Genomic DNA, 144,179 nt, shown 5'->3' on the forward strand with positions numbered 1-144,179 from the left:
ATGGTTCTTTAAATTCAATGACGTTTCTGGAGGGGGAGTAACTGTGGCGACTTAGCTCCAGCAACAGCGCCTCTAACACTGAATAGTTAAACAAAGTATCTACAACATTCATTGTATCTCTTCATTTAGCTATCTATTCATTTCACTCTTTTTGAATCTTTTACTTTTTTACATTTTATTTGTCTTTCCTTTTCAATCCGTTATTCTATTAAAATATTGTCGCTTGGCTTGTTAAGTCGTCTACCTAAAGAAATTCATTTTGTTAATAAATTGTTTGAAAATATAATTAAAAGTGTAGTTGTTTCAATTTTGACTACAGAAAAACAAATTATGGTGCCATCTAGTGGTTGCTAGTATCTACACCATGGAAAACATCCCTGTATTTTGCTTTGTTTTGACAGAAACTGTCTTCCACGCAACCATGACAGCTGTCAAAAATTTTCAGACAAGTTGTTCTGGCTTCCAATCAGAAGCAGAACGTCAGAAGTTTGCCTTTTGCCAAAAAATTGTATGTTCCCTCAAAATTGTTTTGAGAAAAAAGTATATTTCGAAATTTTGGAAAAGCAATTTAGCAAAAAATTTCACACTTCTTATCTTCAGTGTTATGTTCAAGACTCGATTTTAAACTAAAGGTTCGTAAAGAATTCAATTAATTGCGTCATAGTCTGTTTTAAACCATTAAAAAAATACAAAAATAAAAACAAGCAGATATTTAATTGGAAAATTATTTGAAAGACAAACTTTTTTTTGTTGTTCTTTTTGAATCACCTGTCTCTGGAATAAAGGGGTCTACGATATTTTAAGTTGGCCCTTCTACCAGCTTTTGTTTAGTGTATTTTGATTTGAGATAAATTAATTGTATTTTTTAAGTAGGTGCTTAGTTTAAAAGACGAAGAATAAAATGATGCGCATGAAGCTATCCACATAAATCATCACAATACCATTCAGCAACTATTTTCGAATAGAAATCCTACTCAAGGATAACGGAGAAGAAGAAAAATCGAGAAAAAATGACCGAACCAGCAGCCAACATCAATATGCCGCGCCCAGAGAATGGCAATGGAAACAATCCGGATGTTATCATTTCACCTCCCGTCAATAATGCTAACAATCGAAACAGGAACTCTCAGGTAAGGTCCATATATTTCTTCTTCATTGATCAAGTTAAAAACAATCAGTTGTGCTTTGGAATTTGTTTCTCAGAATGCTTTGATCAACGTGCGGGATAGGCTTTTTCATGCCATTTACTTCAAGGCGGCAGTGCTCTACGCCCAGATATTTCCCAAGTATGATATGAGATATTTTAAAGAAGTGTTAATTTTGAATGAATACTCGAAATATCTTTTCACAGACCAATGCAGCGGGCTTTAGAGTTAATAATACTTTTGAAGGCATTGGGCTTTTTCTTTGCCTTGGTCTATATTCATGTGACATTTATTAAGAATCCAGCAACATGCTTAATGGATGTTAAGGACTGGCCACGAGATGGTGTCCTCCGGTATTTATTTTATCTGGTTTTTTAGTTGAATGATATTTTAAAGACAAATTATTTGATTGTAGTGTGGAAGTTTTACCTAATTTGGACAAACACAAGGCTCAATTGGAAGCAGCTAGGTTGGATCGAATGCTTATGAAAAGTCTGCAGGAAAATTTGTAAGTTAATGTCAAAATTTCAACCGGAATTGTTTTCCTTTCAAAATCAAAAAAATAATAGTAGTAATTAAAAAGAATGGCAGCAGTACTTGCTAGTACCTACATAAATAGACTTCTAGACTTACTTACTTAAGGTGGCGCTACAGTCCTTTGTGAACTAGGGCCTCACCCAACAAACTTCTCCATTTAGCTCGGTCCCTAGCTAAATGTCTCCAGTTTCGCGCTCCAAGTTGGGTGAGGTCTTTCGATGGTGCCGTTTTGACCAAGACGTCGGTGTTGTATGTTTTGTCTTCAAAAAATCAAATGACAGCGCATCACCTTGTCTGAAACCTTTTTTGACGTCGAAAGGTTCTGTTTAGTTGCTTCCCACCTTTATGTAGCAGCGTGGATTCCCCATGGTCATCCTGCACATACGGACGAGTTTGGCAGGGATACCAAAACTAGACATTGCTCTATACAGCTCGTAACTGTATATGCTGTCGTATGCGGCCTTGAAATCCATGAAAAGATGGTGAGTGTCGATTTGGTGTTCTTGGGTTTTTTCCAGGATCTGCCGTAATGTGAATATTTGATCGACTGTGGACTTTTCTGGTCTAAAACTACAATGATGAGGATATATCAGGTTGTTGAACATGGGCTTTAGACGTTCACATATTACGGCAGAGAAGATTTTATAGGCGATGTTAAGTAGACTGATTCCTCATAGTTGGTACAGTTTAGAGGGTCTCCTTTTTTCAGGATCGGGCAAACAATACTGAGGTTCCATTCATCGGGCATGCTTTCTTCCGACCATATCTTACAGATAAGTTGGTGCATGATCCTAACTAACTTATCTGCAGCTGCTTTAAAGAGCTCGGCATTCAAGCCATCCTCTCCAGCGGCTTGTCAGACTTCAGCTTAGATATGGCAATCTTTACTTCGTCTAAGTCGGGAGGACGGGATTGTTGGCTTGCGTCATCTATGTTAAATGGATCATCCTGCCTGACAGCGGAATTCGGTTAGTCGTCGTTAGACAGTCTTCGGAAGTGGTCCTTCCATATCCTCAGCATTGACTGCGGTTCCACTATGATGTTTCCACTTTCGTCTTTGCAGCCTTTAGGTTTTGGTTTATGTACCTGTGAATTTCGTTTCACCTTTCCAAAAAACTTTCGAACTTCATTCTTGCTTTTAAACATCTCAACATCTTCGACCGCACGCTTCTCATGCCCTCTCTTTTTCCTTCTGAGAAGTCGGTGTTCCTCTTGCCTCTTCTGCTCATAGAGCCCATGAGCGGCTTCCATCCTTTTATGCAGATCCGCCTTGCATGCCTGTAGTATGGCTGCATTTGCCTGCCGACATTCCTCATCAAACCAGGGTTTCTTGTTGGTGTTTTCTTGAAACCCAGCTCGTCAGAGGCGGCTTCTCTGATTTCATCATGGCAATGTTTTCACTGGTTTTCGATACATTGTGTTGGCGGCAGAGAACTTCGAGAGAGGTTACTTGTAACTCGGTCGGAAAAGGATTTCCCTGTTTCGCCTTGGGTCTGTAAACCCGAAGTGCTACCTGTGATACAACGAGGTATTGGTCAGAGTCGATGTTAGCTCCTCGGATTGTTTATATGATCGTGACGGTCAATTCACGTTACCACGAGTAACTCAACGTGATTTGAAATATCACGTCCATTAAATTACTCGCTTAAAGTAGCCATTGTTTACTGTCCAATTTTATATTCTCAATTTCTATATATGCAAAAAGTCCGTTTTCAAGTGGCGTTTTCGAACACCATAAAACAAGGCATCTGTGTAACAAAGCAAGACCATTAACGACGTCGTCTTTTAAGTCAAACACGCTATCGTTATTTTATACTCATTTGCGTATTCTTTTGATTTAATGGCTTCCTCAAGGCTTCGATTCTTAATATATGTTTCCATTCTATATATGCTCAATTGCGGTATGGTCTTGTAAATTTTTTTGTGTTTAAGCATCTTGGGGCAGTTGTACAATAACAACGACAAGATGTTATACAAGATGTGTGTTTTGGGTAATTGTCCTGGTAGAATAAGAAATTGTCTTGTGTTCCGAATTTACTGACATTGGACGCTAGGTTAGGTTAGGTTAGGTTATAGTGGCTGTCCAAGATGGAAACGGACACACTTAGGCCAGTTTAATGGCCCATGAATGTTGAGGCTTAATGGAACCAGTTTAAGTCCCTTACGAAACGTAAGAGGCTGATGATAGAAGAATTCTCCTAGGTAATTCTTGCGTTTTTGAGCCAGAGTAGGGCATGTGCAGAGAAGATGAAGAACTGTTTTTTTCTCTTCCTCGTCCATACAGCTTCTGCAAAAGTCATTTGAGCGTACGCCTAGTCTCGTGGCGTGCTATCCTATTAGATAGTGTCCAGTTATGACACCTATTATCGACCTTATATGCGATCTGCTTAGAGAGAGCAAGCACCTTGGACGTTTTAAATCCAGTGTTGGCCAGATGTTTTTTGTGACTTGACACGTGGTGATGTTGTTCCACCTGTGCCTGTCCTCTTCACAGCGTCTTGCATAAGCAACAGTTTACAAGTAAAGATTGATGTGCCAGTATGTGCCAAACTTCGTAGGATGGGCTGTACTGTACCGTTCCTGGCGAGTTCATCTGCCTTACATTTACCTGGATCGTCTCTATGGCCCGGCACCCAGCAAAGGTGAATATAAAACTGTTGTGCTATCTCCATTAGAGATGATTGACAGTTATAGACTGTTATAGAGTTTATAAAGACAGAGGCTAGAGATTTTATAGCGGCCTGACTTTTTGAGAAAATACGGATATCAGTTGCTGATATCACGTTTTCCTTAAGCCAGGACAAGACTTCCTTTATCGCCAAAAGTTCCGCCTGGAACACGCTACAATGATTGGAAAGGCGGAATGAGTGACTTAATTTCAGTCGTTCAGAGTACACTCCACCACCAACCCCTTCTTTTGTTTTTGACCCATCTGTATAGAAATGGATTGACTCATCCTCCAAGATTGTCCTATCCTCCCAAAAAGATCTGTGAGGCATAGAAATCTGGAAATTTCTGTCGACTTGCAGTTGGAGGGAGGAGTCTGTGTGCTTTGGAATTGATACTAAATATCTAAGAATTACGGGGTGTTGTTTGAAAAGCAAAGCATGCAGCTATTTGTTTGCTAAATATGTCAAGAGGTGTTAGGTAGAGTAAGGTGTCCAGTGCAGCAGATGGGGTCGTGCGAAGCGATCAACTTATACATTGGCAATCTGAACGTTGGACTTTATTTAGCTTATCCCTGTTTATACCTTTCTCTAAAGCAGTCCACCATACTGCCACACCGTACATTGAAATCGGTCTAATTACCGATGTGTATAGCCAGTGCGTGATTCTGGGTTGTAAGCCCCATTTATTAAAAATAGCTTTTTTGACTCTTTCCTGTACATTGCGTTTCCAATTTAGTTTTTTGTCTAAAGCAAGACACACCTATTAAGCCTCGTCTGAGAATTTTAATTGGATTCCTTTATTAAAGGGACAGTTGACAACTGGAATTTTGTATCTCCCCGAAAATAACACTAAAACGGTTTTGTGTGGGTTAACACCTAGTCCACACCGATCAGCCCAAAGTATTAGTCTGTCTTGGAAATTTTGTACGAGTTCTTTTAAGGTGTTCGCAGTTTCCATCGAATTACCTTTACAGAAGTCTTGTATTAATACTTGCCCTTAAATGGATATCTTAAGAAGGAATAATGATAGACTTATAGGTCGTAGATCTTTAGGATTGACTTGCGAGCATTTACCTGCTTTTGGTATAAAAACAGCTTTAACTTCTCTCCATGCCGAGGGAACATGGACCAGGTAAAGACAACAGGTAAAAATTGCCTCAAGGATTGGACGCTAAATGTCGCTTCAAAATATTGATGTTAGTCATTTTATACATTTTAACTTCTACAAAATTATAGTTCCGAACTCTAGAATTTACAACACATCCTGACACCATGACCGACCCACCGCTATGCTTCATATAAGATCTAGTATGCTTATGAGGAAATTCCGTCCTGGCTAAGCAACAATACCAATTTTCGAATTTCCAAAAACGTTTTTTTTTTCTTTTGGTTTCATTTTGACGTGCAGCAGGTTAATAATAAAATTGGGCAAGTTCAGACGATAAGGCAAGTTTCTAGCATCTGTTAAAAGATTGCATTCCAGTTAAGGCAACTATACTGGAAAGTTGAATTTAAAGGGCAAGTTCAGACAACGCAAGGGTTTTCATTTGCAGTCAACTGCGTTCTTTGAACGTAAATTTAAACTAAGGCAACTAGTTAGTTTTTCAAGTGTCATAAACTTCAAATTCGGAACTTCACTTCACTGACCTCTACCTTCAACTGACCGTGCAAAAACTACCAAAAACATAATTGTCTACAAAATATTTCTGAGGCAACCTAAAATTCCATCTCGACATGTATTTTGTATTTAAAAAATAATATTACTTATAGTCCAGTCAATGAACGAAACAAATTACCTTCACCTCAAAAAGAATCTAACACTTTTGAAACTTGGCACACTTACTAAGGGATGTCTGGTGATGACCCAAAAAAAAGTCCCCAAGAATCCGACGTGAGATCAAGCGGCAGTTAAGAGAAACGTGGTGTTTGTTTCAGTTTTTCACGTTTATGTCAAACTACTTGTCGTATCAAAAATGTTGTTCCACAAAAATAAAGCTTATTAAATTTTATAAAAAAAAGCTTCCATGATTTCGTTCGTATCTATTATAGTTTATAAAATAATTCAAGCGGCAGTGAAGAGAAACATAAGATTTTTTCGGTTTTCCGGGTTTATCTTGAAAACTATTTGTCGTATCAAATAATAATCTTCTACAAAATTAAAGCTTTTTAAATTTCCTAAAGAAATATAATATTAATTTGTTTGTACTTGTTTTAGTTTGTAAAATTACTCTATGGGCATTTAAGGAAAACATGTGATAATTTTTTCAAACACTTTGATGACGATTGTGTACCTTAAACCCTAAAATCGTTTCTGGAAATTCTTATACTAAAGAAAACAGACATTGAAAATAAAAAAAGGAAGTGCATCGCAATAGGGCATAGCATTATATCAGTTATGCGTCCGAGCTCATTCACGTCTCCAATATTTAGCTGCCTTGCCTTATCTACATATATACATAAAGCTTGGTTCTAAGAATTTGGTAAAAATTATATCAAGCTAAGGGTTTTTGTTCTTCATACTATGAAGCTCAGTTGTTAGAGATATCAGCTATTTACCACACGAGACTAGATTCCAGCGGTCCATTTAACCAATTAGTAAGGAAATCGTTGCCGCAGCTTCATCTGAGTCCCGTCTATCAAAATGCGTAGTCAGATTGGGTGGATTTCACCTGTTAATGCCCTATATTGTTCCAATAGGTTTTCTGATGAGTGGAAGTGGCCTGCAAGATTTAATGAATTTAATGAGTACTATATACGCCCCGGTTTATGCTGAAAAGATGCTTGATTTCGGTGATCGATGGGAATAGAAGTTTTATCAGTGACTAGGCCGTTGCCTAAACAGATGAATTTAAAATCTTTTAACTGACCGATTTTGGGCACCGATTTGGATTTAGGGGTGTGGTCGGACCAGACGATCGAACAAACTCTTATGCGAGGAATGAAGAGTATGAGTGGCTGGACAACAGGGCGTAGAATCACTGATAGTGTACTTAGCTACTCATGAAATTTCCTCATCACTCGAAGAATTCGCTGGCGTTCTTTTTTCTACTTGTTAAGATTTTGGGAGGCGCGTAAAATTAGAGAAAATATAGACATTGCAAAGCTGTCAAATTGGTTCCAAAGTCATCCTCCATTTCCAGTTACAAATGAAATCATGTCAATAGCGAGTGGCATCGTTGGAGATGATAAAGTAACTTACTACAATGCTTATTCTCTAGGCATGCAGGCAATGAGACATATAGTGGGCCAACAAGTTTCAGTAGTAAGAAGGGACATACAAATTAAATACTACAATTTTTTTTGTGGACAATTACAGGCACGAAAAAATGGATTCTATATTTTTTTAGGAAATTTAATAATCTTTGTTTTCGTGTAAGAAAAACACATGTTTTCCTTAAATGCCTATAGAGTTATTTTACAAACTAAAACAAGTACAAACAAACTAATATCATATATTTTTTTAGAAATTTTAATAAGCCTTAACTTTGTTTAAGATTATTTTTTTGATACGACAAATAGTTTTCAAGATAAACCCGAAGAACCGAAAAAACCTTATGTTTCTCTTCAATGCCGCTAGAGTTATTTTATAAACTACATAAAATAGATACGAAAATAATCATGGAAGCTTTTTTTATAACATTTAATGAAAGTGGAACAACATTTCTTGATACGACAGTAGCTTTCGACATAAACGTGAAAAAAACTGAAACAAACACGATGTTTCTCTTAACTGCCGCTAGAGGTCACGTCGGATTCTTGGGGACTTTTTTTTGGGTCATCACCAGACATACCTTAGTAAGTGTGCCAAGTTTCAAAACTGTTGGATTTTTTTTTGAGGTGAAAACCTTTATTAACTAGACTATTATTCATTTTCCAATTTGACAAGGAACCCTTCTACATAAAACATCAGTTAGAATTGTGCAATAAATAAATAAATAACAGAGTAATAAAGTGTAGCTTTCAGTTAAATGAAAAATTATAACTAGCTGTCTTTTTGACAAAAGTTGAATTGACTTTTTGATAAGGGAGATGTTTTTTTACTAACTTTCCAGTCAACATTTCAATAATGCCAATCCGATTCTAGAAAATTGACTTACTTTCAAGTCCCTTATGTCGCTGGCACCTGCCCAATGAAAGCCAATTTTTAATCTTAAAGCTTCACTTGTTGTCTTTAATGCTCTAGAAGCTATGTAAAAGCAGTTGGTAAAAGCGGCGTTAATCTCGTTATGTCTCCTTTTCCTGCACAAAGGTTACATATATATACTGATAGCGTTTATTTAATTTAATTTTAATTTATTTATTTAATATCAATTAGAGTTTATAATCTCAAATAGACTAACGAAATTTTTAAAATATTATCTTACGGCGGTTTTATAATATCTGCATACCAACAAGCTGACATCTAACGTTTATACGAAGGCATTTTCTAACATACGCCACATAAAGGGCTTTTAGTGTGTACGGGTCCCTAAAACCAAACGAATTACGAAAAAAAAACCAACATAGAGTTGGCTTTGTTTACAATGAATTCTGTATGATGTAAAAAGTTTAGCTTGTAATCAAAAATGACTCCAAGGTCTTTTTTAATAGAAACACTATCAAGGACATGATTTTGCATATTGTAATCGTAAACGATAGTTAACAAACAACGGATAAACGAAATACATTGACATTTTGATATGTTTTAAGCTAATTCGTTTATATTGCACCAGTTGATGAGATTTTGGAGAAGCGTACAGTCTGTTAAGTTTTGTACACTTTTAAAAAGTTAAAATCATCCGAAAAACATAAGACGCATTTAGTTTGTAAGGACATCAGGTAGGTCCTTAATAAAAATAAGGAACAGCATTAGACCTAAATGACTCCCTTGCGGCACGCCAGAAGTTACAGAAAAGGGATGTGCGGTGATCCGAATGAATTGAAACAAGCTAACTGCGCCCTGTAAGATAAGCTGTCAGCCATTTTAGGATGTTGAATGAAAACCTATGTTCTCTATTTTTTTTAATGCAATTTTATGATGCACCCTATCAAACGCTTTTGCAAAATCGGTGTAGATACCGTCCACTTGGTAACACTTTTCTAATGAATTGAGAATACCATTCATGAAATTGGCTAGGTTAGTGGAAGTTGATCTACCAGATACAAACCGTGTTTGTACGGGAATATGTTTTTTATTAATAAAAAATCAATTTATCGCAAACAATTTTTTCAAATAATTTGGTATTGAGGATAATTCACCAATAGGTCGGTAGTTTGTTATTTCCTGTTTTGGGCTACAATTGTGAATAGGAGTAACGAAGGACGTTTTCCATTCTGGCAAAAATACACCATATGTTAACGAAATATTAAACACAAAACTCTAAAACTCTAGACAGAGCTAGAGTTGTATAATTCAACAAATCCTAGAACAAGTTCTAGTTCCAACATTTTAGTTATTCATTAATCTATGAACAAATTATATAAAACCACGGAGAGTGATGATTTTTGTGGCGTTCTGCGTCCAGTATTCAATTACAAGAACTTCCGTCAATTTAGTGCTCCGCATATTGAAGTCCTACTCTGAATTATTAATTAGGCTATGTGTCGCACAGAAATGACAACCATCCGTCTCTCTAAAATTATTAGCCATGAACTTTACTTTAACCTTTATTAACATAGAAAGATATTGCAATAAGTCCGATTTGTCGAATTGAAAATTTTGACATTTCTCGATGTTTCAGGGTCCTTAGAGTCGAACTAAAAGATTTTTAGAAAGATGTCCGTACCTCCGTGCGTTCGCCACGTTTTTTTCGTCGTCCATAGCTCAAAAACCAGAAGAGATATCGACTTCAAAGAAAATTGCGTTAGTAGTTTTGTTTACCATAGCAGTTTAAAAAAAATTTTGGGTAACCCTAAATATCTCACTAACCAATGACGCTAGAGATAGATTATGTATTGTAACGTAATACCAAACCATTATATTTTTGGAAAAAATCCAATTAACGTTTTTTTATAAATCAAATAAACTAAAAAAAATTGTAATTTTGAAAATTTTACGAATAAAAAATGATTTCATCTCCAAAACAATTGTGTGCAGCGAAAAATAACGTTTTTAACATCTGGTAAAATTTTGAGAGAAATCAAATTGACAGTTTTGTTTTTATAAAAAAATAAAAACATAAAAAAAAAACATTACTCAAAATTGGTAAAATTTGAAATTCGATTAAATTATCTTTTCAAAGACTTGAGATTATGGCTTCAAATTTATTTTATCTTATAGAAATATTGTTTTCAACATTCTGTATTTTTGAGAAAAATCGAATTGACGGTTTTTCTACAAAAAATAAAAACCTAGACAAAAAAATGAATAAAAGTTGGTAAAATTTGGTTTTCGGCTCAAATATCTTTTCAACACTTTGAGATATTGGCTTTAAATTGCTTTAAATATTGTTGACAACATTCAGTAAAATTTTGAGAAAAATCTGATTGATAGTTTTTTTACAAGCAATAAAAAACTTAAAAAAAAAACAATACTAACATTAAGTAAAAATTTACTTTCGACTTAAATACCTTTGAAAAAATTAAAAATGTACTTTAAACTCTTTTTATTTCACAGAAAATATTGCTTTTGATATTCAGTACTATTTTTTATAAAAATCCAACACTCCGTTTTTTCATAAAAAAATAAAATCTAAAAAAAATAGTACGAACATTTACGAGTAGTTAAAATTGATGAGCGGTTCTTGATATCTCTCAAAATAATTTCAATCATCCAATTTGTAAAAATTTAAAAAAAAACTACTAAAATTGGTAACAATTTGTTTTCGAAAAATCTGTTGAACAAAACTGGATTTTCAAACTAAACTATTTCTTGATATGAAAAATATTGTTGGTAATTTTAAAACCTACAATCTTTTAAGCAAGACAAATCGACAGACGGGATGGGAAGTTATCAGTATGGGTAGCAACTCAGCCTCTTTTTTAAATGGTATTAAGGGGTAAAACTATCTGTTGAGTTAAGTAAAGGTATTGCCTTAATTCAAGTCAATCCTATGTTATAAAATGTAATATTCGGGATATTTTTAGGTGTAAATAATTTCCATTTATTCTCGTGTAAAAATATATTGGTTGTTGTTTCCAAATTTTAAATATAATCTCTGGTATATAAATTTACATTCGTCAAACAATGCAACTGTTATACCCATACCTACAAAAATGCTAGTCAATTTGTGAAATAAAATAAATTGGGTGGCGCAACAGTCCGTTGGGAATTAGTGCTTAGTGAACAACTATCAACCATTTATATGTGTGAGTGCAGTTGTCAGGGATGGAGGGGACTTTTTTTTATAATAAACGGCACTCTTTAAAGTTCAAACACAGTGAGAGTTTTAGTTCTTAATTATATTTCTTAAGCTGATAATTAATCAAGGTATCCATGACCTTGGAAAGAAGGGACTTGAGAGCTATTGGACGATAGTTAGAGGGGGAGTATGATTCGCCTTTTTTAGGGACAGACTGTACAAATGCTGTTTTCCATCCGCTCCGAAAGAGACCTGTAGCGTAGGAAAGATTTATAAGTTGGGCCAGCAGACTTGTGTATGTCAAGGTCTTTCAGTACTCTTGCAACTGCACGAGTCCGAAAGAAGATTTGTTCCATAAAATCGTTTGCGCTCTCAAGAACAGGAGGACTCAAGACCTACAGTTTTAAGCCGAATCCGAACGGCTAATTTGAGAAAGCACTTTTCATGACAGTCCAACGAACTAACCATACATACACTTCTTTATAGTTCTTACAGTATGGCTAAAGGCAAATGAAGAATTAAAAAAAAAAAAAAAACAGCTCCGACAGTCAAACATAGAGAAGGTAGGGTCATGGTCTGGGGGTGTATGTTTGCTGGTGGTTTTGGTGATTTGGTTTTTATTAAGGAGACAATAACTAATTAAGACCAAAGCGCTGAAAAAATCGCACTTCAAATCGTTTAATGTTCAGTCTAAGCTACTATACGATAATCGTAAGGTCATCAAAACAACACATCAATCCCCGGACCTTAACCCCATTGCACATACCATTAACTATAAGTCCGAGTTGAAGAAAATTTTCATGGAGGAATATTCCCCCATTACCACCAAACAGGCGACCAATTTAGTAATTTCGATCCCAAGAAGACTAAAAGTTTACGAAGCGAAAAGGAGCCCAAGAATTATTTCAAACTAAGACAAGTAAAAAACGCCACTATTTCTAATTTTGTCTCAAGACTTTTGTGAGATAAAATTTTGTATTTTTGTATATTATGTGCTGTAACTTTCCCCGAAAATTCGAAAATTTTTCAGGTCTCAAAAATATAAACTGGCCAATTGATATAATAATTGAAGCGTTTGGATGAAGAAGAGGATAATTGACATGTACAACAATTTGAGATATGAGGACTCAAAGACTTTTGTTCACAATTTCAATATAATGCTCCAATATTAGAAAATGTTAATAAACAAATAAAAAAATAATAGCTTTTTAACAATGTGTTAAAAAAAAACAGAAAAACGATTAAATATCACTTCAATTGTAAGCTATAGCTTTCGTTGAAAACCATCACTACATATTAATATTTACTTACATTAAAAACAGTTAAAAAAATCCACTTAAAACTTGTATGTGAGAAAATGTAAACTTTTTTTTCATTTTTTTAGCTACTATGGCATTGGACCTCAATCAAAGGTTTATTATAGTAAGTACAAAGAACTCCTTAAACGAACATCTGGTCAGTTTCGTCAAAGATATTTTCCCGCTGGTACAATCGCTGCGAATGACACAACAGTCCAATACTTTGAGTACTCTGTTCCTGATGCATCAAAGGAGACTTCAGCTAATGAAAAAAACACACCAACAGATAACACTGAATATGAAGGTAAAAAGTAAATCGTGAAAAACGATGCACAAAAATCTCATTTTTTTTTTAATAATTCCGCAGAGGATCAATACATTGTGGAGTATTCCTTAGAATATGGTCACTTAAGGCTGTCTCAGGCCACACGTCAACGACTCAAAATTCCAGTTCGAGTGGTCCAATTAGATCCAATGAACAATAAGTGCTTTGGAGATTCATTTAGTAAATTTCTTCTTAAAGAATTTTTAGGGTAAATGCTGCTAAATTGAACAATTTATACGTTTGAATATAAAAAGCAAATTAAATTATAACACGCAGATACGATGATCTACTGATGGCTTCTGTTCGTGTAATTGCCGAACAAGAAGACAATAAAGGTTATCTAAGGAACGTAATTACAGGAGAGCATTATCGTTTTGTGTCAATGTGGTGGGCTGCATGGAGTTCCTATCCAACAGCATTTTGTGTAATGTTGCTCTTTGTAAGTAATGCCTTCAATGTACAATTAATTTATGTACTGTATCTGTACCTTCATGACATTTAATCTTAATTAAACTTATTTCAGACATTCTCTATCTCAATGCTATTGCGTTTTTCTCATCATCAGATTTTTGTTTTTATCGGTAAGTTGAATGATGTTTTGTCATGTAATTTATTGACTCATGTTGTTTTGTGTTTTTTGATTTATTTTTTTTAGTTGACTTGCTTCAAATGTTGGAGTTTAATGTTACAGCCAGATTTCCAATAGCACCACTGCTGACAGTCATATTAGCGTTAGTCGGTAAGTGTTTTTTAAAACATCGTCCTATTCCTGAATATTTATTTAGACGGTTCAAAGGTTTGCAAAATATAGTGCAAAGTTTTAGAGTTAATTTTTGAGAATTTTCAAAATAATAATAAAACATCCCTTACATTGTTCTTGGGTATGACGTTTTTGGTATTTTTTTTACTTTGATAACTTAAAAATTTCATCAAGGCACATAATAAGTGAAATGGAATATCATGAAATTAATAAAAACTATCGTTCCTGAAATATTTATTATTTTTACGTTCATAAATAATTATCCAAGCAATTAAAATTGAATTTAGGCCCATCTCCATGTTACCTTTCCTGTCCAAGGTTTTCGAGAAAATTCTCCAAAAACAGCTCAATGTCCATATCAGATCACAGAACTTGTTGTCAAGTAAACAATTTGGCTTTCGTGAGAAGCACAGTTGTACTACAGCAATAGTCAATGTAGTTGAAGAAATAAGATTGGCATTAGATGATAACCTAGTATCTTTTCTAGTATTACTAGACTTTTCAAAAGCCTTTGATACGGTGGACCATCACGTTTTATGTCAGAAACTTTCTAGTTATTATGGTTTGTCTCCATTGGCGGTTAAGTTGATAAAAACATATCTGCAAGATAGATTTCAGGCGGTGTCGGTTAATAACAAAATTTCGTCATTCCTTCCCACAACCAGACGAGTTCCCCAGGGTTCTATTTTGGGTCCCCTTCTCTTCTCTCTATACATTAATGAAATACCAACTCAGATTTCGGGATGTGCGATTCAAATGTTTGCTGATGATGTACAGTTGATCTATAGTTGTCCCCTGGGGCTAATAGAAGATGGAGCTTATACTATCAACCAAGATCTCGAAAAAATATCAAATTGGTCTCAGAATAATGGTCTTTTCTTAAATCCTACCAAGTCAAAATGTGTTATCATCAATAAATCAGCAATTAACCTGGAGTATTTTCCAACCATCTGCTTGAATGGTATACCAATTGAATTTACATCCAATGCGCGAAATCTAGGCATGTTGTTTAACAGGAGACTTACTTGGGACAGCCATATCAATGTGGCGGTGGGTAAGGTTTATGGGGTTCTTAGAATGTTATGGTCGTCACAACATTTTACGCCCTTGAACACTCGGATGATGATTGCCAAAACGATTGTGATCCCAATATTAACTTATGGTTGCGAAGTTTTTAGCAACTGTGATGCCAACAGTAGAAGGAAATTGAATGTCGCCTTTAATAACATAGCTCGCTACATTTTTGGTCTACGTCGTTTTGATCGTATTTCGGAATTTTCACGCCAAATTTACAACTTTTCCTTTGATCATCTCATGCGGTACAGGACTCTACTCCTACTCTGTAACATAATAAACACGCAACAACCTTCTAGTTTATATAATAGGATTCAATTCAGTTCCTCAAGCAGATCCTTAATGCTTATGCACCCTCATTATTCCTGTCGTACCTCTGAACAACAATTTTTTGTTTACGCTATTCGTCTGTGGAATCTTCTGCCTAGAAACTTGAAAACTTTAAATGGAGAAACTAGGTTTCGATTAGAACTCCGAAGTCATTTTCAAAGTGCCTAATTTTCAAAGAACCTCGCATAAAGTTGAGAGTTGAGATTAATATGTACGAATTTTATATTACATGATTTTAAATAACGAACTGAACTACAAAAATTTGTATAAATATACATATGTACATAAATATTATATACTAATTGTAATTTTAACTGAATAAATCAATTTGAATTTAAAGAATGAGATTATTAATTATTAATTAAATTAAATTAAATTTTATTTAAACTCAAAAAATTTATATAAATTCATCTTTGAAGTAGCCTGTTAACTATTTTATGTTTTGTATTTTAGCATATCACTAATATTATAAGATGTACGTCTTACTGTGTATGCATTCAATGAATAAATCTAAATCTAAATCTAAATCTAAATCTAAAAGTAAATTTTGTGACAATTTTATTCAACTAAATTATTCAAAATTCAATAGAACTTGTAACATGTTTAAAAAGTTCCCCGAAGCGATCCAATGCGCAGGGGGAGAAAAAATGGAATAAACATATAGAGCACACAGAGTGTCAACTTCTCGTGAATTTGATGCTTTGTCTGATTTCATCCAAAGAATTGTTTCGTCCTATCCTCGCACTGAAATCGTTGTTACGGGCGATTACAATCTACACAATTTTTCATACCTTCAACATTGGGGCCAGACAACACCAGAAAGAGTGTGTGCAGAGATCTTCGCAGAGTTAAACCACCTAACTCAGCTGGTCAACGAGCCCACTCGAATATCGGACGTGGTAGGTCGAGCAGAAAACACTCTTGACTTGTTTCTTACCTCTAACCCTGGTAAGTACACTATTAGTGTACTATCTTCTCTAGGCAAATCTGATCATTGTGTCATATCAACAAATTTCTCGTGTAAAAACTCTCCAGTTAAAGAAAGAGCTCCTAAGAGAACCGTTTGGCAATACGAGAAAGCCAACTGGGACGGTCTCAATAATTATTTTAGGATCTTTAACTGGTCACTATGCTTCCTCGATAGTGACGTTGAAGGCAGCGCTGATATGATCACAAGTTTGATTCTTCTGGGAATGAGAACTTTTATCACGAATAGGGTTAAGGTATCAGACCTAAAGAAAACTTATATGCAATGTTAAGGAGACTGATGCCTCTGTAGTTGGCGCAGTTTAGATGGTCGCCTTTCTTATGTATCGGACACACTATCCTGAGATTCCACTCATCGGGCATGCTTTCTTTCGACCATATTTTGCAGATGAGTTGGTGCCAGCGTTACCACTTCTCAAAAAAAAGTGGAAGCAGATTTTAGGAAAAAAGTGAAGTAGATTGAGAAAAATGGAAGTAGATTTCAAAAATTAAGTTTTTCATATTAATCTACATGTTTTTAAATTATATTATTTCAATAAAAAAGTAGAAAACAAATGTAATTATTTAAGGCTTCATATCATATACTTCAATATGTTAATGCAACATTTCTTAAATTAAATCTTGGTTGTTAGCAACAAAAAAGCAAAGATTGGGCTCGTGTTGGTCATATCAAATGACTTTAGGATGTTTTTATTGCAAAGGACGAGTTCTTCAAGAAATAGTTATTGTAATCGTAATACAATTTTAGTACATCAACAAACCTTTTATCTTTGTTTTTGGACAACTTGAAAATATCTTTTCATATTGAAAACAAACAATCAAATCCAAAATAAGACTAGGGCACAACTTAAAACATTAACAAACAGAAAAAAATAAAATGCATGACTAGTTCGCATGAACTCGCTCATGTATTCAAAAATGTCTGTGTAAAACTATTTCCTGTATTGAATTAAAATGAACCTGCAAAAAAGTTTGTTTTCAAAAATATAAATGACATTTGATTTCTCAAGAAAAAATAAACAATTTTTAAATTTGCGTTTGAAAATCGTTTTTGAATTTTAGTTTAATAATATTTTTGGTATATAATTTTGATGTTATTATTAGACGACTACCATTTCAATTTTGTAAAAAGTGATAACCCATTTTCAAGAAATCAAATTTCGAAAAAAATAATATTTGTTTTTAAATTAAAAAAACAATGATATTTTTTGCAGAAAAAAAATAGTTTAGTTCTTGAGAAAACTTAAAAACAAAATAATGGTTCTAGCTGGGATGGGATAGCCTTAATATATTTTTATATTGAAAGAAGCTAAACTAACAACACAAATTTTAGCAAGAATTTAAAAAAATATATCGGTTTGTTTTTGAAAAAAAATCGAATTATCGATTTTTGACCGTACAAATTTGTATTGAAGCTACTGTTATTTTTAATTTGAAAACATCGGAGGACCACTTTTTTCGTCTTCTCTACCATCGTAACGTCATGTTTGATTAAAATCTCGAATTCAAATTTGTTTACAAATGCAAAACTTGCCATACATGCCCTATATGTATGATAGATAAAGATATTTCCAAAATCAAACTATGTATGTAAATTTGTTATTGAAAGATCGATAGGCTTTGAAAACGTCGTTAAGGATTGTTTGAAAACGAAAAAAAAAAACAATAAATAATTTTCGTCTATTGAAAAGTGAAACGATGAGAATTAGGGCATTATTTTCTAAAATCAAGTCGTTGTTATTGAAATTCAGCCTAGACATTTTCAATAGCCTTTTTGACTAGAAATTATGATAAAGGTCCTTCTAGGCCCTTTCCTGTATGTATGTCGAAAATGACAAAAGGGTTACACTAGATTACATTAGATAAACGTAACTTCACTGCAAATGCCAATACTCAAGCGATTTTTAATTCTCTAGAAAATTTTAAGACTACATACATATGTACAAGAGTGAGAGAAAAAAGGAGTAGATTCAGTCTATTTTTATTAAAATTGAAGTAAAATTGAAGATTTTAAATTTATTTGAAAAAAAGAAGTAGATCTACTTCAATTGAAGTAGATCTACCAAGTCATGGCCTGCTGCTTTGAATAGTTCGGCAGCGATGCCATTAGCCCCAGCAGCTTTGTTGGACTTAAGTTTAGATATAGCTATCTTCACTTCGTCGAGGTCGGGTGGGCGGAATTGTTGATCTGCGTCGCCTATGTTGAGTGGTTCTTTCTTCCTTACAGCGGAATTCGGTTCGTTATCGCCGTTATATAATGGTCTTTCCATATTCTCAACATCGACTGCGTTTCTACTACGATTTTCCCCTGATCGTCCTTACAGACTTCGGTTCGTGGCTGGTACCCTTGGGAGGTTTTTTTTACCTTTTGGTAAAATTTACGAATCTCATTCCTATTGTGACATCCCTCTATCTCCTCATACTCTCTTTTTTTCCATCTAAGAAGCCGGTGTTCCTAGTTGCCACTAGTTTTCAATTCTTAATCCAGGCAGCATACGACTCCTTAAGAGGTTATAAGAGACGATCGGAAAAGGACATGGCAGTCTCTTGCGATTGTAGCCGTCTAACGTCGAATCTTCTCGCAGTACTTCCTTGCTTTGGCTTGGATCGGGATATCCGTAGCCGTACCTTGGCTACAACGAGGTAGTGGTCCGAGTCAATGTTGGCCCCTCGGAATGTTCGGATATCCTGTATACTGAAGAAGTGTCGTGCGTCGATCGCAATGTGGTCAATCTACTACTAGCTACCAGAACGTCTCGCCCTGCAGCGAAATCGATCAGCCTGAATCCGTTGTCGGAGGTGGTGTCATGCCGGCTGTATCTCCCGATTATGTCACCAAAGATGTCTTCTCTTCAAAGCTTGGCATTAAAATCTTCTAAGACAATTTTAATGTCATAGCCAGGGCACTGCTCATATGTTTTGCCCAAGAGCTCGAAGAATATGTCTTTGGTGTCTTCATGTTTCTCCTCTGTTTGGGCATGCGCGCATATGAGGCTTATGTTGGCGAATTTAGCCTTGATGCGGATTGTCGCGATGCGCTCGCTTACACTGTTGAAACTCAAAACTTTTAGGGCCTCCGCTAATTGTTCGGCTACACGTGGTATGTTAAGGGACCTAATATTCCACGTACAGATCCGAAGTTCGTTGACCAACCCCCTACCTGGAGGGCCATTTCCTTAGTATAACTCCAAGGACGGGGAGCCGGATAAACCGCTCCTTGCATGCCTGGGCTTCGAATATGTCGAAGAAGCCCTACTGGAACTGTAGACGCCACCGTTGATTCCATCTCGAGAATTCGTCCGTTGCCGTCTGGATAAGGAGAGGTGCTTTAGTGGAAACACCTCTCCCCCCCCCCCCCTCCAACAACTTTCCACTGGGGTTAGAACCCAATCTTCGGTTGAGTACTAGGCACCCAATGTTCACCGCGGGGAGGTGAGAATAGGAGTTGATAAACAGAAGTGGGTTTTGAGAAAAACCTGTGGACGCTTGTGTCCTCTTGAATGCCATGACTCCCATTTGAACATCATCTATATTTATATATAATTTACAGTTGACATATTTTAATTTGTGTCTTTCTTGTAAATAGATCGGTAATGAGACATGATTTCAGAATACAAAAGAAGAAAGCTTTTTGCAAAGCTCTATTCTGGAGAAAAAGGCCTTTTCCCTATTCTATTGGCCGGCAGTGTTTGGTTAATTTAAGATGTATACCTTTCAACCTTCTTATTATTCAATAACTCGGAGACAAAAAACAGAGAACTAATTTTGGCACCGTTGCCATTTGCCAAGTTTTCTTTTTTGGAGTGGAATCGAGATTCTCTGATTTTTATTATGTTATATCTTTATGTACATAGAAGTTTTAAAGTAAGTCTTTCCTTTTTTAGGTCATTGTTTTGGAGAAATGTAAAAAAAACTAATTATATTTATAAATCCTCCCAAGTCTCTTATTAATTTCGCTTGAATTTAACCAAATTCAATCGTCCCAATTTAAAAGAATGAATGATAGATAGCTTTTTGATCCATTGGCTGGTTATTGGTTCAGTAAGTATTTGGTAGTTTTAGAACTTTAAAATCCTTACTTAACTTTATACATGAAGATTTAAAGCTAATGTTAAACTATATTCCTCAAAAATGTACCTAAGCCGCTATTAAAACACTTTGCCTTTGGTTTATTAAAGACACAAAGTAAAACACTTTCGTTTAAAATAATTTAAGCCTATTTGGTTGTTGTACTTAAAACCCAATACCTAATTTGCCTACTGTACTATCATAAGTCTCTCTTTAGTTTTCCAACCACCCAGCGCAGCGTGCGTATTTTGTATTGCATTTGTAGATACTCGTATCTATGTGCATATTTATATTAAAATATGTTTACATCAGTTGTTTTTATTTTTAACTACAAAAGCGGATGTAAAATTATGATGAGAAGATTACAAATTTAATAATCAGTTCATAAGAAGACAATTATAATCAGAATTCAGAATGACATGAACCGTCTATATGCATTAATTTAAAACATAAAATAAATCAGTGATATTGCATTCAACAAAAAAAGGCTTATTCAAAAATAAAACAAAAAAATGCATTAGCTATGATTCTGTTGTTGGTTTTGAAAATATCATACAATTAGAGCATCCCCTTCAAAAATGTCCACCCTTATTAAATAATATAAAAAAAATACTTATTTATGTATGTGAACAAAAATAAAAAAATATATTGCGTAGGTACGGCGGCGTTAAAATAATGACAAAATACTTACTATAAAAAGAACATAATTTTTTGCAATAATAATTCAAGCGTGGAATTTAATTTTGAATTTTGTAATTTAAATTCCCAATATAGTTGCAGTTATTGATTCAATTTGCAATACTAATTTGCGATTTATTGCAAATTGTCACTCCATCTCCCGATTCCACGTCTACGAATTATGCCAACCCGATCGAAGTCGAAGCTGATGGGCTGCTCAATCATCACTCATTGGAATTGTGAGGGAATCATTATTATAACATATGTACTTATATATGTGTAGTATGACATGAAAGTCGACCCCATTCCACGACTATACAATATGCATATTGCATATATGTACATACATCCATCAACATATGGAATGGGTCGAGTAAAATTTCAAAAGCATGATGGGGCTATAATAATCAGTTTAATGAAAATATTAGCTGGTGCCAATTAAATCAGCGAATTTACACGCTTAATTATTGTAATAATTTATTTTAATTAAAGCCATGTGCTAATCAGATTGCACCTTTGCCCTCCAGATTTCACGTTTGTGGAATGAAGTGCAGGGGGGGTAGTCTACATTATATTCTCGATAAAAGAGAAATGCGTATCACACAGAAACCTTAGCTAATTTCGATAGCTGATTACTCAAAACAATAATCGCTATAGGTAAATAGCTGTGTTAGTGCTTATGGGTTCTATTTTGAAAAGAGTTCTTTAATCAGCCATGTTCACCTATGGCCCATTGTCACCCGCGCTACGCTGGTATCTCCGCTTCCAATGTCGCTTCTGCTACCACGCTTCCGCGCTCCCACACCGCTGTTAACCGACATAATGAGATCAAACACAAATACGATGCCAAAGTCTTTTCGAATATTATAGATACACTGTTACATGTTTAAATGCTTGCTTGGTTAATTAATTATTTGTTAAAATAAATTCAAAGCCATTGTGCTGTTAGTCGTATCGAAAATCGATTTTGTCCAACAGTCAAAGCGTTCTGAGCTGCGACAACGACGTATTACACTCCCTGTCTAATGATTCAGTCCAACGTTAAAAAATGTTTCTTCTGTCTTTAATCTGTGATTTGATCTTGAACTGTTACTTTAATAAATCGATGGCATATGTAACTTTGATTCCAGTCCTTGCCAAACTAGAAACTTAAGATCGAAATGCTACATCTAGTCAGATCACGCTTGTTGAATGAAATTATTTTAGTCTCATGGCCTGCCAGTTTTTTGTGAGCTAATATTTTTCTGTGCAAAATGAGCACAAATAATAAAATGACCTGTGCTATACTGCTTTTAACTTGACTTGGTGTAGGCTAGCGGCGCAACAATGAGCCAAAATGTATGTACATAGCTAAGGTAAAATTGGAAATGGCATAGGTTATGGAGGCTATCATTCTTCATAACTGAATTTAAACCGCTAGTGAAACCGAAACTACGCCTCTGATAAGAAAAGATCACACGATGACAAATTTTGGCTATTGGTTTCTGGAATGTGAGGACGCTCCTGAATGCAGGAAGCGCAGGCACCGTCAAATTCTTTAAACCAAAGACAGAGAGAGGCATTGCATATAAGATTCTCTCTGCCGTATTAACCTGATAGGTCATTATCAGTGTGGCTTCAGACCAGGAAAGTCCACTATCTACCAAATTAATATTCACACTACGGCAGATCTTGGAAAAAACCCAGGGGCTTCAAATCGATACTCACCATCTCTTTATCGATTTTAAAGCCGCGTATTACAGCATCCATAAGGAAGAGCTCTACAGAGCAATGTCTAGTTTTGGCATCCTTGTCAAACTTATCCGTTTGTGCAGAATGACGATGGAGAATGCACGCTGCTCTATCAAGGTCGGAAAAGATCTCACCGATATTTTTGATATCAAAAAAGGTTTAAGATGCACTGTCATGCGACTTCTTCAATATCGTTCGGAAAAGAATTGTGTAAAACTAGAGACACAATCTTCCAAAGGTTCATCTAATTACTCAGACACGCAGATGATATTGACATAATTGGAAGATCAAAGCGTGATGTCAGTGGAGCAGTTTGAGCATTGCGACGGAAGCGAAGAATATGGGTTTAGTGGTCAATGAGGGCAAGAACAAGTATATGCTGAATAAAACGTCCCCATAAACAGATTTAACTTCGAGGTAGTTAAGGACTTTGTCTACCTAGGCACAGCTTTAAACACAGACAACGACACCAGCGCTGAAATCAAACGAAGAATAACTTTGCAAATCGCTGTTTCTTTGGACTTAGAAGGCACTTGAGAAGTTAAGTCCTCTCTGGAGCATCTAAAATTACCATCTTTAAGACACTCATCATCCCGGTTCTCGTTTATGGTGCTGAGGCCTGGACCCTGTCAAAGAGGGATGAGAGCGTCTTAGGATGCTTCGAGAGAAAAATTCGGGTGATTTTTGGTCCCGTATGCATAGATGGAGAATGGAGGAACAAATATAACGACAAACTGTACGTAGGCATTTAGAGCGAATGGACATCAACGCTCCAGCTCGGAATGTCTTCGAATGCAATCCCGAGGGACATAGCAGTAGAGGAAGACCAAGAATCAGGTGGGGCACGCAGGTGGGTGAAAATCTCAACCAACTTGGTGTGAAAAAGTGGAGAAAGCTAGCTGAGGACCGAGCTGGCTGGAAACGCATGTTGGTTAATACCCCAGGTACGCCGAACTGAAGTGCCAATATATTGCAAAGTGATCATTTGGTTGGAAGAATCTCGTCTATCCGTCCGAAGTCTACGATTGCCAAACCATTGTCGTTGCAACTAACTAACGCCATGCTTTCCCATGACGTTTAAGCTCTTCGTTGTTATTAGTCAGGTTCAGACAGCATAAAGGCCTTCATTTATATATTTATATAAACGATATTCTTCCAACCAATTGATTACTTTGCGATAAGTCGAAGGTTTAGAAGCAGTCTCTTGGATGTCAGAAATAAAAGAGGTGTTACATAGGGCCACCATCTTATGGGAGTTTTCGTAAGATCACCTACAGCTGTAGCTCGGAGATAAAAATTGAACATCAGCATGTCCAAGTTTGACACTGACAAGCTAAAAAAGCTTATCACTCGCTAAGAGCTCAGGAACAACTTTTCACAACATGCGAACAACCAGCAGCACGGTGACCAAAACCATTGGAGTCCTGTGAAATATGTTTTCATATCAGGTCCATCGCGTTCAATGAAGAATCAAAACCTGGCTTGCAAAGGTGACTTGGCCAAAGATCAACGATAAGAAGTAAAAAGTAAAAGTAAAAAGCTCATTTAGCAGCTGTTCGAGGTGAAGAGAGAATTGTAAGATATGAACAGAAGAACAACAAAGTGGTTGGGCTAGACGGCATTCCTGCACAAATGTTACAAAAAACGCCAAGTTCATCGGGCGAGTTGCTGCAACCGCTCATACCGCTGCATGCTTGCACCAATTGTAGTCTTATTGATGCTGACCGCTCAGTGATGTACAGCGGGCAGCCTTGAAGGTAAACGAAGAAATAAAATTAACTCTGACAATATACCTAAAACATCAAGACAACGCAGACGATGCTTGCTTGCTATATCATAGGATGTCTTTCCATAAAATGACAACAAGGAAGGTGAAAAAGGTGGAATTGTTGGGCTGAAATTGACACGGGAAAAACCAAGAAAACATGTCTTATTTCCTAAACTGCTCAAGTTTGTATAAAATATGTGTTGATTTTCTGTCAAAGCCTTCGCTTTGAAGGAAATAATACGGTATTTAAGAACAACAACAGCAGGAAATCCAACTATCTATAGTTTTTAGTTTTTCATATTTTGTTGTTTTTTATTCCATGTTTTTTTTGTATTTTTTTTTATTTTTGTATTTGTCAATTCTGTTGATTCGAGCTCCGTTGTATAAGACCTCTTTAGAATAGTAATGTATCTACGTAAGAAGATTCGGTTGTTCTATATAAGCCGCTACAGCGTTGTAAACACTGCCGCTCGAACACCCGAAACTTCTCCATCTGGGAAGTGGCAACGTTGAACCACACAGGACAACCATAAACGATCATCGGCCGTATGAGGGCCATGTAGCAAATTAAGTTCACTCTTGGGTCAAGCCGACTGCTAAGAAATAGCCGTTTCGTCAGAGCGAAGGCTCCTTTGGCCCTGGTCAGAGCAGCATTTATGTGTCTGTCGAAATATAAATACTGATCTAACCAAGGTTCTTCGCTGCACTTTTGCTCGCTAATGGCTGCCCGTGAAGATCAACGATGACCATCTTGCGCCAATTCTTGCACGTATCCCTCGGGGCCCTAGCCAATGGAACAGAATTGTCTCCGATTTTTGGACATTTATTTTCAGTTTCCACTCGTCACAATATAGCTGAATCTTGTCCAAATCACACTGCAAGAGAATTCTAATAACATCAACTCTTTGGGCCGTTCTGTACGCAATTAGATCGTCGACGTACGCAATTGGCTTTATAAGACTACCTATCAGATCGCTGGTGTAAATGCTGAAGAGAATCGGCGAATTCACTGCTTCCTGTTGAAGACTATTTTTAATTGAGAATGTTGTGGTAGAAGTTACATTGCCACTTTTGACAACAAACTTTCTACCGCTAAGCATATCATAAAGTATATACAACAACGGCTTGCTTATGCCAAGCCTGCTCAGTTTTAGGTAAAGACCCTCTAACCATACGGATTCAAAGGACTTTTACCAATCAACCAGAACAGCACCTGTTCCATTGGATATCATAAACGAGTTTAGACGCAGCATGAATTGTGTCATTACCCGCCTTGAACCCGAACTGTTTATCCGGAATTATTTTGTTGTAAGCAGCCCACTTAGTCAGATTCCTATTGATGATCTTTTCGAAAACTTTGTTGATGCTCGTAAGAAGACTTATTGATCGAAGATTAGTCCAACGCACTAACCACGCTACGGGTACTACAAAATTATACATTACTACGAGTATTATGTTAATATCAATATGTGTTTTCATTGACGATAGATTTGAATGAAAGATTTCCACCACTGTTATAGTGCATTTCTCATCTTATATCTTAACTTGCAGTGTTTCTGAGTTTTGATGGACGTCAATTAACTTAAGTATAAAAACTATTAAAAAAAGTAAAGTATACCATTAGTTTTGAAGTATTGAGCACTTAAAATTTCACCATACAATTTTCTGAATATGGTTGTTCCAACTTTCAACATTAGTAATGGAATTGATAAAGAATTGTTTTTAGTTGGTACTCGAAAGATGCAGTACTTAGTATTTTCAAGTGTCACTGTAAAAGTGCTTCAGTTTCGAGTAAAACTACACTATCCAGTGTTGGAATTGTTTTTGAAACTTTACAACCTTGATTCTGTTTGGCAAAACCGAGTCTCATTTGGTTTTTAGTACCTCGAAATATGAGCTGAGAAGATTAAACCATTCAGTTCTTTAAAAAGGGTTGGGAATTCACAATACCCTTCTATCTTAAGATTGCTGTGTTTTCCAAAATAGGCGGTTTTAAATGATGATATCGATCCAGCTGATTGAAAAGTAGATATTTTCTTATATAGGGTAGATTTTGCATTCGAAAATGAAGGTGTAGGTTGAGATCATAAAACGGCTCTGAGATGCTTTCTACAAATCCTTCCGGTCAGGTAATGGGAAATCATAGCGCGATCCCGCTGGCCATACATAGGGACGTGACGATCGTTATCGTCGAAGAAAAAATATGACCAAACCGTACCAAACATTTCTTGGCTGTGGATGAAGTGGTGACTCAGCAGTTATGCGTAAAGAGTGTACTCATATATGACGTTGCGTTTTTGCAACGTTATCAGGAAATGAAAACCTGATAACTCAAGAGTTTATAGTCCAAGACCGTGATGAAAACCTTTGTTTTTGTTAAAGAAACTTTCTTTTTGTTAAAGAAAGGCCTATTCAAATGTCCAAGAGTGTAAGTGATGATAGAGTCTTTATATACCTACACAATTTACATATACACGTATGTGTGGCTGCGGTATTTGTGGATATCCTTGTTATTTCAATGAAAAGCTAAATACAATTGTTCAATAGATGTTTTCGATGTCACGTGATACCATTTCTGATATCAGATTTTAGTCCAAACATCGTATTTCCCCAAAAACCTCCAACCAATCTTTGTGTGTATTAGGGTGATTCAAAAAAAAAAATTTTTCTTGCAAACAAGCTTAAAAGTTTAAATTCAATGTAAAAAGATGCCAGTTAAAAGTTGAGCCCTTAATATTAATATTAAGACTGTCCGCATCGCGTTTTTCTATTTCCCGTAAGAATAATATGGAAAAATTATTCTCTGCACTTTTTGAATTTTATTGCTAGTCTGTCATGTATTATAAAAAAGAGACTTTTACTTATTTTTGTAGAGAATCGAACGCTCTACAAAAAAGGTCTCATATAATTTTTTGATAAACCTAATAGTTTACAAGTTATTTAAGGCCAAAGTTAAATTTATCGATAATTTTAAGGTTTTTGATGCATTCCAGCAATTTTGATGGTTTTATTGGAACAAATCACTCAAAAAATTCATGTTTATTTTAAATTTAGTTACTTAGACAATCATTGCTAATAATTCTCGGTAGTTATCCAAAGAAAAATCGAATAGTCTAAAGATTTATTATAAATTTTGTGTATGAAAATACAAATTATGTTAAATTGTTTATCTGTTCATCCAATAGTCTGTAAATGCTCATTTAAATTCCCAAAATTATAGCTGAAAAATTAATTCATTATTGATTGACCGATCAGAAAGAAATTTTTTTACGTTTCGTCGGTAACATAGTTAGTTAACACCTCGTTAGTTAACACGCGCGACCATTCTTTGTCAAATCAGCAAAACAGCATCCAATCATAAGCTCCCACGATAATATAAAATAATTCTTGAAAAAGTGAATAAATTTTTCTATTCAAACAAAACCCATTGTTAGTTAATATATTCCTTATGTGAGTATTTCAAATGATTAAACAAAATCTTTTGTGTTTAGATTAAACAAAAAAGATGGACTATGATTTCGAAGCTAATCGATGCTAAAAATAATTTCAAAAGTTTCACTAGTCGCATTATTGCAAAAAATTATTAGCAATGATTGTCTAAGTAACTAAATTTAAAATAAACATGAATTTTTTGAGTGATTTGTTCCAATAAAACCATCAAAATTGCTGGAATGCATCAAAAACCTTAAAATTTTCGATAAATTTAACTTTGGCCTTAAATAACTTGTAAACTATTAGGTTTATCAAAAAATTATATGAGACCTTTTTTGTAGAGCGTTCGATTCTCTACAAAAATAAGTAAAAGTCTCTTTTTTATAATACATGACAGACTAGCAATAAAATTCAAAAAGTGCAGAGAATAATTTTTCCATATTATTCTTACGGGAAATAGAAAAACGCGATGCGGACAGTCTTAATATTAATATTAAGGGCTCAACTTTTAACTGGCATCTTTTTACATTGAATTTGAACTTTTAAGCTTGTTTGCAAAAAAAAAAAAAAAAAAAAAAAATGTTTTGAATCACCCTAGTGTGTATATATGTTTTGCATCTTTTTGTGCGTGTGTGTGTGTGCGGTGCTGTGTATATACATACATACATAGATTTATATATATATACGTTGTCATTGCATTTCACATTACCATATGGGAATTTGGGAGCCATTCATGATGGACAAAGATTCACTGCGAATACGTAATTAGGATGGAAATAATATTTTCGAACAGTTTGATTGAATTTTGGACCTTTGTTTAATTTCATAAATGTATTGTCTGAACAATTGGTTGAATCAAGCACAACATATACACCATGCAAGGGATGTACATTGTACATTGTACAAACTCGTATACGTGAAATAATAGCGTCTATGTTTTTAAATGCTGCGCTAGAGAAAAGAGCACGAGAGACGGGTGGTAAAACATAATATAACAGAACCTAAAAATAATGCATTTATAGGATTTCATCACTGAATGTTTTCAATTGTGCTTCATTTAAAAAAAAAGAGTATTTCAAAATGAACTTGTTATATTGTACACAAAAGACTTTACTTACATTGTAAATGCTATAAAGGTTAGAAAATACGCATGAAAATTTGTGAAGATAGTTTTAAAGCATAGTTTATTAAAATTTGGGCTTCCGAGTTTATCATAAATACGGATTTTAATTCATAATTTAAAAGAATGTTTGATTGATGAACCAAAAGATCAATACATTTTAGTTAGGATTTTAGTTTATAATTTAAAAGAATGCTTAATCAAAAGATCAATACAATTGATATGATTAAATATTGTGGTAAATATAAAATGCAATAAGAAGTAAATACCTTTTTCAACAAATTCTGTAGTTCAGAAACTGTGTACTTAAAACGAGGCAAATTATCAGTACAGTCTCCATTTATTTTTCTAACTTCGCAGTTTAAAAGTGAAGCTAAAAAAAACGCTGCGATACATTTTTGATGTACATTTCCTTTCGTGCGTAGTCAATTCGCATAATTACTTACTTACTTAGGTCCTCAGACCTGTTAAGTCCGTTGGGAACCTCTCAAAAGGCATATAGCCTCTACTAGATGTGTTTCAGCTCCCTCTAGCTATTGCCTAGTGGCGCTGATTCCGCCTCGACAGTCTGCGCCATGTGCTTCTCGGTCGTACAGCTCTTCTTCCTTCTTGTGTGAGCGGATCCCAGTGCATTGTTTGGCCTGCAATGCACTCGTTACCTTTTCGAAGCGTATGTCCAATCCATTGCCACCTACGTCTTCGTATTGTAGATTATATAGGTCTCCTATATATATAATAAGGACCTGATTTGAAATACGGTTTGGCCAGAAAATCCTTAGGATGTTACGAAGACATCTATTTACAAAGGTTTTCAGCTTTTTTGTTATGGCTAAAATAACCTTTCAAGTGCTGCACACATAAAGAAGCACAGATTCAACATTTGTGCTAAGCAGTCGTACCTTTATTTTAAGCTGATAGAGTTATTCCTCCAAATTTTTGACAGCATACCGAACACCGCTTTTGCTTCGCCGATGCGGCAGATGACGTCTTGTTCGGTTCCGCCTTTGATGGAAACAATGCTTCCTAAGTATTGAAAGCTCTCCACTTTTTCCACCGGTTGCGAGAAAATATTTATTTTAGACGATGGTTTTTGTTTTGCCGGAATTAATTTTCAGCCCCACAACATGTGCTTCTCTCTCCACACTTGTTGTCATTTAATGGATATCCGTGATCAAAAAAAAACAATATTGTATGACTCCGTTTCGGATTTCAAAATCATCTGACAACCTAACATCGTGCAGAACGTGACACTTGGGTCCATCATATGCTGCTTTAATAATAGCAATTAGTTTTTCTGGGTTGCCGCTCCTCCGCAAAGCTAACCAGATATACTCCCTTTTAACGCTATCAAAGGTCTTCTCGAAGTCGATAAACAGCAAATGTAGTGATGATCGATATTCAACGCACTGTTCAATAATAATCCGCATATTGATATGATCATTACAGCGCGGAATACTACTTACTCGGCATCGAGTGTGGCCTCAAGGCTACGCTAAGTGATCTCTGATGCGTTTCAGTATGACTTGCTACTATTTTGGCAACGGCAGGTAGAACGCAAATTCCTCTCCAGTTTTCGCACTTTGTAAGATCTCCTTCTTTTGTGAGCTTGATGATAATTCCTTTCTTCCACTTATTGGGGAAGCTTTCGGTGGTCCAGGCTTTTTTTATGAGCGGATGGAGCAGTTCGCTTGATGACGTTGGAGCTGCTTGTAAAAGCTCTGCGCATGATGTAGGTGAATCACAAATCATGATCTTCAATCGTTGGTTAAAAAAGTGGTTGAGAGGTTGAGGCTTGGAAATTGAGAAACTGGATCACTGAGCGTGTACACGCCTTAGCAACGCTTTCGCTCTCTCCAAATTTGTTCACAGACACCGAACATAAAATTGGTGAAGTAGTTGCTGGCAAAAAATTCTCATTGTCATTAGACGTACCCAACTGCCCTACAAACCTTAAGCATTTATTCTTAAACGATTCTTAACTTAAGAACTTAAAATGGTATAAAATCTTTTTTTATATAATTACCAATTCGTAGTCATAAGCAGTGGCGGCTGGTGAGTTTTCGAACTGGTGGTGCACTTTTCCTGTTATTAAAGTTTGAAGATTAGAATTGAAAACAAAAAAAAATTTAAATAAAATATATTGATTTTTAGTATTTTTTATACACGTGATACGTACACTTCGTATACTGATTTCAAAATCATTAATACAGTTTTTTATATGAACGAAATCAATATTACTTTTCTGAAATTGTTTGAATAAAATTTCAAAATGAGGCAGAATAGATTGAAAAAAATTAAGCCAATATAAAAAAATATCATCGTCTAAATATCTCTTTGGCATATCAGCTTGATTTATAGAATTTGTATCCCTTTCCGTTTCTATAATGGTGGCCATGCATTCTTTTAAAGGCTCCATATATCTTTGTACTGAGTTAACCGTTCAAGAATTAAAGATCCATCACGTTTGCGGAGCAGCTGTAACATTCTTTCATACAATATTTTTCAAAATCTCTGTACGCTTCGGAGATCGTAAAAACCTTTGGAAAAGCTTGAAGGCTGGCAAAAAATGTCTGTACGCTTTTGTTTTGACTTACACTTTTGTACCATTGAAGACTGTAGACGATGTGAGATGCTCCTTCATGACTGTATCCAACTCTGATACAAAGTCTATTAATCCGCGAAATACTCCAGAATTATTTGACTCAATTATTTCAATTAACACCATCGATAAGACGTGATAAAATATACCTGTTTTTATCAACTTGTTCGTTCGACTTTTGCATATTATTTCTATACACAGAATCAAGCTGATTACGAATGCTATAGTGCCTAACACAGACAAACTCATTACATTTTGTAAATGTACTTGCGAAGAATCGTGCTTTTTTATTTTTTCACTTAAATGCGTCAAAGATTCCAGTTTCTGTCCAAATTGATTCTCCACTAAAAATAATGCAAGGAAAACAAAAGTGCATTAAGACGTTCACATCCACAAAAATAATATCTACAAGGTTTGAAAAGATATTTGAGTCGAAAATCATTTTTTTTTCGGATTTTACTTTTTTGTAAAAAAAAAACTGTCAATTCGATATTTCTCAACATTTTTCAGAATGTTGAAAAAAAATATTTTTTTTAAGATAAAATAAGTTTGAAGCCTAAATTTCAAGTTTTTGATAAGATATTTGAATCGATATTCAATTTTTACCAACTTTGAGTAATGTTTTTTCTAGATTTTTATTTTTTGTAAAAAAACTGTCAATTCGATTTTTCTCAAAATTTTATCAGATGTCAAAAACACTATTCTTCGTTGCACAAAATGGTTTTAGAGATGAAATCATATTTTAGTCGTAAAATGTTGGAGGTGACAAATTTTTTATTTAATTTTTTTTGTGGTTTATAAAAAAAAAACGTTAAATGGATTTTTTTTCAAAAAAATGTTGGTATTACGTTACAATTTACTATATAAAATTTAATTCAAGTCTCAAGCGTTTTTGGTTAGTAAGATATTTAGGGTTAAACAAAATGTTCACCTTTTTTCAAACTGCTATGGTAAAAAAAAACCACCCACTCAATTTTATCTGTATAACAAAATTTATTTGATACCGAAATCTCTTTTGGTTCTTTGGCTATGGACGACGAAAAAAAAGTCGCGAACGTACGGACGTACGAACGTACGTACACAAGCACAGACATCTTTCTAAAAATCTTTTATTTCGACTCTAGGGACCTTGAAACGTCGAGAAATGTCAAAATTTTCAATTTGACAAATCGGACCCATTACAATAACTTCCTATGGGAAGTTAATAACTCGGCACAGAACATAATACAGCTACGATTACTATGAATATGATGAATAATCATCTAGTCATCCTTGCCAAACTTCAAACATACAAAAAATTCAAACATCGAACTGGTGCTCTGTATAATTCTGCAATTTTCGATCAGCTCGTGCGGCGCACGAGAGCAGACTCATTAATCGGTATATTTCAATGAAATATCTTTTGTTTCACGCGTCAGGCCTATAAGCATGTAACTCATACAAGTTATACAAGCAATTCTCGTGCACTCGCCGAAGCGCACGAGAATTTTTCCTCACAGGGAAAAATGAAATAAAACTTATTTTCATTTTAATTGTTTTGTTGAGGCATAGTTGGAAATTTGATTTTTTTATGTTTTTGTATGTTTAAAAGTAAAAAATAAATATTTATATGGTAATATAAAAATATAGAATCTTTTGAATTGGGTGTTCAGCGCACGAGCGCACTTAAGGTACAGCCGCCGTTGGTCATAAGGTTATAAATATCACGTATCAAGACAATAGTCAAGAGGTGTTAAATCGCATGGACAAGGCGACCACTCGACTAACCTATTTTCTTAGATAGTACGCTCATCAAACTTACTCTTCAATATATCGATTGTTAAGTGTTCCGATAGGACACTATTCTGTTGAAATCACATACCGTCCGAGTTTAACCTTCCAATTCGTGCCAAAAATAATGGCCATCGTTATCGTCGAAGAAAAAATATGGGCCAATAACGCCACCGACGGTTATTTTTTGTGGATAAAGAGGTGATTCGATTTTTAACGGATCAATGACGCTTATTTTGCTTATTGACGAACTCATTGGGGCAAAAACGAGCTGCGTCACTTTAAAAAAAAGCTCTTAAAGTCCCCGAATCCGTATGTAGACAAATTTTATAATTTGCAGACGTTGCTCGTTTGTGTGCTTTAGCATGATGAAATTGTGAGTTTAGTTTAGATGATATGTAAAAGGGTGCGTTGTCAAATCAAATAACCTTGTAAGATCATCGTACAATATATTGTTAAGAAATACGTTGCGTTTTAACTTAGCCTTAACAACAGCGTGTTATTATTTTTGTTGCATTTCCAGATAGTTATATTTCAAAAACGTGACCTAATAGAGAAATTTAAAGTTAACATTCCAGGTCAAGACAGCAAATTCCCCTGAAAAAGTAGAGGTGTTTCCTCTAAGGCACCTCTCCTTATCCAAACGGAAGCGGACGAATTCCCGAGATGGAATCAACCGTGGCGTCTACATTTCCAGTAAGACTGAACTACTTAGTGAACACCTTATATGGCTTCTACGACTTATTCGTAGCCCAGGCCTATAAGGAGCTGTTTATTTGGCTCCCCGTCCTTGAAGTTATACTAAGGATCTGGCCCTCCACGTTGGGGTTGTGCCGTCGGTGTGACTTCCTGACCACATACAAATCTGCAAATTGCGAAGCACCAACAAGTCTCGGATACGGACGAATTTACTATTGACAACTTACGCAAACGAATTAAGGACAACATACTTCGGATATGCACGTGGAATTTTAGGTCCCTTAACAGACCACGTGCATCCGAAGAATTAGCGCAGTTCCTAGACTTCTATAAAGACATCACCGCCATCTAGAAAATACGATGGGATGGGCCGGGTAAAAAGAGGATGAAAAACTGCGATATTTACTATGGAGACTGCTACCGCGAGAAAACCAACAGAGCTTATTTGGTTGCGGCTTTGTCATTGGAGCCAGACTTAAGCAACAAGTCTTGTGCTATAGGTGCATCAAGACCATCCGCATCAAGGCTAAATTCGGAAACATTAGCCTGATATGCGCGAACGCCTCCACGGAATAGAAGTATGACAACACCAAAGATATGTTCTACCAGCTCTAAGATAAAACATATACCCAGTGTCTTAGCTAAGATATTAAAATTGTCCTGGGTAATTGAAAAACCAAGCTAGGAAGGGAAGATATCTTTGGTTTAGTAATCGGGAAAAACAGCCAAACAGCAGGGCGAAACTTCATGGTAGCCAGTACGCGATTTCCAAACCTCAACTTCCACAAAGTAACTTGGAGTTCTCCAGATCAATCTACCGTCAACCAGATTGACCATATTGCGATCGACGCCAGACACGCTTCCACCATCATGGATGAACGAACTCTCCGAGGAGCTTACATCAACTCGGACCACTAGCTCGTTGTAGCCAAAGTAGCACTTCGGCTTTCCAGATCCAAGGAGAAACAGGGAGGTGCTGGGAGAAGGTACAACGTCGAATGGCTACAATCGCCAGAGATCGCCAAATCCTTTTCCGACCGAGTTACAAGTAACCTCTCTCGAAGTTTTCTGCCGCCAACACAATGTATCGAAAACCAGTGGCAACATTGCCAAGATGCAATCAGACAAGCCCCCTCTGATGTGCTGGGTTTCTAGCAGCTACCAACTAGGAACCCCTGGTTTGGTGAGATGTTTAGATGATTAAAAGCAGGAATGAAGTAAATAAAGTCTAATGGACAGGTGAAACGAAATTTACAGGTACATAAATCCAGAACCGAAGCCTGTAAAGACGAAAGTGGAAACATCATAGTAGAACCTCAGTCAATGCTGAGAACATGGAAGGACCACTTCTGCAAACCAAATTCCGCTTCCAGGCAGGATGATCCATTCAACATAGACGACGAAAGCCAACAATCCCGTCCTCCCGACTAAGACGAAGTAAAGATTGCCATATCTATGCTGAGGTCCAAAAAAAACCCCGCTGGAGCGGATGGCTTGAATGCCGAGATCTTTAAAGAAGCTGGAGATTAGTTGGTTAGGAGCATGCAACTTATCTATAAGATATGGTCGGAAGAAAGCATACCCAATAAATAAAACCTCAGTATTGTTTGCCCGATCCTGAAAAAAGGAGACCCTCTAAACTGCCCCAACTATAGAGGAATCAGTCTAATTAACATCGCCTACAAATCTTCTCTGCGGTAATATGTGAATATCTAAATCCCATCGTCAACAACTTGATAGGTCCTTATCAGTATGGTCTAGACCAGGAAAGTGCACAGTAGATCAAATATTGACAATACGGCAGATACTGGAAAAACCCAAGAACACCATATCGACACCCACAATTTTTTCATCGATTTCAAGGCCGCATATGACAGCATCTACGGGGACGAGCTGTATAGAGACATGTCTAGTTTTGGCATACCTGCCAAACTCGTCTGTTTGTGCATGGAGAATTCACGCTGCTCCATAAAGGTTGGAAACAACTTAACAGATCCTCTCGATGTCAAAAAAGGTTTTAGACAAGGTGATGCGCTGTGATGTGATTTTTTTTAACATCGTACTTGAAAGAAAAGTGCAGAGCTCACACATCAACACTAGATGCACTATCTTTCAAAAGTCTGTCCAATTACTAGCATATGCTGATGACATTGCCATAATCGGAAGAACTCAGCGCGATGTCAATGGTGCTTTTGTGAGTATTGAGGCAGAGGCAGGGTAAAATGGGTTTAACGGTTAATGAGGGTTAATAATTAAGTATCAATTGGCTTTGTTTAAATAACATTCTTTCTTTTCTTGTGTTTTTTTGAACGTCGTTAGCTTTGTCGGTCAAAAGAATTTGGTTTTGTACCTTAAAAAGGTAACTGACACAATTTTCCATTCGCTTTTTGTAAGCGTTTGGTAACAGTATTGAAATATGTTTACGCTTTATTTCTTAATAAACAAAGACACACACAAAAAAAATTACAAAAATCTATTAAAAAGGACGTCGACAATATAGCACTTTATACAAATATGTTTAACTTCAATTCAATTTAGATTGTGGTCAAGTGCTTTCAAGTCTTTATGTGTACTCCCGATGTCACCCATTTATATCTTTATTAGTTGAATCCATCAAACCAACAAACCGTAAAAAACACGATTCCCTCTGCCATCCACAAAAACTCCTAAAAATATATAAAAACATAGAATGACTCCCTTCGTCTTTAGAATCACAGATCATCCTTATAGAAACCAACAAATGAAAGTAAAAGAACCATCTGATGGTGTGCTAACTTAAGGTTTTACATATAAAACACTAAAAACAACAACAAGTTAGATATATAAATATATATGAGGCAAAATGCAAGAATAAGGAACCTTGCGGTGTGGCAAATCCACTTGGGTAAAATAGCAAAAGTGAGCGCAAAGTTAAATTGAGTGCACGCTTTTGATCTTTTCTGGCACCCTCATTCTTTCACCTCGGATGAATGCCAATGGGCTCTATTCATACTTTGTTGTCTTTGTTCTCGTCAAAAGCCGCCCACCTTGGCAACCGCATCGCACTCTCCTGCTTCCCTTTAAGGTACTTTAATATATATCTACATATAAATACAAATACATACAAAAAAGAAGCAACAACAGCAGCAGCAGGACCCATCCAACTTGAATAACAAATTACCGACTTTAAATTATAATTTTCACCGGCAATATTCTTTGAAAGTTTCCAAAGCCCAGCCATGAGAAGTGCTATAGTCATTGCTCAACGAACTCCCATCAGCTTCCAGCACCCAACACCCAACTCAACCCCATAATATGGATGTCTTCTTCTTCTTTTGCTGCTGCTGCTTTTGCTGCTTCTGCCTCTTCTACTCCGTTGGTCCGTTGTTGAATGTTGTAGAGATGTTTATGTCTACTGACAGTCATCTTTATCAACTTACTTTGCACACTATTAATTTATACAGCCACTGGAAAATCCTGGTTTTATCTTATTTACTATACTATGAACTGTACCAAGCGAGGACCGGGTAAACATGCAAACAAGCAATTCTTCAACATGCTTAGCTTTGTTCAGGCTCAAGGCTTTGGTCTATTTAAGCTTTCAGCTGTGTGTTGAATAAAAGGTCGTATTGCATCGTTTTTTTTTTGTTTGCAAGATTTTGTATATCCACTTTGCTTCCACAAGTCAATCTGAAAATGTAAGAATCTTGATGAACATTGTCCTCTTAACGATGCTTATGATCTGAATGTTTCTTCTTCGTTTCGTTTAAAGAGCCATTAAAAAAAAACTTCAGGAAACACGATAATACATATTTGTTTCACTTACACCATCCTGTTTTTTAAATTTATAATTTTATTTTGTGAGAAAAATAGCTTAAAGCATTCACGGGTTCGCCCAAGACTTAACATCGTAGCTTTGACTTAAAAAAAAAAAATAAAAAGCTAGTTAGATAGGGTTACTTTGTACGGACGCAGTTTTTAGTAAATCGAATGTGATAATCAATGTATGCCAAAACTTTGTCTGCCTTCTAAACAGTGGTGGATTCAGGACTTAGTCAAGAGAACTGGCTTTGAATTTGAAGCCACATTTACACACTGATAACTTTCCACCCCTTCTGTCGATTTGTCTTAAACTTTAACAAAATATTTATATCAATATTTTGTGTGAGATAAGAAAACTTGAAGTCAATATCTTTTTTTGTTCTCCTAATTCTTGATTCCAAAAACATTTCAGTTTTTTGTTGTTTTCGTTGGTTTTCATGATATGTAAAAAGAATTGTTTTTCGAATTTTTTAAAAAAATCAAAGCAAGTAACAATATTTTGCATATTTTAATATAAGTTTGATTTAAAAATCTGTTTTTGTTAACGAGATTTTTAGTCGAATTCCAATTTCTACCAATTTTAGTAGCGTTTTTGAAAAATTGTGTTTCTTATATGTATAAAAAATACAGATTAGATTTTTAAAGACTACTATGCTCCTAGGTTTACAACAAAATTTAGCACATAATAAAATTATTTTGAAGTTAATACCTTAACTTATTAACGAGATTTTAATGAAAAACTGACATTTGGATTTTTATACAAAAATACTATATTTTTCATAAGATGAAATTAGTTTGAAGGCAATATTTTGAATTTTTGAAAAAGTATTTGAGTCAAAATTAAAATTTGTACCAACTTTTATTAATATTTTTTGCAAAAAAAAATATTTGAGGCAACCAAAATGTTCAATTTGTTTGAAAGTCCTTTCTGTTCTTTCTTTCGACACATCCCACCAATTACAATAGAATAGGAACTTTAATGCGACCCGTAACTGACTTCCTATTGTTGTGGTCTTAAATATTACTTTTTAGTAAGCTTAATTTATAGATGGAAAGTTTAAAGATTCTAATATTGCTATGAATAATTGAAGTTCAGGATATTCGAGATGTTAAACCAACTTGATACCTTTTTTGTAGCTTTCATTTTTTGTAAAAAATAATTAATTTCGAGACTTTCTTTTACCTTAAATTAGTTTAATGTGAGAGCCGAAAAAGCAGCCTTACTAACGAAATAATATAAACGGTTTCTTATAATGGTAGCATAGTGTTTTTGTGTATTGTGATGGCTAGTAAGTTTTGTGTTCAATATAGCAACATTCGTGGGCTTAGACAAAATTTCAATGCTGCATACGTTCATACTGTTTTGGCACTTAGCAAAACTCAGGTTGGTGAAACCACCGATCACTCTGAGTTTTAACCTCTTCGGTTACAGCTTTGTGCCTTTATTCTTTTCTCACCATGGTCTAGCCGTATATGTACGGAATAATGTTGTCTATCAACTTCTACCACATAATGGTCAGTGCACCAATACAAATTTTAATTATATGTGGTTTAAATTCCAAAGGCGCATCATTCATTCGTTGCCCAAGTCGATTTCTTACGAATTCGATGCGCTGTCCGACTCTATCCAGAGAATTGTGTCCCATTTTCCGGGCAGTAAGATCGTTGTTACAATTCGTGGCTGCGCTATTCTGGTCAGACAACATCCGAAGGAAGGTAGGTCGAGATTTTCGCTGAGTTAAACCACCTGACTCAGTTAGTTGACGAGCCAACTCGGATTCTTGACGTTGCAGGTCAATCCGCCAACTCTCAGTGTATTATCGCTCCTAGACACATTAGACCATTGAGTCAACGGTCTATGCTTCCTCGATAGTGACGTGAATTCCATTGCAGATATAATAACAAACTTGATTTTTTCTGGAATGATAAAATTGTATCCCCAATATTGTTAAATCTATCAAACCCAAAGACAACTCATGGTTTGATTCGAGCTGTAAAGATTTTATTAAGGCCAACAATGTAAGTTTCCGGAATTACAAAGCCAACCCAACTGCGGAAAACCGGAATTAGTTCAAACAAGCTAGAAAGACCTGTAAAGAACATGATTAGAAATTACGGCAAAAAATACTACAATGTCCCAATGCTAGTAAACATTTCTGGTAATTTGTCAGTTCCTACGCTCGTTTCCAATGACACTTCCTACGTAAGCTCGATTGATAAAGCGAATACGCTTGCAGCACAGTTTGCTGTTAATTCGATGCTGCCAATAAGTGACATGACTCCGCCTGTACTTGAAAGCGTAAGCGATTCTATGGGACGAATCTTCTTTCGCATTCGGTTAGTTACTAGAATAGGTACTTAAAAATCTTGACATTCACAAAGCCGCTGGCCCGGATAATATCCCCCGCTATTGTTCTGAAGAGGTGTTCTTCAACGCTGGCAAAACAACTGCGTAAGCTTTTCCATCTGTCCTATTCTACAGCTCTCTTTCCGAGTGGATGAAAAACTGCATTTGTCCCTAAAAAAGGCGAATCCTCCTCCCCTTCTTTATATTCAAAGGCATTGGCACCAAGCTCTTTTATCGAAAATGCGTTCTTTTGGTGTTAATGAATCTCTTCTTTGTTGGGTTAGAAATTACCTTTCGGACCGTTCAATTCAACTAGTATTGGACGGGGTCAAATCTGATATCCACAAAATAAACGCTGGTGTGCCCCAGGGCTCCGTTTTGTCTCTGACACTTTTCCTTATTTTTATAAATGATCTTTTGTCTGAAACTTCTAACCCACTTAATTGTTTCGCTGATGACAGTACCCTCAGCTTCTCATATTCAGTATAAGATTCTCATCCTTGTTCTTCGGATGTGGACCACCAACGGCAGCGTATGATAAGCTTATTAAATTCTGATCTTGACAGCAATGTCCAATGGGGGGGGAATACAAACCACTTGTTGTAGAGTGATCACATACATCACCAAAAATGCTGCTGCTAAGTGTTTAGGTTTTCTCCGAAGATACAAGAAGTTTTTTTTAACCCCTTCTGATCTGGCTATAATCTATAAAGCCTATATTCGTCCGAAACTAGATTACAATTCCCATGATAGTTGACCGTTGTCTAACTGAAACTTTTATATCTCTCGAGCACCGTCCTAAGGTTTCATGTCTCTCATTATTTTATCGCTACTATCATAAGCAATGCTCTAATGAAATAGCCAGTTGCATTCCTCCCCTAAAACAATTCAACTTAAAACCCGTTCTTCTAGGAATGCTCATCAGTTTACCTTTGAGCCCAATTTCGGACGTACAGTAAAGTATAGAGATTCTTTCTTCAGTCGAACAACACGAATGTGGAATGCTTTACCAGATTCAATGTTTCACACTTAGTACAATGTGCAGACCAATGTGCACCGGTATCTCCTTTCTAATCCTATCCTCCCTTCCTAATTGCTCGCATTGTGAATAATCATGATAAGGGTACTTATATCCCCTTGAGTGCCCGTATTATATAAAAAAGAAATAAATATGTAGTTTCTTATAATGGTAGCTCAATTATTTGTCTTAAAGTTAATATTGAAAACAATTTAACTCTGAAAATTTTAGATTAAATCATCACGTTGTTAAATGTTCATATATTAAAGAGAAATGTTAGTATCGAAAAGTAAAACAACACAATTAGGCGCAGAATAATTTGAATGTTTAAAAATCCTCTTTTAATTTCAATAATAATTCTTGAAGCCTTAAAAAACATTAACAAATACAAAAAAACAAACCAAACCTTGAAGCAATCATACTTACATTAGATTTTATTAGAACATTTACCCACTCGTAAATCGTATTTAAAGCCTTGTAACTTACTGTTCCCTGACAATTTTAAGTTAGCTTTCCTTCGTCATGATAAATGGATACAAAATTTTAATCTTCTCTCTGCGTGTACAAACTCAATTTATGTTCATTTACACTGTCTAAGACATTGAAACTGAAACAAATTAAAAAAAAAAAGAAAAAAAAGAAATCTGAAATTTCTTTTTCTTCATTTTTTATTTCATAACGCAATGATGTTTTTGTTTTTCAAAACAGATTTCAATTTAGTATATGGTAAAAATCTTGAGAAATAAATGATTTCTCAAGGTACGCACGATACAAAGTGTTCACAAATCCTTCGTAATTTCATTCATTAGAATTAATTAGATGAGTTTTCCCCGCATAAGTTGTTTTCATACTATAATTACAGAGATTAAAATTGTTATCCAATTAGCTTATAAATTAGAGACGATGCACCTTTTCATCCTCATACAAAATTAATATATATTATACAAGCATATAAGATGGAGAATGTATGAACATGAGGGGTCATATGATTCAGTTTATAGATTTTACTAAGATGTGCTGCAATGAGTAACGCATATATGTACATATATTCAATATAGAAAGTTGTAAAGACCGCCGCGCCGTCAGTAAAGTAACACTCTATTGACTTTTGCCTTTGAGAACAGTTCATACTTTGCTTAAAGGCTTTATAAGTTTGAAGAGAGGAAGCATCCGCATAAATGTATCAATAACAATTATATTTGACATTTGCAAATCAACTGAGTTAAGTTTAAATTAAGTACTTTTTGACTTCTTCTATGGTCAACTTCAAAAGTCGATCAATTGCAAAAGCGCTTATTTCTTCATTTTCATTTTAGCGAACATATACCCACAACAAAATTAAATAGGCTTTAAGGAGCAAAAGAATGGACTCTCAAGACAGCATCAAAAATTACGACTTAACAATTTTTCGGTTTCAGTTACTAGTGGAAATCTGTAACTGAAAAGTTCAAATAGGATTCAAGATAAAACATATACTATATGTAATTGTCCGAATTGTGTTTAACTAGTTTTGAACATTAGAATGTTGGGTGAATTCAGGGTGGATTTTAGCAACATTCGTGGTTTAAAAAAGAACAGCCAGCTGTTTTGGCATTGAGTGAAACTCAAATAGGTGAAGATTCCGATCATTCAGAATTTAATTTAAATGGGTATAACTTAGTGCCATTATTTTTTCCTCATCATGGATTAGCCGTGTATATAAGAAATGATGTGGCGTACCAACTCCAGCCACAATATGGTTTGCGCTCTAACACAAACTTCAATTTCATGTGGTTGAAATTTACGGTAAATAAGCGCATTACCAACACATGTTTTTTTATATCGAAGTCCAAATCTGGACAGAAATTCAACTTTTAACGAATTTGATGCTCTGTCTGACTCCATTCAAAGAATTGTTGCCCATTATCCTCACACTGAAATCGTCATTGCGGGCGATTTCAATGTACACAATTCTTCTTGGCTTCGTTATTCTGGCCAGTCAACACCGGAAGGAAGGTTTGTTGAGATCTTTGCTGAGTTAAATCAATTAACTCAGCTTGTCGATGAGCCAACTCGAATCCCTGACGTTGCAGGTCAATCGGCCAACACCCTAGACTTGTTTCTTATCTCTGACCCTAATAAATACACAATTGGTGTATTACCGCCTCTAGGCACATCAGACCATTGTATCGTTTCTGCAAAATTCTCATGTCGAAAAAACCCAGTTAAAGAAAAACCTCCTATGAGAACCGTTTGACAATATGAGAAAGCCAACTGGGACGGTCTCAATGAATTCTTCAGGAACTTTAACTTGTTACTATGCTTCCTCGATAGTGACGTGGATTCCAGCGCAGAAATGGTAACCAATTTAATTTTTTGTGGAAATTTTATCCCGAATAGGGTGAAATCTATCAAACCCAAAGTGAACTCATGGTTTGATTCGAGCTGTAAAGAGGTTATTAGGTTCAGAGATGTAAGTTTCCGTTGTTATAAAGCCAACCCGACTGAGGAAAACCGGAATAAGTTTAAACAAGCTAGAAAGACCTGTAATGGTCATATTCGACGAACCAAATTTTTTCATGATCAGAAATTAAGGCAAAAAATAGTACAATGTCCCAAAGGTAGTAAAAATTTCTGGTCATTTGTAAAATACGTACGAAACACCACGTCATCCTCGGTTCCAACGCTCGTCCACAATGACACTCCCTATGTAAGCTCGATTGATAAAGCCAATTTGCTTGCAGCACATTTTGCTGTTAATTCGACGCTACCGGAGAGTGTCATGAGTCCTCCTGTTCTTGAGAGCGTAAATGATTCTATGGGACGAATCTTCTTTCGCACTCGTGCCGTCGAAAGAGTACTGAAAGACATTGACATACACAAATCCTCTGGCCCGGATAGTATTCCCCCTATTGTTCTGAAGAGGTGTTCTTCAACGCTGGTAAAACCACTGCGTAAGCTTTTCCATCTGTCCTATTTTACAGGTCTCTTCCCGAGTGGATGGAAAACTGCATTTGTCCAGCCTGTCCCTTAAAAAGGCGAATCCTCCTCTCCCTCAAACTATCGTCCAATTGCACTTACGTCCCTTCTTTCTAACGTCATGGAAACGCTGATTAATTTTCAGCTTAAAAAATATCTTGAAGAACGGAAGCTTCTTAATGACCGACAGTATGGCTTTTGTAGCAATAGGTCCACTAGGTCATGGTTCATCTCACCGAAGAGTGGAACAAATCTTTACATCGTTTTGGAGAAAGTCAGATTATTGCACTTGATATTTCAAAAGCATTTGATAGAGTTTGGCACCAAGCTCTCTTATCGAAAATGCGTGCTTTTGGTATTGATCTTAAAATAAAGCTATGATCGATAAATAGTGCACAGATTACTTTACCAAATAAAAGACGTCCGATTACTTTGATGATTCAATAGAGAAGAGAGTTTATTATTTGACATAAGATTAAATGACATTTGTAATAAGCTTTTATTATAGTTATCCGGATAGTGCTATTAGACTAAGATAAAAGAGTTGTTCAATGATAAATCAGAATAGAACTAAATGGAACACTATTATATTATTTATTACAACAGCCTCACTAGTGTTTCATAAAAAAATTTATTAACAATTCAATTTATGCCAAAAAAAAAGTTTAAACAAATTATTAAATAAAAAAAATATTCAAAATTATTAATTACAATAAAGTCCAAAATCTGGAATAAATTTGTTAAGCTTTGCGCTATTAACGGCCTTAGTCAATATGTCTGCAACCATTTCATTTGTTGACTTGTATTGTAAATTTAATTTTATTTCACCTTCGACGTCTTGGTACAAGTGTTCTTGTATGAAGTATTTGCGCACATCAATATGTTTAGTGCGCGCATGATAATTTTTATTTTTCGCCAAACTGATTGCTCCCTGGTTATCGCAATACAAAAGAATCGTTTTTGATGCCTCCAAAAACATTTCGGTTTCAAAACGCTTTAACCAAAGCGCTTCTTGTATAGCTGCAACCATCGACATAAACTCTGCTTCGGTAGAAGACAAAGCTATTGTTGGTTGGCGACGACAAGTCCAAGAAATTGCAGCGCCTTGTGACAAAAATACATAGCCAGTTGTTGAACGTCTTTTGTCCAAGTCACTAGCCCAATCGGCGTCGCAGAAGCCTACCACTTCATCATTTTGCTTTGGAATAAACAATAATTTGAAATCGATTGTACCCTTCAAATATCGTAACACCCTCTTTACTGCCGCCCAATGTGCACGACCATAGTTATTGTTGTACCTACTAAGTGCACTAACAGCGAAGCAAACATCTGGACGACTAATCTGTGCAGCATACATAATGCACCCTATCGCCTCTTGATAAGGAACGTTTGCCATTTCCCGTTTCTCACCATCTGTTTTCGGACACAACTCTTCAGACAATTTTTGGTTGGGATCCAATGGGGTGTTGACTGGATTACATTCCTCCATGTTAAAGCGCTTAAGAAATGTTGATATGTAGTGACGCTGATCAATCGAAAGAGAACCATCCGCATATCGAGTAATATTCATACCAAGCAATGATTTCGCCTCACCTAAGTCTTTCATTTTGAACTGAGTTGACAATTCATTCTTTAACTTGGTACACATCGTTGCGTTGCTCGAGAAGATCATAATATCATCCACCCACACCGCCAGTATTATGGTATTTTGATTTGAATGTTTATAATAGATACATTGATCTATTGACGATCGCTTGAATTTAAGTACCCGAACGAGCACTTCATTTAACTTGTCGTTCCACACACGACTAGCCTGCTTCAAACCGTACAACGCTCGCTTCAAGCGACAGACCTTCGCCGTTTTATCGCTAAACCCTTCTGGTTGCTGCATATAAATCTCCTCTCTCAAATCGCCTTGAAGAAAGGCAGTGACTGCGTCCATCTGGTGAATGATCAATTTGTACTTGGCTGCCATCGCCAACAAAAAACGAATTGAGCAATACCGAGCAACAGGCGAAAACGTCTCGTCATAATCTATGCCTTTGACTTGACTGTAGCCTTTGATTACAAGCCGAGCTTTGTACCTTTCGATACAACCAGTTGCATCGCGTTTGACTTTGTAGACCCACTTACTATCAATTGCTTTTCGCCCAGCAGGAAGCTCACACAGCTCCCAAGTTTTATTCGCAACCAAGGCCGCATACTCAGACTTCATCGCTGCCTCCCACTCCTCTTTCTCACCGCACTGCCTAGCCTCCTCATACGACTTCGGTTCACAAACGTCTTCCGTAGCTGCTGCAAGCATCGCATGTAAACTGAGAGCATCACGAGCTTTCGCAGTTTGTCTTAGGCTTTCGATCTGGTCGGTTGTTACAGGACATGAAACAGCGCATATCTCACTGGCAGCAACGTCGAAATCAGTCTCAGCGACAGAAGTATATGACGAATTCTCACTCTCACCAGCCTCACTGAATTCGTTATTTGTAGATTCATTTTCTTCCATGGTATCACTAATTTCTACGATTGATTCATCTTGGTGGGGCATAATGATGACTGAATCATTTGCATCTGCATAGTTCATGCAAACATTTGACGAACTTTGACTGTCTACTACAGCCACACCTATGCCCTCATCACCAGCCTCACTCAAATCATCATCACATGACTCATTCAATTCGCTATCCGATTCACTCTCCCCACTTGAATCGCTTTCATATACATCACTCTCATGAGTTTCATCTTCAGTAGGTGCCTTTGGAAGAAAAACAGAACCATTAGAATTGAATTTTGATTGAGTTACCTTATCTTCGCTCGATTCGATGAAAGTAACATCTCTGCTCACGATTACTTTTCTCGCCTTTTTGTCATACAGCCGATAAGCTTTGCTTTGCTCGCTGTATCCAACAAAAATGCACTCAACTGCCTTCGGTGCCAATTTGCTGCGCTGAACTTTTGGTATATGAGCCATAGCCTTACACCCAAATACCCTTAGCATTGACAAGTCAGGCTTTCGCTTCGTCCACCTCTCCTCTGGTGTTTCGTCTGTCATACCTCGACATGGAATACGGTTGATCAAATAAGCTGCTGTTGTCGCCGCTTCTGCCCAAAAATTGTCACTCAGATTACTATCGAAAAGCATACACCGAACTTTCTCCAGTATCGTTCGGTTCATTCTCTCAGCCACACCATTCTGCTCTGGAGTATGCGGTACTGTTCGCTGATGTAGGATGCCATGTTTTGCCGTGAAAGCATCGAATTTTTTGTTGCAATATTCGGTGCCATTGTCAGTGCGAAGTGTTTTTATTTTGCACCCATGTTGATTTTCAACAAAAGTCAGGAAGTTCTTAAAAATGTCAAAAACCTCGCTTTTATTTTTCATCGGGTACAAGAACACCTTGCGGCTATAGTCATCTATAAATGTGACGAAATATTTTGCTCCTCCAAAAGAACGCGTGGGTAAAAATGCGACATCGCTGTGGACTAACTCTAGTACACTTGTTGCTCGGTTGTCACTTGCCTCAAAAGATGCACGTGTCAGCTTACCTTTGACACAAATTTCGCACTTATTGCCGTCACTACCCTCCGCAAAGTCCACACCAATCACTGCCGTCCGAATCTTCTTTAGGTTTGCATCACAAGTATGGCCCAAACGACGATGCCATATATTTTTGTCGGTTGCCATCATCGCAGTTGCAGATCGATCTGTGGAACAGTTTAATTTATATAAATCATTAACAAGAGGTGCAGTCGCAATTAATGATTTTGTTGAATCGTATATACGGCAACTTTCTTTATCGAAGACCATAGTGTTGCCATGTTTAGCCATCTGACTCACAGACATGAGATTTGCACATATATTTGGAACATGCAGTACATCTTTCACTGTGACATCGTAGTTTTGACGTGAACTTGTTCCAATTGACATTTTTATGTCCCCAGCTCGCTCCACAGCAAGATGAGAGTTGTTACCTACGAGAATTTTATTTTGTATAGGTTCACGCACTTCTACCAAATTGACGTCACTCATTGTCATGTGCGCGGATGCCCCTGAATCGATGTACCAATCTTGTGACGAGCTTGATTGAGCCATGAAAGAACATATAAATAACGACTCGTCTTTATTCTTTCTGTTTGGACACTTGTTTGCGAAATGGCCTATCTTGTCACACACGTAGCATTTCACAGACTTGTGAGATTGTTTTTTTTTGTTTTTTTGATTGAAGCGTTTCTTAGCATACAATGCGGTTTCTACACTTTCTGTGTTATTATAGGTTACTTCTTGAAGAAGGCGGTTTTGGATGAAGTCAGTCGACAGTTTTATTGTAGAGTTTTCGATTGCCATTACCATAGGACGAAATTCGTCCGGCAAACCTGCTAACATAAGCGCTGCAACCACTTCATCACCAATCTCCAACCCAGCCTTTTTCACCTTTGTAGCCATTAGTACCATTTTGTGGACATAATCCTCCATAGAAGAACAATCCAGTTGCTGCAATCCTACCAATTGCTTTAGCAAATCCACCCTACGACCAATACCTGTATCCTCGAATGCGGAACAAATAGAATCCCATGCTTGTTTTGCTGTTGTGCACTTTTCCGTATATGTATAAAGAGCAGATGACAACAGCAAGTTCAGCATCTGAATCGCCAGAAAGTTTTTATCTGGATCTGTTTCTGTGCCATCGAAACATTTCCAGTGGCCTTTTGTGGCAAGATACGCTTTTGCCTCTACCTTCCACTCATCAAAATTTTTACGCCCTTCTAATTTCTTTGGTTTACCCATTGCAATTGAATCTCAAAGACATCTACCAAGTCTACCCAAAAATTTGCAACCAAAAAACCAAAATCTCTCGAAATAAACACGAATCCGTCTTATCAATTATTTAATCGTTACACTGGGCCCATAACCTCTTAAAATAAAGCTATGATCGATAAATAGTGCACAGATTACTTTACCAAATAAAAGACGTCCGATTACTTTGATGATTCAATAGAGAAGAGAGTTTATTATTTGACATAAGATTAAATGACATTTGTAATAAGCTTTTATTATAGTTATCCGGATAGTGCTATTAGACTAAGATAAAAGAGTTGTTCAATGATAAATCAGAATAGAACTAAATGGAACACTATTATATTATTTATTACAACAATTGATGAATCTCTTCTTCGTTGGATTAGAAATTACCTTTCTAACTGTTCAATAAAAGTTGTATTGGATGGTTTCAAGTCTGAAATTCATAAAATAAATGCTGGTGTACTCCAGGGCTCCGTTTTGTCTCCGACTCTCTTCCTTATATTCATAAACGATCTTTTGTCTGTCACTTCTAATCCATTAAACAGTTTCGCCGACGACAGTACCCTAAGCTTTCATATTCGTTTCTAGATTCACATCCTTGTCCTTCGGATGTGGAATTTAAACGGCAGCGTATGATAAGCTCATTAAATTCTGATCTTGACAGCATTGACCAATGGGGAATCAAAAACCGTGTAGAATTTAAGGCTTCGAAAACTCAATGCTGTCTCCTGTCGTTAAAGCGTAACCCAACCCCGATGCCGCTATCCATGAGCGGCACTTGCATCCAGGAAACTAATCAATTATCAGTACTTGGTATGAATATCACAGATCACCTCTTATTAAATGATCACATATTCGATATCGCCAAAAATGCTGCCAAGTGGTTAGGATTTCTCCGAAGATGCAAGACATTTTTCACCCCTTCTGATCTGGCTATAATCTACAAAGCTTTTATCCGTCCAAAGCTTGAATATAATTCGCATATCTGGGCAGGTGCCATGCCCCCAAAACAAGTTTAAATCTCTTGGATAGAATTCAAATAAGAGCTTTAAAAATGATAGGCGACAGAACTATAATCGAAACTTTAACATCGCTAGAACACCGTCGCAATGTTTCATGTCTTTCGTTATTTTATTGATATTTTTACAAACAATATTCTGTCGAATTAGCCAGTTGCATTCGACCCCTTAAACAATTCAGCCGTAATACTCGCAATTCTAGGAATGCTCATCAGTTTACCCTTGAGCTCAGTTTCGGGAGTACTGTTAAGTACAGAGATTCTTTCTTAAATCGCACATCGAGGATGTGGAATGCTTTGGCCAACTCTATTGTTCTCTCCCATTTTGATGTTCAGAACTTTAAGTCCAATGTGCATCGGTATCTCCTTTTAAATCCTTCCCTATTTTCCTAACGCTCGCACTGTGTTTAAATATAAACATATAAAGGGTACCCCTTTAGTGCTTGTGAATATAAAAAAAAAAGTAAAGGGCTGGAATTCGACAGCTGTCAAACTAAGTTGCTAAGGCAATTATATTTTGTATCAGTTGAAAGTCTAACATTTACGAAAATGGATCTCTTAACTTTGGCACAACACATATAAATTGTTAAAACCAATTAATAAAATGGTCATTCTGCCATAGCCACATATCGTGCTTTAATCGTCCATACGCAAGCAATTAGCAAAATTGTGAAGAAATTTGAAGAGACTGGATTGGTTAGAGTTAATGTAAGGCCTGAGCATCATCTTTTCGCTCGTACCACTGAAAAATCTCTTCTATAAGAAAGTGTTGCCGAAGACCCGAGCGTGTCCATTTCTCGTCGTTCTCAGTAATTAAGACTGTCTTAGGAGCCAGCTTAGCTATCATCGAAATCAATCCGGAAAAATGTTTGAATCAATATTTACGGTGTTTCCGTTTGATTAGAAATAAAAACTATATATTGATCGTTCGGAAATCACACAAAGAGATTTTTTGAGAAAAAAAGTATAATTACGCATTTCTTTTTCTCTAAAAATGTATTTTTCTATTTTCCGGATGGAAATTCATTTTCCTGAATAGGTGATACTTTTATATTCAAAAGTAAAACGAATCGTTCCACTGATTGTGTTCCGATTTCAATGTCAGATTTTTGTCAGTAAAAATTTGTCGGTGGATTTCAATCAGGAAATTATTTTCAATAACATAAATTTGTAATGATAGCTAACAAAATTCCAATGTTTGTTTTCAATTATGAAAAGCAATGATAGCTATAACTAGCGCCTAACAACAGCTCACACAATAACTGAAGCCAGCTGACCGTTTACAACGTCTTAGATATTTTGGATATCAGGCGATGGACCGCGATTTTTCGATCAATAACAATTTTTTCTTCAGAGACGAAGCACATTTCTCATTCGGTGGTTATGTTAATAAAAACAATTGTCGTAGTTGGGGTTTTAAGAATCCTCAAGTAATTGAAGAGAGGCCATTACATCCACAAAAAGACACTGTTCGGTGCGCCTTTGGTTCGGAGGTGTGATTGGACCTTACTTCTTCGAAAACGACTGTCACCGTTAATTCGGTGCGTTATGGTCATATGATAACCGAATCTTTCTTGCCTGCTATTGAAGAAAGTGGTTTCAACAAGAAGGTGCCACGTGCCACACAACTCGAGCGTAATTTCTCGTTGTGGCAAAGTCAACCGGCCACCAAGATCATGCAATTTGACACCGTTGGACTTTATTTGTGGCGTTACACGAAAGACTGTTTATTTAGATTAACCTTTAACTCTCGAGCACTTAAAAACCAACATTTGTCAAGTTATGGCTGAGATACCGCCCAATATGTTTCAAAAAGTGGTCGAAAATTACCTTAAAAGAATCGATGCTTGCAACAATTCGCGTAGTGTTCATATAAATTGTGTATTGTTGTCACACATAATTTCAACGTTCAAACTTTATAATAAAAAAGAAATATCATGAAAAGAATATTTTATATGTGCTTTATTTAGTTGTTCTTTTGAAACCGGATAATTTGGAGCATGCAAGTTGGAACAGACCATTAACAACCAACAAAAGTAAAATATCAGTGACTAAAACCATAAACTAAATAAAATTGAATTTCAACTCAAATATCTTATCAAAAATTTGAGATATTGGCTTTAAAATGGTTTTATCTTTTAATAAATATTGTTGCCAACATTCAGTAACATTTTGAAAAAAACGAATTGGCAGTTTTCTTACGAAGAATAAAAACCTAAACAAAAAAAAATTAAAAGAAAAAGTTAGTGAACATTGATTTTCGACTCAAATATCTTCAAAACTTTGAGATATTGGCTTTAATCTACTTTTATCTTTTAATAAATATTGTAAGCAACATTCAGTAAAATTTTGAGAAAAATCGAATGGATAGTTTTTTTACAAAAAATAAAAATAAAAATTAAAAAATAGTTTTTGTTTTTCAACTTAACAGTTCTTTGTTTCATACAAAAACACGTTTGCAAATTTGGTAAAAATTGAAATTAACAAAACTATTTCTTTATATGAAAAATATCGTTGGTAATTTTAAATTTTTTAAGAATAATTTAATTGACAACTTTTTTAACCTAACACAAAAATGTACAAACTATTAAGCAAGACAAATCGACAGACGGGATGGGACGTTGTCAGTGTGGGTCGCACCCCAGCCTGTTTTTTTATTTTAAAAATGTTCCCCATTATCATCTTCCCTATCAGAATTTAAACATGAATTTTCGAAAAGTAATCCTGTCTCAATTTTCTATGTTTTAAATTCACCATCCTTTTTTCCCAAGAGAGTAATAGGTCATGAATGTATGAATAAGTCGAACAACCCTTTTCGTCAGTATCGGACAACGTTAAACCACCGTCAAAGCAGCTTATAAAGGTATTAATCTACTGGCAAAACGTAAATGGACTTTGGACAAAGACCAACATGATTTACAAAATCATTAACAATCTTCTTCACGATATCATAATATTGACGGAAACTTAGGTCAACAACTCTATCTCGGACTCGGAAATTTTTGACTCCTCGTATCAAGTCTTTAAACGTGATCGTAATAAGTCGGACGATTCAAACGCAGCGCCGTTGGTGACGGAATTCTTGTCGCTATCAACAATACTCTCACTAGTTACCTGATTGACGACTTTCGATCAACAGACATTGAAATACTATGCTTAATAATTAAAATGGTAACAGGGCATTTCTTTATTGTATCAGCACATATACCTCCAAGCTCCAAGAACGAGGTTTATGAAAAACTAAACAACTGTATAAAAAGTATTTATATCCTTTTGGAGCCTGAAGTCGAAGTACTGGTTGATGTTGATTTTAATTTACCCAATCTCTATTGGATTCAAATTGACGACGATAACTTCTTTTAGTAAGTGGAATTTTGAAAAGCTTTTTAGCTTATTATGTACGATCAATTGGGATCACTTATTTTGTAACTTAAATATTGACGATATGTGTAACATTTTTTATTTAACTCTTTTTGACTGTTTCTACAAAACGATTCCATTTAAAAAAATTCGAAATAACTTGAGTGTTCCACCACGGTTTGATTGTCACGTTAAAAACTTAAAAAACAAAAGGAACAAAGCTTGGATAAAGTGTAATCAAATAGGAATTCATAATAATTATAGGACGTTCATTATAATAAAACCACTTTTCAGTGACTACTCTAACATCCTATATGATGACTACATTCGGAAAATTAAATTAAACCTTAAGAATAATCCTGATAGTTTTTGGAAATTCGTTCGTAAGAAGAAAGCATGTGGGTACACTAACTTAATTGATTCGACATCAAATAGTAATGAGCCGAGAATAATTGCTAACATGTTTGCAAACTACTTTAAAGATGCTTCTGTAGATTATAATACTATTAGTTTTCCTACAACATATACCACTGTTTTAAATTTCCCCCACTTAAATTCTATCAATTTCGTTTTAAGTCTTTAATAGTATCCTACAGCATGGCGAATATTGACATACAACTCTCAACCATTCCTGTGTTCGAGTAATTGCAGGGATGGAAGGGACCTACAGTTTATATGCCGAATCCGAACGGCTAATTTGAGAAGACAAGAATTACTCTTGAATAATTTGTCAATTCCTCTCAAGAGGCAGTACCTGTGAATGAAATTTTAGGTGGCCCAGGTAACCATCATGCCACGAGTACTACAGCTGCTCCATAGTACCAGTACATAAACGGTTCTAGTGTCCCCAGGGTAGTCACCTTGGTCCTATTCTATTTGTTTTATTTATAAATGACTTGGTTTCGATCATACAAAATTCGTATGTCTTAATATATGCTGATAACATTCAAATTTTCAAAAAATTAACTACATCTCTACGAAACCATTGAATACTAATTTAAGCAGATCAAACTATGGTGTACATAGTTCCTTAAATCAATTAATTGAAATCTGTAATAAATCTTAATCTTGTATTAATTCAACAAATAATAATATAAAAAGTACAAATTGCAAATTAAATTTGTATAGCATTCCAGTTTAAGTTTATAGATTTTAAGTATATACTAAAAATTGTTAAAGTTAGTATTTAACGAATTATAAATAAATAAATTAATAAATCAAATTATGCTCTATTTTTGTTATTTAAAAAAAAAACATTTAACCGTCCAATCCCGAAATTCGTATTGTCCTAGATTAATCCAAAATAGAACAAAAATGGGTTCTTACTTAATCAATGTACAGAAAGATAAATATCAATTTTTTCAGATAGGTATTCGAAAATTTTTTTAATTTTGTTTGTGTCAATAAAATATAAACAAATTAGTAAATACAACTTAACGAAGTAAATTAAAGAGTTTTCCCATAGATTCGAAATCAGAAAAAATATTGTTTTTATGTTTTCACAGCTCTTCTTTGTTTATTTTTCTTGCAGGAATGGAAGCCATAATGTCGGAATTCTTTAATGACACCTCTACCGCTTTTTATATTATTTTAATTGTTTGGATGGCAGATCAATACGATGCTATTTGTTGCCATACCAGCATTACAAAACGCCACTGGCTTAGGTAAGTCCAAACAAAAAACATAAAAACATAAAACCAAACAATTCATTGAGTTATGGAAGAAAACAGAAAACTTATAAAGCAATTAGAAAATGAAAACAAAGTCCTTCAAAAACTTTCAAGTAAGCGTAAGCCGCTACTTCTGACAGAGAGGTAGATATTTGTTTGGCTTTTGGTTTGGTGTGTTGCTTTTTATATTTGTTACGATGCGATGCTGCTAATTTCTGCTTAATTGTTTCAATTCGTATTTAAATCCGCGTTTCAACGAGTCCTCCAAAAGATTAATTCTCCTTAGAAGTTTCTTATGTTTTGGCGTATACCAACGAGATACCTGTTACCTGAATTCAAAGAATTGCTAATAAGCCAAATGATATGAATTCTTCAACGAAGACTCCAAGAGGGAACTGTTTTTTGTTTCTTTTTAATTCTCATAAGCTTTATTCGTTTTGATAATTTTATTGTTGTATTTTGCTTTGGTGGGATTAACGAAAATTCAAGAAATGGTTAAGATGATGCTCGTCGCTGTGTTTTGGGAGTACGAGTACTTGTACGTCAGACATCAGGAAATCCAAAGGTGTCGTTATTATTTTTATTTGTTTCAATTAAAATACTAGATGGCAATCAGCGTAATTAGTTACGTTCGGATTATGATCCTTGGCCTTTGGATGGGGGTTGAGGAGGTGGTATTATATTTCATTGGTTATGCAAATGTATAAGTACTTGAATTCGCACTTCCTAATTGTTTGCTAATTATTTTAAGTAGGTGCATTGGTATAAGGGATAAGTGTTAAATGATATGCAAACAAAACAAACTTATGTGTTGGAAACAGAAACGGAAAAAGGTTTCTGTTAACAATAAAAACACATTTTTAATACTCTACCAATATATTATTTAATCCAAGTCATGAAGTTATTATGAAAGTATTTTCCAAGGGTATGTTTTTTTTGTTTGAAAAGTACATAAGTACACTGGCCGACAAAATTACGTTTTTTTTTTTGTCCTACAAATAAAACAAAAAATCATTTGAAGTATTACTCGTAAGATAAATAATTTAAATTAGAAACTCACCTTTAAATTTTTCTAACACTTCACATCTTTTAACAAAAAATTGTATGATGATTTTATAAATTACCAGTACTTCTCTTCTAGATACAATTTAAATAATTTTGTATCTTATTTAGTTTCTAGAACTTTCATTAGTTATGAGTCTTTACTCAGCTGACTGTATACCAAGTTTTGAGCAAACCTTGAATTTAATATTTTCATAGTTTTGAAAAAATACGTTTTTTGAGTTAAGTTTTAGTGCTGATTTCGAATGCAAACGTTCATTTTTTTGTTTGGAATATTATATAGAATAACTAGCTGACCAGCCACAAGTTGCTCTGTCATACAAATAATTTCTAGAGAACCCTTTGCTAGAAAAAAATTACTTATTATTAAGGATGTGGCATATAAGTGAGAGAAATATAAAGCACTGTAAACGGTGACAAAATATTAAAATAACAAATCACCAAACAATTGTTTTTAATTTATTAAAATTATAAACATATCGCTAATTATGACAATACTACAAAAAAAAACTTTATGATATAAATACCTTACCCTTAATACAACAGAGTGTACAATATCTTTTGTGATCCCATATTTTTCCAATCTTTTTGAATTGAATTGCAAATTTGTGGGTATAATAGGGATTCGCGGTAATTATATATTTTTACCTCGGAATTTGCAATTTAGAATTATGGCTTTGATAACATTTTTTATCAATTTTTTAATTACTAATCGCGTGCCGTTGCACAACCGTGGCGGGTTCAAATTACGAAGCAAAATTACCGGAGATCCAACCTTCAGTTCTAAATTTTCGTTTTCGAACTTTGATGACATTCGGAAACGCATTGCCAGGTAAGAAAAATCCGAATGGGGATCTGTCATTCCGTAAGTACTAGATTTCTTATCCGCATTAGAAACAGAGCGTTCAAAATATTCGGTTTCGAAAATATTGCATTCGAAATGCATTACAGTAACCGGTAACAAATGTTGTATCCTGAGATTTAATGACATCCAAATTTTTTCTCTTTCTGCCAGCCTCTTATGATTTGTATATTTTGTGTGTACATCGGGAAATATCTGGTCAATGAGAGCATCTTGTGAATCAATAATCGTGCAGAAATCGATCGGCAATTTTATGCATCCAGTTTCATCGGTAGTAACTATTCCGTCGCTTTTATCTAACAGTTGTTATGATAATGTTTCAGTGGATGGATCTTGATACATTTGAACACGCATAATATTTACTTTCAGTTTTACTTTTTCAACACTATACCATGATGATAGCGATGATTTTAAGCACGCGTTGATCTCATCAGCGTACGTTGAATGCGAAATAACGGAAAGTGTTTGTATGAAAAGGAGTAACAGAGTGCCGCCTAATAGTCTGTCGTTGTTTTTTATATGTTTCAATGTTCAACGCTTCAAGTGACTTAACCAAAAATGGTTCTTCATTCATTAGTATGATATTACGAGCAACGATCGCTGCAATTTCTTAAGTATTGTGTTTAGTTCACGATTCAATTCAGTGTCTATTAAATAAGATGCATTTCGATTTGGTAAATGCATACCGAAATGTCTCAGTAGTAAGTAATCATAACGTAAAGATCCTCAATAGCAGTAAATGCTTCATTGTACATAACGTCACTGAATAATATCGTAAGATCGTTGCACCGTGTACAATATTAATGCAATTAAACCATAGCACTTAAGAATATAAAAAATTGATAAAACGCTATTCTCAGAACTACCGAATGTATATGCAAAATTTCATTGAAATTGATTTAGCCGTTTCGGAGGATTATGGCAACTAACACTGTGACAGGAACATTTTATACATTAGATATAAATATTTCAACTGAATATTAAAGGAAGGGATTATAGAATTGTAATTCAATCTCATATTTTATCGAAAAGAATTTTAAAAAGCAATATGTCAAAATCCTGATGTGATACATTAATTTTAAAGTATGATTTCAATTAAGGCCACCAAAACCCATTAGAAATGTACAAACCTTTTTGACCAGTGATATTTTACATGATATTAATTTGCAGATTTAAAAAACTAAGCAAACTTGAATACAATTTTGTAACTTAAGCTAAATTGTGAGGAGTATACAAATTTACTTTTTAACTAACTATACATCGTTTGATGCAGAAATACCATATAAAATTTGTTATCTGAATTAAAAGAAAATAAGAACAATAAAATTGCACAATTTTAAAGATGGTTTTGCTTTAAAAAAAAAATATGTTTAAACCGAATTAATTTGCATCGAGGAGATTGAACAACTATCAGTTCTAGGTATGTGCATCACAAACACCTTGTTCATGATCACATATTTGACATTGCCAAAAATGCTGCTAAGTGTTTAGGTTTTCTCCGATGATGCAGACGTTTTTTTATACCTTCTGTATAACTCTCCTATTTGGGCTGCAGCCCCAATAACGTACTTAAGTCTTCTGGATAGAATTGATAAAACAGCTATACAAATAATAGGAGATCGCTCTCTCACCGAGACATTTGCTTCTCTTGAACACCGCCGAAAGGTTTCATACCTGTCATTGTTTTATCGTTATTTTTATACACAAAGCTCTAGCGAAATAACCAATTGCATTCCTCCCCTAAACAATTCAACCATAATATACCCGTACTGCTAGGAATGCCCATCAACTTACCCTTGAGCCCAATTTCGGATGTACTATTTAGTACAGAGATTTTTTCTTTAGCCGCACTACACTACACAAGAATTAGAAATAATAAGAAGACATTATTGATAATATGAGAAGATCTTTTAGTAACAATAAGAATAACTGATTGGAAGAACATGAAAAACGCTTTGAATGCAATGAAAGAACTTATTAAAAGCATGTGAAAATCTTGTTGAAAGAATTAGAAGGCCTTTTAAAAAACAGTGAAACTCTCTTAGAAACGATGAGAGGAACTTTTAAAAAATTCATTTACCTGTGGTTGAAAAATATCAAAAACATATACAGAATTTCTGCTAATTTCATTTAAATAAAAGACGAAATAGATACATATGTTTAATCAAACAATTTATTCTTTTTTTTTCCAATAAAAGGTAACAAAATAGGACTGATGATAGTATCAATAGGCTAGTGTATAGCAACCGTATTGTCAACGACAGCTGTTCCTCTGTTTGGAATTGCAAAGTTCTTAGTTTATTTGTTTTTCCAGTAATCTCTTATAGTTTCCCAAGGGGAGCAATTATGTTGGAGGCAACATTTGTTTTTAGAAAGTCCTCTGAAATATTTTAAAATGAAATCATAATAATGTCTATTAGCCTTTTCAACATTTAATGCAAATAATTGTATACATTATGTTACTGATATAAACAAATAAACAAGAAAAATTGTTAAACAACATATAAAACGGTTTTTGTTGTTTTAACTTCCGAAATAAGATCTTGTTCTTCTTCGGCTTAAACAATTTTTGTTCCTTGTTTTTATGTTCCACATTAACCCAACTAGAAAACAATTTGCCTTTTAGATTTTTCCCCAGTTTTCGACCTAAGTAGTAAGTTTCCTAGAAATACAAAAAAGAAAAAAGTTTATAATTTTAAAGAAAACTAAACAAATGCGAATGTTATTATTTGTTAACTAGATTATGAATTAATAAAAGTACAGCGATTGGATTCGAAAATATTGCAGACCTTTCCCAATAAGTCATACACTTGGTTTTTGCCCATGTTTTTGCAAATGTTTAACTTCAACTTATGAAAAACTCTTCAATCCAAATGTCCAATAACTGGGCATGATATGAAGTTATTTACAACTCAGTGGGAAAGTCCTATAAAGTGAAGTGTAAAATTCAGTTCAACTTTTAATTGTTGAACTTTTTTTGCTGTGGGAAAGATTCCTGTTATGGCATGAGCACACTAATCCAAGTCTCCATTAGTTATTTTTGCAGCGTTTCCAATTAATCTTTCTACAATACCATGAATTAAGTATTTCTGTATTTTGCTGTCTAAATGGCCATTTTTTTTTCATAAAATATCAAGAGAAGTTGGCCTTCAAAATATGACTTAAGAAGAGCAGTTAGATCTATTTCGGTTATCTTAGAAACATGTGAAGTGGTTGACGCTCTTTAAGATGTACTTACTTACTTGAGGTGGCGCTATAGTCTCCTCTTGAAGATGTGGATGAATTAAAATAATTCTATTTTTTTCCAAGCCATTCAAGAATCTTTTGGGTCGATATGATAGTGTACCCTGATGACTCCATAAAGGGTATTTTAACAATAAAATAACAGACAAATTCAAATACGTTTGCATACGTAATAAGAATTTGTTTATCAAGTTGTATTCACAACAAGGTCAACACAGCTGCAATCGGAAATCTACCCAAGGACGGCTTAAAAAACAACAAATAACAATTCCTTCATTTGGAATTGGCTTATGTGAACACAGCTCAATATATGTACACCCTTAACTTATCTTTGACTCCTGTGTAGCATGGTTAAACAACAAGTCGTCAAGATTGACTTCTTCAAAGTGATAAGTAATGTGGTATTCATATGTTTTTATTATTAAATAAGAATTTTCTTATTAAAAAGGTTTTCTTTAATATCACTTTCTTATTGATTTTAAACAGTCCTTTTTCTCTCTTTGTGATTGTAAAATTGTAAGTTATTCGAAGATTAAAATAATAATCGACGTGCAAATAGATATTTAACTTTATATCAAAAACAACTCTATTAAGATCTTTCACTTCCGACTGTTTATCCAAAGCAAAGTAAGATGAGCAAGGGCTTTGTATGTAGCTGTACCATAGCTTTAGAAACTTCTTTTGGTAACAATTTTTCTACCATTATTAACAAAAATTAAAAAGATCCCACAAGAATATACATTCATGAAATGCTGATCGAAGTGAAGTCAGATCTTAAGCCTCCAAATTTTCCTGTGAAATGTTTGCAGTCGCATATGTGTATTAAACATACGGTTAAAAGAATTAATAACTGCGAACATTAAAATAAAAACTTGTGTCTTTTCTCTCCTTACTACCAATTGTAAAAGGCTTAAAGGCTAAACTAGCAAGATTTTTCATAATTCTCAGGATTAACATACATACCATGAATTGTATTAGGCATGGAACTTAAAAAAACAAAAGAAGTTCTTAATTTTCATTAAGGATTGTTAAATTCAGTAGGTATTTGTGTTCTAAAAATTGTTGGAAATAATGTTTGTAATACTCTTCTTACATTCCCTTTTATGTTTAAGCCTCATTTACTCAGGGCCCTTTATTTATTTTCTGTATGCAAAATAAACGAAAATCAGCAAGGCCACCATGACCATCAGTTTTAGCAAACTCTTTAAACCGCAGAGTGGTCCCGTTCTTGCTTGTTTGTCGAAATTTCTAAAATACAACAGTTAGGCCTTAGAACTTAGGCCTAGTGACTTAAAACTCTCAACCATTCCTGTGTTCGAGTACTGTTATCAGGGATAAAAGCGACCGACAGTTTTAAGCCGAATCCGAACGGCTAATGTGATAAAGTATTTTTCATGACACGAATTACTCTATAGAATTTGTCAATTACTGCAACCATGAAAAAAAAACTTTAGACAGCCCAAGCAAGGAATAAACCCAAGACCTCTGTAAAACAAAATGTATTGGAGTCATCACATATCTCTTCTGGTTTTTTCTTATATAACCGAAAACCTTGAAACGTCAACAATTGTCAACATTTTCAAGTTGATAAATCAAACCGATTACAATGAACTATATGAAAAATTAATAATTATGTTTTAAGACAAAATTCACAAAAACTACGAACAAAAATAAATAAAAAGAGGAATCGTTATAAAAAAAATAATACTAATTAATCGATTAAATTTTTAAATTCTTCTTCTTGCACTACATACAAAGTTGATTATTTCTTTCATTAAGTTTTATTAAGTCCCAATTACAGTAACTATACCGTTGCCAACCTTAATTTCAATTTCCTTTTTATATCTTGTAAAATGTACATATATGCAGGAGTAGGTATACGAACAGCACATAAAAGTGCGCTTAAAATTACCATTAAATTTTTGCTCTCCCTCACAATGTCATATCTTTCATCCTGATGTTGAAAAGCTCTGGCTGCCATCATATATCGTTTCCAGGCAACTGCACCCTCTGCAATTTAATATTTTTTATTATTATTAATTCTATTTTTTTTTTCTTCTTTTTTTTTTGGCAAGAAAAAAGCATTCCACAATCAATAATCCCAAATTAGTCAAATTACTTTGTATCGCTAAGCAAATGACATTCCATCGATATTGGAGGCCTAATTAAACACAAACATCACATTTTGCCTTGACAAAAAAAAATTGCTATTGATAAACATCACAAACCATCCTTAGAAAGGAAAGAAAAAAAATATTTAAGAAAAATAAGCTTACGAAAATTTGCATCTTTAGAAAACAACTGGAGGAAAAGTTATCCCTTCTCGGCAACATCACGCCCGAATTCCAATAAGCCCGATGTACAGTAGGTTGGTTACATTCAATTTATTTCTGTGGTGGTTCAACAATTGCAGAAAAGTGCCACTGACTCCATCGAAAGGAACATATTTAGGGGAAACGTAATTAAGTAGAATAAAACATTCAAAACACCGAGCGAAAAAAGAAATGCCGAAAGTTGAAAGTCGAAAGTCGGGAGTCAAAAGCCCAAAGTCAAGTTCTAATGTTTGCGCAGCGAAAAGGCCTTCTCCTTTACATGATGTTTGTATACCTTCGAGTATCTGTGTATGAATGTTAACTCTTACCTGCGATGTTATTATTTGCGGCAGCATCATCAAATTATTTATTTTAATTTATACGCCCTCCGATGTCACACCGCGCTTTATGTAAAAATCTTCACCATCATCCACGAATACATCATTTAGAAACCTTTTAAAATATCCTAAGCGGGAAAAATAAGAAGCATGATGCGCCCACTTGCAGCTATGGCAACACACTCCTACAAAAACAACCCCCTGAAATTAACTTATTGGGCTTGAGATATAAAATACCACAAATATGGCAATCACAGAGGGTGAAAGTAGACTAAAAAAAGAAAGAAGAAAAAAAAAAAAAAACTGAATAAAAACACAAAATAAAAAGAAAACAACAAAATTAGGAAGGGATAATAAAAGGAAGAACCATGTTTTCCTCTGGATTCCTTTGATGTAGTGTGCAGAAAATAGAGAAAAAGAGTCTTTGATTCCAGAGTTCTTATAATGGAAACAGTATAAATGTATCTATATACACGACTGTGTCTACATCTATACGTGTAAGTAGCCTGATGCTTGGAGTTTTCCCTGGCTCTTGATTTTGCCGTCATACACTTGACTGTTACTTGACGTAGAGCTACTATACCTTAAAATAAAGTACCTAGCATCATCCCCTTTTGTCGACTTCGAACTTCAATATATATTATCAGTGCTGGATCTTGTAACTTTACGTTTACTTTATAATGAATAGCTGATGCTGGGGCGCCCAAACCTCATCCTCAACTCAAAGCGTTATGTTATACGAATTGCAACAACACTTAGTCTCAACATCTTCTAACAGTTCGGTTTTAACTCTGGAGCTGGATTAGAGCAAAAATCAATATTCATACAAAATTTGATGACTAGGAATCTAAAAACTGGGGTTTTCGTCAATACTTCGAGCTATAGTATTCTCGAGGACGCAGACGGCTTCGATTCTTCACATAACTGACTTTTCCACCAATTTCACTATTACCGCCCGAGAAGGTGCTTTAAGACCACCGCTGAAAGTGCTTTAATTGTGCCAACTATGATTCTTAAATGTTCACCATTTTTTCTAAGAAATTAAAGAATAAACTAAAATATTACTGGTGTTAGATAAAAAAATCAATGACAAATTTATAAATCTTCGGGGTGTTAAAGCCCGGTTGTCTGTTTGTTAGGCTGTTAACCGCGGTGGTAAGCTGACTTCGTGTCAGCGTAAAATTGAAGATCTCCTTCCTCCTCGGTTAGTATATCTATAGCACACAGATATCTGGGTTCAGGGTGACGTTGCTGGGTGTTCATCCTCGTTTTCGTGGTTGTTCAATCCTCCCGCGATCTTCATGGCTGTTTGGAACAGATACTTGTCCAAGGGAATTATTTTGACTTCGTCGTTGACTCTTTTGTTGCTGAAGTGTGTCTGCTTCTGGTAGTTGAGGCAGAGTCCGTAGGATTTTCCTTTCGAAGGCGAGAATTTTCTTCATGGCTGTCTTTGCGTAGCTGTAGGCGATGATGGGACGTATTAATTGCTTGTAAATTAGCAATTTGGTTGGCTGGCTGAGTCCCGTTCTTGTTTTGAGTAGCGGGTTAAGGAGGTGCAGTGCCAAATTAGCCTTTCTTAAGTTAAATTTTAACAACTCTTCGAAGTGAATACCCAGATATTTGGTATTTCTCTCATCCATCTGGGAGTGAGATAGCACTTCCTCTGCACCTTGTCGCCGATCGACCTCTACCGTTGCTGGACCTTCGGAAACAGACTAGTTCCGATTTTGTGGTATTGATTGTTATTCCCCATTTCTTATAGAAGTGGAACAGTCTTCTAAAATAGGACCTTATCTTCCTGGCTGCAATAATAGGGAACTTCGATAAAGTGTATGTGAGCGAGTCATCGGCGAAAAGAAGACTCTCACAGTCGCTGGATGCGGGTTGGTCGCTAGTCAGCAAGCTGAAGAGGAACGGTCCAAGTTTAGAGCCTTGAGCTACTCCGGCTCTTATGATTTTCAATGAAGATTTGCTTTTTCCCAACTAGACAAAGAAGTTCCTGGAAGAAAGAAATGAAATGAATGGTCTAAATTGGAAACGCAGTGTACAAAAAAGAGTCAAAAAAGCCACTGTAGCTCTCTTTTCTTGCAAAACAAGCTATTGGTAATAAATGGGGCTCACAACCCAGAATCACGTTTTACACATCGGTAATCAGACCGATTTTAATATACGGTGTGGCAGTATGGTGGAATGCTTTAGAGAAAGCTAAAGCCCCGATAAATTAAATAAAGTCCAACGTTCAGCTTGCCTATGAATAAGCGGATCGCTTCGCACGTTCCCATCTCCGGCACTGGACACCCTTACTCTACCTAACACCTCTTGACATATCTAGCAAACAAATAGCTGCAAGATCTGCTATTCGCCTCAAAGCTTCGTCACAGTCCACTAAAAACAAAATTGGCCACTCCGTAAGACTACACCATCCCCCAACTGCAATTCGACAGAAACTTGGAAAATGAGTCAATCCAATTTTATACAGATGGTTCGAAAACAAAGTAAGGGGTTGGTGGAGGAGTGTACTCTGAACGACTGAAGTTAATTCTCCCCATCTGCCTTCAAAATCATTGTAGCGTGTTCCAGGCGGAACTTTTGGCAATAAAAGAAGTCTTGTTCTGGGTTAAAGAAAACGTGATATCCGTATTTTCTCAGATAGTCAGGTCGCTATCAAATCTCTGGACTCTGTCTCTACAATCTCTATACCTGTCCATAACTGTCGATCATTTCTAATGGACAGCAGTTTAATATTAACCTTTGCTGGGTGCCGGGCCATAGAGACATTCCAGGTAACTGGAAGGCAGATGAACTCGCCAGGAACGGTACAGTGCAGTCCATCCTACCACGTTTGGCACACACTGACATACCAATCGCTACTTGTAAATTGTTGCTAATGCAAGACGCTACGAAAAAGGCAAACACCAGGTGGAACAACATCACCTCGTGTCAGTTCACGAAAAACATCTAGCCAACACTAAATTTAAAGCGTTCAAGGCACTTGCTATCTCCAAGCGGTTTGCATATAAGCTCGATAATGGGCGTCATAACCGGACACTGTTTAATAGAAATGCATGCCACGCGGTTAGGCGTATTCTTAAATGACTTTTACAGAAGCTGTATCGACGAGGAAGAGGAGGAAAGAATTCTTCACCTTCTCTGTACATACTTTGCTCTAGTTCAAAAACGCAAGAATTACCTAGGCGAATTTTTCTTCAACGATCTAAACGATCTAAATCATATCAGCATAATCAGCCTCTCACGTTTCGTAAGTGACTCAAACTGGTTCCATTTAGTTTAGGAGGAAGCCTCAAGACTGGCCTAAGTGTGTCCGTTTCCAACATGAACAGCCACTTTAACCTATCCTAACACAAGGTGGTTATTACCTCCGTGAAAATGTTAAAATTTGCAAGGACCGTATGACCTTTATAAAAATAGAAAAGGATTTAAGAGAAGATACCGGTGTTAATTTGTCTTAAAGCTTTAAATATAAAAATAGGATGACTAAGCATTTCATTTTGCTAATCCCTATACTTGGCAGTACGTCCGGAATTGAGTTCAATTGGATCATCAAACTGTTGATGAATTGTACCTTTGTTTTAAGTTCTACGTATTATTAACAGTTATCAAAAAACTCTCTTGGCTCAAATAAAATTCTAAAGAAATTATTGTTTTTGTTCAGACTAAAAGCATATTTTTCCCGAGCTATAAGTCCGCTCTTGTGTATACACCAAACATCATCATCATGTGAACAACTTGTATACCTACTGCTCTTGTACTTCAACTTATGTTTTCAGCAAATAAGTATTGTGTGACAAAACAAATTATATAGGATGTAGATTTTTACGGATGCTTCCTGCTCTTATACATCCATATATGTATATTCTATGTATATACATATGTATACGTGAGGTGCTGCTGGTTGTCGGGGAAACACATCATTATTTTTTCAATCAGCTATCTGTTGTTTTTTTTATCAACATAGCTTGACGTTGCATTTCGACAAAATGAATGGGAACGTTCCCAAATTAAAATAAAAAACTTTTTTCTGTCGCGTTCTCATCTATAGGGTCGCGGAAAATGTCCCAAACAATTCAAAATTTCAACCAATTTACGCAGTAGTCGAAGGAAAATTCTTTTTTAATTGATTTCATATTATGTTCGTGGTTTTCAAAAATGGCCGGATATATTCCTGCCTGAATAAACAATCTCTTTTGTTTTTTAATTCTTAAATTTGAAACAAAGTTATTTTTTTTAAACCGATTGTTTTGTCTTTCGAAAATAAGGATTTTAAGCAATTTTTCATTTTGAAAAATTATTTATGACATGTTTTTTGTCGGAATCTTTTTAGTGGAATGCTTAGCATTTGTCAGAGATCTATGTATTTTTCTTTCCAGCATGAAAAGATGTTATCGAGTTGCATAGATTGTAGTTATTTGGGTTCAATTAAACAGTATTTTAAATTAAGTTTAAGGAATTACCTTCAGACAAAATAAAGAAGTTGTACTACAATTAAAATTAAACTTTTATTTATCTATCATTTACGCTTTAAATAAAAGTACATCACTCGTATGTATACCGTAGTTTTGCAAATATGCGCTGTATGAAGATGCTGCCTTGCACCTACCCTGTGAGTGTTACTGAAAAGAAAGGTATACATGTTTTTCTTCAGTATTTTCATAGCTCGTACTGAAACAATCAAATTCGACAGTAAATACAAATAAAAATAAAAAATCAGGATGTATAGAATCTTTTACAGTTTCTATTTTTGTACTAATAAGACAATCAGCAATGCACAGATTTCGTCCTACAACACTGATGCCAAAATCGAAGTGGTATGACGATGAATGTAAGAAATGTATGGAAAAGTCTTTCGCTCACAGAAGAAATTACCTTGAACAGAATAAAATATATTAAAATTTGTGTGTAGACGAAAAAAGCAATCATATTTATTCATAGCGGCTGGGAAACATGTAGACTCAAAGTCATTCTGGTACAATGTACAGCTTTTGGGAGGTCGCAGCAAGTCATCGTCTTTAAGTAATAATGTTGAAGATTGGTCACATACTTTGAAGGTTTACTACTGCCAGATCCTGACCAGAATTCCATCAGTTTTGCCCTGAAAAATGTTTCAATCGATGAGCTAGACTCTCCAAAATGTTTACAGACGAGAAATTTCCGAGCTACTTTCGTTTGGCTAAAATATTTCCTATATTTAAAAAGGGTAATCCGAGTTCACTAGAAAATTATAGAGGAATTTCAGTTATGAGCTCATTAAGAAAACTGTTTGCACAAAAAAGTTGTACGTTAGGTTTGTAAATTGGATTGAAAGAAATAATTTGATAAGTCGGTATCAGGCTGGTTTCCGGGCGGTCCTTTCAACAATTGATCAAATGTTTGCTCTTATGAGCGTTGGCAGGCGTTTTATCGACAAAAAAAACCCTTATGCACTTTGTTCGTCGATTTTAAAGGTACTTTTGATACCATCAACAGAAGACCACTTTTATATAAGCTAGCATTTATTGGTCTTTTAACCAAATTTATTCGGATTTATGAACAACTTTCATTAAACACGTCTGCAATGGTTTGTAATGGTATATCTACTTAATACCGAAACAGGTGTTCCACAAGGCTGTGTATTGAGTCCGCTGATGTTCGTTTTTATAATCAATGCTATTGATAATAAATTACTGGGAGGCGTCAACTATAGCGATTTATCTTTGAAGATTTTGCTCTATGTTGATGACCTGGTGGTGTTCTCTGATAACCCAGTGATATTGTAGCTTCAGATAAATAAACTTAAATAATATTGCGATTCGTGGGATCTCAAAATCAACATGTTCAAATCTAAAATTAGGATTTTTAAACCTTAATACTAATGTACGAAATTGGACATTAGATGGTACCACTATTGAAGTTGTAAGTTTTTAAATATCAAAAATTATATTAAAGGGAAGCTGGTACTAGCCAAATCAGCTATAAACTCGATGTGTTCTAATTTTTGTTCAAGAAGCTTCGTGGAGCCTACGTTGAAATTTAAGGTTTTTGAAGCTACCGTGAACAGTTGCTTTTGTTTTGGGAATCAAATGTATGAATACCAATTTCTAGAGGGTATGGAAGTTATTCAAAGATTCTTTTTCAAAAGAATCTTCCGGCTGCCGCGTAGCACGCCTAATTACGCCATATATTTTAAGTCCGGGCTTCCGCAAATATATGTTAGAAATTGAAAGGCCAACGCAAATCTTATGAAAGTTATGCATAGACCTCATAGTAATCTGCACAAGCAAATCTGCTTATATCAATCCATTGTGGATACTCCCCTTTGGCATGCTTAATGCAAACAACAAAGAAGAATGGAGAAATACTTTTTACAACTGCATTTCGATGGTTGATGAGGAAATGTACAAAACTAATCTCGAAAGGGCTAGGAAATCAATTTCTACAGCAACCTATAGCCTTCTTAATATAACTTTGGGTGATTATAATTATTTCTGTAAGGACCTTTCTGCTTCTTGTATAAGTTTGATATTCAAAATACGGACTGAAACTCTTGAGATCAACATTTAACTAACATAGATGCAATTTGTTCACTGTGCAACTCAAACGAAGATGTTTACCATTTTTTAGTAAATTGTTTTTGAAATGAAGGACATTGCTCTTTTTGGCAAATTTTGTTTGCTGATGTATTTTACAAGAAATCCGTAGAAATCGCTGGTACGCTATGTATCCCATGCAAATAATTACAGAAATTCTTATTTGAGTCTGTTTTGAAGTATCTACTTAAATAAAAAAAGAAAAAAAGTTTAGTTTTACCTAAACTAAAAGCCCCAATGATCCATAACTTGAATCTCTAAGAGTTTTAACTAAACTTAAAGTCCATATTCTCCGAAATCTTTCCACTTCTTCGAAATCATCGGTTTTATAGCAAAAAAAGAAAGAACAAATTAAACTTAAATACCTAATTGTTAATTGTTTTCTTTTTTCCTTGTAACACATATTTATTGTTAACTATTCCTTTTCTTCTTTAAATTACTTTGCCACTTCAACAAAACAACATTTAAGAAGTTGATCACATTTTTGTAATATTATTTATATATGTTCTTTATTTTATATTCCATAATTGTATACTCTTTGTTCTCAATGTAAGTTTGTTTTCTATTGTAAATTATTATGTATCGTTTTTAATGAATAAACATCATTTATCTATCTTACTTTTCTAAAAATAAAGAAAAAATGTCCAACTTTTTAATTAGCTGCGTAAAATTATCTCAGTTTGTTGTCTGGTAGGCCTCCACTGCTTTCTGGAAAAGCCTCCTGAGTGGAAAATGTGAGGTTTAATTTTTTTTTGGGGAATAATAATTGATAAAAGTGTTCTGAATGATTGTAGCTTTTGTAGAAATAGCAACTTCATATATCGTCTGAAAATCTTAAATTGTTAAGAACTTGTCCACATATCCTCATTCCATATTTTGTCTTCCAGTTAATTTTTTTCGGAAATTGTCTTTCCGGACTGAACTGAATAGAGGTGGTGAAAGCGTATCTCCTTGTCTCAATCCTCTTGTTCTTTTGAATTTGCGTCCTATATTCTCCGTTTTGTAATCGTTTGTACTGTAATAATTGGGTTTATGTTTTTATCTTTCAGGGAAATCCATATCATTTCGTGTTCAACGAATTCAAAAGCTTAACTTAAGTCAATAAATAGAAAACAAACCGGTAGTCTAAATTCACCTTTTTCTCTTGATTGCTTGTAATTGAAATCTTCTTTGATGGTCCTGTAAAGCATTTTGGAGAAGAGCTTGTAAATTGTCGAAATGTTACGTATGGGTCTATAGTTATTGATATTGTCCTTATTTCCTTTTGGGTGTATTAATTATATCGTTGTTTCTTTGCATTGTTCAGGAATTTGCTTTGTTTGTACTCGTACTTTTTCGTTAAATTTGTTTGTGGAGTTTTTCCCATATATGTATTAACATTTCTTATGGTATTTCGTCAATTCCGTTGCACTTGACTTTCTTTAGGAGCCAGTTCTATCATTGGAATCGATCCGGAAAAATGTGTGAACCGATATTTGACGGTGTTTCCCTTTGATTAGAAATGAAAAGTATATACTGATTTATCGTAAATCACAATTTACTACTACTGAGGTTTGAAGATAGTATTTTTAATTTTTGAAAAGCTATTTGAGTTGTAAGTAAATTTTTACCAAGTTTAAGTGTTGTTTTTTTGTAAGTTTTTATTTTTTGTAAAAAACCTGTCAATTCGATTTTTCTCCAAATTTTACTGAAGGTTGACAACAATATATTTGAACGATAAAAGTAGTTTCCGGCGAAAATAAATTTAGGTTTTTATTTTTTGTAAAAAAAAAGTGTTTATTCGATTTTTCTTATAAGTTAAAATAAATTGGAAGCCATAATCTCAAATTTTTGAAAAGATATTCGAGTCAAAATTCAATTTTTACCAATTCTGAGTAATGTTTTCTTATGTTTTTATTTTTTTATAAAAAAAAACTCAATTTGATTTTTCTCAAAATTTTACCAGATTTTGAAAACGTCATTTTTCTTTGCACAAAATTGTTTTGTGTTAAAATCATTTTGTATTTGTAAAATTTTCGAAGTGACAAATTGTTAATTTTGTTTTTAAACTGCTATGGTAAAAAAAACCACCTACGCAATTTTCTTGAGAGGCCTTTCTGCATCTTTCTGCCTTATTATCTGTATGACAAAATTTATTTGAAGTCGATATCTCTTCTGGTTCTTGAGCTATAGACGACAAAAAAACGTCGCGAACGTACGTAAACACGCACGACAGACATACAAATCTTTTATTACGACTGTAAGGACCTTGAAACATCGAAAAAAGTCAAAATTTTCAATTTGACAAATCGGACCCATTACAGTAACTTCCTATGAGAAAATAAAAATTAAACATTCAAAACAAAATCATTTACAGACAGAGTGACTGAAAAGACGGATAAAAGTAAGTGTTTTTAAAAATTTTATTCTGAAATATGACGTGGCCTATGACCATTATCAAATTGGACCATCCCTGACGGTACACCCTGTATACACATCCCATTAATTTAAAGATTATGAAGATCGTATGTGAATACATATTTTACATGATTACTAAGACTATTATGAAATTATTCAATTAAGTCATTTCCTTTTTCATCTTCAATGGTATTATTATTATTATCAAATAAGAAAGATTTGGTGTATTATCAAATAATTCAATCCTTGCGTCAAATATCTTATCCATAATATCTCCCTATCGTCATCAAATGTATGAATACCTATGTACGAGTAATAAGTATATACAACAAATTATAATAATAATGTTCCTTTATTCTTAAATATGTACAGCGTACATACACATGCATAAGCATATATTAAATTCATACAATGTATACAAATTATATTCGTCACGTGCTTGCCAATAAGATATCGCCCGTCTGTTGTATGTCGAGTTGTATCTTTTTATTTTCATTGAACTGTTTTTGATTTACTCACAGCAAGAGTCTATTCAGCAACAATGACGTCCAGTTCTAACGAGAAAAGATACCCAACTGCAATCGACAGTTTTAATCTTGTGTCGGATTAATAAAAAAATAAAGAAACGAAATGAATATTTATCATTGTTTTTGAAGTGAAGGACATTGCTCTTTTTGGCAAATTTTGTTTGCTGATGTAGGAAGAAGGAGATATTTAAAGCTGTTGTTTAAAAATAAAACCAAGAAGAAAGATTGTTTTCAGCTGACTAATGTAAGGGATTTCATCTCTTACAATTAGACTTTGGGCCTTAACAATAATAAATCGCTAAATACACGCTTAGGTATCGTTGAGTCGAAAATATCGTTGAGTAAAATTTTAACATTTTAACTGTGGGGGGTAATTTGCTTGTATACTAATAACCAAAATAAGCACGTCTTTAATTAATTAGCCTTCTATTACAATATCTGCTTCATTTTCTGTCAAAAAGACGGTATTCAATTGACGTTAATAAAATTTGCAAACATAAACAAAACAAAAATATTTGATTAAAATTAAATTATACAATATTTAAATTAAAATTATTGAGAGTTCGAAATAATAAATGGTTCGAAATTTTTGAGAGAAAAAATAAGAACAAAACAAAATTTTTGAATAACAAGTATTTTTAATGACTTAAAAAAAAGGTACATACGTTGGTTCATGTTAACAAAGAAAATCACAAAAAAACATACAGCTCAGTTCGTGCTCGGAAATAAAACCTAATGCTTTATAAACTAATTTCAAAATAGAATTTGTACTTATGTACTTATCACAAAATAAAAAAAATACTTCAGTTTGTTAAACAAAAATATTAATGTCTTCTGGTACGATTCAGTTAGATTTTACAGACAATCTATCTACCAATCAACTTCAAGTGAAGGAAATATATATTCTATATTCATTTAAAGGCACAATTCTCGTCCATTGGCAGGTAAATTATCCGTAAAATTCAGTTTCTGGTGGATTTGATGGGAATGGTATCTTGAATAAAAAAAATATTTTAAAAACAATTGCAAATCATCGTATCGAGAAAATATTCTACTTGTCATCATAATCATCAAGCCATATTGCATCGCAATCGAAAAACAAAATCCGGAGCGGAAAGTTCATCAACTTCATTATCTAGAGGTTTTCCACCACCGGTCTCCCTCTGAGATCGATTAAATTGACTTAAATTAGTCCGCTCCATCATCGGTCCCTTACTTGTTTCGGCGTCAATTTATAGCCACTTGCCTGAAACGTTGCAGCAATATTTTGCCAAGCTATAGTTTTGGCTTTTAATGGCTTGCCATCATCATCTATAACATGCGCAAGTGGTCTAGCTGATTCGACCAGTAGCTTCTTCATTGCCATCGTCAATTTGACGATCTGCTGATTGATATTTATTAGAACATCCTCACAATTATATATTAAAACAAGTATTATTCGACTTACATTTTTGTAAAATATCACCACGAACAATCAGCAGACAATCACAACAAATCTCAACTCTTGTGACCTGAAAAGTATTTGTTGCGTGTGCTGTCAAAATGACAGTTCAAACCATGGAGTTTAATTCAACTGTCCGTTTATAGTTGAGTCTCCCAACAATAAAATTTAACTGGGCGTCAGCCCTTAACCTAACTATTCAAATGTTTATTGGTACCTATGACAAAATATTTGAAACCCAGTTAAATATTTAAGTGAGCTTTAATTTATTTCGATTATTGGTAAGGCCCTTTATCTTAATAATACAAATTATATATAACGGCAATCATATTTTATTTATTATAGAAAAAGCTTAAAATATATGTTTCGAAAACACGAAACATAAACTATTTTATGTATACAACTTTTATTTAATTATAGATCGAATGATAAATTTTATATAATATATTGTAACGTGATACCAAACAAATATATTTTTGAACAAAAATCCAATTAACCTTTTTTTTCTAAATAAAAAAAAAAAACTGACAAAAAATGTGTACCCTCGAAAATGTTTCGAATACAAAATGATTATATCTCCAAAACAATTTTGTGCAACAAGAAATAACGTTTTCAACATCTGGTAAAATTTTGAGAAAAATCGAATTAACAGTTTTTTTTTATAAAAAATTCCTCAAAAGTGGGTAAAAATTGAATTTCGACTCAAATATCTTTTCAAAATATGAGATTATGGCTTCCAATTAATTTTAACTTAAAACCTGACAAAAAACAATACAAAAACTTGGTCAAAATTTACTTTCGATCAAATAGCTTTTCAAAAATTAAAAATATTAACGTCAATTTTTTTTTATTTCACATAAAGTATTGTTTTCGATATTCAGTAGTTTTTTTATAAAAATTCTACAAAAAACGGACTTTTCATAAAGGAATAAAATCTACAAAAAATAGTATGCAAACTTGGTAAACATTGATTGGTTCTTGATATCTCTAAAATTCATTCAATTTGTAAAAATTTAAGAAATGCTACAAAAATTGGTAAAAACTTACCTCACCTTTTACTTTATATGAAAAATATTGTTGATAATTTTAAAATTTTTATGAATAGTTCAACTTACAACTTTTTTAACCCAACACGAAAACGTACAAGCTTTGAAGCAAGACTAATCGACAGACGGGATGGGAAGTTATCATAGTGGGTCGCATCCCAGCCTTTTTTTGTATTAGATTAATCATTACACTTAATAACGCATACTTACGCAGATTTAAAATAAAATTTAAGTTTGAAGTAGGTATAGTAAGAACTTACAAGTTAAAACCCTAAGTTGCTTCAAAAATAATTTGGTGTTCTCCAGAGAAGGCTCTTTTCTGTTCACCCTGAAGCCTAGTACATACTTGTGAACCATCTCGTGAACCCATACAAATTTCAGTTTTTGGTTCACCCGTGAACTTGCTCGTGAAGCTGAGTGGAGAGTTTTCGTTCACGGGCAATTCACGTGCAAAATGTACGGGAACTGTTGGTGAAGCTTTGACATTTGGTTTCCGCATTTTAAAGTTTGTGGCTGCTTGCGCGTTGTTCTAAAAAAAAGGTAAAATGGAGTCATATGAAATAGAATACCTATTTGAAGATTCAACTGATGAAGTTGACAATGTTCACAACGTGTACTCACAAGTGTGTACCAGTGAGCAATGTCAAAAGTTCACTTTCTCCTCTGGCGAACCTTATGTCATGTCTGCTGATAACATGAAGATTTTTAAAATAATAAAGTCCAACCATGAGCGTATGCATTTTTAAATGGTGTATAGAGCTCCGGCCAATTTCTTTCGGTCTATTTATGGAACTTCAATTTAAAAATAATTAGAACTCGAGCGTTTCTTTATATCTAATTATATTTGGTAGAACTGGGTAAAAATCATTTTTGAGTTCTATGAATTTTTGAATTAAAAATTCTGACATTTTATGAACAAAACTTTAAAAAATCTATCAGATTTCCTTGAAGTGGACATTAATTTTAGGATTTGGTTTTGATATTCTCATATTCGAAATAAAAATTATGCTTTCGTGTTTTGTTGGATTTCGTTTAAGATTTGTATCATTTGAAGCTATTCTTTTTTGATAAATTTGCACATGTACATATATTTCTGTAGCACAGAACATCATACTTGAATGAAGATCAAACGAAATTGGTTTCGAGTCCGGCACTCTCTTAAATATCATATGCTGCAAGAAATTTAAATAATAGAAATTATTATATTGAAATGCTTCGATTATTCACGAGATTACACAACAATATTGATAAAAGTGTAGTATTTTAAAATATTTCTTCAGATAGACATAATTTCAAAACGGGCTTTTTGTGTTTTAATAACAGATTTATCTACAATTTAATGTGGTATTAGATGTAATTTAAAAACCTCTTATGTCTATTTGTACTGCCTTAAAACTTGTGATCATTATAAACGCTAATATGTAAACTTTGATGTCAAGATTACAACAACTAAAATAAAGCCCACGAAAAGGAAATAATGGTTTAAAATGCTTATGTAAATTTTACACTCTATGAAAGTGTCAGCGCCCACAACATTTTAAATTATGCAGCTTTTATTTTTGAATTTTGGCAAATCGTCCATGTTATATATTTTCAAAATTTGAGGGTCTAATAAATCGAAGCTTTATCAAACTAAAATCTAAATAAGACGCTTGAGAATTCGATGACGAAATAAGTTAAAGCTCAATTAAGTTCTAATTTATCAATAAACCGAGTTTTAACTACCAGAATTTTCTCAAGAAATTAGCTGTAAGTCGTATAAACATTCCATATAACCTTAATTGTTCATTAATTGATTTAAATTTGAATAAAATGCAATTCAAATCATCGTTTAGAATCAGTGCTCCACTCTATCGAAAACGTCTTTATTTTATTTTTGTTAATTATGTTTTGTATTTTGTGCATGTGTTAGGCTATAATCGTAGTATTTTTCAAAAACTAATACATGCACTTATGAAGACCCTCTGATCGTCGCTTGACGCTTGCTATAAGCTTACTTCTTTTAGAAAATTCTGAAGTGTTAAAAAAAAAACATTAATCCTCTAAACCTCATTGGCTTTCATTGAATCTCGAAGAGGAACAATAAAATAGTCTTAAAAATCCTAGATTTCATTGCAGTTTTCCAAAAATACATTCACATATACATATATATCTATTCCATTGAAGGAGGTCTACAAAATTTAACACAACAACCCTCGTACGTTTATGAATTTGAAAATTTTCTTTTAAGGAATGGTGTGCGTTTAAAATTTGCATCTTTCATAATGTAAAAGCCAATTATTTTTTCATTAGTTTTTATTAAAATTGTTTTTGTTGCTTATGGTCAACTTGAACGTCCTTAGTCCTCTTATATGTTGCTTCTTTGATAAAGAAAACTGAAATTTATATGAAACCAGCTGGAATTTACAATTTCGTCAATAATAGACCAACATTGTATTGATACATAGATACATGATGCAATGTCAATTTCACGTAATTTCAACAGAAACTTAATTAAGCTTCAGCAACCCCAGGAGAATTAAGGCAAAAGAGGAAGGGAATGCGACGAGAGAGAGAACAAGGGGACGGAAAAAACTAGAGGACATAATATCTAAAAGAGAGAAGTATCTATATCTACCTAACCTATACCTACCCGACTTTAGTCGATTTTAATATGTTTACACTTCGGGCACACCCAGTTGACTCTAGGACTTGAGCGCGCGATTGAGAGACGTACCAAGAACCAACAACAGTCAATTAGATTTCCACGATGTTGGGTATGGGTATATTGGGTGAGGTGTGGTTTTCCTTGTCCTTGTTCAAACTTTCAAACTGTGTATTTCAAAAGGATTAGACTGTGTTCCTGTTGTCGAATATTTGTTTGTGAATTAAAGGAGAAAGAGGGGGAAAAGAGTGTATAGGAATCGGGTATGGAAAGTTACACACAAGTTGAAAATAGCTCAATTATCGGTTTGTGGATTGGAAATACATACCTTTGGTTGACTGTTGTGTTTGTTGCAGCGAAAGAGGGTGTGTTTTCACATAAAACCTTAACCACAAGCCAAGGCACTGGTGTGTAAACAAAAAAGTTTTTTTCTTATAAATATTTTTGGTTTTGTTGGTACACACATTCAAGAATTTGCTGTCCTTATGGATTGGGTCTGGGTGACCCCAATTTGGAGAAGCTTTGGAAGTTTGGTTGTATTCCACATTAATTTGATACAATACTTCATATGAATGTTCGGATAGCGGCGCGAAACTGATAAAGTTTTTAATATTTTTCTAAAATATATCCTTTTGTTTTAATTAATTTAATTAAATTCTTTTTCTATTCCTATTTATTTTATGTATCTTTTTACTGCTTGTGAAACTATTTACTTTTATTGTTTTATACGAAATAAAATGTAAGCATTATGAAAACCTAAAATTCATTCAATCAAATCTGAGGAAATGGTCGAAAATTAAGATTAATTTAAGAAATAAACTGAAAAGTGTTTACGTCAAAACTTAAATGTTCTATTAAAATGGTTTGTGTCACAAAAGTTATAAATTTAAAATAAAAAAATGGTTTGAATGATGTTTTACGTATGTATACGTAATTAACAATACAACAAAATATATCTGATGACAGCTTTTATATCTTTAAACAAATAAAATTCAACAAAACCATTTAATTTCTAAAAGATAGATAGATAAATAGATATGTAGATAGATCTGTTGTTTAAGATTTAGATAGATAGATGGATAGATAGATTGAAATAACAAAGTATTTGAATTGATTGGATTTTAATATTTAACATACTTATATTAATTAAAGAAAAAAAAAATATATAAATTCATTAGTGGAGATTCAACAAGTGCATAGTGAAACTGTTTTTGAACATCTTTTATTGAATATCTTTCCAGATGAAATAACGCAAACATACCACTTCTCATGCTTTTCCGTACGATAGCGCATCCGAAAAAAGTATAAAAAGGACCGGACTCAGTTTTGACCCTTGTGGTACACCATACACTTCCAACCTTAACTCTAAATGTTCTTCCTATGAGATAGCTCTCAATCCATTTCGTGAGTTCCCCTAATGCCTATTCTGTAAAGGACATCAAAAAGTTTATTGTGACTCAACGTGTCAAATGCCTTGCTGAAACCCACGAACATAACCAATGCGTGATGGTTTTTATTGAGACTTATGTTAATAGTATTACAGAATTCGCCAAGAAGTCTTCCCCTATTTCTACTTTGTGAATACCAGCAAGCAGTGTTTTTCAATAAACTTGTTTAGTCGTCTTAAGACAACTTCTTCAAGACATTTTTCAGCAGCTAGCAAGATCGAAATTGACCTATGTATAGTTGAGAATTTCACTTTTTTTCCTACTTTATAGATGGGTAGAATAACTAAGTCATCAAAATTTTCGGTACATACCCTTGTGTGGAACTTCTGTTCACAATTTGTTGAGTCAATGGTATTAGCAGATTTGCATTGAGTTTAATGTCGCATCCCCTTATTCCGTCAGCACCTGGGCTTTTATTAGGATTCAGATTTCGAAGTATATAATAAACTTAGATTTCATCAGCTTCTTTTACATATATTGATTGAGGACGTTGTTTACAAGGCTGTCTTGATGTTTAAACATTGCATACGTGTACAATGTTCGTTGCTTGTGTTGTGAAACACTCAGCAAGTTCTTCAATAATGTCAGAAACATTAGACGTTTTACAAAGATTGTGTTGTATAATTTCATACACAGACGCTTTATTCCTACCCAATATTTTATTTTCTATCCTCCAAGTTTTTTTCCGATCACGTTTTGCGTTCAAATTTCATTTTTGTAGAAGTTAGATTTTTTCATTTGTATTTGTTTGTTAACATAGTTTCTCATTATTTTGTATTATAGATAGATAGATATAGATAGAAAGATAGACAGACATTTTGTAATCTGTTAATTCCCATTCATTTCATGCCCAGAAAAAGAACTTTCTGTATGAATCGAAATTTGGAGGTCCACAAACTTTTTGAGGAAAAAGTATTTGATTATCATTTTTTTATATTGACAGTGATCTTCATTCCGACTGTTTAAGATTCAATTCGATTGAACAATTTCAGATTAGAATTTTTTAAATTCATTGTTGCCGTGGTGAAATTTTAAATTGATTCAAATCAAATTGGCTTTATTCGAATAACATTCTTACTTACTGACCATCACATTTTTGTTTGACAGCTTCTTAGGTATCAATTTGACTAACAGCTAACATAGATCAATTTCGATTGACTGGGCATTCAACTGTGGTAAATAACATCGACCAATTACTTCCTAGACTCAACTGGAAACTCTCAAAAGCCTCATTATACAGACAACGTTTGGACACGAATCTACACAACAGCCAAAATACGGACTTTCGCTTGCTAGATCAAATTGTTAATGCATCTTATCCACAGCAGCAGATTAGTACTACACGAAACAAAATAAGGGTAGAGCCTTGGTTTGACGAAGAATGTCAGAAGGCACGCAGAATTTCATTCGCATGGCTCAGGAATTTCAGAAACTCACCTCAAGGTCAATTTAGAAACATATACATCGAAGCTAATACGACATATAAAAAACTGTGCAAAAGCAAAAAGCGAGAGTATGAGGAACGACAAGCGGCCAGGTTGGCCTCCTGTAATAATGCATCAACGTTTTGGAAACTTGCGTGGGAGCTAAATGGTAAAAAACCGCCAATACACAAAAATCTGTGTGCAAATATGCTAGCCGAACACTTTCGGAAACTCCTCAACCCAGAAATGATGCCATCGATCTGGCAATATGCAACACCTGGTATAACCAATGAAATATTGGACTCGCAGTTTACTGCACAAGAATTGGAGCAAGCGTTATGTACTCTGAAAGATGGGAAAGCAGCAGGCGCAAACGGTATCCCAGCCGAATTTTACAAATATGGCACTTCTGCACTTAATGATCGACTTCTTACGATGTTCAATAAAGTCATAGAGGGGAATTTGGTAGTGAATGAATTTCAAGAAGCTGTTATATTCCCAATACATAAGAAAGGATCATACGCGGATGCTTCAAACTATCGGGGCATTTCCTTCTTAAATGCAACATATAAAATTCTTACAACAATGATGCAGAAAAGGCTCAACAAGTGGATTAAGTCTCAGAACATACTGAAAGAGTTTCAAGCAGGTTTTAGAGCAGGCTACTCTACAATGGACAATATTTTTGTACTCCGAAGTCTTGCAGAAAGCTTTATCGCTCAAAAAAAGAAATTATATGTATTTTTCATCGACTTTCAAGCGGCATTCGATACAATAAATAGAGGTGCCTTATTCTACAAGCTATATAACGCGGGGTTATCGATGAAATTTGGACGTGCGCTAGAGAATCTCTATAGAGGAACACGAGCGGCTGTATGGAATGGTGCAGAGTTGTCAGATTGGTTTGTGACCTCATCCGGAGTAAGGCAAGGCTGCACATTGAGCCCCACTTTGTTCTCACTTTTTATAAATGACCTGATTGATTATCTTCCTGGTGGCGTGGATTTCGCAGGAACACATATGAAAGCCTTATTATTTGCAGATGATATTGTCATGTTTGCGTATTCGCCGGAAGCGTTACAGCTCATGATAAACAGGTTATATAATTATTGTTGCTTATGGAACTTAATCGTTAATACGCAAAAGTCTAAAGTGATGATATTTAAAAACGGTGGTGGAAGAAATGCTTCTAACGAGAAATGGTCATTTAACGGAGAAGCCTTAGAGTGTGTAACCGAATACAAATACCTAGGGGTAATTTTTACGAGAAGTTTGAGCATGCAGAAGCATTTAACTGTGAAGTTAGAAAAGGCGAAAACAGCCATTAACATATCATGGAAAAGATGCTTCATGAACAGAAACATTGCGCATAGCAGTAAACACAAGGTATTTGAAGCAGTATCGGAGAGCATACTTTTATATGGCGCACAAGTTTGGGGATGTATGAGATTTCAAACGGTGGAAAAACTCTTGACACACTATATTAAAAGGATATTTAGCTTACCAGTCAACACACCAAATTACGTGGTAATGCTCGAAACAGGACTATCACCTTTACACATAAAGACCTTGAAGTTGCAAGCCGATTTTCTTCAGTACATATTCAATTTATCAGAATCCAGATTAGTCAAGAAGGTAGCTATCAGTGCCATACACGAACGAAACAGCTGGTATATAGAGTGGTCAAAACTAGCTGAAGAATGCAATTTAAGCTTTGATTTAAACCTGGAAAACATTGGTAGTTGCAAGACTCTCTTCTACAATGTAATCTCGAAGGTGGATGAAAAATGTAGAGCTGAATATATAGCTGAAGCCTCCAGTTCCATCTACAGAACAGTTTACAGTAGATTAAATCACTATTTGGCAGAGAAAAACTATTTTCATGACTCTTATAAGGTTAATGTTATCGCTACAATGGTCAGACTTCGCAGCGAGCTTATCAATCTGAACTTCATGCCTCACAGACCTGATCTACCATTAGAATGCAGCATTTGCAACATGAAAGAAAGAGAAGACGTAATTTACTTTTTGGGAAGATACCCAACTTTGAAAGAAACCAGAAGAAGCGTTCTTGGAAGCGATGTTTTATCAGAAGAGCAAGTCCTGGACGAATTGAATCAAATGAACGTTAATAGACTTTATGAATATTGTGTAATTGCGCTCAGATATAGAGCAAGAATAATTAACGAAGATTTTTGATTAAACAAACCTTTAACTGTATCTTATTTGAATTTTAAATTGTATTGGTTTCCATATAATTCCTTATTTTAAACACATATGTTATTTAAAACGGTTTTATCTTTGTAATTAAATTAATATATTATAGTTGTCAATCTGGCAGACGGCAAATGCCATGTCATAATGATTTTTGTAAATGTAAATGTAAAAACGTTTCTATTGTTAAATTCAAATGTTGATCCAATAAAATCCAAATCTATCTATCTATCTATCAATTTCGATTGTCATTTATCAACAATCACCTTTGCCGATTGCACCTCAAATTATGTTCATCATTCATTCAAGACAATAGATGCTCAAATTCACCTCAACAACTAACTAACGATTTACAGCATATACTTCACAATTATATAGAGATACAAAATAACGGAATTCAAATACCATAATAATAGAATACTTATGGTGCGTCGGTAAGTTTACTAAGACATGCCCCTAACAAAGGGCAGAGGTCAGCTGAACACTAGATACGAGATGCTAGGCTTGTCCGATATTGACTTAGACAGAAAAATAGCAAAAGTTCTACCCTATATATTTCCTGCATTTTTAATTGTGTATGCAATGGCCGTGCCTATTTGATAAGTTGTTGTTATGTTTAATTGTCTTAAAGCTTCGTTACAAAACGTCCGTCATTTCCCCTAACAAAATGTTTAATTTTTCTATATTCATTTTTAAAAGGATTTGTCATAATGTTGCATCGGATTCAGTTGCGGCGCGCCTATGTTCAGTAAACGTCTGTAATCATGTAATGACTGGTTATCACGTAATATTGATTATTGCAATATTTGTGGGCTAAGGTCGAATTTTTTGTTGGCATACCGCCATACTGTTTCATAGAGGCCAGCCGTTTTGGCACTAAGTGAAACTCAAGTAGGTGAAGGTTCAGATCCTGCTGAATTTTGTATTCATAGGTACAGCTTGGTGCATTTATTCTTTTCCCACCATGGCCTCCCCATAGATATAAGAAATGATGTTGCTTATCAGCTCCTACAACAAAATGGTCTTTGCAACAATTCCTTTTTTAATTATATGTGGTCTAAATTCTCCGTAAATAAGCAAATCATTCACTACTGCTTCCTTTATGAAAGCCCTAATTTAAACAGAGTATCAACTTCTCGTGAACTTAATGGTTTGTCTGATTCCATCCAAAGAATGGTTTCGTCCTATCCTCACACTGAAATCGTAGTTACGGGCGATGTCAATGTACACAATTTAACATGGTTATTAGGGCTAAAGAAGTAAGTTTCCGTTGCTATAAAGCCAACCGTACTGATTAAAACCGGAAAAAGTTTAAACAAGCCAGGAAGGCATGTAACGCCCATATTCGATGGACCAAATTTTTAAATGACCAAAAATTACGGCAAAACATATACTGCAATGCCCTAAGGCGGTACACATTTTTGGTCATTTGTAAAAAACATGAAGAATTTTTCCTCTTCATCGATTCCTACGCTCGTTGTCAATGACTCTCCTTTTGTTAGCTCTTTAGAGAAAGCTAATCTCTTTGTTAGTCAGTACCTGAGCGAGTAAGTGATTCTATGGGACCAATATTTTTTCGCACTCGTACTGTGGCAAGAGTCCTTAGAGATCTAAACACACATAAATCTGCTGGTCCAGATGTTACCCCCGCTATTGCTCTGAAGAGCTGTTCTTCAACGCTAGCAAAACCACTGCGTAAGCTTTTTCATCTGTCGCACTCCTCAGGTCTCGTTCCGAGAGGAAGGAAAACTGCATTTGTCCAGCCCATTCCAAAAAAGATGAATCTTCCTCACCCTCTTATTAACGACCGATTGCAATTACGTCCCTTCTTTACAAGGTTATGAAAACAATTATTAATTATTAGCTCAAGAAATATCTCGAAGATCTTCTTACTGACCGACAATACGGCTTTCGTAGCAATAAGTCCAATGGTGATTTCATGGTTCATCTCACCTAACGGTGGAGCAAATCTTAACATCGTTTTGGAGAAAGTAAGAATATTGTTCTTGATATTTCAAAAGCATTTGATAGGTTTTGGGATCAGGCTTTCTTATCAAAAATGCGTGCTTTCGGTTTTCAAGAATCCCTGCTTCATTGGATTAGTAATAACCTTACGGATCGTTAAAAAAAGTAGTATTGGATGGATTCAAGTTTGAAAACCACAAAATAAATACTGATGTGCCCCAGGGCTCTATTCTATCTCCAACACTCTTTCTCCTTATTTACAATATTCAGGAATTCAAAACCAACATGCACCGACATCTCCTTTTAAACCCTCTCTACTCCTTCTAGTGCTCACACTGTGCCTCTGAATAATAAGGGTAGTAATATCTCCTTGAGTGTTAGCTTATTATACAAAAATATATAAGGATTTGAATTATAAATACTGAAACTAATGCAAACAAATAAGTATGTTTTTGAAAACTATAATTTCCAGTTTTTTAAACGGTAAATAGTCCATTTGGAATCATTCTATTTCGACTTATTACCTTCTTAATAGAAGAATGTTCTAAAACATTAAATCCTCCCATAAATACAATAAGTAAATAGTCTAACATTAAAAACCAAACCCTATCGGTGTACTAGCACTTAATTAAGTAACTATGGTGTGTCATTATTTTGAATAATTTAAACTTGAACATTTATAATAGACATTGAAGACTCAATAGTCAGAAATTATAAGCATATTCCTTAAAACCAAAGAATATCAAATCTCAATTTACTATTTATGTGGTATCAACGAAACTATACACATTGTACAATATTAACAACATCATTTAAATTGCAACTCTCGCTGAGATCATCATCAGAAGCCCATCACAAATGAACAATGAACTCTTTATGTATGTATTTATGTACATAATAGGCACTTTACTTATGTACACATACATTGTTTATACATATTAAGCAGACTTTAGGTTCTCAAGTTTAAATGGTTGTCGTTTTATGGAAAATGTATACGTACAATAAAAATATGCAAATTAATATGAAGAAACCACCTCGATCCTTGTGTAACACATTTAATTGCAAATAAATTTGTGAGACCAAGAGAAACTGTGGTCTAACACACACAAATAACATACATACGTGTATAGACAAAACCATGTTAAGAACAGAATGACCATAAAGGACCTGATGAAAGTCATTCTCCATTTCCTTGATAATAAGGTTGCGGTTAAGTTATGTCCTTGTCTCTCAGTTTGGTGTGTGGTTTGAATATGACTTGAGCAATATTCCATATATAAGCCATAATAGTTTACTGCATTTTGTAATAAGTATTTTTTTATAATCATTGGAATAACTCTTCGATGTTGGTTTCGGTGTTCACTTCTTGTATACACAATTTTATTTAGAAGCCAAACAAATTATTTTGTTTATTATATATAGAGAATTCCTTACGAATTTTTTTAAAATGCAACCCCTATGCTTCTCAACCCTATAAAAGTTATTTTTCATAAAATCTTTATGAATGCCTTCATAGTTCAAAAAATCCGTCATTTTCCCTTTAAACAAAAAAAGCTCATTAGACTCTCCTGAAATTTACAGAAGAATTTCATTCATGAATGTGATTGCAAAAATATTTTGCACTAATTATAAGGCTTTAAAAATGGATCGCACAGGAAAATATTTTATCTGATCTACAGGCTAGTTTCAGAAACAAAATTTCAACGATCGAGCGTCAAAGCGATTCAAGCACGTAACAAAAAGGTCTTCGCATTTTTCGTTGACTTTAAAGCTGCTTTTGAACTAATTAATAGGAATGCTCTTATTTATAACAAATTGGTATATCTACAAAGTTCCTTAATGTAATTAGAGAGATGTACACGGGTACGAAGGCTGCTGTTGGGAATGAGCTTTTCAGAATGGTTAAGCACCAGCACAGTAGTCAAACAAGGATACCCACTTAGCGCTCTTTTGTTCTCGTTATTTATAAATGATGTGGATAAACTTCCTGGGGGATAAAGAATAGCTAGCTGAGCAAAATGAGGACATAATGATACATTCACTGATAGAAGAAACTCAAGCCTCATTCAGTAGATTATTCTACAGTCAGCTTAGCTATAATCTTGGTTCCAGAAATTATTTAAAGGTTTCAAGGATTCACTTAACTTAAATGGATGTCCTTATAATATTAGTTTTAACTAATTGTGTACGCTGTGCACCTTAAAATCAAAAGAAGATTGTCTACATTTCATTGGTATCGGTCCAATATTCAAAACTCAAAGACGGAACTTTTTCGGGGAAAATACTCTTACCCTAAAAGAGACTATAAACATCCTTAACGAGCATGATTGGAAAACATTAAGTAAACTTTTGAAAATGGTATTAGTAACTGAATTCTATTAAATTCAAAACATACGTAAATTTAAATATTCTCATTTTTTTGTCAACCTGGCTGACGGCATAGCCATATCATCTAAATTCAAAATATTGTATAAAATTTTGTAAATTAATGTAAATAAGCGAATTACTTAGTTACTTACTACTACTTTAGAGAAAAATTGTTTCAGTTTCAAATTTAGCATTCGTAAAAAATTTAGAATTCAAAATTTTAATCAAACATGACATTACGGTGGTAGAGAAGTCGAAAAACTCTGTTTGTCCTCGTTTTCTGGAAAGTTGTTATTTTTTTTTGGAAAGTTGTTATTATTTTTGTATGATATAAATACACTTCTTCCCACTCCTAATGGAAAGTTTTCAGATGATCAAATGTTCGTGTTAGGTTTTATAAGCCCTCCGAAAAAGTCGTTGCCATGCCCCTGAACGAAAATTCTTCGAGAAGCTTTACTACAAGTCCTTTGCTCTATAGAAATCTGTGTAGTCGAATATTTAAAAATTAATAATTCAGGCTATCGCTGATGCCAAATAACTCCGACATTTATGACTATATATTCAGCAGACCATTCGAATTATTGAATCATATAATCAAAAAGAGTATTTATCTGCTGATTGTAGATTTTTTATGGCCGTAATTTAGACACTTCAAATTCTATTAGAAATAGCTTATTGTTTGAACAATCATCCAACATCCATGTACCAAAGAAACGCTAGACCAGCAGCCTTCGGTGAAATGTGGCAACATTTTGGTAGGGCTATGTATAAGTTAAAACTGACTAGAGAGCAAATTATTAAAAAAACAACACTGTTCAATATCCGACCATAATTCATTATTTTTGCACAACAAAAGTGTCGGGTTCCGAAATGTAATGTTGATGGGGTATAAAAACCGCAAAAGCTTGGAGAAAACGTGCGAGTTTAAAAAATAAAGATTAATTTTCTGAACGCAAATTCTTTCCCCATTCCATTTTTAAAAATTGTTACGTTCTTGCACCTTGAATATGAAGAAAACAAAATAACAGGCAACTCCTTGACAAAGTTCTTAAACATAAAACTAAATCTAAAAAGAGGCTGGGATTCGACCCACAATGATAACTTCCCATCACGTCTGTCGATTTGTCTTGCTTTAAAGTTTGTAGGTTTTTTGTGTTGGGTTAAAAAAAAAATTAAATTTATCGCGGAAGTAGCTTACACAGCCTTTAATAATAACCAATGGGAATCACTCCAAAAGCCAATATATTCAGTTTGTTGACTTTTGTACAGCTGTTGAGCTGTCAGACAAAGCAAATGTTCAGCAAATTTGAACTAGAGCTTCCGTTTGGAGTCACATTACGTAACATTCCGTTATTTCCTTACGATTGTCAAACGAAACGTGAGGTCGAAGTTTCATTGTGATAGCATGCATTGAATTCCTGTGTCTAAACTCGTAAACGTCAGGCGAAGCCGAAGCGTGTTTGTCTTTCAGCCATTAAGGTTTCACAAATTGACATTGGGTCAACTTATTTCTTCCTTATAAAGTTCATAGACTGAAGGAGCGCCGTGGTGGTCTGAAGTGTAAGGGATTACCTTGGCTAGGTAGACGTGGGGTATTGAGTGAGTAACGCAGATTCTATACTCACGATGAAATGTCCATTGTAACTTATATCCTTTTTCAGCATAAAATATGACACAATGAAACTTAGTTAATCTTAATGCTCGTATAAATAAAGACCGTTTAAGACTTGAAGACACTAAATTTGTTAGTTCTTTAGAGAATCTTCCTCAACCTCTAATTATTGACCGATTGTACTTACGTCCCTTCTTTCCAAGGTCATGGAAACGCAGATAAATTATCAGCTTAAGAAATATCTCGAAGACCGAAAGCTTCTTAATAACCGGCAGTACGCCTTTCGCAGCAATAGGTCCACTGGTGATCTCATGGTTCATCTCACCGAACAGTGGAACAAATCTTTAAATCGTTTTGGAGAAAGTAAGATTATTGCACTTGATATTTCAAAGGCATTTAATAAAGTCTGGCATCTTGCTCTCTTACCGAAAATGCGTGCTTTCGGTATTGACGAATCTCTTCTTAGTTAGAAATTTTCTTTCGAACCGTTCACTACAAGTAATTTTGGACGGATTCAAGTATGAAACATAAATGCTGCCAACCACCTTTTGTAGAACGATCACATACGCGGTTTCGCCAAAAATGCCGCAAGATGTTTGGGTTTTCTAAGGCGATGCAAGAAGTTTTTCTCTCCCTCTGATCTGGCTATTTTCTACAAAACTTATATACGCCCAAAGCTTGAGTATAACTCTCATCTCTGGAATGGTTCACTTGCAACCTACTTAAGCCTCTTGGGCAGCATTAAATGGAGAGCATTTAAATTAATTGGTGATAACACCATCATACGATCATTTACTTCGCTTGAACATCGTCGTTTAGTTTCTTATCTCTCGTGTTTTTTCCGGTCGTACTGTCAAGTACAGAGATTCGCTCTTTAGCCGTACTACGCGAATGTGGAATGCCTTACCACACTCTGTTTTTCCCAGTCATTGCAATATTCAGGAATTCAAACAATGTGCACCAACACCTCCTTTCAAACTCTCTCTCCTCTTCCTAGTGCTTACACTGAGTCTTTACATAATAAGGAAGTGATATCCCCTTAAGTGTTAAGCTTATTATAAAAAAAGCTGACATAATGTCCACAGATCTTATTTTCTCTTGTAAATTCTTAAAGTTCATAATAATTACGACTGCATATAGATAACATGTCTATATAACGTGCAAAAAGTCAAGAAAAAGTTTATATGCATGTACAACACTTTATTCTATGTCGAAATTCATATATGTTATCTAAAACCTTGTAAATTAATTAAATATTACCTAAACCCCTTCGTTTAAACATATAATGTTCGTATCCATCAATGTAATTGTATTATTCGATGAAAATTGATATCAAAGTTTTAAAAATAACCATGATGGTATCTAATACTTATCAACAAAACTTGCTTTACTCAAATCCTTTTGAAATACTAATGTGTATGTAATGGCCTTAGTATTTGTTGTAAAATATTACGTTTACAAAACATTTATATTGATGAGTATTTCACCACTCTCATTTACTTCTTCACATACAAATTTCCTTAATCAAGATATTCCCTTTAATTAAGTGCAACATTCTCAAAATGAAAATTCCTACTCAACCATTTAGCTCGAAAAGACTTAATACTTATTTTTCCCCCAATGAAAAACAAAACCTTAGAGAACCTTTAATAAAGAATTATTTCATTAAATTATTTTTAATATATTATCTATAGGATGTGTATATTATGCATATATTTATGTTTATATTTATTTCTTCTTGCAGATTCTTCTACCTTTATCACTTTTCATTCTATGCCTACCATTATCGATTTAGTGGACAAAACCGAAGTCTGGCTCTTGTTTCATCATGGCTCTTTATTCAGGTAACTATATTGATCCATATAAATATACAAACATCAACATCAACATTACCATCACCATCGAGATCACCATACATACCTTAATGGATATGCCCTCAAATTGAAAGAACATTTATTTGTACTAACTAATTAAAAATGAGATACCACAATGAACCACACACAATATAATATTCGAACCTACTTGTATCTATGTTTTGTAGATACATATGTACATTCACGACAAGTATGTGTGATTATCGCCTCTTCATTGAAATTTGAATTGCATTTCCTTTATATTCGCTATAATAGCATATTCGCTTCATATAATTGTTGTATATAGTATTAATATAAAGGCAGACATAAACTATCAGATATAAAGATAATAATTTAATCGTCAGATCAGAACAGAAACAGGAAACACAAACGTACTCTTACCTATGTTGTGTTGTGTTGTGTTGCATTGTGGCATTCTCTCCGCATATAAACATAGATAAATTAAACTTTGTAAAGCCCTGCATCCTTTTCCGTTTAAAAAATGTAGCTTTATTGCTGTTTGCTGCTTTTGCTTCTGCTGCTCGTGATGAATCTATAGAAGTAGATATTAGTGTATAGGTGTAGGAAAATCAAGTGAAAATTTACTCTCACCCTCTTTTATAGACTTCAGTTCAGGGTCGGGCGTGCGTGCGTTGTTCGGGAAGGCAGGTTTCAGGTACAAAAGATAACATAAAACTAGGAGTAAATTTGTACTAATACAGTCCAATCCGCTTGATTAATGCAGATAACTTAATTTTTTGTCCAGAAAAAATGTAACTAAATTGAAGGTCGATCTAAATACAAGATCTTAAGACAGACGTCCCTTGGTTCGGGAAGCTGTTTTCACCTTCCATATCTCAAGAACCAGAAGAGATATCGACTTCAAATAAATTTTGTTATACAGATAATAAGGCAGAAAGGATTCTCAAACAAAAGTGGGTGTTTTTTTTACCCAAAGCAATCAGTTAATATCTCACGAACCAATCACATTAGCGACTTAAATTAAATTATATCAACTACTCAAAACAAAATAGGGCCCACCCAAGGTTTAATTTGTGTTTTGCCTGAAAAATACTTAATTGGTGAAAAATATTAAAGCCCATCATTTCATTGTAAGGTTTTCATGTGCATAATTCCATATGAATGCTTTGAATAACAACTTAACCGTTGCCTCCAAGTGAATAGCCAAAAAAAGCCGATCGCTCAAAAAAAAAAAAATATTCAATGCAAAAATGATTGCATATGTTTTCTCAGTCCTATTTTCTAGCCTTGCTAGGAGTTTCTTTATTTAATTGTTGTTCTTTATTTCTTCGTGATTTAATGTGATTACAATGCCCGGTTCTAGACGCCATTTGAATACTGAAAATGCACTTAGAGCGGTAAATATAAAGGGCTGTTAGAAACTCAACTGCGGCAGTCAACTGGCACTCAAGTCAGTGATCAAACCATTGGTCGCATTCACAAAGCTAGTGGCTACGTAGTCAAGGGATCCTGATTGGCTTCATCTAACTACAAATGTAGTTGAAATTTCTCCTCCAACGTTGTGTAAAAAGTTTGGCTACAAAGTTAGTAGAGAATGATTGATGATGAATGATGCTCTGTAAAAATACACAAATTCAAAATAAAATAAATCGTTCAGTATTTAAATACAATATTGAATTTAAAAACACGAAAGATAAGTTAAAGTTATCAAATCAAAAATGTTTCTTATTTTATATATTTGCACTTGTCAATAATATGACAGTTCCAGATTAACTAGCTTTGTAGTGTAGTTTTGCATTTAGAAGGCTAGTTGAATTTTGACTGCGTAGCCACTTGCTTTGTGATGAATGCGCCCATTAGTAATAGACTCCATTAAGATGGTCATGGGCTGGAATAAGTTTGCTAGTCAAAACAGAGCTGATTATCCTGGATGAGGGCACCGTTACCGCCGCTAGTTACATTGAAATGGTAATATGACTTGTTGTGATCCCATTTTTACAAAGATCTAGGTGGGGTTGTTGTTATTCAAGACAAGAATTTTGTTTCGTGTTAGAAGTGTGTGACAAGGACAAGGACACCACCACCGCTGTCCTAACAACAGATAAAGCCACCTACTGGCTCATATCCTCCTACCTTGGCCACGACAGCCCAATTCCAGGAAACACCTTGAGGAAGGCAATTGCGGACGCGCAATCGAAAAAAGTTGGTCTCCTAATTGGTTCAGACGCTAACGCCCATCACACGGTATGGGGTAGCTCTGATATAAATGAGAGAGGTGAGTACTTATTTGATTATTTACTAAGCACTAACCTACTCATAAGTAATATTGGTAATGAACCCACATTTGTAACCAAGAATAGGAAAGAGGTACTTGATATTACACTTACCTCTGACTCGATCCACAATATGATTTCAAACTGGCATGTCTCAAAAGAGAATTCCTTCTCTGACCACAAATACATTCAGTTTGAGCTCAAAGATGTAGCAAATACATCTACGGGATTTCGAAATCACCGGAATACCAACTGGGAGCGTTATAGGGAGGTACTAGCACAACTGCTTAATCATAACCTTCTTAAAAGCTCCTCCAGTAAAGATGAACTAGACCTTTCTGTAAATCATCTCACCGAAGCCTTAAATGAATCAATGAGATCTTCATGCCCTGTAACCATTTTAAAGGGTAAAAAGAAACCTCATTGGTGGCATAAAGAATTAGAACCATTCAGAAAGAGCTGTCGTAAACTCTTCAATAGATCTAAGTACACTAGATCTCCTTCTGACTGGGACTTATACAAACAAGCTCTAAAGCAATATAAAAAAGAATTAAGAAAGAGTAAGAGGTCTTCTTGGAGAAATTTTTGTGGTAAAATAGAAAATACTTCAGAAGCCTCAAGACTCAGGAAAATTCTCTCAAAAAGTCCAACAATACCTAGTGCTTTAAAGACAGAAACAGGCACATGGACTATCACAGATGAAGAATCTCTTAACCTGTTATTAGACACCCACTTTCCAGGTAGTTCTAACATACTCAACGACTTAACATCAGAGTCTCAAGCTTCTACAAGCGATTTAGTTGATCTAATAACGCGGGAAAAACTGCAATGGGCCATAGACAGCTTTGATCCATATAAATCTCCAGGACCAGATGGAATCATTCCGGCCGAACTACAAAAATGCTCAGACATGATTATTCCACCATTGGAAATCATTCTGACAAGCTGTGTAAGGTTGAGATATATTCCCAAAGCCTGGAGAAAGGCAAAAGTAGTCTTCATTCCCAAAGCAGGGAAACCCTCACACGTTAACCCTAAAGATCTACGACCAATCAGCCTATCATCCTTCCTTCTTAAAACCTTGGAAAGATTGATTGAAATTTATATCAGACATAATTTAAAACCATGTCTCATTTCCACAGCTCAACATGCTTACTCTAAGGGAAAATCAGTAGAATCAGCACTTCACTCACTGGTACGTACTATTGAACATTCCCTCGAATACAAAGAATATAACCTGGTAGCGTTCCTAGATATTGAAGGAGCTTTCAACAACGTCAGTTACCAGGCGATCACAACAGCAATGGATAAGCTGAAATTAGAGAAGTCACTCATAGATCTTATAAGTCTCATGCTCAAAAGCAGGACAATAATTTCTAACATGAGAAGTTTTACTACCACCAGATCGGTGAATCGGGGCACTCCCCAAGGTGGAGTCCTTTCGCCTCTTTTATGGAACATGGTAGTAAACGACTTACTTACAACATTGGAAACAGAAGGTTTCAAGGTGATTGCCTACGCTGATGACGTTGCGATATCCGTATCTGGGAAGCACCCCCAAGTTCTCTCGGAACTCCTACAAAATGCCCTAAACAGGCTAACTAAATGGGCTAATCAATGTGGATTGGACGTCAACCCACACAAAACAGAATTAATACTCTTCTCGAGAAGATATAAAATTCCTCAGATTAGCCCACCAAAGATTAAAGGAATACCATTAAGCTTTTCCGACCAAGCTAAATATTTGGGCCTCATTTTAGACAAAAAACTAAATTGGAAGGCAAATATTGATGAAAGAGTCAAAAAGGCTACTGTAGCGCTTTTTACTTGTAAAAAGGCCATAGGATCAAAATGGGGCTTCTCCCCAAAAATAACCCACTGGCTATACACTTCGGTAATCAGGCCGATACTCATTTATGGAGCCGTCGTATGGTGGACCGCACTGGATAAGATGGTAAATCTAAATAAACTCATTAAAGTCCAGCGGTCAGCAGGTATGTGCATCACAGGAGCACTTCGCACAACACCAACTGCAGCACTGGAAGTGCTTTTAAACCTAACACCACTTGACATCTTCTCTAAAAAGGTGGCTGCCAACTCATGTGTAAGGCTTAGAGCCACCTCTCAATGGACCAGTAACAATACTGGACATACAACCATTCTAGATAATTTCAGATCTATCCCAGATCGCTTAGACTATACCACCCCAAAAATGGTATTTGGTAAAAGATTCCATGTGTCCATCCCTTCAAGATCCTCCTGGGAAGAAGAGGGACCCCTGGAAGACGATGCGGTACACTTCTACACTGACGGTTCAAAGACCGATCACGGAGTTGGAAGTGGTATCTTTTCAGAACAACTGAATCTCAGTCTATCCTATAGACTTCCCAATCAATGTAGTGTGTTCCAGGCAGAAGTAATGGCGATAAAAGAAGCACTATCCTGGCTCAAAGAAAACGTTATATCTTGTAAGGATATACGTATCTTCTCGGACAGCCAAGCCGCTCTTAAATCTCTCGCGTCTGTCTCCACAAACTCTCGAACAGTCCACGATTGTCAATCATCTCTGAAGGAGATGACGGAACAGTTTAACATTCACCTCATTTGGGTGCCGGGCCACAGAGACATTCCGGGAAATTGCAAAGCCGATGAGCTCGCCAAAAACGGAACACTTCTGCCTTATGTTAGACAAAAACATAACATAGGAACACCACTTGCTACATGCAAATATCTTCTCAAGCAATATGCTTTAGAAACAACAAATACTAGATGGTCACGAAGTACCACCTGCCTGGCAACCAAGCAAATATGGCCAAGTATTGACTTAAAACGGTCAAAAGGCTTGATATCACTAAGCAGACAAAGTATAAGCTCTACAATTGGAGTAATAACGGGACACTGCCTCATAGGTAGACATGCTCTGAGGCTAGGGGTCTACACAAATGACTTCTGTAGAAGCTGCATGGACGAGGAGGAAGAGGAAACAGTCCAACACCTTCTATGTACATGTCCAGCACTCTCCATTAGAAGGAATTACTTTCTCGGTAATCCCTTCTTCGATAATACCAGTGAACTGGCAAATATTGACACAAAACGTCTCTCTAACTTTATTAAAAGCACAAAATGGTTTGTTTAAATTCATTACTCCCATGAGTAACCTCATTAGTGGTATCACAATGGACCCTTGAGGTCTACGTGTGTCAATGATATCTAGACAGCCACTCTAACCTAACCTAACCTAGAAGTGTGTGCACAATAACTTAATACTTAACTGAAACATAATTACCATACAAAATTTAAACCAAAGACACTCGATATACAAACCGGAGACCAATCTGTCATTCTGGTTTGCCTTTAATCTAATATCAATTCCCCACTGCTAAAGTCAAACCACCACTGCTATATTCAATTCACCACTGTTAAAGTCAATTCACCACGAATTGATGGGAAAATTATATAGTGCTTACCTGAACTTAAATGGACAATTTTGTTGCAACATTGGTTGATAAGGAAAAATGTATTAAACCTAATGTAATCATGTGTTGTATTTTGTGATATTGTTTCGTATATGTATGATTTTTGTAGGTAATAAACTTGAAAAGAAAACTGACTTAATGCTAATAAAAAAGGGGTCATTAAAATATCATGTTCTTAAGCTGTTTCAAAATGCATAGTTATATAATGTTAACTTATAAAAATAAATAATTTGCCTCTCTTATTCTTTATAATTTCTTTAAATTTATATGTTAAAAGAAAAATGAAGTAATATTGGCAAGGACGCAATTATAGCTACCATATGTTTTTAACAAAAAACATTTCTAGCGTAAAATAACCTTACAAGTAAACTTCTTTCCGAAACAAATATGCGTGTTGAGAACTAGAAACAAGAGATGGCGTTTTAAAATTAAATAAAATTTGTTCTGCCAAATCAAAGATACATACTTTAATAGGTGTAATCTTTGGATATTAGACCTATTGTACTATTTCCGTGATTCTTAAGAGGGCGGCACCTAGTGGCCTAGAGTTCTTTTTGAATGAAAGTATCAAGAAACTGTTAATATGTAACTTCACTACATTTAAAAGTGTGTACTAAGTAGAATATCCTTTCCAATTCAATAAAAAGTTATAATTGCCTGAACAAGAAATTTGTTGCATTATGTAAAGAAAACTTGAACAAAATATTATCAAAAATGTAAAACATTTGTTTTTTTTATTTTAAATCTAATATAAACAGTTGTGATCCAGGTAAAATTATACGTTCCAAATATTATCTTCTTCTAATAATTCTTTTTTTTTTTATTTCAAAACGATGACTATTTAATAAAAGTATTTCGATAGTTATAGAAAATTGAACAAGTTTTACACAATTTCATTATAATGTAAGTTTTCCAAAATTAAAAAAAAAACACATGAAAGTGTGACATCACCTCAATTAAGAAAATCTAAAATCCTCACTTAATCAAAAAAAGTAAATACAGCGCATCAAATTGTTGCTGGTCTTCCATTTTTAATGGACCTTATGTCAAAATTACAAATACAACAATTTAAACAAATAAGTTTTGGAGGGTGAAACGTACGAAAGATTCCGGTCCTTATATATAGAGTCTCTTTGATTTAAACACTTAATTTTTTTATACTAAAGCCAACAAATTTTGTGGGCCCTATTTTGTTTTGAGTAGTTTATAACATATTGTGACGTGATACCAAATTAAAATCGTTTTGAAGAAAATTCAATTAATAGTTTTTCTTATAAATAAAACAAAAAGAAAAATCGAATTGAAAGTTTTCTTTAAAAAAAATAAAAACCTAAAAAAGTTTAGGAAAATTCAACTTACAAAGTAAAACCTACGAAACTTCAAAAACAACAAAAAACTGACAAGAAATGGTTTTTGACTAAAGTATTAGCAGAACAAAGACTTAAATTATTTATCTTACACAAACTATTGTTATGAATATTATGTTAAAGTTTTAGGCAAGATAAAATGACAGCCGGGTTGGGAAGTTTTGAGTGTTGGTCTCAATCCAGCCTCTTTTTTATTTTTTTTTTGGTGCTTAATTTTGTATGAACAATTTAGTGGGAAACAAATTCCATGAGCTGATAGAATATTATAGCATAAGAATAAATTACGACAACATAATAGAAATTTTAAAACATAGATAATATATTTAAAAAATAATAATAAACAATCCAAAATACAGTTTGAAAGCTTCGTCTCCCAATCAAATGATTCAGCTATTATCTCATACGCTCTTCTTTAGCAACATGTTTCAGAGTTAGACTACCCCATTGAGCTACACGAGATATATTTTATCTATATCTTCATCAAAAGATCTGAAAACTCCTTGTTTTGATGGAATACCGTATGAATTTTATAAAAATGCATGTCCATCTTTTATTGAAGAAATACAGAAGTTATTCACTGAGATTCTTGAAACTGCAATGCTACCATCATTTTTCAGAAAATCCACTATATACCCATTGTTCAAGAAAAGAGATAGAAATGGTGTGTCAAAGTATAGAGGACTTTTATTTCCCGATACGCTCTATAAGCTATTTACTACACTTCTCTTGAACACTGTCAGCTTGTTTGGAAAAAAACAACATCATCAACAAATTTCAAGCTGCATATAGAACCAACTCTTTTACTGTGGATCAAGTTTATAATCTTTCATGCATAATTCAACTTCAACTCTGCCAAAAGAAGAAACTCTACGCTTTTTTCATCGATCTTAAGGCTGCTTTCGATAGCATTGACAGGAATGCTCTTATTTTTAAGCTATCGACTCTGGGAATATCTTCAAAGATACTGGCTACTATGAAGTCACTTTATAAGGATACTACTGCAGCTGTTTAAGAAGGTTCGTGTTTGATAGACTTCTTCCCCACTTAGAAAATTGTTCGTCAAGGATGTGTGCTAAGCTCTCTTCTATTCGTTCTGTTTTTAAATGATCTTCATGCGGAACTTCCAATCGTTGTTGTTTTAGACGATCTTCAAATTAATGCGGTTCTTCCAATCGGTGTTGTTTTAGACGATCTTCAAATTAACGCCCCCTTTGCGTGTACTGTTGTCAGATAATACTTCCAATTTGCAACATCTTATTTAAGGTTTTAAGACTTATTGCATTCAATGGAATCTTGAAATAAATCTTGATAAGTCGGAAATAGTAATATTTCGCAATGGTGTAGTGTTTAATAACAGCATGTCTTGGAATGAGCATCTAACCAACAGATTAAGAGCATCTCAAAATTCCATCAATGCAACGTGGTCGAGATTGATGCGAGACAATACCGTTAAACATTCAACAAAGTTCAAAATATACAATGCCGCCTCAAAAGCTATTATAATGTACTGTGCTCAAGTTTGGGAATACCGCGAATACAACCAATTTGAAAAATTGCATCGTTTCTTCATGAAAAGATTCTTTTTACTGCCCGATAATACGCCTAACTATGCTTTGCACCATTGAAACAGGTTTACCAAAGGGTTTTCTAACGACCCTCCGCTAATCTTAATCTTCCTAACAATAGATTACCCAACATTTTATCGAAAGTCGTTATAAACAAGAAAATATTCTGGGTTAAGGAATGGTTGGATCTTTTTCATGGATGTTCGTTAGATTTTTCTTTTGACATGAATCTTCTTGAGTGGCCCAGCTTACATAACATTGAACTTGCTGAAAATGAAAGAAAAACACTGGACTGAATTTACAGTTAGTTCGACACAGTCTCAATTTCACGATGAATATTGCAACTTGATGTACTCTAGCATACCGAACTACTTTGATGACTCCAATTCACATGAAATGATTTTCATAATTTTTAAGCTCGCTGCGGGCTCCCTAATATCAATGAAAGAGCCCTTCAAGGAGATAAATAAATCAATTGGGTGGCGCAACAGTCCGTTTGAGAACTAGGGCCTAGTGACTGACAACTCTTAACCATTACTGTGTGCGAGTACTGTTGTCAAGGTTGGAAGGGACCTACAGTTTTAAGCCGAATCCGAAAGGCAAATTTGAGAAAGCACTTTTCATGACAAGAATTATTGCTCTTGGAGAATTTGTCAATTCCTCTCAAGAGGCAGTACCCGTGAAAAACACTTTAGGTGGCATAGGCAGGGATCGAACCCAAGACCTCTCGCACGACAGTGCAACGCACTTTTTTTTTTAATTCATTTTTATTACTTCAATCTTAAACCTATCTTAAAGCTAGACAAAAATTCATAAAACTAGCCTAATTATCCATAACAACGCACTAAACATCATGCCACGGGTACTACATCCTTCAAGGAGATACAGATGGTGTATGTACATTATGTAATATGAATGAATCGGAAAATACAATGCACTTCATTGGAACCTGCCCAGTATTCAAAACGTACAGTGAAAATTTTTTGACATGCTTTCTCATTCTCAACTTTTCCACGTTCTTAATGGCTACTTCTACTCAAACTTATATTACTTCTTGGAAGCGTCAATTAAATGTAGCAATATTAATATAAATGAGTTTTCTACCTATCTCTATATATCTCATTACTTCTAGGTCTTATAAAAACTACAAAATGAAAAAGAAATATTTAGTGGTGATATCAATCAAAAAACACTGAGTTTAAACTGTACAACTCTGTGTGTCTTGATTTTAATTTATATATAAAAATGTATATTATGTATGAATGTACAATATGGTCGTATTTCGAGGATTGAGTTTATTTCATTGTCTTTTCATAGCCACCATACAGTACATACATACAAACATGCGTATATAATCGACCCCCTTTCTAGTAGGTATTCTTGCAATATGGTGACACGTGAATTAATTAAGTGATGTTTTATCACGTGAACAGCAATGCAGCCAGAGAGAGAGTACACCCACGTGATGAGAGTTTCAATTAATTTTTGTTTATAAAATTTTCGGTTATAAGATTTCCATTGCATGATGATGGATTGTTTCTTTTGTTTATGAGTTTTGAAGCATTTAGGCTTTGCTATTTGACGGGCGGTGAGACTTTCAAAAGTTTATTTTATTATTTTTTCACTCGAAAGTTAGAACTTCAACCAAACGTTTTGTTGAAAGATTAGGTTATAAGTTAAAGTAAAGTTTTGAAAAATATTTCAAAGCTTCATTTTTTATTGTTTAGTTTGAGAAATATAACTTTTATGTCAGACTGTATGTTTGTATTGTTTTTTGTTTAGTTTTTCAACTTGTTATATTTTTGATTCTAAAAAATTCTTATGAATTAAGTGGATAGGAAAAATATGAGGGAGACGGTTATGTACTTTTTTGTAACACTGCAGCTTTTCAAAAGTTTATAAAATCAATAAAAGTCTATCCATTTGCAAAGAAATGTTTAATTTTTCAATCCGACATGTGAGAATGTCGTGTCATTTGCTTTGTGGAACGTAGCGCCGCCGTCCTGCTGGAACCACATGTCGTCTAAGTCGATATGATTCAATTTGGGCCATAAGAAATAAGTTATCATCGTCATATAGCGTTCGCTGTTGACGGTGACCGCCTCTAACTTCGTTTTCAAAAAAGTACGGACCCATTGTACGGCCAGTCAAAAATCCAAACCAAACGGTAACTTTTGAGGTGAACCTCTTGTGAGTTGGTGTCGTCCCATATACGGCAATTTGGCTTTTTAACACAGTCATTCATTCAAAATTGCGCCTCGTCTCTAAGGATGATTTTTCGGCCAACATTGGTATCCTCTCCGAAACGAATTGAAGCCCGGTCAGCGGACAAACGGCGTTGTCTATGGTCATGAACTTTGAGCTCCTGGGTCAGTTAGATCGTGTACGGGTCCCGACGCAAAATTCGCGAAGTCGAAGTCTGCGATAGGCCGAGTTCTTGTGCATGGTGAGGAATAGACTGCCTTGGGTTCTGCTGTACACTTTCACAACTCCGGTGATGTTCTTGGCCGATCTTGCGTTCCTTGAACATACTATTATTGGCTGATTGTTTAGTGAACCGGTCGTCTCAAATTTGGCCACCAAACGTTGAAGAGTCGACTGTGAAGGACCACCACGTCTACTGTAAAATAAGGACATTGCACGCAAAGTTGACGTTCAATCGTGTATCTTAATAATAAACAAAAGATTTGACAGATGTCACCAAAACAAGATGGCCGCCCCGGGGAGCCAAAATCTACCCTCGCCAATTAAAAAACCCTATAGAAGAATTCACCTAGGTAATTCTTGCGTATTTGAGCAAGACAAAGGAATTGAAAAACTGTTTCCTCCTCTTCCTCATCCGTACAGCTTCTGCAAAAGTCATTGAAGAATACGCCACGCGGCTAGTGGCGTGCTAAGTAGCTCAATACTATCACTATCTTACAACGTAGATGGATAGATACTTTTTTTATTAATTTTATTTGAAAAAATCTTGTTGTATATCCTGAATTAAGTTATAAATGTGTACATATGCCATTTATCCACAAATAATATTATCGTCTTTAAAGCAACAACGTTCATTAAAAAAAACACGATGAATTAGCCTTACTCAATAATGTTTTTGATTTTTTACAATTTGAGAGTTAAAGACCAAATCATGCCTTGAATCAGTATTATATATAAATCGAAGAACCTTCACAGAAACACAATGTTGAGATTGATTGATTTGAATGCTTCGAACAAAATGCATTTCTGTAATCAAACCTGTCGTTTAATTTGCACTCTTTGTTTTCCAATTAAAAGAAAATGCTCTCTAAACAAATATTTTGCTTATCACGATTGAAATACAAACCATTTTTTTAGATTGTATCTAAATTATTCTCAAAAACTCATTTCAAATGAAACCTTCCAACAGTATTAGTTAGTTCCTATAAATTTAATTCAACAAAATCAATGTTATGCGTCCTTTTTTGTTGTTTTATTTTCATTGCAGCATTCAATGTTTTACTTTTTCCATCACTACGAGCTGCCAGTTATAATTCAGCAAGCTCAGTTCCTTATCATTGCTCGAAATCAAACCGGACAGAATGCACCCGCCGGCGCTGCCGGTGTAGGGCTGGCAAATCGTATTGGTCTACTCCGCAATAATGCTCCGAATAATCAAATTATCCGAAATCAAATTGCCAACAACATGCTGGGTGGGCTCCTGCGGCAGTTATTTGAGACAAGAGCACATGCCATAAATACACTACGGCGTGTACTCTTTGGAACAGGGTGGATGGCTCCTGTACGAGTTCGAGTTGAAATTGGGAATTTGCAACGAATTAATTTGGATTCAATCCAAATAAATCCAGCAAACTTTCCTCTTTCGGTGGGCGTACCAAACGCCCCAATCCCAGATCATAATCGTCGCATAGAAACAACGGACCCACCTGCCAACACCTCAAGTATGTATTTTTTATTTTTATTTGTTTATCCAATATATAACTTATTAAGACTTAATCTGTGTTTAGGTAGCCCTGCAAACGATATGACAATAAGGAGCTCGGAAACCGAGCCGCAAATACCTCAAAGTCAAAGTACCACTCTTGCACGAGAAAACAACGAAAATCAAATAGCATCTGAGAGCAGTGCATCTGAGAGCAGTGAAAATTATAAAAGCAGCCCTATACCACCATCTGAATGCGACCCATCACTTTCACCAGAGGAACCAGAGAATGGAAAAAGTTTGATGACAACGCAGCCAACTGGATATCAATTTTTGGGACCAACCGAAAGGAATACCGACGGCGACGTCGAGGTCGATAAACACAATTCGTTTGCCGAAGAAAGGGTCTCGGCATCACCCCCATCTAGAGAAAATGACAAACAAATTTCCACAAACCTATCACTAAAGGACGCCCATGTAAATTCCAGTGGCATCAACATCGTTTCAAAGCCGAACGTCGATTCAATGAAAATCGCTGCGACAAAAGACAGTGCTGCACTCCGAAGTCGGGAATTCAAAGTTTCCCCCACAATGAAGGAAAAAGGATTCCATTCCGTCTGCGGTGGATACAGTTCTGTTGCACTGAACGAAGAAGGCGCATCGCAGAAACACTTGTCTGACAATGAAAGCAGTGAAGCACCTTCAACAATAGAAGCAAATTACTCACATGAGCAACAGCAATTCAGCAATGAAGGGAGCATCGGTGATAAAACGACACAAGGAGGTGAGTTGGTGGTGGTGCAGAGTGAAACGGATACGGATGCGAACACAGGAGCAGCTACAGCTACAGCTACAGCGGAAATCAATGAAAAGCACAACATGAACGGGGAAGTGAGCAATTTTACTCACAACGACTTCACAGTGATTGCGGATGAAGATTCAAGTTTGACTGCTTCTCGGACAACCCCTTCTGAGTAAAAAACCAAAAAAGTAGCAAAACACAGAACATTTTTATGACGGCGACGCGACGTATTACAGATATGCTGGCTCTATTTTCCATACTTTCTTATTTTTGTAATTATTTCGCCTTGCCAAAAAAGCATGAAAATTAAAAAGCACTGCTCGAATATTTCCTTGAAAAATTATATAGCAGACTTTTGTAATTTTTATCTCAATCTGTATATTGTTCTGGAATCTGAACGTGAAAAGATTGTATATGAATAAACTAGAAGACGGTTTCCCTATTTTTATTTAAATTTTGAATTTTTTTTTGTTTATAAAAACTAGATTAGCGAAAAAAATTGCGAGCAATGTTGCAACTGGTCCTATTCCATCGACTTGTGCTCATTTTGTTTTGACTTTAAGTTAAATTAATTAATTGTATTAATAATGTTATAATGATGAGCTTGTTGGCGTTTTTTGTGGCCGGCTTTATGATGATACTAAAAAATATTGATAGTGATTTAATGTGTACCTATTTAATAATGAAAATGAAATAGATGTTTTTAAAAATGATATCCCTTAAACTGAAATAAAGAAAACCCAATGTGGTCTGTATTTGACTTCATTGTGATCAAATGTATGCTAGGTGTTTTGGTAGTTTCTTGTTATATTAATCTATTTTTGGGTCGGCTTAGCTCTCTCTAATTTATTGAATCCGTAGTTTTATTTGACTAAACATTTGCACAAGATGAATTAAATGTAGGAGAGTAACTAATGACATCTTTGTTTAACTTATCAAAAGTTAAAAGTAGGAGCATTCATTTTGAGGTATGTACGTAATACATCCGTGCCGAGTCGAAAAAACATTTGTTCATGCACTCTAATAGGAAACTCTTTTGGTATGAAACCCTTTTTTAGGATTTCTTTTCCTCAAAAAAACATAACATAAGGACGAGGCGACCCTGAAATGTAATGTCACTTCCCCTTGCTAACTAATAGTAAACTTGGGAGCGATCCAACTACTAAAAACTGGCGTATCATCCAATTAAAGAATTCTGAGTTTTGGACAGATTTAAAAAAAAAGCACCAAAGCTGCCATGTTCGAATGTAGAATTCTTTATCCAGCTCAATTGTTCCAACTTTGCTACGTGAACACATTCAGTCTTCATCGGTATTCCCTTTTAAAATAAATCCTTATTTCTTTTGGTTTTTGTCTTCAAAAATGGATGATATTGCCGTTGCAATCTTTGCAATAAATGAAGAAAATACACGAAGAACATAAAAAATCCAGTGCAAAATTTTAAGAGATGCTTTAACCCCTTGGATCTTGATGACAAAGTGTAAGTATTTTTAACATTCCACTGCTTAAAAGAAAATTGATTTGCAGATTTAGAAATACTTTCGGGTGAATAAGGCAGCGTTTATATATATATTGGAAATTCTGAATCATGAACTCGACCCTTCCGTGTTTTCGAGGTTAATCACACCAATCAGCAGATTGGCAGCCGTTTTGAGATTCATTGCGGAAGGAGGATATCAATAAGGCGATCAATAAGATCGAAATGGATAGATAGATAGATAGTTTCTTTATTTTAAGACATAAATTATTAACAAATGTATTTCTTTAAGAATATGGACATGGCAATTCTGCCGTCTTCCTGATCGACATTTGATAACAAAATCACAATTTAAATATAAAGAAGTTTAAATTCAAATAATAAAAATAAGTTCATCTAGTTATGTATATAAAAAAACAGAAGAATATTATAGTTTGTTAAAGCATCAAGTGCGAATTCAACAATTATGAGATAATTTTGAAATAAAAAAAATATATCAATTTTTATATGATTTGAAACACAAAATAATAATTAGGAAACTTTAGTTGAACCTTCAATTGCAATAACTGGTTTTAGATTTATGAAAAACTATTGCGGTAGTTTAGAGCATGTTTGCAGTATCTATAGACAGTTCTATCTTAGTTCGAAATACACATAAAGCAGTCGAGTCTCTTGGAGTGGAGGACACGATGCAAAGAAGTGCGTGATGTCTTCTGCTTCTCCGGTATTACAAAGGCTACATAGAGTTAAGATTCAGTATTTCGACTCGAGCTCTAAATGTGTAACTAATATCCTCAGAAGAAAACTCGTTACTGAAATAATTAGCATTTGATGCTGTTTGGTAGTTGAGGTTTCTATACATATTTCTTGATACTGTTGTTTAGGCTCTTGAAAGATATTCACTGGAGATATGTTCATTAGTTCTGGTGATCAGATCATTGAACATGGTGTGCCATTGATTCAAATTGGAATCCAAAAAGAATAGATTACTGCCATTTCAAGAAGCTATATGGTTCTATTCCTTAAACGGGGCGGCATTTGTTTGCAAAAACCCTGTCATAATAGATTGGTGATTGCTTCATTTATCCCTTCTCATAACTTTCTTTATGTAGTCTGAGCTGGTTTTAAGGTTTGTAATGTAAAGAGGTGTTATGCCAGACTCTACATAAATAGCATAATTGGGCGTTGAAGAAGGCAATCCTGGCAATCGGATCAAGCGTTTGAAGAAATACCTTTGAACGGCTTCAAACTCCTCCAGTTGTAAATATCCAAATACTTGAAGCAGTTTAAAGTTGCTTGAAAAACTCGATGTTTGGATTTAAGATCGATTTTTTAGGTCGGAATGGCACAGTCCACAAATCTTAAAATTGTTCTAAATATTTTGGAAAGAAAATTGTGCCCGATTTGGATTAAATTGGTAATGACAAAGGTTGAGAAACGTCAAGCAAAGATTGACTTCTACTCCCAGAGCACGTTTTCCAGGTACTATAATTAGCGTTATTTGCCCTTCAATTAAAATAGGTAAACACTTTCACATTAAAACAATAGTAAGACTTACATGATTCTTTTCATATACATATTTTATTTTTATTTAATATATGAGCCGTTTATTTTGAAAGTGGCATAAGTCACTTTTTGAAAAAAATCGAGTTAATGGCAACACTAAATACAATTGAACGGTATCTTTTCATTTTAAAAAAAATTGCACTCAATAAGTTGTGAACTATTGAGATTTCTTCGAGAGAAGTTTTGTTTTTTTTTTCAAATTAATTTTTATTTATTCAATCTTAAACCTATCTTAAAGCTAGACAAAAAATCATAAAACTAGTCTAATTATCCATAACTTACAACTAACTTAATGGTCCCATACGAACACTCTAAGTTAAACTATAACACTTAATACTAATGCCTTTCGGCTCTAAGATCTATTTTACTTCAATTTATATTATATTTATTTCTGTATTTATTATGTTTTTCATATTTTGTTGTCTTTTTCTTTATTTTTTTTTTTGTTCGTATTTTGTTTTCTTGCCACCATGCCTATTCTACTTAAAACTAAACCCTAATACTATTAAATAAGTATGTAAGCCGGCCAAGGCTTAAAACCCCATCCCGACTACCCAATATCAAGTGCCGATTGAAGCCACCAAAACTAGTTCTCCTGCTTCACTCTATCAGTTCGGTCCCGTTCGGGCACAGCCCTACTGAACCGAAGGAGCTCTGCTCCGCCTTGTGCCATGACGTCCCGATTGTATGGGAGTCGCCTATCCACGGTTCTTCGTCTGACGTGGTAGATTAACGGAACTGCCAATCTATCCTGTATGAGACCGCATTTGTCTAAAAAGAGGAATGCCTCTGGTGGAATTAACCCGCTCAAGCGTGCACTTTCAAAATACTCGTCGTTCGGATAGAACGCCCCGAAAAGAGATGTATTGGTAATTAACGGTATAACAAATATCTTAAATATCTCGACTTAAAACAAAAGTGACTTATGCCACTTTCAAAATAAACTTCTCATATAAGATATCCCACGCTAAATATTTTTTTTTCGTTTTCAATTGAACTTCGGTCAAAATAACTGTTCGTAGAAAAAACTGCCAAACTTCGTATTTATTCGAGGCTAGTGATACCACTTTCCACGAACTCCGAATTTCTTAGCAAATTTTATTAGTACGACGGTAGCAATGATTTTCGGGGTTAGTACTCAGGCCCGGATTAAGGAAAATGGGGACCCGGGGCAATTTCAAATTTGAGGCCCCTAAAAAGATATAAAACCCAAGCAAGCCAACCCCTCATAACACAGAGCGTCCTATACCCCAATAACTTAAAGCGTCCTAAACGCCAAGTGAGCCAAACAACTAACCCGGGGCGCTAGGAGTCCACGCTATCAGAGACAATGCGCCGAGAAGTTAACGCATCGAAAATCCAAGTAGCTATCCCACAAGTGCTCCGACCCCCGATAAGCTTAAGAATGTTTGATATCCGGGGCTAATTATTCATCAGCGGTTCTTTTTAACGTTTTAAAAAAATTAAATGTGCTCATTTTGCGATCGCAAATAAAAAGTCGTAAGCCCAAAAACATTAAACCCACATAACCCAATTTTTAAGTAATCCAAAAACTATGAACTCAATACGGTCAGACCGTCAGACCATTTCTTTTTGATTATTCAAAACTCTACAAATTAAAAGTAACAAATTATGTAGTAATTTTAGCTCAAACCGTTGAAAAATGCAAACAAAACTCAGATTAATTTCAATTTTCAGTGTTTATCGACTTAATTTTGTCGATGCGAGAGTTGCAGGAACATTGAAAACGAGAGTTACAAAATGTAAACATATATCATGAAAACAAAACAACGCAGGAACATTGAAAACATTTTCATATACTCACATCTCTTTTTTCCATTCCTATTTTATTTGTGTGTACTCGTTGTTTATTTTCCTTACAGTACTCACAACATTTCCAAAATGCTGAAAATAAATGATTTAAGTAGAGACTAAATAAAAAGACCGTCAACTTGTTACTTCTGTTGCCAATTTAAATTGCATAAGATGGGGTTAGTTGCGAGTTGGGCTATATGGGCTTAACGTTTTTGGGGTATATCGTATATAGCTTTCGAATTTGGATTTTGTGGGGTCACCTAATTTTGATTTTTGGGATTTATTAGATTGTACATTTTGAATATCCCGTTTTACGGTTCAGATTTCTTAATGGGATGGGGCCCTCATTTTCGCGGTGCCCGAGGCTGCAGTACCCCCTAGTCCCCTATTAATCCGGGCCTGTTCGAACTACGAATATGTTCCTGTGATGAGGCTAAATATGGTAAGCTCATTGAATTCCGACCTACACAGCATTTTACAACGGAGAATAAAAAACCGAGTGGATTTAATACTCCAAAAACCCAATTTTATATTGTATCTTTAAAGCGAGATACACCACACTTGCCATTACTTTCATCAATGATACTGAACATCTCGATTATCTCGGTTCTGAGCATCACCAACCACCATAAGAATGATCATATACACGATGTCGCAAGATGTTTGGGTTTTCTGTAACTTACTTAAGCCTCTTGAACAGTATTCAAGGAAGAGCTTTTAAAATTATGATAATAATTGGTGATGATAACGTCATTAACTCAATTGCGTCACTCGAATATCTTCAAAATGTTTCTAGTCAGCATGGCAGATAATGTTGTCGAGCCTTTTGAACCCATTAGGGGAATCTTCCCTTTTTTAACATTTGCTGATTTTATATCAATTTCAATTAAGACAACAATTCTGAAAAAACTGCACTTAATAAAATTCATTTGATTAAAAACTATTTGTTTTTGATGGATTACAAGGTCTTTATGGTTCTATTATGACTATCGAATGAAAATAACTTGTATTGTGATAAAACCAAACATTAATTTCCGGATAAATAGTAGTCGACTTTTGTTAAGGCCAAAATTCACCTAAATTTGTAGAAAATCAGAAAGTCATAAAAGAGGTCATTATGGCTGTGTTCAATCTCAGACAGATAGGGTATCCGGATACCTTTTTGTTAGTGTTTTACATGTAAAATAACAGCTGATCAAAAACTGCTGAAGTGCTAAAAAAGGAATCCCAAGGTATCCAAGAATTTCTGGGGTATGTTGGTATCTGACAGAAAAGCTGATTCAACACATGGTTGAATTTCAAGAAACTTGAAAATTGATTTCAGCTTTTTGTATTTGTTGGTAAACAAAAAGATACAAAATGTTAGTTATAAATATAATATCTTCAGGGTTAACAATTTAATTAAGTGGTATTGACGATGGGATTTTACTTGAGAAATATTGCTGTAATGTTCAACATACCACTTGGAGAATTTCGCTGAATGCAAAATGTGAAAAACTCTTAACTGAATTGAACCTGTCTTCAGCTGATAAGAAACTAACTTGCTTACTCAACACCCAAACAAAAAACAACAGTTTTTTCTCCAAATTAAAAGTTCTTTTATTTTGCTGCACTTTGTTCAAGAGATCCTAAAAATGACGAAATGCATATTTTCACATCATACTATTTTATTCGTGCGGCAGAGTTCGATCAGCAACTTCAAGACACGATTACTTTTGTATACTTAGCACAGGAACCCTGCATATATCTGTTAAGAACGTTTAATGTGCAACTAGCCATTGATCCGGTTTATGCCGTACGGTCAAAGCCGTGTAGTGTGAAACGAAGCAAACGTAATTATTAATCGTATAGAATTCCATTTGAGCTTAGAGGAAATTTAACATAGATTACAGATTAAGTTTATCTCTTATTTATTAAATTGTTACGCACCTAACAATTCATCATTGTCCGACGAACCCATTAAATGTTTTATCTAACAACATTTTTGACTTCGAAACATAAATGTCTCTCTGCTTTTTTTGAACAGCTGAAAGTTGTAGTTATTTTTTGACAGCTATCTCAATACAGCTCGTTGAACAAGGTATATGACAGCTAACACTTGCTGTATTCAAGATCGTACGATTTAACACCACTTTAGACTGTTTTTTGTGGGTTTATGTGAAGCCGCTTGTCTACTCAGATAAGCATGAGACGATTGACGCCTTGGAATAAGTCACAATTGCAGCAAAAATTTGTCGAAAAATAGGCCTCTCGGGTGGGATTTATTCGAAAGAGTCGTCGAACCCACCAACTTGCCAAAAATCAGTATATAATATATAATTTTATAGGATCGGCTCTCTGAGTTTTATAAGAATGCAAGAGGAAGACATTGTAGAGGCAATAATATCGATTAAATCTAATGCTACTGGCCTGGACCAAGTGGGCCCTAAGTTCTTGAGACTACCGCTTCCATATATACTACCCTATATAATCTACACATTTAACAGCATATTGACTACTTCCGAGTTTCCTTTAGAATGGAAGAAGGCTAAGATTATTCCCATACCCAAAAAGCAAACAGGTACTGCTACAGAATTTCGACCGCTTGCCACTCTCCCGTTTCTTTCGAAGTTATATATTTGGGGCAGACCCAAACATATCTTACAATCAACAACCTGTTAAGTACCTGTCGGTCTGGTTTTCGACCTAAGCACAGCTGCAAATCCGCCTTATTTTTTGTTAATGATGAAATAAGAATGGAAATGGACAGTGATCATGTTAAATTGCTAACACTGTTAGATTATTCAAAAGCTTTTGATACTGTTAAATACTCAATTCTTTGTAGAAAGCTACGAATTAACTTTTTGGTTTCCTTAGAGTCCTATAAGCTTTTTCTTCCGTATCTCAGCGGAAAGCAACAATGCGTGGTGGCCAATAGATACTCGTCCACATTTCTCAATGTTTTAAGTGGAGTGCCACAGGGATCTATACTTGAACCAATCCTTTTCTCATTTTACATAAACGAGTTACCACAAGTTGCTTAACATAGTTTAATTCATCTTTATTCTGATGATGTGCAGCTCCTGATATGTCGACCTTTTGGGGCTACAAATGATGCCGTAGCTCCGCATTTTACAGTGGTCAAAAAAGAACGATCTCCGCCTTAACCCTATTAAAACAACATCCCTACCCATCTAGCGCAAAAACTTTGATCTATCGGGCTTAAACCTGCTGAAACTTGACGACGAAACCATTGAATATATTAGCACTGCTAGAAACCTATGAGTAGTATTCAATCACACTCTTACTTACGCACTCTCATGACCTTAATAGTGCCATTAGTAAAGTCTATAGAAGTCTCCGCCTTCTTCAAGTCACTCGAAATTTCATCCCGATCAAAACTAAACTGCTACTTGCTAAGGCCCTTATACTACCAATTGTGCTGTATGGGTGTGAAATCTTTTGTAAACTAGACTGTGGGAGTAGCCCCAAATTGAATGTTGCTTATAACAATATTGCCCGCTATAGGTATTTATAATCTACGTCGTTATGATCACATTTTTGCGGTACGGATTTCTGGTTGTAATAAACTTTCGCTCTCTGAGTTACTTGCATGAAATCATCTAAATGCAACAACCTGATTATCTACCTATACGGTAAGCTTAATTTAACTCATTCAACAAGTTCCTTTGCTTTAATATTACCCCGATACAATTTTCTAATACTGTGCGTCAATTTTGTATTCATATCTCTGCCCATCGTTGTGAGAAGAATAAGAAGCATAAGTAGTTTTAAATTTGTACTTTTCAACTGTTTGGTAAATAATTGATGTTAAATTTCCTTTTTTTATATAAATATGTTAATAGATACATACAAATAAATATATTAAAACTTACTTTAAGTTTCCACCCAGAATATTTTGTTTTTGTGTTTTGTTTATTGTCATTAACATCACAAATTAATTTTTTAACAATCTAGAACTTAACTATTGTTTAGAAATTCAATTTTTTTATTATTTGTGTATTGAATAAGTATTAACCCATTCTTTTTTACAAAAAAAAAAATATTTTAAACAAAAATTTAGATCGGCAAAGATGCCGATTTTTTTTTTAAATTAATTGGTTTTAAATTGCTGTTTTCAACATTTGGTACATCTTGTAGAAAAATCCAAGTTTTTTTTATAAATTCGATTAAAATAATTCGAGAAAAGAAAAAGAAAACTTTTAAAAAATACCGATACAAATGTTAAAAATGGTTTTCGAATAAAAATGTTACTTACCAAAACAGGTATTGCTTTCAAACTAATTTTATCATGTGAAAAATTATTCATAACTGACAAGAAATTATTTCTACTTAAGTTTAAGGAGAAAACAACAAATATTGTTATCAGTATTTTGTTGAAGTTCTAGAAAAGTCGATAGAAAAACTGAATTTGACCGATGGCATCGATTATTTTGTCCAAAAGAAAAAGCCCTTAACGGTTATGGCTTGGTCTGGTTTGGTATATGGTCGGTTGATTTCAGTTCCTGGGTCAGTTGAATTTTGTATGGGTGGCATGCACACATAACGACGCAACATTCGCCATGTTGTGGTCTGCGACAGGTGAAGTTCTTGTGAGCGAGATTCTACCTACGATTCTACTGTACAGTTTCACGAATATCGGCTATATTTCGGCAGATTATTGGTGTTTACTCATTGCTCACTGAGGTGGAGAATCGAATTTGTCGTTGAGTAGCCGACTTATAAGAACGACTATGTACCCCATAAAAGGGCATAAAGCGCACGTCGTTGATACTAAAGAACACCCATTTTGATATTATCATTTGCACGTGTTGGTTGATGTTTTAACGTGAAATGATGATTTGTTCTTAAAGACCGATTAAAACAAGTTATTGTAACAATGTGTAAAATAAAGATTATTGCCACCACCAGCTCTTAAAATCAGCCCGTCCCTATGGGAAACCCTTAAATTACCGACAAAGATGTTAATTTTGACGAAATAGTCTCAAGTAGTGTAATTTCCAAATTGTACAGAAAGTTGTGGGTGAACACTGTAGTGCTAACTAATGCACGATCACAGAAAGCTCACAGAACCATACAGCTGTCATATGTGAAATCTTGCAAATAACTGCGTTAAAGCTAACTAACTCATAAAGAAAATGAAGAACGTAGATATTTAAATAGGCTAATAGTCGCAAATAAAGAGAACATAAGCTAAAAACACAACAATAATTAAATAATAATTCTAAAATAGAAGCGTTAATTATCTTCATAAGTATTCAAAGTTATAGTTAAATACACACAAAACTACGAACGAAAGTATTGCTTTTACTGCGTAACAAAAGAAATAAGGCATAGAAAACTTATCTCGAAACTCTGTCTCCACTCAACTTCTCTTTTTATGTTGAACTTTTGAACGAATTTAAGTCTCTTTCTTATTTTTTACATGTTTTTACATATGTTACTGATATGAGCACTTCTTTGAAAGAGAATCCTGAAAAATTTTGGAAACTTGTACACTCAAAGAAAAAATCAGATGGCTTTCCAGTTAACTTCACTTACAATAACCTTTCATTAGATAAAACTGTTGAGATCTGTAACGCTTTCGCAACAAATGTGAGTCCTTTGTTTATAGCCCTGAAGAAGTTGATGAAGTATGTTTTTATAATCTTCACTCCTTTTCGCAAACTAGCTGTAGTTACATCCCTGTGCTACAGAGTACGGTCCTTGATCTTATATCCGCGTTAAATGATAACTGCTCAGCCGGTCTCGATGATGGTATTCCCCCGATAATATTAACAAAGTGTAGAAATGCTTTAGTTGAACCCCTTACGTTCTTATTTATACTTTCTCTAAAAACAGGCAAATTTCCCAGTATACGGAAGAAGTCATTTCTAACACCAAATTTCAATAAAGATAACAGGGCGGATATAACAAACTAAAGGCCCATGGCAAAGCTTTCTTGCATTCCTAAATTGTTTGAACAAGTTGTTTGTGAAAGTGTAGCATTTTTTAGTAAAAATCTCAATAATTGCTAACATTAACATGGTTTTGTGAAAAAAGATCAACCTTTACAAATCTTCTCACATTCTCATACCATATGCTCAAACCATCTTGGACCTTTTCTGTTCATTCTTTTAATTAAAGACGAATCGTCATATCTACGCTCAAGTGAAGTTCTCATTTTTGCTGATGACATGAACATTTTTAAGATAATACAGTCCACCCAAGATCGTAAGCTTTTACAAGCCGGCATTAATAGTTTCACGTTTCGGTGTAGCAAAAATAGCCTTGAATGATGACTGCTCAGCCGGCACCCGATATTATTAAAAAAGGGTTAAAACAAGCAAATTTCTCAGTATATGGAAGAAGTCATTTCTTACTCTAATATTCAAGAGAGCAAGAAATTTGGACTTAACAAACTACAGGTCCATTCCAAAACTATCTTGCATTACTTAACTAGTTCAACAAGTTGTTTGTGGTAGTGTAAAAAGATCAACTGTTGCAAATCTCCCCACATTCTCAAATGCTTTAGAATAATGTTATAAAGTTGACAGTGTGTACACTGACTTTTCTAAAGCTTTTGACCACGATATTAAAAATATGCCTTACGTCCACCCTTTAAAATGTCAAACGATAACTTTTACTGAAAAACGAAGCGGTATTGTATTTGATTATTGTATATCACAGCCAAAAGTCTGTCGCGTCTCCACATTTAAAGATTTAGGTGTTTATTTCTGTTCCAACTTAGAGTTTACACATCAAATTAATTTTATTGTCAATAAGGCAAGTGCTATTCTTGGTTTTATAAAACACTGGGCAAAGGAGTTCAATGATCCCTATGTTACTCTTTCTTTGTACAATTGTCATGTTAGTGCTCATCTTGAATATGCTCCATAGGTATGGACTCCCTATTATGAAATTAATAAAAATTGTATTGAATCAATTCAACATAATTTCATTCGCTTTGCCCCAAAGGTTCCTCCTTGGGATGATCCTTATAATCTGCCTCCCTATGGACATCGTATTCTACTTCTTCAAATTCAATCTCTTCTTTAAAGGCGTGTTAATAATGACTTAGTATTTTTTCATCAACTCATTTAAGGTGCATCAACCTTATTTGCTATTTTGTGTACATTTGAGTTACCGAGGCGAAACTCATCACCTGCGTGCATTTGACTTTATAGATATTGATTTCCATATGGAAAGAATGAAGCTTTAAGTCGAATGAGCGTTTTATATAACTCTCTTCAACTTATGATTAACCGTCTTGATTCGTACTGCCAACTACGGAATCTTACGGTGAATCTTACGAAGTCAAAAATAATGATTTTTAAAAAGGGATCTGGCAGAGCTTGCAGAAACAAAAAATGGTATCTTAATGGACAGACCATTGAAATTGTAAAAGCATAAAGGTATCTTGGAGTCACGATAACTTACCTCACTTGAAAGAAAAGTTAGTAAAAGCTAAAAGTGCCATATCCGCAACCTGGAAAGATGTTTTTCAAATAACATAGTTGATCACTATGTTAAATATAAAGTATTTCAAGCTGTATCTGAGTCTGTGATGTTGAATGCGGCACAAAACGTTGAAAAACTACTAAGGCACTACGTCAAAAAAAGTTTCAATCTGCCAAATACAACTACATGATAAATATAGAAACAGGACTACCACCACTTTTTATTATTGATTCGATTTTTCTTAAAATGTTGGCGAATATTAGAAACAATATTTGTTATAAAACAAAATTAGTTTGAAGCCATAATTTTAAATTTTTTAAAAAATATTTGAGTCGAATATCAATTTTTGCGAACTTTTAATAACTGTTTTAGGTTTTCATTTTTTGTAAGAAAACTGTCAATCTTTGTTCCACATAATTATTTTGGAGATACAATTATTTTTTGTTCGTAAAATATTCGAGGTGACAAATATTTTTTTTACTTGTTTTTTTATTTATAAAAAAACCGTTAATTGGAATTTTTCCAGAAATATAATAGTTTGGTGTCACGTTACAATATATCATAAGAAATTCCCATATGAAGTTCAAAATTCAGATATGTCAAATCAGAGCTCCAAGGAGCCTAATTAAATTTCCCAAAATCGTTGTTTAATTAGATCTGCTTCCAATCTTGACAACAACATTCCTGGTGACTCCTTTGTTTTGGCTCATACTTTTGTTAAGAAAGGTGCTTTTGTTCAAGCGTTAACCTGATTTTGTTTATGTCCTTAATATTTTATAAAAGAAGTAGCCCAAATTTGTATGCTTTTTTTTAAAAGTCTTACATATAAATAGAACTTTGACTACCAACGTGAAATTTGGCACAGTGAAAAGGTTTGAAAAATCAATATTTCTTTAAAAAAATATGTTCCAAAATGTTAAAAGATTCGAATATTCCAGTTTAAGAACTTACACAAGATAACAACTTTAAATACTTAGGCACCATTTTTCAACTGTTAAAAATGTTTTTGAATATTGTAATAACCCAAATCCCAAATTTGCAAAATATTGGGACCTCAAGTAAATTTTGGAACATCTTTCATTGAAGGTTATTACTTGCTTACTTAAGGTGGTGCAAAAGCGCTGAATGAACCTGGGCCTAAGACAACTTGCGACTCTAGCCAACTCGGTCCCCAGATAACTGTTTCAAGTTTTGCCCATCAAGTTCGTTGAGGTCCTCTCATTCCTTAATGGCGTGGTCTTCCTCTACTGCGCAGTAGCTCGGAATTGGTTTATCCACACTGGAGCGGTGATGTCCATTCGCTCTAAATTCTCCTCAACTCTTTATCATTGCAGATTATTACCCAAAGAATTTTTCTCTCAAGAGCATCCAAAAACGTTCTCATCATGCCATAAATGTCGATTACAGAATTCTAAGAATTTTACATCCGGTGAGTCAACTCGATCCACTTCGTTGTAAAACTTAAATATGAATTTACCGGATGAACTACTTTGTCGATTACTAACACTACTTTATCATTTCTAAATTTTTTGATTCACGTTGTCAGTTTCTGACATCTAAACGTCAGAAAATTCTATAAACAAAGGCAAAAAGAAAAATTAAATGATAAAATAGAAATTATTTAATTAATTAATCGAGGTTTTTTTTATTTCCACAATTTCCCTAAATTGTTCCTTATAAATTGTCCGTTTTCTGTACAAAAATTAATAAAGATTCATTGTTGTAAACCTTTAACTTATATTTTTTCCATTTTAGTTTTGTTTTAGTTGAACTAAAAATTCACTGCAGATTGGTTTCGTTTCGAAATTGGTGCGAATGACGGATTATAGAAAATGTATGGTGTGCGAAAGGATTGCAATTTAGTTAATACCAGAAAAATTCAAGGAAATGTCGGTAGTGCAGGTCAATTTTCTTTCGCGAGTTTTAGTAAAAGCAAAAGTTTTAAACAATGAAACTGTTGCTTAAGCTCATTCACACTATTAATGTTGATTAATTCGCTTTTTAAAAAACAGCTTACAAGCCTTTCCATCTATTCTTAAGGATTCCGATAATTGTTTTTATCAACATTTGTTGAATTCTCCTTAAAATAACTTTTACGCCCTTAAAACTGCATGTTGATTATGTATCGAAAGTTCTAGTTGATTTTGACAGTTTTTACCAACTTGTGCTAGCTGAAAAGACTATTTTGGTATTTGTGGTAACATGAAAAAATATGTTATAAAAATATTTACATTTAATACATAATATATAAACCTCTTTACTTATATCATTCTTTACTTATATAATTTATAGATTATTCACTGTTTTTTGGAGCTTTTATTACAAAACTTAAATAACACTTCTGCATAAACACAATGTGACATACTGTACATTATAATTGATTAAAGGTGTCGTATTAAATTAATCTTTAATGCAACTAAAAATGCACAAATGTCTTTTTTAATCACAAAAGAAATGTATTTCACAAACCACTTGTTTAATTTTGTTGTATAAGCTTGTTAACTACGTGTATTCTCAAGCAATAACAACATAAATAGTGTGTTAGTAACCCAAGAATACGCGTGGCCGATCAAGTTTGTTCTTCGATGTTTAGGACACTTATTTTATAAATTTAACACTTTTCCATGAAATTAAAATTATAATTATTTATTTACATACCTGTTTCTGCTGCGACAATGTTTTGTTGATAGTTTTCACAAAAATTGTTGATTTTTTGACCTTACATTTAATCTAAAAGAAACACTAAACCATTTGTTTTAAAACTATTTTCAACAAAAAAAGGACAAACAAATCCGTCGTCTAAACAATTTCATCAATCAAGATTTAGAAATATAAAAAATATGAAAATAATGTTGATACCCGGGATTTCAAAAAATGTATTAAAACTTCAGATAAAGTCGAAGAAAAGTCATTAGATCGAATGAGAAGTTCCAGAAACTAAGATAGCAAAAAATTATTTACACTGTATTTCGGACTTTGCAAAATCTATATCTACATATATGTATATTGTCTTAATAGCGTTTTAATAGGGCTTATTTTAAAAACATGATGGGATAGGAAAATTTAAAAGCGATATTTTCAATACAAAACAACAACAAAATGTCAACGGACTACGGACAAAGATTAATAAGGTCTACAAAAATATAACCATTATACCACACGACATAATCATTTGACTGAAACTTGGCTCAACAATATATTCTTGGATACGGAACTCTTTGATTCGAATTATCAAGTTTACGGACGTGGTAGACACTGCTTAAATGACATCAGCACTGTAGGAGTAGGACTTTTGCTTGCCGTAAAAAATTGTGCTAAAATGCCCTTTGGTTGACGACTTTCATCAATCTGATGTAGAAATGATTTGCATAAAAGCTAAAACTGAGACAGGACTGCTATACATTATCGCCTCATATATACTAACAAGCTCTCCTTACAACGTTTATGAAAACTTAATTAATTGCATAGACGAATTAAACGATCAAATTGAGCCACAAGACGAGTTACTAGTCTTTGGGGATTTCAATCTTCCAAACTTGATCTGGACTGAGCAGACGCATGAGAACTCTCTGTCTTTTATTAACATGTCCTCTTCCAACGAATTCTTGAAAATTTAATGGGATTTACAACAACTTGAACAAAATATTGTAACTTATATTCTTCTCGGACACACTCAATGCTGATATTGTTGTAAATTCAGCTAATACCCTACTTGTCGATGGTGTACCTCCCTTAATTTTGAAAAAAATGGGCATCATATTTATCATATAATTTTCATATTCTTTTTAGAACAAGTTGACTGTGTCTTCACAGGCTTCAGTAAGGCCTTTGATAAATTGGGCCATAAAACATTAACTTCCAAACTTAAACTCCAAGGCTTTAGCGATAAATTTGTAAGTTGGGTTTCATTGTACTTATATAATAGATCATACAGCGTATTTTTTGGGAATGAACTGTCATAATATTTTTATACCAACTCTGGCGTACCACAAGGTAGCCACTTAGGACCATTACTGTTTATTTTGTACGTTAACGACTTACCTCCTATTAAAAAACACTCACTTCTTTTAATTTATTCTGATGACATTAAATTTTCAAACGTATCGACTCACTTGACTACTGTTTACCCCTACAAGATGATCTAAATAGTTTTCGCGAATGGTTTTTTATAAATAAGCTTTTACTAAACATAGGCAAATGTAAATCAATGTGTTTTACACGCAAACAAAATGTTTTGGCTTTCAATTATCAATTATAGACTCTTCTTATTTGACTAAACTCTCTACTTTCTCTGACCTAGGTATTATTCTTGACTCAAAATTAACTTTTGCAAATCATTTTGACTATATTATTAATAAAGCAAATAAGACACTCGGATTTATAAAACGGTTTAATCAATGGGTCAGTCATATCACCATCAATTTTGGAACAATTAAACTTTATTTATAGCCGTTCAAGTATCAGAAGACAAGTTCATTTACGTCCTATATCAAGCAGATCGGACTATGGTAAAAACAGTCACTTCTACCAATTGATTTCAGTTTACAACAAGTATTACTTTTTGATATATTCTGTAAGCGATGATTTTAAAAGTAAAACATTTAAAGTAATTTTTTTTTGGAAATTGTTTAAAGTATTGTAAATCTATGAATCAAAGAATAAATGTAATATTAGTTTTAAGTTCTAACGTTAGTTTGTTTAACGATTTTAAAAAAGCAAATCAAATCAAGTTAAATATTAATCCTGTAAAAATGTATTGTTTTGTTTGTGCAGTAGAAAAAAAAAACATAATTTTCTCGACCAATGCAATCAGTCAGTTTGGTATTTTTGTTAACTGGAAAGTCAGAACCAGTTAAAACATTCTTAATTCAATCTTTTGTAACAATAATAAGGCAACGAATTTAAGTTTATTTCATTACAAATCCTAGTTACCTATTGAATAAATTATTCATTGCTTTCTTCGAATAGTGTGCTTTAGCAACATTAGCAACACTTTTGCACACATTTACCACTTTATATCCATCCAAATTTAAAATTTAATACAAATGCAGAATTTAAAACAGAGCTTACGTCAAAATATATTCAAAGATCGATCCCTTGCTGAGTTTTAAAGAAAAAAGAAAGTTCATAAAATGCAATGCCAGAGAGAAAGAAAATAAATGATGCGTACCATGTTGTTTGAATTCAAATGATTTCAAGTGAAAAGTTGATGTGGAAACAAGGAAAAGGTGACAAAATACATTACCAACAACCCTAAGACAATAGAATATTTCCATCTTCATCTATATTTCCAGTCCATATACATGCATATGATGGAGGTGGGTGGCGGGTCGATAGGTCGCATAAGGCGAATGGAGGGACGGTTTTTCTTTTTTCCATTTTTTTTTTTGTTTTTGCTTGAAATTCTCCAACAGAGCAAAGCTGTTTCCATCCGCCTTCTAGGTGGTCTTGCCTTTGCACAATGAAATATCATCCTTTGATGGCACCAAACAGAGAGCTGCAACTGCTTTACAATGCTTCTGCTAGGAATGAGTATTGGTAGGTATTACCTACCTACTTGTAGTTTCAGACAGACTGGAAATAAAAAATCACGACTAAGAGCTCGAGAAGCATAAAATGGATAAAGGGATAGACTACAGCAGGTAAATCCCTGAACTGAAATTGAACATAAAACATTTTAAGATATAGGTGCACGGGGATGGGATGAGGAAGTAGTTTGGTCTTGGTAATATCATTGCAGCACTAATAAATTATTTTATACCATATCCTATTCGGTTACAAGCCGTAGCCCAGGTTAAAATAAAATACATTAAAAAGTGGTTTCCCTTAGAGATTTTATTTCTGCAAGTTGTTTTAGGGTTTTCAAAATGGCTAACATGATTTTTATCTTTATCTTTGAATGTATATACAATACGTTCATACATATTTTTGAGAAGCAAAGTCGTCAGCGCAGCGATGATATATAAATGTGACTGCATAAGATAATCTATTATGAGTTAATTTTGTTGACAAAGGATACAAGCTTAAGGAACAATATTTTAAAGATGGATTTAATAAAATCGTTTTTATTGCAAATCAATTGCCATAGGTTTATAATGTTTAAAAAACTATAGATAATAATAATATATGTAGATAAAATAAAACTATCATCCCCTAATGCCAGAAGCGTGAATTTTAGAATCTGATACAATTTTTGAATATCCTTCAAGGTAACAAGTTGGGTATGGAATCTTAAAACAGCTTATGGCACATTTAATAATTAAAAGGATTATGATTCCTCTCATTAACAGTAATTTAAATTTAAGAATTTAGCTTTTGGCATGAGTGGGACGGCGGCGTAGTATTTTCCCCGGCAGACTTTGTTTATTTTCCATATGTACATAAATAAGTTGAAAATATAAAACGTAGAACGTAGGTACATAAACTAAAATAACAAAACAGGTGTACTATTTTGATATCGTCGTTTCTAGCTGGAATTAAACTTCAAAGCAACTATTTGGTTTTTTTCTCCATGGATAAACATTTGAAGTTATCATAAAAAATATTATTGAAAATAACTTATAAACACACATATGGACTTTCACTCACTAAAAATATATAATTTATATTTGAGATTTTCCTAACTCGCTCTAAGGGAATGTCAATCAAATGTCAAGAACTGCAGGATTGTGCTGTTTTTTTTTTTAATAATATGCATAACGTTGAAATGTTATGCTACTTTTCTGTTCAGATATAAAAGCCTCGTGTTGTTATTAAATTTCTATAAATGTATTTAATATGCTAATTTGCACAAATAACAACAAATTTGTTTAAAGGGTGATCCAACCAAAGTGTAGAAGTTATTAACTCCTTAACGTCAAGCAAAACTTTGGGATGTCATCAAAAACGAAATCGGCCATTTTTGGCTAGATATTGAGAATATAGGGCTGGAAGATATTTACTTCAAACAAGACGGCTACAATTGTTCCATATACATAGTCTACAAAACAGATGGATCCAGACTTTTAATCAGGGGGTTGGGCGCACACTTATTATATAGATGAGTTTTTACTCACCACTTAGAAATGTTCTGTAAAGGAGGCTGACAAAATAAAAAAATAAACCATATTCAAGAGCTAAAAGACAATAGTTTAGAGGGTTATTGGTGTACGCAGAAATGTAAACCATTCTTAAGGACTACCTTTCTTCCTTGTTTGATACAATTTTGACTGACGTCAAGTTATTACACTCTAATGGTATGGTTTCCTGAGCTATTTCAACGTTTTGCTGATTTCGAAGAATTGAATCCAGTTGCACCGACTTAGGTCTGTGATGCCTCTTCAGTTTATACTGTAAATAGAACAACTACACCTTTAAAAATCTGGGGGGGTTTTTTAATACTGCCTCAGTATTACAGCTGTATACAATACTCTAAAAATTAGTTTTCAATATTTTCAATTTATTAAAATTTTTCTATAATAATTCTGTATTAAATTTAAGTATTTCTTTTATTAAAATGCTCATATTAATACTAGCCTTCTTAAATTTAATTTCGAAATATTTAAATTTAATTTCACTATTCTACAATCTAACCCGATCAAACTAGAACTTATTACAAATAAACTAAAGTTGACTTCAAATATAATACCTACTCTGATGCCATTTTAATAATAAGGCATATTTTCTTCAAATATTTCTTAAATTACTATTCAAATCTTTAGATTTTAATTCTATAATTTTATGTTAAACAAACGGCATACATAAGTCTATCATTATTTTCAATATTTAATGATTAAATTTGATTAATTTGAAACATAATTACTTTTAAGTATTTAAAAATAACGAATAACAAATTTTTCAGTTTTATATTTCAATATTTCGATATTACGTTTTTGGACATAATAAAATCCCATAAGTTTTAAAGTTTTTAACCTGCAAGTTGTACTGCTCTAATTTTTAATACAACTTTTGAATACATACGAATTACTTTTCAATCCGTGAGTATTACATTTTAACTTGAATGTATTACTATAACTCTCTGAGCGCATTAGTCTCCTAAATATATTGTTTACATTTCAATGTATTGCATTTTAATATTCAAGTATTGTTTTTAAATCTTTTAATACTTATTTCTACCATTGTAGTATTGCTTTCATAATGTGGGATTACTTTTTAACTCTTGAGCATTAAATTGTAATTTTTTGGTAATACTTTTCCAACCAAAAGATATTATTTTATCGCCCTGTTGCTGTAAGTTTGTTTGCGTGCGTCACCGTCGAATATCATGGAATTTATTTTAGACAACTTAATCGGAGTGGTTATAAACGTGAAAAATTTGGAAAATAATACCACAATAAAAATAAAATATAAAAAAGCTAAAAAAATACGTAGTAAAAGTGACTCATCAGTATGTAATGTAATGAGGATATTATTCTTTCAAGTAAGTAATATTAGTTAATTGTAAGTGATTTTTTTTTATTAAAGTGCAAATTTTTTTATGATTATTAGTTTTGGAAGGCGAGGATATATAAACTGAGTTTATTTTAAGAGATCGGGACGACGACGAAGAGATTCCACTTCATATTCTAAGTGAAATAATAAGGCGGTGTTCAAACTGTGCCTGCTTTTGTATAAAGATTTGTCCCGTTATCCAAAAGGTGGTTGATTCTGTGGGAGACTTGAGAAAGCAGGACGCAGCTGTAGGGAGCAGTCTCGTTATATATGTACAAGGAAGTAAGTTACTTTTTTGCTAGAAAATATGAATGTTCTTCACGTCCTTAATTCAAAGGGCTTGGAATCCTGTATAAGAGCGAGCCAATCGGCATTTATATTGGGAGAATACTCCCGTAGCAACAGCCTCAAGGTTTCTTCTCGAAGGACGTTAGTCACTTAAGGAACCGAATACTTACGGTCAATGTTTGGAAATTATGCTTCCAAAGAGGCGAAACTTGCTTGTGCAAAAGTAATCATTGCAATCTTTCCATGCTACAGAATCGAATATAGCAAAATTGGAGGCTGTGTAAGTACATCTTTTTTATGTGTACATTTATGTCTACACCATCAGCAACATATTTTTCAATTTGGACCAACAAAGATTTTTCTGGAAGGCTAAGATTGGGAAAATGAAACTATTAGACTGCTTCGAAATAGATAACTTAGATGAAGCTTCAAAAAGAATAATGGACAGCCTTAAAACTAAAGAATTTTACTCTGCTGACTATGTTGAGTTTTACTTTAAAATGAATTGGTTTCTTTATCTTGAACCAGAAATTTATATAAAAATTGCAAAAATTTTCAAAATTGAAAGCAATGCTTACTTCATGTGCTTAAATATAAAAACAAAATTTCGAAAATTTACTTAATATGTTCACTGTCATGATGATGATATTTTTTTTTAAGAAACCATTCGAGTGTTACGAAATAAATAAAAAAAATGTTCATATTGCAGCCATATTTTTATTAATGCCTTTATGTATTTTTGTCCATAATTTTAAAAATATTTTTAATATAGTTTAAGTCTTAATAAAAAATAAAATGTTTCTTCTAATTTCAAAATATAACAACACGATTTTTTATTCAGAAAAGTTTTATTTCAAAGCAGGTTTGAATTTGAATTTATAGCAAATAAAATAAATATTGAGTTTCAGTCGGAAATATTAGATTTCAATACAAAATGTATTTACTTCTAATACAAGTTTATTAGATCACAGACACAATTTTAATAAAAAAAGATTTGTTTTCAATACTTTTGGCTTCGAAGTTAATCTTAATATATGTTGAAATTTAATACTATGGACATAGTATGTAATAAGACAAATTATTTAATTTCAATAAACAATTTATTAATTTTTCAATTTTAATATATGAAACATATTTAATTCTAATATTTTTTCATATATTGTCATATATAGAACCCTAAAAATATTAAAATTAACGCCAGAATTGTTAACCGTGTATAGAGCCTGATTTTGGTGCAGAGTGTGATTCAACACTTCAGCAAGGAGTTTAACGAAATCTTGTGATCATTGGCCTGGCCTGTATACCGACTAGCTTTTGGTTTCCTTAATGTGTTCATAATAATAAAATAAAATTCTTTTTGGTTTTTAAATTAATAGCTGCTGCAGCTGTTGCCATTGGCCTGTATTTTTGAAGGTCTAACATCACTTAGTATCAGCACAGTTTATTCTGTCATGGTTGACTTTTTTACAACGAATTTAAGAGTAATGGCAGAAGCATTATAAATGACATTTAGCAGCGGTGGTTTCCTTATTGATTTCAACTGTGTGATACCAATTGTTTTAGTTGCGCTTATGTTAGCTGTAAGTGGTATACTGTCCATTCTCTTACCGAGTACGGGGAATGAAGCCTTAGCATAAGACTTTGTAAATTTAAGAAAATTCTACACATTTGTATTATTCAAATTCGTGTTTAAATCTCAGTTCTAGAGCATTCAAAGCAAATTCACATCAAAAAGTAGATTTATTTATTTTTGTGAGGATCTTGAAAATTTTTGTACTCATTAAAAAATCAAACTTGCTAATGTCTTCCAAAAAGTCTTTTTAAAAATATTTATTATATTTTAAGATTTAAAAATGTATCTGCAAAATAAGTTTTTCACAAAAAGTTAAATGTCATTTTATTTCTCCAAAAAACTAGATTAACTAATTTTTGTTTTGGAAAATTAATAGAGTGTTTTTTTTTTCATATTGATTTTTCCATTTTAATTTTTTTTAAATTTTGTGTGCAGTTGGTAAGTGCTTATACATGGTGACCCTTTCTGAGATATGGAGATTTGTTAACAAAAATCAATATTTTTCTAAAAATCAAAAAGAAAACTTAAAAAAATAACGGGTTTATGATACTCTTATCTTGTAGAAAAAAGCCAAACTAAGGAACAAATTTAGGAAGTTTCGAATTTTAGTATGAAAAAAATCCTTTTTTCGACTTTTTTTACCATCGTAATGTCATGTTTGATGAAAAGCTGGAGTTCGAAATTTTTTACGAATAACGAATTTTTGAAACGTAATTGACGGCGAGGTTTAGGATTTAAAGGAAACTTATTATCAATTTGATCTTAAGTAATAATAATTCTAAGTGAAACTTGACAACTGTAGGATAATTAAACTGTAGACTTATTAAAAAAATCTGTCAACCATCTGAACAGATTGTTTTCTATTGAGAGGTATTTAATAATAGTTTGGTATTATCATCTTAGTGGCAGCTATTTCCAGAGGACTGGTTAATCTATTAATCATCTATACTCAGCTTAAGGCTCTAGTTCAAATTGAACAGGAATCATGGCCAGTGACATATTGCTCAAATGAATAATTCAAACCATAATTCATATCGTTATAGTTATGAAAAATCGTTTTAAGCTTCCTAAATCCAGACATTTTTATTATTACTATCAATAGGAGCGCAAGCATATAATATCATACATATCTCACTGTTTTGTTTGTCGCTGCTGTATTTAACTATAAAACAAATTTGAATGCAAAAATTAAATTAAATATGTATCAAAAAGGTAAACGTAAGTAAATGTTCTGATATACAAAATAATTAAACAAAAATAATGTGCCTAAAATAAAAAATAAACCTTGCTCATTCTAGGTATCGAACAAAACATGATCCTGTCCATGTTGAAAAAAATGTAAACCAAAAAAAACCTATTGTCAATTATATGCAACTTATATCCTTATAGAATGTTTAATTTTTAAAACAGTATTATTTACCATTTGAGTCCTTGTCCACCCATCTATGTTGTCACTTTGGATTGTCAATTTGATTGTATCTGTGAAAAATTAATAAAATTCGTTATTTCTAGTAAGTAATAAAAAGCCTTAAATATATGCAAATAATTAAATAAAATATATTGATGGCGATACCACAAATTGTTGAAGGCAGCAATATGGTTACTTTATTGTAGAAATATAAGGAAAATAATTTTAAGTACTCTCATTGAACAATAACTGAGTAAGAGGTGGAAGATTTATTAAGGTAAGCCTTTGAGTGCATGGAGGTAATAAAAGTTTAACAGGCCATTCAAAAATACGAAGACAAAATCTTAAAAATCTAACTTGAATACTTTTTATTCTATCAATATGAACGGAACAGTATGTCGCCCATACAACGAACGTATTTAAGAATTTGCCTGACAAAAGAAACCTACAGAATTTTAACAATATATGTAATATATCACAAATCCCTCGAAAAAATCTTTTGACGCAACAAAGTGGTTTCCTAGCTTTTTAACTTCCCATAGAAAGTTATTGGAATGGGTCCGATTTGTCAAATTGAAAATGTTGACATTTCTCGACCTTTTAAGGTCCCTAGAGTCAAAATAAAAGATTTTTAGAAAGATGTCTGTGCGTGCGTGTGTATCCGTACGTCCGTACGCTCGTGAACGTTCCATAGATCAAGAACCAGAAGAGATGTCGACTTCAAATAAATGTTGGTACACAGATAATAAGGCAGTAAGAAAGGGTTCTCAAGAAAATTGAGTGGATTTTTTTTACCGTGGCAGTTAAAAAAAGGTGAACATTTTGGTTAACCCTAAATATCTCACGAACTAAAAACGCCATAGACTTAAATTAAATTTTATATAATATATTGTAACGTGATTGCAAAAAGTATATTTTTTGAACAAAAATCCAACTAACTGTTTTTTTTAATCAAAAAACTGGAAAAAATGTGTCACTTCAAAAATTTTGTGCAACGAAAAATAACGTTTTTAACATCTGGTAAAATTTATCGAAAAATCAAATTGACAGTATTTTTTATAAAAATAAAGACCTTAAAAAACATTACGCAAAGTTGGTAAAAATTGAATTACATTTACATCGCTAGAACACCGCCGCTATGTTTCATGCCTTTCGTTGTTTTATCGTTATTTTTACAAACAATGTTCTGTTGAACTAGCCAGTTGCATTCCACCCCTTAAACGATTCAGCCGTAATACTCGCACTTCCAGGAATGCTAATCAGTTTACCCTTGAGCTCAATTTCGGGCGTACTGTCAAGTATAGAGATTTTTTCTCGCACATCGAGAATGTGGAATGCTTTAGCCAACTCTGTTTTTCCCTCCCTTCTAAAAAAAAGAGGCTAGGATGCGACCCACACTGATATTTTCCCATCCCGTCTGTCGATTGGTTTTTCTTAAAAGTTTGTCTATGTGTACTAGTATCAATTTTTACCAAATTTCCGTACTATTTTTTGTAGATTTTATTTTTTATGAAAAAACGGACTGTTGGATTTTTATATAAAAATAACTGAATATCGAAAACAATATTTTCAGTGAAATAAAATAAGTTTGAAGCCAATATTTTTAATTTTTGACAAGCTATTTCAGTCGAAAGTAAATTTTTGTCAACTTTTAATACATTTTTTTAGGTTGTTTATTTTTTGTAAAAAAAACTGTCAATTCGATTTTTTTCAACATTTTATCGAAGGTTGAAAACAATATTTCTTATAAGATAAAATTAGTTTGAAGATGATATTTCAAATTTTTGAATAGATATTTGAGTCGAAAATCAATTTTTACCAACTTTTGTTAAATTTTGTTTAAGTTTTTAATTTTTTGTACAAAAACTGTCAATTCGATTTTTTTCAAAATTTTACTGAATGTTAACAACAATATTTTTTGTAAGATAAAAGTACTTTAAAGCTAATATCTACAATTTTTGAAAAGATATTTGAGTCGAAAATCAATTTTTACCAACTTTTATACATTTTTTTTAGGTTTTTATTTTTTGTAAAAAAACTGTCAATTCGATTTTTCTCAAAATTTGCCCTAATGTTGAAAACAATATTTCTTATATGTAAAAGATAGTAAAAAGCTATTTTCTCAAATTTTTGAAAAGATATTTGAGTGGAAAATCAGTTTTTACCAACTTTTGTTAATATTTTTCGGTTCTTAATTTTTAGCTGTCAATTCGATTTTTTTCAAAATTCTACTGAATGTTGACAACAACATTTTTTTTTAAAATAAAAGTAAATTAAAGCCAATATCTCAAAGTTTTGAAAAGATATTTGAGTCGAAAATCAATTTTTACCAACTTTTATAATTTTTTTTTGTAGGCTTTTATTTTTTGAAAAAAAAAACTGTCAATTCGATTTGTCTCAACATTTTTCCGAAGTTGGAAACAAAATTTCTTATAAGATAAAATAAGTCTGAAGCCTAAATTTCAAATTTTTGAAAAGATATTTGAATCGATATTCAATTTTTACCAACTTTGAGTAATGTTTTTTTTTATTTTTTATAAAAAAAACTGTCAATTTTTCTCAAAATTTTATCAGACGTCAAAAACATTATTTTCGTTGCACAAAATTGTTTTGGAAATGAAATCATATTTTAGTCGTAAAATTTTGGAGGTGACAAATTTTTTTTTCAGTTTTTTTGATTTATAATAAAACCGTTACAATATGTAATATAAAATTTAATTCAAGTCTCTAATGTTTTTGGTTCGTAAGATACTTAGGGTTAACCAAAATTTTCACCTTTTTTTCAAACTGCTTGGGGGGCCTTTTTGCATCTTTCTGCCTTATTATCTGTATAACATAATTTATTTGAAATCGATATCTCTTCTGGTTCTTGAGCTATGGACGACAAAAAATACGTCGCGAACGTACGGACGTACGGAAGTACGAACGTACGTACACACGCACGCACAGACATTTTTTTAAAAATCTTTTATTTCGACTCTAGGGACCTTGAAACGTCAAGAAATGTCAAAATTTTGAATTGTTACTCTTGAACATGAAGCTATAATATCTATCTCTTAGATCCACATACTAAAAAGGTCTTTAAGTCCAATATTGCAATCGAGTCGTTTTTGAATGCATCCAAACAAAAAATAGAGAATATTAATAAATAAGTAATTATAGTTGTAGATTTCACAATCTCATATTGAAGGACATTTAAAAGAAATGATGCCACAGAGAAGGGTTTGAACAAATTATGAATCGCAGGCAATTTCGCTATAGGAAGTAATAAATAAATAATGCTTTTTAAGAAGTGTTGTTTTATACGAATATTTCCAAAGGTTCGGGGCCCAAGACAATCCACGTTGTAAAGTATCCATTGAAAGTTTAATCAAAAGTATGCTTAGTCACTGAAGAAAATCATATGAGCTTGTGGAATACGAAACTATGTTTAGTTCGGTCCATTTGCCAAATGTATGGTGCGAATGATTTAGTGGAAAAGAAAATAAGAAAGCAGCAAATTGATTTTGAACCTTGGACGGTTGAGGGTTGCTTTAGATTGAAATATCGTAACTAAACAATGGGTGTTTCTTTATTTTTAAACACATATCGAATTCGTCTACCATATTCTAACACACCTAGTGCAATTTTAAGAATTAAATTTATTTCAAAAAGCAAATCAAGAATTGTATCCCTAGTCCTGATATTTATAAAAAAAAAGAAAACAAACCGATCATAATGGGTGTAGCGGGAGCCCTCCCTACAAAGCTATAGTTGTTATCCTTTTGAATAAATTTCACCCCACCATCCACCAGGCTCACAATGATTTCAGCGAGGCTCAAATTGTTTGTCACGAAGAACAAATACTTCGTGACGTTGGTTCAGATTTTGGAATTATTTGTGATTTGTACATGACTATAGAGACAATTCACAATGACAAAGGGATACGCAATGCATCACATCAACATCATCGAAGAGCACCCGTAGCGTCGTCAGTCGGTCGGTCGTCAGCTAGCAGAACAAAATAGTACAATAAAATTAAAAAAAGAAAAAAACAAAAAAAAAATTATTTCGAATTTTAGTCTATGTATGTATATATGTATTCAGTGATTTTTAATGGAAATTGCCGGATTGTTTTTCTTTTTCTCGGACCGGACGTTGATACGTAATACCCTTGACAGTTGGACGAAACACTCGCTGGCCTTGCTGACTCACTCACTCACCATTCAGTTATCAGTGGCAGTATTGGGAGGAAGAAGAAACAAAAATGAAAAACGTGTTAAAAACTATTTGTGATGCGAATTAATTTCCCGGACAGAGCTTTGCTGGGGATCATGGGATTCCGTTGGGGCGAATGGAATACTCTGAAAATAAGAAAAAAGGACCAATTAGGGCACGAAACGAAGAAATTTTTTAAATCTTTAATTGCTATGCTATCAAGTTAAGTCACAGCTCACAGAACCATCAGGCCACGATGGCAACAGCCAACTTAAGGGACATTCCACACCAACCGCAATTATAAACTCCCCCTGTCAACAAATTACTCCACAACAAAGTCTTTGAAGGGTTATGTTTGTTCATAAAATAGGATAAAGTGGGTTGATTGGTACTATGGCTACCACTAGTCTTATAAACAGCAACCGAGGTTCTCAAACTCAACCAAGCCGAACTCAACTTCATCAGGCCAAGAAGTGAGGAGTATGATGAATGAAAAAATGAAAAGATGATGAAAAAAAACATGATTCCATCAGATCACGACTGAAAATCAATCATAATGTCAGTCAACTTAATGCAAACCGCCTTCTCTGTTAAGGCCACAAGTAACTAGCAGCACAGGCTACACTGTCGAAGGACGAGACACGCCACACACTATCGCTAGAAATAAAGTGGAGCAAATATTTTATTTTATTCCTATATACAATATGGGAGTAAAAATGAAGCTGATAATGGTAAGAGTGGTAGTGATAGAAGGAAAATGGAAAAGTTACAAACCAGCCGGTGCGGCTAAGGTTCTTTTCGGTTCCTCCTGTTCTGATGAAATTTGAGAGTAAAATTTAATGTATCACCATCGAGCAGTGTTATGTACCTTATAGTGAATATAAGTGTGGGAGATTATAGCTGTGTTCGAGTAATGCAAAATGACATTTAAGCAAGTGGTTTGTGGTCCTTGCGATGCTGATGCCAATGCCGAAGCCGAAGCCAATGCCAACGCCCTTTTTCACACATCAATAACATACTTCACTTCACTATACGTACGTACAACTGCGTACGAATATACTATATAGTTTACTCTCCTCTCAATCAATTAAATTTATTTTAGGTGAGTGGAACGCCCGCCATACCTTGCCTATCTATGCTGCTCGCAGCTCCTTGCTCGTTGCTCGTATCGCAATCATGAAACTAAATAATTGATGACCGCAAACTTTGAGAATGATTGATTCAAATTGGTTTATCGATGTGGATCTTATTGGGAAAAATGTGTATGCGAAAGATGTTGCAAACTTATCACATCTTCATCGAAGTTGATGTTGATGTAACAAAACTATAGAAGTTTTCTTTCCATCTTAATATGGTATTATGGAAGTTTGAATAAATTGGGGAAATGCGAGTGTTATTTAAGCGAACTTTATGCATTCTTCGATGATGAATTGTGTTTGTTCATGCGACATTGAGTTGTATACTTAAAGTTTATTTTTTTTGGCAGCATCGTAGTTTTCCCAGAACAGAAGTTTTTAAGTGAGCAGCGAGGAACCAAAAGAACTTTCTTTATTGACTTTGCATTTGAGTCAATCAGTAGAATTGTTAGAATTCTAATGGCCGAATATTTTGTACTGCTGTTGCAGTAATACTTATTTGACGTTGGTTGATTAACGCAGCTTGTTCACGATTTAAAAATTACTAGCGTAACGTAATTTTTCAATGGATTAGTTTTTCCTTTACATATGCACCTACCTTTGACAGAAATTTCTTAATTCCTTTGGAACTGTGATAAAACTTATTTCCAGCTGTATAATTTTCCACTCGTAGAAGGAGAATTTCCTCTGTTCCTGACCTCATAGCGGGTTTATTATACAATCTATAAGTTTTTATTATTATTATTTTTCTCTTGACAATATTTAAGTAACTTATTTAACAAAACTTTAAGGTATTAAATACAATAGTTTGAAGCCTTAAAAATAATAGAAACAATGACAACACTACCAACAATGCTTAATTATCAACTTCGTGTGTTTGGGAGTGAATTTAGAGTTTCTTGGTTGGCTGTTTAAAAAAATAAAGGCAAATTTTGTTCAGATAAGATGGAAAGAATCATGTCAAGGCACTTTAAGTTCGATCCGAAATAAACGGAGATGATCGTTAAGGATTTTGGTGGAAGCACTATGAGTTTTAGCTAGTTTTTTTTCCACGATTTGAGGCTAGGCAAATAAATAAAAATATGTGCTGTGGACTAAATTTAAACTCTAAGCATCGAAATGATGCCTTTTGCCGAAGAGGACATGCCAATTAATGAGGATTTACACACCAAAAAACAAACAAAAAAAAAACATATAAAAGATGTTGAAAGTATATGATCTTCAAAAAATATTATACTTAATAAAAATAGGATATGTCTGTGGTGAACTTAAAAGAAACTACAGGGTCAAAAACAAGGACATCTTAAGGTTAAAACTAAAACAAATTCGACGATTACGCTATTTAAAATATATGTGTAACGATCTTGCTTTTAAGGGTTAGCAAAAAATAACCATTAAATAATTCTATTACAGAAAATACAATAGCATTCTTAACTCTTATTTTTTCTTAGGCAAATTAGAATGAAATACTTCAGAGATTTTTTATAAATGAATATGCGATTTCGAAAACGGCACATGTTGGGTATTTTTTCAAATACGTTTTTTTATACCAATGTAATTTTAATGCTTGTCTACACCCATTAAGATCGAAAATAGCATCTCTGGTATTAATTTGACTATAAACGTCAGCGCCTGTACATACAAAAAAATAAATTGTATGCACTAGTTTAAAAAAGAACCAGTTTTTTTCAATTCCTAAACATTTTAAATTTTCAAAGATGTGCACTTTTCGAAATTGCATATTTAATTATTCCCTTTTGCTTAATTTGACAATTTAATGTGTTCTTTTATCCTTAAAGTATGGAGAGTGCAAGATATTTTATTTAAAATTTGTTTCTACTCTTCCCAATACACTTTTTATTATTTTGTCATCATACACACTGACATATATTAAAATCTAGATAATGCCACAAACTGAATTGTAAGTTGGAGTTGGAGTTTTTACAAGAACTGCTAATGAGTTTTATGGAAACAATTTAATTTTTGGTAGTTGCAATAGTAGTTATTTGATAAATTTATAAGAAAATAATAATTGAATGAAACGAAATAGTGTATTTTCTCAAAGATTCGACGTCGCGTCATAAGTAAGGAAAAGTGGACGGTTTATAATACATCGTAGTTTATTAAAAAAAAGGGAAGGAGTTTCTAGACAGAGCAGTCCGAAAAGGGGTTGTTTGCAAAATAGTATTTCATGTAAAAGACATTATTTGTTGGGCTTTTTCAATAACCAATTAGTTAGGTGCAATTGTTTATGAAATTTGAGAGATATACAAATAATTAAAAAGAAAAAATGAGAAAGAGAAAATAAGAAGAAGATACCATTTATGTTGTTTTTGTTTTCATTATTTCAAAGACTTATGAATACATATGTTATTGTTCAACATTATGCTAATGAAAAATTATTGTGTTGTTTTCTAAAAAAAAGTATTCTGTTTTCAAAATTCTGTATTTCAAAATGCTGTGAATAAGGCTACAAAATAATAATCATTTTGATAATGTAAAAAAGTGCTCTTTTTGGGAGCGGATCGAAATGCTGTATTTTGAAATATTGTATGGTTAAAATTCTGTATCATACTGTATGATACTGTATATTCATAATACTGTATGGTTAATAAACTGTATTTCTGAATGCTGTGTTGTCAAAATACTGTATCTGATAAAGCGATAATACTGTATCTCAAAATTCTTCGTCTTAAAACGCTGTATGAGCAAAATATTATCTAAAAATACTGTATTTTTGCAAAATTCCGCTCTTAAGCCTCCATTATATTTAGAAACAACAAAAGTAGAACTCAATTTCTGCATGTTCATTTATCATTTACTAAAACTCCAAACAAGATAAAAAACAGAATACATTAATAAGTCATACCATAAATAAGTATTGTTATGTACTTATAATATTTATAAGTAACAATTTATGAATTGTATAAACAAATGTATTTACAACAACAACAAAAATTCAAAGACTATCATATTTTTATTATCGTTCAATTGAAGTATATTAGAACATTATTCCAATGAAAAAATATTAAGATGTATTCTTTATAAAAGTAATCTGTTTTTAAAATTCTGTATTTCAACATGGTGTAAATAGGCTGACTAATAAAAATCGTACCTACTTTAGTAAAAAAGTGCGCATTTTTTTACATTATCAAAACGATTTTTATTTATCACCGTAATTGCAGCATTTTGGAATACAGAATGTTGGTATACAGAATTTTGGGCTACAGTATTTTGATCATACAGTGTTTTGTAAATACAGTATTTTGAGATACAGTATTTTAAATACAGTATTATGACCCGTGAAGAAAATATCGGGAATAATTTATATTTAAGGTTGTAAATTTGCAAAATTGAAGCTGAAAGATATGTTTTTATTTCCAAGGAAAAGAGTTCGTTTGTAGATTATAGTACATCTTCGCATACAATATATGCCGATATATTTGATGACACTTTCTAGAAAAATTATGTCTGTTTCCGTATAATTGAACAACTTATTTGAGTAAGTTTACAAAAAAAACTACATTCTTATTTAGTTTTACAATTGCAATTAATAATAAAATGCACGACTGGGTCGCACGAACTTGCTCCTGTATGCAAAGAGTCTGTTTAAAGTACCTATATAAAATTTAAAAGTATACCAGTTATATAAGTTTGTCTTCAAAGATATAAATGCCATTTGATTTGTCAAAAAAAAAACGCTCAATTCATCCCGATTAAATAATATATATTATATCATATTCGTTAATCCGATGCAGTGGCACTACACGGCCATCGTCAGTATTTACAATAGTTGTAGTCATAAAAATACATAAATATGTACCAAATGCATTAATTTAGATAAAAGATAGGAATATAATTAAAATGTTGTCAAAATAATGCGCTCTTTCGGGCTTATGCACAATTAAAATAATTTAAAAAAAAAAATGTTTTAAGATTCAGAATTTTACCTGAAAAATAAGTTTGTCTTCAGAAATTTAAATGCCATTTTTTAAATCAAAAAAAAACCCTTGATATTTCGATTTTTTTTTGAAAATCGTTAGAGCGGTTTTTTTATAAAATTTTTCAATTTTGTTTTAAAAATATTTTTGGTATGCAGTTTTTTTTACACTTCAGAATTTCAGAAAGTAGTAAGCTTATAGCAAGCGTCAAACTACGATAAGTGCATGTGTTAGTTGTTAGTAAAAAATAATACAAATATAGCCTAACACACGCACAAAATACAAAACAAAATTAGCATTTAACTATTACAGAACAAAAAATAAAATGAGAACGTTTACGATAGTGGAGCACTGGTTCTAAACAATGATTTTAATCCCACCTTATTTAAATTTAAATCTATCGATGAACAGTTTAAGTTATATAAAATGCTCATTCGACTTAAAGCTTCATTCTTGCCATAGTTAGTTCTATGGAAGTCAATATGTATAAAATCAAAGTTGTTAAGTGATTGTAAATATACGCTCTAGATTTAAATTTCTTAAAAAAAATGTTGATACTTTTTTGAGATATAGAATTTTGAAAAAAATTTACAATATTTAATGTCTTAACAATATTTGATTATCAAAAGTAAGAGTATAAAAGCTTATTTAAAAAATAATTATTGAAATCGGTTCATTAGTTCCTGAGAAAACATTAAAAAACAAAATAACGGTTCTATGAGCGGTACCTTTCCTGAGCAATACAAAAATATGTTTTTCCTTTTTAAAGAAGCAAAGTTAAAAAATAAAATAAAATTGTAGAGAAAATTAAAAAAAAAATCTATAGGTTTGTTTTTGAGAAACTTCGAATTTTCGTTTTTTTTTAACCACAAAAAAAAAATGTATGGGGCCCACTGTTAGTTTTGATCTTAAAGAAAATGAAAAAAATACCTAACGCGAATCTGCTCAAAACCTTTACTTCCAAGTTTGAGCTCAATCGACCGAATGGTTTAGAACGGTTGGAAAAGGGGTACCCACTTTTTTCGACTTTTCTACCATCGTAATATCCTGTTTGATTAAAATTTCTAGTTCGAAATTTTGCACGAATGCAAAACTTACCATATAGTTCCTATACGTCGCAAGTAAAAATTATGTGTTAGCTGGCTAGCTTTTAATAGTTTTTCTATACCTGCAGAAAAATAAGGATAGTTCATGAATTTAACCATCTTCCGATATCTTGCATCCATAGGAAATATCCATGTTCATGAAGCATTTGGCTTCGTCCTGATGGCTAGATTGTTTGGTTTGATACTTGAGTCATTCAAATACCTTTGAAATATTCCAGAAGTTAATTAACCCAGCGCTATGCATAATAAGTATGCACATTCACAAGAAGTTCATTTAAAACTTCTTGAATTTACTTCAAGCCTAAACCTATGTTCATTACGTCTGCTGGTCGCTGGACACAAAATAATAAATCATGTCATATATTATATGCATGGATGAGTAAATCAAATAAAGAACTCAACTAAGAAAATAAAAAAAAACTTCTCAATGTGTCAAGTCATCTTTCAATCTTATCCACCAGTGACAGGGTAAACATCAAAATATAATCAGAATAATTATCTGATTTCCCTCCCCTAAAGTTTCATATAACACATCGCAGCATCTGATGGTTATTTACTCTTCCAACTTGTCTGCCTATGATACCCTCCCTCATCTCCTCATCACTGTAATACTATCCTCCTACTTCTCATCTACATTGCAAATATCTTTCACATAATGCAGTTTCATCATATCCTTTGAAAATCCTTATACCCATCCTCGAACCTTCCTCCCACCACCACACCACTCCCTTTCTTCTTGCAGAGAAACCATTTGCGAAATTGCTTAATGACTTTCTAATTTTTACTCTACGTTTACACTACATCAACTTGGACGAGAGTTATCGTTCAGGCATTAGTGTTAATTATACAAATTTTTTGCTCATTAAAGAAGGTAAATTTAAAGTGAAATTATAAAAAGAAAATGTGTTCGTATGTACAAATGGATGTATGTACTTTGATAGGTAATATTGATTTTATTTAGATGTGGCCCTCTTGCAGTCGAGGCGAGTCGAGTCGAGTCGATTGAAGAAAGGCGGGCGGATAAAAATATGCTACAACTAAGATAAAACGAATTCGAAAACGACCGTCATCAGATTCAGGATAAAAAAAGGTCCGTCTGCATTTTTTTAAACCGACTGAAATTCACTATAAACCAAAGATAATTGAGATATTGGAAAAGTTTATCCTGATTGTTGGTATGGTGTGTGGTGTGTGGCGTGTGGATTTGGATTTGGGTGGAAATGGAAGCCCCCGTCTCACCTGACAATAGATCATTTTTATGTAGGTATCTATCTACCAGACCAGAGTCCAGATCAAGAGAGGATGTCCTGGAACTTTCTAGCAAAGGCAAACGCAAATATTTGCATTGCAAATCTTTCTCGTCTTTAATCAATTAAGCCGTTGATGAACTTTTACGTAGCATAATCGGATAATGGCCAGGCTATATGTACGATAATATACATAGAAAAGTGAGCTAGTACCAATACAAATATATTTTCAAACTATTCTGATGCCCCTTTTATAAAATTTTAAAATCTAAAATATGTAAGCAGCATACTTTATGCATATTATACTTTTTTGTAGCTTGTAGGTTCCTATTTGATTTTTGTTTTTTCGTTTTTCGTTTTCGTTTTCATGTTTCTGTTTTTTTATTTTGTTGTTGGTGTTGTTTTTATGGCTCTTTGGTTTCGTTTGGTTTTTGATTCGGCTTCAGCTTCAACTTCGAGACAAAATGAATCAAATTCCCTAAAGCTTCAGCAGCATCATGGAATTTTATAGTGTTCCAACTCCGGTCTGGACGCCCAGTCCAATGGATTTCACAATCTTGCATCGCTTCATAAGCTATACAAGGAAATCTCCGAATTCCATCCCTTCACGAATTCCATTTTCACCATTCCAAGCGGTATTCGGAAGGTATCATGGATCGGAGCGTATAGAAGCGCATAATGCTATGTGAAAAGGCTGAATTTCTTGCTGCTTGACTAGCTTCGTTTTGTATGGAATCAATGCTGCTTTTTGTTAAGTTTTGCTACTATAAGGTTACATACTATGTGGTGTGGTGTGGTGCTATACAGAATGGGTTCAGTTGTTTCCACGTAAACTGTACTCGTATATTCAAATCAAAGGATCGAAGAAGAGGATAAAAATCCATATTCGAATGGAAAGTCGCTTGGTTTCCTTCCTTATTTTTTGTAGGAAGGTATTTTATTTTTATAAACCTACCTATATCTTGTTCTTGTAAGGCAGTGCATATGGAGCAGAATAAATATAAATCTTCTTGGTCTATGTTCGAATGGAAAGTAAGCAGAAACGAGAACGTGAACGAGAACCTTTGGAACTTGGAATATTTTCTGTGCAAAAAAATGAAAAAAGAAGATATTTGAAAGTTCCGGTTAAATGGGAAATTGTCAATTTGGACAACAGATGCTGTTAAGAGTGTGGTTTTATAAATTGTAAAATTTTGTGATTTGCTACTATATGTACCACGAATCTCACTTGTACGAGTAGCTTGCGGAGCAGAAAATACCCGTTCGAGTAGGACATTGGAGTTTTGCATAATAGAAGGAAAATAATCTGCATCACAGTTAGATTTGATTGCATTTGTAAATTACCGTTTTGTTTTTTTAAATTCTAAAGTAAGCAATTTAGTAAGAAGTTAAAGGCATTTTTAGCAATTTACTAAGTTTAAAAGTTTATTTAGCTTATTTAAAATGATTTTAACCTCTAAATTGGTATCTCCTTAGATTTTGCTAAAGTTAAAATCACTCAATGGCTAATTTAACTTTTAGCAGTTTCCTTAATTCATATGGCATCTGTCATTATCCATTTCATTTTATTACGTGTTTTTTATAATTGGTGAGCTTAAATTGATTGGTTTTAAACTAAGCAAATGCTTTTGGGAGACTAATATTTCGAAATATTTGCAGAAAAGTGTGTTGTTTTAAGTCCCGAGCAAGTTCCTTCCAAGAGCAGGGGTGGAATCGGCTAAGGTGATTGTTGATAAATGACAATCAAAATGATCGAATTTGATCTACATAAGGTGATAGTCAAATTGATACCTAAAAAGCTGTCACAAAAAATGTGATAGTCGTTTTCAAAACAAATATGTTTATTCCGTATAGAGCTACCAGACGCTTACACAAACGACTTTAAAATGTTTTTAGTTCGCGTTGTTTCTTTAAAAAAATAACGATTTCCTGTGACCCGCAAAGCTTACGACATTCAATGAAAGCAAGAAAAGTAAGAATTTTATTTAAAATCAGCGAATTTGATACTTTTATTTAGATATTTTATAAGAATCAAATTAAAATTTCACCAAGGCAAGAACGAATTTTGACAATTTGAATCTGAAATTGTTCAATCGAATTGAATTGAGTTGAATCATCTTACACAGACGGAATGAAAATGATAGTCAATTTGACTATCAAAAAATGATAATCAACTATCACCTTAGCCGATTTTACTAATGAATATAATAACATATTGCAAATGGGAGGCACTTAGCTTGTGTTTTCTCTCAAGTGTGGTTAGTCTTCATATTGTGCATAACCGAGGAACTCTGAAAGAAAGATAAACCGCAAAACAGCAATATATAAGATCAACAAAATAATTGGTAATATTATATATTGAATATTATTTTTCGCTAAAGATTCGAGTAAACTCTTTGTTTCTATACTTGTGTGTTCATTATACTTGTAGGACACTCATTATTTATAGTCTCCGAAAACGATATGGTTGAAAATAATCTAATAATTTTTCAATTGTGGTCTTTGCTTGAAATTAAGTGGAGATTCCATTTTAATTCCTACCAAAATAAACATTCCTATTGTTACATTATCATGAAAATAAAGTCTCTATTTTTAAACAAACAAAAAACACACTGTTAACAAAGACTTATCTCATAGCCTAAAACCTTAGTCTTAGCTGGTCATAGAATTATGCAATTCCATGAAATAGAAGTCACATGGAATTTTTTTATTGATTATAATTTAACAATCAAAATTCATAAATACAATTTTTATTATTTTTTTTGTAATCGCAAAGGAATTGAAATTAATCCAATTCTGCTGCATAAGTCGTAATGTTTTCTTAGTTAGTTTTTTGCTTTGGTAGTTTTCAATTTAAAGACTTATTGTTTTCTTTTTCTAGAATTATTAAGAATAACATATTCTGAAATATATGTCTTTATACAAATTTTGAAAAAGTACACTTCAAACTCATTTTTTGACTAAATATTTTTTTTCGAAAGCTATGAATTATTTTAATTTTTATTTTTTGAAAATTTCTTTTCCATTTAAGGAAAATTATTTCTTATGACTAGCCTCTACCATGTTTGCATTGGTATGAAATTATATTAATAGTAATAACAATAAAATATATGAACATAAATACATATTGATCATAAAACATTTAATATTTAACTAACAAAACAATAGATATTTAAATGCACTTTCTTAAGTCTCTTTCCCTTCAGCCTAAAAGAATTTTCTAACCAAAAACTACTTCCTATTAAACATTTGAATAATCCGCCTGAACTCTTACGCCTTTGCCATTCCTTTTCCTCACACATCCGCATCAAAAATCAGTACAATCGCTAAAAGCTGCGTTAACCGACGAACATGCATATTCTTGTAGAGTAGGGTCAAGCAAGTTCGCTAGCAAACCCCATTTTCACATAAATAAATAACCTCTCAAAATGTTCTGCTTTCAAAAACGAATATGGTATGCTGTATAACTTAACTAGTTGTCGTGTTCGACGATCGTGTTCGAATCGTCGGTCTTGTTCTTCCTTCCATAGTCCTTACGAAGTAGGGCGCGCTAAGTCTTCCTCTCTGTTGTGTGTCTTTAAGGTGTACCTGCATACTTCGACTGGTTATCGCATTATTTTGCTTTTCTACTTATCTGTAAAGGATTTTATTTATTCATACGGTTGATAAGACAACAATTCGGTTCTTGGTTGAACACCTAAACATCTAAGAACGAATTACAAATCGCAAGCTTAGTTTTCACGATAATTGCAAATACATGTGTCACTACTTTTTTTGTTGAGTAGAGAAATATGCTAAAGGCTCATAATGGTAAGTTAGTTTCCTAATGGAAAACAAAGTTCTACTTATGTACAAATAATCGTATAAGAGCTGTGTATGGCATGGTCCATTTTAAAGTTAGGAATTCAAATTAATATATTTCCGTTTAAGCTTGTTTGTATATTTTCACAAATTGTCATTCTTTAGGCATGATCGGATGCCCGCTTTTTAATAAATTGGAATTAGCAATTTTCTAGTTAGCAAAACGAAATGTTTAGTCCTACTCAGTTGCGAGTTACAAGTCAACTTAATTCTAATGAAAAAATTGATCCCTTTCAAGAATGAGCATTTCAATTTTGTAGTTATACCAAAGTACATTTTTACTTTTAATTCTTTTTTGTACTAGTGGTATATATTCATTGTATAGATTAGTCAGTATAATATTAAAAATAGAAACTTTAGTTGAAACTTCAGTTATATAAAGTATATTATTCCAGTTCTTATTATTATGAACATTATCTTGCATATCAGTCAAGTTTAATGATCTACATGACTGATAACTAAAGGTTCGAGGACTTCTTGAGTGTTTAACATCAAATTTAAATGAACAAAATTAATAAAAAGTCATGAATAAAGTAGAAGCAGGCCTTAGCCGTTTCTTCTAATAAATATTTTTAATTTTTGAAAAGCTTTTTGAGTCGAAAGTAAATTTTTACCAAATTTTAGTATTGTTTTTTTTGTAAGAAAACTGCCAATTCGATTTTTCTCAAAATTTGAGCGCAAAATTAGTTGAAAGCTTTAATCTCAAAGTTTTGAAAAGATATTTGAGTCGAAAATCAACTTTT

The 144,179-nt window shown here is 33.8% G+C and overlaps 1 protein-coding gene across 2 annotated transcripts; it reads left to right on the forward strand.

The window, feature by feature from the left end:
• The first annotated feature begins 453 nt into the window (after positions 1-453).
• LOC129948807 (uncharacterized) lies at positions 454-104,731 on the forward strand. 2 transcript variants are annotated; one of them, XM_056059856.1, is made up of 14 exons: positions 454-632; positions 871-1,130; positions 1,204-1,286; positions 1,352-1,498; positions 1,561-1,653; positions 13,016-13,233; positions 13,297-13,462; positions 13,531-13,693; positions 13,778-13,835; positions 13,910-13,993; positions 55,102-55,234; positions 90,471-90,570; positions 102,715-103,168; positions 103,235-104,731. In XM_056059856.1, exons 2-14 carry the CDS (start codon positions 1,011-1,013, stop codon positions 104,125-104,127), a joined length of 2,712 nt encoding a protein of 903 aa, XP_055915831.1. In that variant the 5' UTR covers positions 454-632; positions 871-1,010; the 3' UTR covers positions 104,128-104,731. The 2 variants fall into 2 exon arrangements, with proteins under 2 accessions (XP_055915831.1, XP_055915829.1); XM_056059854.1 differs by having other exon boundaries at positions 874-1,130.
• Positions 104,732-144,179: the final 39,448 nt, after the last annotated feature.

Source organism: Eupeodes corollae, chromosome 3, assembly GCF_945859685.1.
Source record: "Eupeodes corollae chromosome 3, idEupCoro1.1, whole genome shotgun sequence".
Taxonomy (NCBI): Eukaryota; Metazoa; Arthropoda; class Insecta; order Diptera; family Syrphidae; genus Eupeodes; species Eupeodes corollae.

Bases quoted from the DNA above. Each gene is read 5' to 3' on its own strand.
- LOC129948807 (XM_056059856.1), top strand. From the start codon at position 1,011: ATGACCGAACCAGCAGCCAACATCAATATGCCGCGCCCAGAGAATGGC. The intron at 1,499-1,560 runs GTATTTATTTTA...ATTTGATTGTAG, and splicing joins CCACGAGATGGTGTCCTCCG to TGTGGAAGTTTTACCTAATT. The intron at 90,571-102,714 runs GTAACTATATTG...TTTTCATTGCAG, and splicing joins CATCATGGCTCTTTATTCAG to CATTCAATGTTTTACTTTTT.